This window comes from Schistocerca serialis, chromosome 2 (assembly GCF_023864345.2).
Source record: "Schistocerca serialis cubense isolate TAMUIC-IGC-003099 chromosome 2, iqSchSeri2.2, whole genome shotgun sequence".
Classification (NCBI taxonomy): Eukaryota; Metazoa; Arthropoda; class Insecta; order Orthoptera; family Acrididae; genus Schistocerca; species Schistocerca serialis.
This window is the reverse complement of record NC_064639.1, coordinates 230,684,168-230,828,346: the sequence shown is the minus strand read 5'-3', so window position 1 is coordinate 230,828,346 and position 144,179 is coordinate 230,684,168. Positions and strand designations below refer to the sequence as shown.

The 144,179-nt window shown below is 42.8% G+C and overlaps 1 protein-coding gene and 1 pseudogene across 1 annotated transcript; both read left to right on the top strand.

The window, feature by feature from the left end:
• Positions 1–59,382: 59,382 nt before the first annotated feature.
• Positions 59,383–59,499, top strand: LOC126458847 (5S ribosomal RNA; annotated as a pseudogene).
• Positions 59,500–94,443: 34,944 nt separating this feature from the next.
• On the top strand, positions 94,444–134,995 carry LOC126455860 (dehydrogenase/reductase SDR family member 11-like). The gene is made up of 6 exons (XM_050091621.1): positions 94,444–94,575; positions 97,126–97,288; positions 101,389–101,518; positions 107,412–107,541; positions 121,857–122,003; positions 134,954–134,995. Exons 1-6 carry the CDS (start codon positions 94,444–94,446, stop codon positions 134,993–134,995), a joined length of 744 nt encoding a protein of 247 aa, XP_049947578.1.
• The last annotated feature ends 9,184 nt before the right edge of the window (positions 134,996–144,179 follow it).

Sequence of the window (144,179 nt, the reverse complement as noted above, 5' to 3'; positions counted from 1 at the left end):
TTGTTGACACCAGATGGTATCGGGTATTGTAATACGTACTACGTACGAGACTGGGTAGTTGTCGACCTCTGTGGTGCACACATTAGAACCTCAAAAGAGAGGAAGAAAGTCCATCCTCAGGCACACTGTGAAACAAGCCGCGACAGTGCACCAGTGAATAAGGAGCTCTCCTACTCGGGGTGAGAAAGCTAGGCTTCTTTCAGAAATAATTTTGCAAATAAGTTAAGAGTGTGCATGTGTGAGTGTGAGTGGTGCATTCATCGAAATTTTCAGTGTCTACAATGTGCGTACGAGGTAACGTATTTTAAAGGACGGCGTCCAACTTGGGTCCAGCTGCAAGGGCCGATGAAGAAAGTCAAAGAGAACAAAATGCACGGCCTGCAAAGGTTGAACGCGTGGTGCAGTTATTAGAGCGTCGCAGCCTTGGCCTACTTCTTCAGTTCCACTAGACCGCCACGTTCTAAAGGTTTCGTATACAACTGAAGGTGTAAGTATTAGAGTTTTAATGAATTATTCGTGGATGTAGAACCACGATAGTCTAGAAGAAAAGATACGAATACACTATGTGTGATGGCATGCAAAAAAGATTTTGGGGTTCTTCATCACTTACGAAATACCCCTCTCAGTGTATAAGTTGTTACATTAATACGTATTGATGATAGGCGCTAGAAAGTAGAAACGGTTTTTAACATAATAATTTTTATGACTTACGTATATACCAGGTGATCAAAAAGTCAGTAACAATTTGAAAACTTAATAAACCAGGGAATAATGTAGATAGAGAGGTAAAAATTGATACACATGCTTGGAATGACATGGGGTTTTATCAGAACCAAAAAAAAAAAAAACAAAGTTCACAAAATGTCCGAGAGATGGCGCTGAACAGAAAAACGTCAGTGACTGCGCATGACAATCGTGTATAAAAGGAGCTGTAATGAGAGAGAGAATCAGATGCGCCACCAGTCGCAGCATGTTGACGTTACCTGAAAAGGCGCTTTTAGTGAAGCTGTATTATCAGAATGGGGAATGTGCTAGTTCAGCGTTACGATCCTATCAGCATAGGAAGGGGATTCGAACGGGTAAAGGTCCGTTGACAAATGCAGCTGTGGCGAGAATGATTTCGAAGTTCGAAGCCACGGGTTGTGTGGACGGTAGACCCCGTAGTGGCCGACCGAGCACAAGGCGTAATGCTGCTATCCGTACAAAATCCATCGGCATCATGAACTGTTACCTGGCGATTTAGTGAAGTGGAGGGCATTGGCAGTGTGGGTGTTTCAAAAGATGGCAGAAGATGACGATTGGTTGAGTAACGTGTTGTGGACCGACGAAGCTCATTTCACGCTCCGAGGGTCTGTCAACGCCCACAATTGCAGAATTTGGGCTACCGAAAATCCTAGAACTGTCTTGGAAACTCCATTGCACGACGAGAAAGTCACGGTATGGGTTCGATTTACCACATCTACCGTTATCGGGCCTTTTTTCTTCAAGGAAATGCGTGATTCTGGTTTTGTAACTGCTACCGTGGCGGGTGAGTGGTACGCCGATATGTTACAGAATCGCATCATCCCCAGCCTGGCTGATAAACACCTGCTGGAATGTACGATGTTTATGCAGGATGGTGCTCCACCCCATATTGCTAGACGCATGAAAGATCTCTTGCACGCTTCGTTTGATGATGATCGTGTGCTCAGCTGCCACTTTCGTCATGCTTGGCCTCCCAGGTCCCGAGACCTCCGTCCGTGCAATTATTGGCTTTGGGGTTAGCTGAAGTCGCAAGTGTATCGTGATCGACCGACATCTCTAGCGATGCTGAAAGACAACATCCGACGCCAATGCCTTACAATAACTCCGGACATGCTTTATAGTGCTCTTCACAACATTATTCCTCGACTACAGCTATTGTTGAGGAATGATGGTGGACATATTGAGCATTTCCTGTAAAGAACATCATCTTTGTTTTGTCTTACTTTGTTATGCTAATTATTGCTATTCTGATCAGATGAAGCGCCATCTGTCGGACATTTTTTTAACTTTTGTATTTTTTTGGTTCTAATAAAACCCCATGTCATTCCAAGCATGTGTGTCAATTTGTACCTCTCTCTCTACATTATGCCGTGATTTACTCAGTTTTCAAATTTATACTGACTTTTTGATCACCTGGTAAATATTCATTTACAGATTCTTAGTAATAATATCCCATACCACAGCTATGGCAGTGGCATTTACCATTCCACTCGGTAATTGCAAGCTGATGAAATTTTGGCACTCACCAATCTGCCACCTAATAATCTTCGTTACAGCACTAGATGACGATGTTGGTTTGTAGGGCGCTCAACATCGTGGTCATCAGCGGCCGTACAACTTCTACAGCACTAGAGAGAAATGGTGGAGGATGGTGGAGCTAAAACTGTTAACACGGATTTCCTCCGGTGCCTTTTGCGTCTGACATCAATAATTATGCAACTGTATTTCTGCTTTGTGACATAGCAGTGGTAGTAGCAGTAGTAACAGTAGTAGTAACAGACGATTGGCCGATCACTTTCAACGCTGCAGTTCGGACCGACCGAGTACAATCATTGTTATTAATAAGCATGTTGCCATTAAACAATAAGACTGATTCCAGGCAAATATTTACCTGTAGGATACGCAATCTTCCCATTTTAGTTCACGAAACATTGTTCTAATCCTCACACGCTGATGGAGCCTATCGATGGGGTAACAGTAATAATAATAATATAGTTCTCACTTCAGTACGACTCGCTGGTAGGGGCACGTGCGAGAAAAAAGAATCCGCTTTGTCACCATGTATGGTAAATAAATTAGTACTGGTTTTTAAATAGTGGATGGGTGCAACTGAGTTACACTGGCCACGTTCTTGGTATTGACGTGGTTACATTCACGACCAACAAAAAAGTGCGTTTTATTTAGTACCCCTTGTGTTACTTTTCTCTCTGTAGAAATAAATATGCATATATTTACTTACTTTCGAATACATTATAGGAGTAGCAGTGATCAATGAGTTAAAAATAGTTACTATTAAAAACAGTCTTGATCACGATTTACTTATTAAGGTGACCGGTTTCGACCACTACTGTGGTCGTCTTCGGACCATTGAGTAGGAACCTCTTTCTGCTGGAGAATCACTACTCCAGCAGAAAGAGGTTCCTACTCAATGGTCTGAAGATGACCACAGTAGTGGTCAAAACCGGTCACCTTAATAAATGAATAGTGATCAAGACTGTTTTTAACAGTAAAAAAGTATATATTTACAATCATATATATTTTCCCAGTGTAGAAAATACTTATACATTTCTTTTTTGCATTCTCATGTGATTATATAGGTGTTTCTACACTGCTCAAGTTCGTTTGCCTACGCGTTTTGTAGAATACAACTGCTACATACATAAACTCGCCGTATGCAACATGCAGTACTCAATTGTGTAACGTAAATGTACGTATCCCCAGAGCATCCGTTAGAAGTCTCTGCAATACTTCATTCAAAACGTAAACGATCAGCAACATCTTGCAGTCCGCACAATCCATTTGGACCCTTCTTCTTCTTTTCTTGGGAAAAATTAACCCGTTTCATCATCATGTATCTTAAGTAAATAATGATAATAATAGTAGTAGTAGTAGTAGTAGTAGTAGTAGTCCTAGTAGTGGTATAGCACACCATGTCATCAGAAGACATATAGGGTTTTCGCGCGCGTAACACACATTAAACCGAGCAATAAAATGGTTTGTGGGAACCAGGTGTAATTCGGCAATATCTATACTTTATGGTATTTTGGAGGATTATGTTCTGTATTGAGAGAGAGAAATATGTTCCTCCCGTTTCAATATAGCACTTCTGTATAATGCTTATATAGTCTTTATTGGAGTCAGTGTTAAGAATCTCTTCTCGCTAAGGAGTGTACCAACTTCGCTGTAATTTATTTAGTTAATGTTAACAACAAGACTGTCCAGTAATAACCACAAGTCAAAAGCAATCATCTGTTGGTCATGTCTATTTCTTCCTCCTCCTCCCCAATAGCTGATGGATGTTTATCACTTTGGAGAAAAAAATCCATGTCCATACTTTTCACAAACAAAGAAGACACATCTGGTCGTAGCTGTCCAGCCTCCTTTTATACTCTTAAGAACGAATATGATGGCACTCTGACGAGGTAACAAAGCACAGTATCTGTTCCGTACTTTGTAAATACTGCTTGTCGGTGTTAAATACATTTACAGTCCATTCTGTTACCTGGTGTAAAGTTCTGTTGGGTTGTAAGCTGGTAATATTTTAAGAGTTACGTGTGTTCCTGTTCTGGCTGCGAGCGCTGGCCGATGTCGCCCAGTCAGACTTCTTAGACTTACGAATCTTATAGCTTCGCCGCAAACTAATAATAATATTACCGGATTTATTTGCGTAAATATCATGTTGCTGTACGTTAATAATAAAACCACACACATATATGTGGTGTTACTTTCGTTATTGATGCACAGATAGGTTTTTATAGCAAATACTGTAGTGTCCAACGTTTATCTTTGGAATTCTATGCATCATTCAGAATTACGTCAATAACCATGGTCATACTCGAGGACGATGGAAAAAAGACGACAATGTTGAGAGAAAAAAAATGCTTGCAACGTCGACTGTGATTCCATTATGTCGCTAGTGTCGCATATATCCGACGTAGCGAAAATACGAGGGCTTCTTGCAAAGAAGCGCGCCATTTTGGTGCAATTTACGCTGTCGGTGTCTGTCCTGTAATAACCATAAACCAAAGCGTTGGTCGCTTGATGTCAATAATGCTGCTGCGTAGCGTCCGTGGTCAGAGCAGAGGATACGATCTTGCAGATCGCAATCGGTATTGTTCCTGCGACTCGCTGTGATGATATACAGTATAGTCCAGGGAGAACGTAGCAAGTGCGTATTTCCTGCATTCCTAATAATGTTTGTGACGCTGTGCTCCTTCCTGTTTATCGACGCATTTTTGTTAGAATAATAATTGTAAATAAATTATATTGTGATTGGCTGAGAGCATCATGGCGTCGACGTAATGCGGAATATTGAAATATGTAAAATATGTAAAAATACCTTCATGGTGCCTTGAATGCCATAACAGAACACAAGTGGTGTTACTTAATGTAACTTGTCAGAGAGAAAAAAGCCCTCTCCCTAGGTGTGTGTTTTTCTGTAGCACGGCATATTTAGGCAACCACCTAACGAACTTTACTTGATGTCATACGGTTTAGTACTGTAGGGATAATTTTGCAAGAGAGAGATCGCAGCTCGGTATTTCTTATACACTACCGGTAATCAGAAATTGGTAGTTCTTCTAGAATTTTGCTACGCATGAATATGTAAAATAATGGTGGGAGTACTTACATACCTACCTGCTGCCTTGAATGAAGCAGTAGAAGTATTAGCAACAAACAGTCACAGCCTGATCCTCTCCCTATGCTGTCCTCCTCCAGAGTGTCCTTTTTAGAACAGTTATTGCTACTAACAACTTGTGACTACTGTTCTGTAGTATTGTCGAACAGACAGGCTGTCGTCTGACAAAAAGAGTTGCGGTGGAGAACGCCTAACAATGGTGCACTCGTATTGCATTAACACATTTACAAATTCTTTTAACGACCTATACCACCGTGAATTAGCATTACTGCTCAGGACAGGTATACTGTCATATTAAAATTTCTTCAAGTAGCGTCCCATACCACTGTAGCATCACGACAGGTGGTGAAATATTAATATATTGAACTACCTACTGACGCCACTGCACACAGGCGCGAAAGTAAACTGCAGGCAATGCAACTCGTTACTTGCTACGCTATATTGCCAGTGCTCCATGCTCTAGCGTCGCGATATTACTGTTGCTGCTGGAAACAATACTGCTGAAATAAACAATTACTATAGCAACAATGTGAATGAGATATGATAATATCAAAACTATTAATAATACATTTGACAAATACTTACTCGCTGTATGCTACTGCTCAAAATAACTCACTTTGCAATATCGGGAATTTATGTGGCTGCTGGTGGAAGTGTGGTACCGCGCGCCGCGGAATTTGAATCCGCGCCAGACGTCATGGACGTCGAAGACCCATAGAGGTCTCTGCACCATCGGGCCTTAAGCTGTGGCGGCGCGCTTCCTGGCCCGCTTTTAGTGCGAGGACGCCACCGTGGAACACGTGGTCACAGCGGCGAGCAGCGGCGCCCCCGATAGCATACTTAAGCGCCTGCCTCGCACTCAGCCAGCACGATTTCTATCTCACCATTTATGGCCGTCCTATCCACCTCACTCCTACCTTCAAATACCTTGGCCTCACACTCGACCGCCACCTCACCTGGACTCCCCATCTCCTTACCATCCAACACAAAGCTCACAACCGCCTCCGCCTCCTGAAACTCCTGTCCGGCTGGACGTGGGGTCTGCATCCTTCCACCATCCTTCACACCTACAAATCCTTGATCCGCCTCATCCTCTGTTATGGCAGCGTAGCTTGGATTTCCGCTCCTCCCCAGTTCTATAAAGCCCTCCAAATCCTCGAACGCTATGTGCTCCTCCTCGCCTTCCGCATCCACCTTCTGTCCCCCACACGCATCCTCTATGACCTCATCCCCTTCCCCCACTTTCTCCTTTTCCTTTAACACATCCGCACACTATATATTGTCTGCCGCCTTGATCCCGCTCACCCCCTGGTGTCTCCCTTCCTCTCCACCCCAAACTAGTTGCCACGCTTTTACCGTTGTGTCCCACCCTCTCTCCATTTCCACACCCTCCATCTCCCTTCCCAATGCAACTTCCACCATCTACCCCTCCCGGACCATGAGCTTCGCCCTGACATCTACCCTTCCTACCAACTCTAACCCCATCTTCCTGCCTCCTCCTCAGGGCTCCCTCTCCTCCCCCTCCCTCCTCCTGAGCGGCTTCCCCCTCCTATTCCCCCTCCCTCTCTTGTGCCCCATTTCAGTGTCTCTGCACTCCCTCCTGCCTTGTCTTCCCTCTTCATCTCCTGCCCCACGTGTCTCCTGCCTCTTAGTGTACCCCTCCTTTTCCATCCTCTCTGACCTTTCACTCAGCAGGTCCCACCAGGCAGTTTTATTCTTCATCGTGTGTGCTCCAAGTGGGTTTTAAGTGTGTTGTTCCAGAGTGTTTTTAATACTGTGGCCGACTTTTAAGCAGTGCATGCGCATTCGGTGTCTTCTCTGTGTTTTAAGAATCGCCAACTGTGTTTTTTAACTTTCTGGTGACTTTTTTCACTGTCCCCCATGAACGTCTCCATGTCAGTGTCTTTTTACCTCCATTTTCTCCCCTTACTCTGTTTTATGCTCCCCTTTTTTATCGCCTTATGATCATTTTATTCTTGTTTTAGTTGATGTGTCACTCGGCTGAAGAGTAGCGGATTGTGCTGCTGACAGCCCTCCCCTGCCCATATGGGGCAGGGGAATGAAATCACAATAAAGGAAAAAAAAAGCTCAGCCAGCACTCTGACATTGTGTTGCATCTCAGGACATATCGCTCAGACAGCTATTGACTTTGTGTTTCCATTCCAGTGGACGTGGTTGTTTTGTTTGGTTCGTTACTCTGTTGTCTGTTCTTGTTGTGTCGTAAGGTCCTCCGTTAGTCGTGTCCATCCTCTCTTGTGGTGTTGTTGTTCGCAGGCCGCTCCGCGGGTCCCGCCGCGTTTCCATCACTACTACCCCGCTACTGGCACTGCTGAATTACTGGCTGCTTACTGCTACTCTAAATGACTTTCCTGCAACATCTGCGACTATATGAGCCTACTGGTGCTGTCAATGGTGAAGTGCTCAGGCATTCGATAGTAAAAATGCTACTCTACACGGTATCCCTAGGCTCCAGAGCCCATTGGACAAAAGGTGTCCATACTCTGTCGCTATTGGACTCCTCAAACACTAGGCCAGAGGGAAGGGGGAGAGAAGAGTTAAGTGAGAGTGCCCAGGGCAGACAGCGCTATTACGTAAGAGACCAATTAGTAATCAATTAAGCAAGCTGTTATCATTGGTCAAGGATCATTTTGTAAATCAGATAAAAAGTGCACCAGATGAGCACTATCCTACTACTCATGTACTACATGACAGATTATGGGAATATTGTTTCATTTGCTTGCTTGCATCCTGCAGAATATACACAGTACAGATACAGTTCACACGAAGTCTTTATAGAGTACTCAAGTTTCTGTTATCACTTGCAGGGACAAAATCACGAGACACGCTGTAAAATTAGTAGCATACGCGAAGGAAGCAATTATTTCTCTTCTAATGAAGTACTGCAATATCCTTCTGATCTGACAATTTTCTGCTTCAGTTACTGTTATAGTTCATGACGTGCTGTTTATAATGGGAAATAGGTAAATAATCTTCAATCACACGCAGATCGAATGAAACGTTTCATCCACCATCAACATGACGTACATTAAAAAGTCGCAGGGCTATGTAGGCACACAGAAGTTCTATGCTCGGAGACCAGAGTCGTAAACCCAGGTACTATAGAGGGGACTGGTCCTCAGCGATAAATGACGGGTTACATGCCATTCCACATTCATTCGTTGTATCTGCATCAAATGCACAGAATCGCAGCGAGTCCGCGATAAAACGACAGGAGAGTGCATTTGCCAGCTATGTGGTAAGTCTACACAAATAATGGCATTGCTCATAGCTGGTGGATGCTTTAGATGGCTGGGCTTCATAGTTGACAATGATATATGTAGCGAAAATCTATACGATATTTATGTTATTTATTTATTCTTCAAAATTACAGCGATAACTAGAATAGATCGTGAAACATCTTCTGTTTAAAAATAACATTATAACGCTGCTAAACCAGAAGATTTTTCCGCGTCGCAAACCATGGTAGTTGATGGCATATTCCAAAACCACATCATTAAAAAAACAACGAAAGATTATACTAAAAAAATTTTAGGACCAAAAAAAAATTTAATCTGGATGGAAAAGAAATCACAGGAAATCGATCAAGTGTGAGCTGTCAAGGATCTACTTACATCATCTAGACTAAAGGTTCCGCAAAGGTCCGGAGTTCGAATCTGAGAGAAGTGCAGAGTTATAATCTGCGAGAAAGTTTCTTATTTTGCCGTACGTTGCATGTTTTTATTGAATTCTTCAGTCTAGGCATTGGTTTGACACAGCTTGTCTATCCAGCACAAGCCTCTTCACCTACTGCAACGCGCATCCATTAACACTTGCTAACTGCAGTCAAAACTTGGTCCACCTCCATACTTTTAAACTTCAGGCTGCCCCCTCACCCTACACCATACTACCCTCATTAACATACTGAGGATTTCATGATGTCTCAAGATGTGTTTTATCAAGAGATATATTCCTTTAGTCAAGTTGTACCAAACATTTCTTTTCTTCCCAGTTCGATTCATTTCCTCCTGATCTACGAGGGTAATCCCAAAAGTAATATCTCCTATTTTTTCATAAGTACATAGCCTGTTTATTTCTACAATGGTTTACATCAGTTTACAGCTTGAACATTCAGCTATTTTTCGACATAGTCACCATTTCTGTCGACGCATATTTGTAGACGCTGTGGCAGTTTTGTGTGCGCATGTCTTACCAGCTCGCCGCCATGATGTTCAGAAAGTTATGAACTTCTCCTTTCACCTCATCGTCGGAGATGAATCGCTTTCCGGCCAAATGTTCTTTTAACTTAGGGAAAAGGTGATAGTCACTGGGCGCTAAGTCAGGTCTATAGGGTGGGTGGGTGATTATGTTCCACTGAAAGTGTTGTAGGAGAGCAACGGTTTGCCGAGCGATGTGTGGACGAGCGCTGTCACGGAGAATGTGCACGCCCTTGCTCAACATTCCTCTTCTCCGGTTCTGAATTGCTCGTTTGAGGTTTTTCAGTCTCTCACCTGTCAGCGTTAACTGTGGTCCCAGTGGGCATAAAGTCGACCAACAATACCCCTTTCCGATCCCAAAAAGCGACTGTCATGACTTTACCGACAGACTGTGTTTGTTTGAATTTCCGCTGCTTTGGCGAAGAACGATGCCGCCACTGAAGTGATTGTTGCTTGGTCTCAGGTGTAAAGTAGTATGCCCAGGTTTCGTCACCAGTGAGAATTGAGTCCAGAAAGTTGTCCTGTTCAGCTGCAAGATGGTGAAGAAATGCGCGGGAAACATCAACTCGTTGCCGCATGTGGTCCTCAGTCAGCATGCGCGGCACCCATCTTGCGCACACCTTCCGGTAGTTCAATGTTTCCGTTAAAGTTCTGTGAGCGGTGCTTCGGGAAACCTCAGGAACCAACGTGCAGAGATCATCCACGGTGATCCGCCGATCTTCACGCATGTTTTGCTCAACCTTCAACACCGTCTCCTCAGAAATTGACGGTCTCCCGCTCCTTTGTTCGTCGTGAATTTCGGTCCGACCAGCTGCAAACTCTCTACACCACTTACGAACATTTTTGACATCCATGCACCACTCACAGTACACTTCCGTCAATTGGCGATTGACTTCAATGCCCTTTGCGTTCAAAAACCGAATAACTGTGCGCAATCCGCACTTGAAGGTAACAACCACTCTCAACGGCTGCCAAGCCAAGATTGAGGGCCTCAGCACGGCGTGCGCATGTTTACACACAGCGCGTGAAGCACTCTTCATAACAGTGTGACCAACTGCCACGCAGAGTTCTGTACTTATAAAAAAATAGGAGACCTTACTTTTGGGGTTACCCTCGTATCTGTCCAATCAATAAATCTTCAGCATTCTTCGCCGGCCGGTGTGGCCGAGCGATTCTATGTGCTTCAGTCTGGAACCGCGCGACAGCTGCGGTCGCAGGTTCGAATTCTGCCTCGGGCACGGATGTGTGTGATGTCCTTAGGTTAGTTAAGTTTAAGTAGTTTTAAGATCTAGGGGACTAATGAGCTCAAATGTTAAGTTCAAGAACAATTTTTTTTACACCTGTGATGAAGAATCTTGCGTACTCATTTCCAAAATGCCATCTGAACGTGTATGGTCCATTCTGTCCGTATATTACTTGTGGAGAAGAAAACGAAAGCCCATTGCATAAGTATATTTTACACTTTTTCTTATGCATGCATTATTATTTCTTTCAAACGAACTCACCTGCATTAACGCATGTAATAACATTCATATCATATGTTTTTCACGTATTCATACATTTTACATCCATAAACGCTACATTCATAATCGTGACAAGTGCTCTGCTATGTAATATATCTAGAGCAAATTGCAATGTATAAAGTGAGCTACACTCTGATAGCGGCAACCAACCAGAACATCAAAGTCAAAAATATCTTTACTGTGGTGTCACCGCCAGACACCACACTTGCTAGGTGGTAGCCTTTAAATCGGCCGCGGTCCGTTAGTATACGTCGGACCCGCGTGTCGCCACTATCAGTGATTGCAGACCGAGCGCCGCCACACGGCAGGTCTAGAGACACTTCCTAACACTCGCCCCAGTTGTACAGCCGACTTTGCTAGCGATGGTTCACTGACAAATTACGCTCTCATTTGCCGAGACGATAGTTAACATAGCCTTCAGCTACGTCATTTGCTACGACCTAGCAAGGCGCCATTATCATTTGCTATTTATCTTGTGATGCATGTACCGTCAGACCGATGTTCACCAATTATGGATTAAAGTTAAGTATTCCAGAAGCTACGTACCTTTTTTGCTAGTCTCTATTCCTTGTCCTGTTCCAGACCTCACGCCAGCCTGCGTGAGCTTAAACGCGTGCCTCTCGGCTACCTCATAGTGGCTTGGCTGTCTTGCCAAGTCACAACATCTACCAAAGTGTTATCGTAGACTGCTTCTCTCTTTTTCAGTAGTACAGCTAAGTCTTACATCAGATTTCCATAATGCTTACTCACTAACATTAATATTACTAGTATAAGAAAACCACACCCATACTGAAACACATGATGGCGGCAGATAATATTCTCCATCGGACTGCCAAAGGGTATAGCGTGATCTACCGCTCCAAATCAAGCGTTTCGAGTCGTCCACTGTCCAATGCTGTTGCTCCATACAACACCTCCAGTGTCACTTAGCACTGGCGTCACTGATGTCTCCTGACAGAACCATTCTGCGGTTACTGAGTTTTTGTTGACAAGATAGCACTCACTGTCTGCTTTTATACTGGTAGGTTCGTATCCTGTGACATCTAATGGTCAGTTTTCTATCACAAGGCAGGGTGTCCTTATACTTCTGAAATGATAATATACCCTATCAGCTTCTGTTATTATTTGAGATCTGGCATTTGATACGCACTGTGGTTCAGTAGAAGCATGCGGACGTATTTCCATTCGTACAGGCAACATGTAGCTATAGTACTAAAGACACTCATCCTCTCTCACACTAATGAATAGTGTAAATACTGTAGGGGGTTCCTTGAGAACGAAAATCTTCTGTCCAGAATCAACACGGTTGGTTTTAGAAAGCATTCCTCGCGCGAAACTCAGCTTGCTCCTTCTTCACATGATATCCTGCGAGCCCTAGATGAAGGGCAACAGGCAGATTCCATATTGCTATATCTCCTAAAACCATTTGACACGATGCGTAACTGCCTACTGTTAACGAAGATACAAGCATAAGGAATTGGTTCTCAGGTATGTGAATTCCTCGAACACTTCTTCAATAATAGAATCCAGTACGTTTTCCTCGACGGACAGTGTGCATCAGAGACAAGAATACCTCGGGAGTGACCCAGGGCAGCACGAAAGGACCGCTATTATTTTCTATATACATAAATGATCTGGCGGATAGGTAAGTAGCAATATGAGCTTCTTTGTCCATGATGCTGTGTTATATGGAAAGGTGATCTTCGTCGAGTGACTGTAAGAGGATATAAGACGACCTACTCAGAATTTCTAGTTGGTGTGGTGAATGGTAGTTGGTTCTATGTTTAGGAAAATGTAAGTCAGGGCAGAGGAGTAGGAAAAACAAACCCATAACGTTCGAGTACAACATTAGTAGTGTCGGTTAAATATCTATCTATAAGTGATTCTTGAAGTTTTCGCGGCGTATTGAATGATCGATGAGATTTCGGGATTGCAGCCGGATCATGTTGACTTCTTGCCACGATATTTCGGCTGGCAATGGTCCAGCCATCCTCAGGAGAGTGTCTGTCACTGGAGACTGCAAGTTTTTTCATTTTTTTTTATTGTGATTTTAAAACCTGTACAACAGGCAGGCTAGCAGCAGCATTCTACGCTGCTCTTCAGCCGTAGAATAGACAATGAGAAAAAACATAAGGAGTACACATAATTTACATAATGGCGGGTAATAAAACAGTAGACACATAAATACAAAACCATGGTGCCGTTCACACTCGACGATAATCCACACTTCAAACTGTTGACACGACGCACAAACACTGATGATGTCGATGGCACGTGTGAACGATGGAGTGTGTCGGTGAACACTAAACACAAAACACGATGGCACACACGAGAAACGGATGGCGATGATCTCCGGCGCGCGAATGTTCACGTAACGTGTGCGAGTCCAGGGACCTGCCAAGAGGGGAAAAGGGCGAGGGGGAGGGAGATGGGAGAGCAAAGATGCCAATGGCAGAGGAGATGGGAGGAGGAGTAGAGGGATGGGGGTAGGGGAAGCCTGGGGGAGGAGTGGGAAGAAAGGGAGGGAAGGAGGAGAGAAGGGAGGGGAGGATCAAAGTTGATAGGAGGGGTAGATGGAGGGGAGGAGGGCATCATCAGGGAGGGGGAGCTGGTGGAAGCCACCTTGGGAGAGGGTAAGGAAGGTGAAGAGATGTTGAGCAGGTGGGATGTGGGAATACAGGCACGGCAGTGGGCGGGGGTAGGAGACAAGTGGGTGAGGAGGATCGAGTTTATGGGAGGTGTAGAGGATCCGTATCCGTTCGAGGAAAAAGAGGAGGTGGGGGAACGGAATTAGGTCATACAGGATCCGCATGGGGGAGGGGAGACAGATGCGATAGGTGAGGCAGAGAGTATGGTGTTCAAGGATCTGAAGGGATTTGTAAAAGGTAGGAGGGGCGGAGATCCAGGCCGGATGGGCGTAACAGAGGATGGGGCAGATGAGGGATTTATAGGTGTGGGGTATGAGGGAGGGGTCGAGACCCCACATACGGCCGGAAAGGAGCTTGAGGAGACGGAGTCGGGAGCGTGCCTTGGCTTGGATTGTCCGGAGATGGGGGGTCCAGGAGAGGCGACAGTCGAGGGTGACGCCAAGGTACTTAAGGGCGGGGCTGAGGGCGATAGGACGGCCATAGATGGTAAGATAAAAATCGAGGAGGCGGAAGGAAGGGGTGGTTTTGCCTACAATGATGGCCTGGGTATTGGAGGGATTGACCTTAAACAACCACTGGTTGCACCAAGCGGTGAACCGGTCAAGATGGGATTGGAGAAGGTGTTGGGAACGCTGCAGGGTGGGGGCAAGGGCAAGGAAGGCGGTGTCATCGGCAAACTGGAGAAGGTGGGTGGGGGGGGGGGGGTGGCGGCGGCGGCATGTCTGCCGTAGAGACTGCAAGTTCCCGGAGTCAGCTTTATAGGAAAAAATTGGCGCGAAAACGCATGCGCATTGGCCTCCGTCACTGGAGCGTCCTCTATCGAAATCCGCGACCTCTGGAGCTACTGTTGTATCTGTGGCACCCAGGCGAATGCGTAAAGGTGAAAAATACATGTCCGCCCTCTGTCGGAAAGCGCGCCCGCGTCGCTAAAAACAGACGCCACAACGGCAAGGAATTTTACAGTGTGGCAAAGCTTACATCGGTCAGACGACACGCACAGTACATGAAAGGTGCGTTGAACACGAACGCCACACTCGCCCTTCGCAGCCCAGTAAGTCGACCGTAGCTGAGCACTGTATTACTACAGGACACGCTATGGATTTTTCTGCCACGAAAATCTTGGCCCCAGCGAAAACTTTCTGGGATTCAGTAATTGAAGAATTTGTGGAGATACTCCTAGAGCAAAATCTTATAAATCGTGATGGTGGTTTTCAACTGGACAAGGCTTGGGACCCGGTGATCTCTCTAATTTCCTCTGAGACAAGACATTTTATTCATAATGATACGTTTGGCGACATCTGACGTCTGTCTTTAGCGACGCGGGCGCGCTTTCCGACAGAGGGCGGACATGTAGTTTTCACCTTTACGCATGCGCCTGCGCACCACAGATACAACAGTAGCTCCAGAGGTCGCGGATTTCGATAGAGGACGCTCCAGTGACGGAGGCCAATGCGCATGCGTTTTCGCTCCAATTTTTTGCTATAAAGCTGACTCCGGGAACTTGCAGCCTCCAGTGACGGACACTCACCTGAAGATGGCTGGACCATTGCCAGCCGAAATATCGTGGCAAGAAGTCAACATGATCCGGCTGCAACCCCGAAATCTCATCGATCATCTACGTATAACGTTGCAAAGCAATAAGAAATGGAATGAGCATATAACGATTGTTGTAAGGAAGGCGAATGGGTGACTTTGGTTTATTGTGGGAATTTTAGAAATGAGTGGTTCATCTGTAAAGGAGACTGCATATAACACGCCAATGCAACCCATTGTTGAGTACTGTTCGACTGCTCGGGATCCGCACCATGTCAGATAAAGGACGACATCGAGGCAACTCAGAGGCGGTTTCTTATATTTGCTACGGATAGGTTCGAACAAAGCGCAAGTACTACGGAGATGCTTCGGTAACTCACATGGGAGTCACTGGAGGGAAGGCGACGTTCTTTTCCGAGCACAACTGAGAAAATTTAAAGAACTGACGCTTGAGGCCGACTGCTGAACAGTTCTACTGCCGCCAACGTACATTTCGAGTGAGGACCATGAAGGTAAGACCAACGGCCTTGCCGCAATGGTAACACCGGTTCCCGTCAGATCACCGAAGTTGAGCGCTGTCGGGCTGGGCTAGCACGTGGATGGGTGACCGTCCGGTCTGCCGAGCGCCGTTGGCAAGCGGGGTGCACTCAGCCCTTGTGAGGCGAACTGAGGAGTTACTTGATTGAGAAGTAGCGACTCCGGTCTCGGAAACTGACATACGGCCGGGAGAGCGGTGTGGTGACCACATGCCCCTCCATATCCGCATCAAGTGACGCCTATCGTCTGAGGATGACACGGCGGCCGGTCGGTATCATTGGGCCTTCATGGCCTGTTCGGGAGGAGTTTAGTTTTTCCATGAAAATAAGATTAGAGGGATTAGGCATATAGATAATCGTTTTTACCCTCGCTCCATTTGCGAGTGGTAAAGAAAGGAAATGATCGATCTTTTTTTTTTTTTTTTTTCATGCAACTGTCATAGAATCGATATACTAGGAGACATGTATGACACACACTTTTCTGGTTAAAGAACATGTGTGACATGTGAAGTTGTCACAATAAATATTTTTCCACCACGATCGAAACTGGTTGTGAATAAATACAGTGTAAGACAGCACAATGCGTATTATGCATTTATCCAAGTTCAGGAAATGACTAGTACTGGTGCAGGGTACCCTCCGCCACGCGCCATCGGTGGCTTTTGAAGTATTCGTGTAGATGTAAATGTAAGGTTTCAGTTGATAATTAACATCAAACCTTGAAAATGTTGAGCAATAGTGTTATTAGTTAATTTAAGTCATGTAGATGAATGACTACTACAAGTTCCCAACACTGAAGTATTTATCAGAACTTTGAACTTGACCGCTGAAAGATCGAGCTGAATTAAAACGATTCGATTCTTGTTATAAAATAACTTGGCGCCACAGTTATTATATTAAAAACCCATGGAATGCCTATAAAGTCTCGTATCTGACGATAAAAATGAATGTAATGGGTGTATCTGTCAAAGGAACGCACGTTCTAACACTACGTTCATGCAGTAGTGGGGGAGGAGTACAGACAGAGAATACGGGAGACTATAGCTGTATCTGTGTCTCGTCGTCTCTTCCACTTCATAGCTAATGTCATGTGACTGTTTACGCATGGGCGAGCGTGTTTGAGCAAACTTGAAGCCTTCCGCAATTTTTGTTTAAATTTCAAGTATTGAATAGTATGTGTCATAAATTTTCTCTTGTGGCGCGAATTTTTGCGTCGTTTGTAGCCGTTCTTTTTTGTGCAGCAACTGTACAATGAGTAATTTATGTTGTACTTCCTTTCCGATTTGTTTATCCTTATTTTGATCGCTCGCCCATCAGTGCGCGAGTTAATAATAAGTAAGGTGTATTTTATGGCACTGTTATTTGACAGTCAAACTCTCTGTGGGTGCTGCTCCCTCTGCGTATTTGATTAGACCCTGATTTTTTTCCCCGTGACGCACAGTATACGTGACTGCGTTTCCTAAGTTTTGATGTGTTGGCACCAGAGAGGCAGTTCTGTCGGTAAGGCCGATTAGGTTCAAATGGTTCAAATGGCTCTGAGCACTATGGGACTTAAACATCTGTGGTCATCAGTCCCCTAGAACTTAGAACCACTGAAACCTAACTAACCTAAGGACATCACACACATCCATGCCCGAGGCAGGATTCGAACCTGCGACCGTACAGTCGCGCGGTTCCGGACTGCGCGCCTAGAACCGTTAGACCACCGCGGCCGGCGAGGCCGATTAGGGAAGCGTGGTTGAAGAAAAATCAAGACACGTTCATAGGATCTGTCGACTTGGAAAAAGCGGTCGATAATGTCAAACGCTGCAAGATGATCGAAATCCTGAGAAAAATACGGGTAAGTTACAAGGAAAACGAGTAATACACAACATGTACACGAACCAAGAAGGAACAGTAAGACTGGAGGACCACTAACGAAGTGCTCAGCCTACAAAGGGTGTAACACATGGATGTAGGTTTTCGCCCCTACTGTTAAGTCTATAATTCGAAGAGGCAATGACACGAATAAAAGAAAGGTTCAAGAGCGGCATTAAAATCTGAGGTGAAAGGATATCGGTGATAAGATTCGGCTATGATATTGCTATCTCCAATGAAAGTGACTAAGAATTACGGGATTTGTTGAATGAAACGAACAACCTAAAGAGTACAGAATATGGACGGAGAGTAAATCGAAGGAACACGAAAGTAATGACCAAGAGCAGAAATGAGAGCAATGAGAAACTTAACATCAGAACTGTAAATCACGAAATATGCGAAGTTAAGGAATTCTGCAAAATAGCCCACGATGTATGGAGTAAGGCGGACTTAAAAAGCAGTCTAGTTCTGATAAAACGGGGATTCCAGGCCAAGAGAAATTTGCTTGCATCAAACACAGGCCTCAGTGCGAGAAAGAAATTTCTGAGAATGTACATTTGGACCAAAGACTCGTATGGTAATAAAACATGGACTGTGTGAAAACCGGAAGAGAAAAATAGAAGTATTTGAGTTGTGGTGCTACAGAAAATGTTGAAAATTAGGTGAACTGATAAGGTAAGGAATGAGGAGATTCTTCGTAGAATAGTCGAGGAAAAGAATACGTGGAAAACACTGACAAGAACGGTAGACAGGATGACAGGACATCTGTTAAGACATAATGGATTGGCTTTCATGCTACTAGAGAGAGCTATGGACGGCAAAAACCATATAGTATGATAGAGATTGGAATACATTCAGCAAATAATTAATGATGTAGCTTGCAATTGCGACTCTGAGAAGAAAAGGTTGGCACAGGAGATGAATTCCCAGGAGGATGCTAGAAACCAATCAGGACACTTATGTCATAAAAGGAAACCTTTACCTAACCTTAGTGTTAGGATTTTATACACATTGCACGTTTAATGAAGTTTAGTAGCATCTCCCCGCTATCAATAAATGTCGTTAAGCGTGAATTTAGTACGTTAAACGTTTCTCCGACGTGGATGCCAGCACGCATTCCCTCCCCATGTGATTGCTAACCTAAAAGAGGAAGTTCCTAGAAAGTCCCTGATCACTAGATCTGAAGTCCTGTAGGTTAGTTCCCACTGCGTGGTTTCCTTTTTTTGTGGTAGAACCTAGGGTTAAAATCCAATTAATTTTTCTGGGACTTCAGACAGCTTGGCACTCAGGGAAATATACAGATTTTATACCATGTATTTCTTCAATAGGAAAATCACGGCTACAAAAGTCCCTTTTTGTAGGAAGATTGGTCGTCCCATAAAAGAATCAGTTACCAATATTTGGACGATTTGCATAGTCAATAAACAGTGAGCATCTTCTAGTACTAAGGGTTTTTCGAAAGATATGCTTTTATACAACATATCAATATGTACTGGAGAAGTGGATGCACTAGAGATGTTTTTCGATACCTGTTTTAAAAACTCTGCTGCATTTTAAGAGCAACGAACATATTTAACTGAAGCCACAATTACCCAACAATGCTGCAAAAAACTACCATATGTAATCAACACTTTAGTACCGAGTAATGTTGCGCAAGCTGAGAGATATCTTATCCGCGGAGTGGTATTCAGCGACTGTTCCGTTTGCTACAATAACAAATCGACTGCAGATATCTCCCGCCATCACTGATTACTATCTTCCACGTAACCCACCAGCTTGCAGAACATCACACTCCAGAAAACTGGAAAAAAGCTACTTCATGATCCAGCAAATCATTTATCTTCATAAACGTTATGGTTATCTACAAATGTTATGTTGCACAAGAGTGCAGAACATTACGCTACGTTGCGCATGTGGAAGCACTCATTTTTATGGTCTACTGACAAACTTATTTTTCTACATTGTTACATGTTTTCGTTGCAATCCTTGTTGTAACTGGTTTGATGCAGCTCTCCACGCTAATCTATCCTGTGCAAGTTTTTCCTCTTTTACATGACTACTACGACCTACATCCATTTGACCGTCATTACTGTACTAAGTTTTGGTGCATCTGTACAATGTTTACCCTCCCACCGCAAGTTTCACATCTACATAATTACAACGAAGACCAATTAGAACTTGCTTACTGTAGTCAAGCCTTGGTCAACCATTACACTTTTCAATCTCATTCTGCCTCTATCCCTGCATTCGGGAGGACGACGGTTCAATCCCGCGTCCGGCAATCCTGATTTAGGTTTTCCGTGATTTCCTTAAATCGCTCCAGGCAAATGCCGGGATGGTGCCTTTGAAAGGGCACGGACGACGTCCTTCCCTAATCCGATGAGACCGATAACCTCGCTGTCCGGTCTCCTTCCCCAAACAATCCAATCCAGATTCTGTCAGGCGCAAACATACTGCCTCTATCCACTCCCCCCCCCCCCTTTCTCCCCCATAACATACTCACTTCATTAACAAACTGACTGTTCCTTGATGCCTCAAGATGTGTCCTATCAAATTAACCCTTTCTCCAGTCAAGCTGTGACATAAATTTCTTTTCTTGCCAGATAGATTCATTGCCTCTTCGTCTTCCTATCCAATCATTCTAATCTTCAGCACTCTTTTGTAGCACCACATTTCAAAAGTTAGAATCCTTTCCTTGTCTGGACTTTTATTATCCACGTTTGGCTTCTGTACAAGGCTACACTGCAGAGAAATACCTTCAGAAAAACTTTCCTAACGCTTTTATTTACATTTAATATTAAAAATTTATATTTCTCTGAAATGCCTTACTTTATGTTTTCAGCCAGCATTCTATATTCTACATCTACATCTACATCCATACTCCACAAGCCACCTGACGGTGTGTGGCGGAGGGTACCCTGAGTACCTCTATCGGTTCTCCCTTCTATTCCAGTCTCGTATTGTTCGTGGAAAGAAGGATTATCGGTATGCTTCTATGTGGGCTCTAATCTCTCTGATTTTATCCTCATGGTCTCTTCGCGAGATATACGTAGGAGGGAGCAATATACTGCTTGACTCTTCGGTGAAGGTATGTTCTCGATGTTTCAACAAAAGCCCGTACCGAGCTACTGAGCGTCTCTCCTGCAGTCTTCCACTGGAGTTTATCTATCATCTCCGTAACGCTTTCACGATTACTAAATGATCCCGTAACGAAGCGCGCTGCTCTCCGTTTATACTTAGGCCATCGTCACTTATTTTGGTGCCCAAATAACAAAAATCATCTGCCGCTTTTATTGTCTCATTTCTTAATCTAATTCCCTCACCATTCCCTGATTTAATTGGAATAAATTTCATTGCTCTTTATTTTACTTGTGTTGATGTTCGTGTTATCAGCTCTTTCTGTAGGATATCCATTTCGTTCAACATTTGTTCGAAGAATTATACCGTCGCTGACAGAATTACATTGTTATTGGGCAACTTCCAAGTTTTAATCTCTTTACCCTGCATTGTAATTCCATTTCGATAGATCAGAAGTAACAGCCAAACAGTTGCAAAATACATGTTTATTAAACGTTGACCAAGGTTCCGACGGTTTGGAAACTATCTTCTTCAGAAGATACTGTTCATAGAATCACATTATTTGTAGGCCATATGCTAGTCGTTGACTCTTCCTAGTACATGTCATCCACTTCATCATCATTTAAAATACATTATATAAAAGTAGTAGCCGTCTACTGAAAGGTATACTCTTGAATCATTTTTAAAATATCACATATTTGACCCTGGATACAACAACATACAGCATACGACAGAAAAGATTTGTGTAAAACTGACATTTAAATATAAAACGTGGCATCGGATCCTATAGAGTGACATGCGCCGACTCACGTTTTATATTTAAATATCACTTTTATACAAATCTTTCATTTGGCATACTACTTGATATTGCATCCAGCGTCTAGTACATGATATGGTAATAAATTTTAAGCCTACGCCCTACAGAAGACGGGTACTACTTTTATATGATGTACAAATTGTTCTGAAAAAGACGGTTTTAAAACCGTCGAAACAGTGGTCAAGGTTTAATAAACCTGTATTTTGCAACTGGTTGACTGTTATTTCCAATCCACTGAAGCTCTTAGATGCACAGTTTGCTAAAGCGCAGCCATCTCCAAAATCTTGAAACTCCATTTCGATATTTCGCCTTGCTTTCAAGAACAATACGTGTTACACATCACAACAGCTATGATGACAAATCTTATATACTTATTTCCAACAAGTCATTAGAACATGGATGTACGATTGTGTATACTACTTCCAGGGAAGGAAAAAATCCCACTACATAAGTATAATTTAAGCATTTTTTGACACATGTATGGAAGACGTTCACCTACGTTAGGGTATATTCATATCATGTTTTTCACGTCTTGACATATTTTACATCCATAAATGCGATATTCATAATCATGACATGCGCTCAGCTATGTAATATATATAGGGGAAATTGCAGTGTAGTAAGAGAGCTACACTCCGATTGCGGAAATCGATTGGAACATCAAAATCAAGCGTTAATAAAATCCGCATCATTGGGTTGTCGAAGAGTGTTCCCCTCTTTTTCAATAGTACGCGTAAGTCTTACATCGGAGTGTCGTAATTCTTACTCACCAGTACTGATATTACTAGCATAATAAGGGGACTCAACCCTACCCATGAAAAGCCCCGTAATGTAACACGTGGTTACAGCAGACAGAATTCTCCATCGGACTGCCACAGGGTATAGCGTGATTCACCACTATAAATCAAGCGTATCCAGTCGTCCGTTTTCCATTAGCGTGGCTCTTTACACCACAAGTACCGCTTAGAACTGACCTCACTGATATCAACAAACAGAGCTATTCCGCCGCTTCAGCTTCTTTACTGACAGCAAGATGATCCCTGCCTACTTTATAGTGGTAGATTCGCCTCTCGTGACGTCTAAATGTCAGTTTCGCATTACATAGGAGAGTATCTGGAAATTTCTGATACGATAGCGTGCCCTGCCAGCTTCTGATGTTATATCTGGTAGCTGACAACCACCATGGTTCAGGAGATGCATGAGGACGTACTTCCATTCTGCACGGGCTACATGGATTTCATTAAAGACACCCCACACATTCTCACTCCAATGAATAGTGTGAATACGGTAGGGTTTCAATAATTAATGTCAGATCCTCCAAAAGATGAGAAATAGCGTCAGTAGTTAATCTAAGTCGTGGAGATGAAACTGTACTGATAGTTCTGAACACAGAAGAATCTATCAATATTTCGAACTTCTCCGTTCAATCATTGCCAAAAGAGATGACAGTACCAAATGGAACGATCGAGCTGAATTAAAACGAAGCGACTGTTGTTATAAAGTGACTTGGTGGCCACCGTCATTATAGCAAAAAACACATGCAATACCTATAAAGTCTCGTAGCTAACGATAAAAGTAGATGTACTGGGTGTGTCTGTCAAAGGGAAGGATTTTAATACACATTTTAACATCACGTTCATGCAGTGGTGGGAGGGAAGTACAGTCACAGAATACCGTAAACGGTAGCTGTATCTGTGTCTCAACGTCACTTCCACTTCATAGCTAACGTCATGCTACTGTTTCCCATATTGGCGACCGCCTGGCCCAGAGAGGCAGAGAGAGGCGACGCCAGTCTGACGATGCTTCTTGTATGGAACACGCATGCATGAGGGAGCGTGTTTGAATAAAGTGAGGCCCCCGCACACTTTTCTTTAGATTCTAAGTAATATATACACTGACGGAAAAAATCCCGGCACCAAGAAGAAGTTGTGCGAGATAAACGAAAGATCGTAGGCGTGTTTCTACTCCTAGAAGATGACGTCTATTGAAATTTCGCATCAGTCGCGTAGCAGTGGTGCTAGTGGCGCCAGTATTAGGATACAGAACATGTTTGCTTTAAATATGCCCTGTAACAGGTATGAACGTTAGTTACCTTTGACTTTGGACGTAGTGAGTTGATGTAAGCCAAGAATGTCTATAAGGCGATGAAGACGCCATTACCAAAACCACACTGAGTTTGAACGAGGTCATGTAATAGGGCTACAAGGATCTGGATGTCCCTTTCACGATATTACAAAAAAAAACTGGCAGGTTTGTAGCCACTGCACATGATTGCTGGTAGTAGTGGTCACGGGAAAGTTACGATCGCAACAAGACCGGGCTCCGAACAGCCACTTGGCACTGCCGAGGCGAGACCATCCTGTTCAGCATTTGCCAGTGGCGCATAGCACTGCATTCCCAGCAGCAATTTGAGTAGCAGTTGGCACCTCGGTGTCACATATCGGTTACTTCAGGGGCAACTCCGAGGCAGACGCTCTGTTGCGTGCCTTCCACTATCCCCAGACCATCGCCGTTTGCAGCGTCAGTGTTGTCAAACGACAGCTCATTTTAGGGCAGGGTGGAGGGCAGTTGTGTTTTCTGATGAAAGCTGGTTCTGCCTTGTCGCCAGTGATTGCCGTGTTTTGGTTAAGAGGAGGCCAGGTGAGCGCCTGCAACCAGCCTGTCTACGGCCTAGGCACACTGGTCCTACAGCTGGAGCTATGATCTGGGATGTGGTTTCGTATGACTGCAGGAGCACTCTAATGGTTATCTCAAGCAATTTTACTTCAAATCTGTACGTCAGTCTGGTAATTCGTCCTGTTTTGCTGTATTCATGAACTCCATTCCAGCGGATGTTTTCCAATATGATAACGCTAGTTCACACACAGCTGGTGTAACCCAACATGCTTTACAGAGTGTCGACATGTTGCCTTGGCCTCCTCCATCACCAGATCTGTCTCCAGTCGGGCATGTATGTGACATCATCGAACGACAAATCCAGCGTCGTCCACAACCAGTATTAACTGCCCCTGTATCGACCGACTAAGTGCAACAGGCACGGGACACCATGCCATAAACTGACATCCGGTACCAGTACAACACAAGAGATGCATGTTTGCGTGCTTGCATTCATCATTCAGCCACTTACGCCAGTTATTAATGTAGCAGCATTTCATATCTACAATAGTTAATCTTGTGCTGACGTTAACCTGTGATCTTGTAAATGTAATCACTTAAATGTGTTGTCGAGACATATATATTCCCAAATTTTCATTACTCTACGTGAATCATTCCCTGGTACTGGGATTTTACCCCCTCAGGGTACCACAGAATTTCTCACGAGTCTGCGAATTTTTGTGTTGTTTTTAGTGGTCCTTTTTTGTGTCGGAACTGAACAATGAGAAATTTTTGTTGAACTTCAGTTCCGATTAGTTTCGCCTGTATTTCGATCGCTCAGCCGTCAAGGTGCATGTTGATAATACGTAAGGTGTATCTTCATGTCAGTGTGATGTGACAGTGAAAGTCTGCGCGGACTCTATTAAGTTTGCACATTTGTCTACATCCTTATTATTCCCCTCGCGGCTCATAGGAATACTTGCGTGACCGCGAATTTTGTCTAGTGTAGTTGATTATTTTTTTCTGAGTTTCGATGTTTTCAGTGCTTAACACACGCATTCCACCTACCACATATACGCTCTCGTTTGTTGTGTGTGTATTTCTGAGGCATCATTCGCTCCATTGTACAGGAGTTGGACAAAAATATAAAAGCACCACCAGAAATGGATGCTGAAATACAAATGTAGATGCCCTCATGTTTCACAACGAACGGCAAGTGCACGGTGTCCTCAACCCGTTATGTCAGTCGTGATCAGAACCGCGTTTTGTGTGCTTTGAGTGCATTATGTTGGTGCTAAGTCAATTCAAACGTGAAGAAGTTGTTATGATCTTATGGTGGGTGCTTCTGTAACCAAATATGAGGAACTGTTTAATGTTTCAAGATGCACCAACACTGAAGACTTATACCGCATACGGGGAAAGCGGAGAATCATTCCCTAACTCACAACGCTGACGAAATTGAGTGTTGAGTATTCTTGACAGACGGTCGTTGAAGAGCATTGTGACAAAAAATAAGAGGACGACTCCAGCAAAAGGCGCTGCAGAAATAAATGTCCCACTCGCGAATCCTGGTTGGGTTGGGTTGGGTTGGATTGTTTGGGGGAAGAGACCAAACTGCGAGGTCATCGGTCTCACCGGATTAGAGAAGGACGGGGAAGGAAGTCGGCCGTACCCTTTCAGAGGAACCATCCCGGAATTTGCCTGGAGTGATTTAGGGAAATAGCGGAAAACCTAAATCTGGATGGTAGGCCGCGGTATTGAACCGTCGTCCTCCCGAATGCGATTCCAGTGTGCTAACCACTCCGCCACCTCGCTCGGTACGAACCCTGTCAGCGCCAAAAGCACACTAAGGGAGCTCCATAAGCTGGTCTTTACAGGACGGTCAGGAATTCCAAACCAGTGATGCAAACGACCGTAACAAGAAAACTTGGTGCCGAAGCTGTAAAACCGGGACTGTGGAGCGATGGAAGAAAGACATTTAATTGTATGAGTCTTGTTTCAAACTGTTTTTCAATTTCTGGCCGAGTTTGTCTCAAGAGTGACACGGTGATGATCTGGGTAGTCATATCGTGGTTTTCCGTGGGCCTCATGGTTACTCTGCAAGATCGCATTATTACCAAGGATTATATGAGGTTTTTGGCTGATCCATCCCATGGTGTAATCTTTCTAAGCCAATAATGATTGCTGTATTCGAAGACGACAGAGCTGCTGTTCACACAGCTCGCACAGTCCAGGAATGATTTTGTGAGCACGAGGATGAACTGACACACCTTCCGTGGCCATCTACAATCACCGGATCTCAGTATTGCTGAGCGTTTGTGGTCTAGTTTGTGGAGAAGGTCGCGTATGTGCCATCCAGCTCCATCATGATGTTACTATTTTGCAGGAAAAATGGTGTAAGGTTCCATGGAAAACCATACGGGATCTGTACTATCCATTACAAGCCGACTCGAAGCTGTTTTGAATGCCAACGATTTTTCCATTCCATGTTAGGCTTGGTAATTTGCTATGTTTGTGATGTCTCCATATTTTTGTCCACTCCCTGTACTTCGCAAATAAGTAGCTGCTCCAAGTAAGCTATACAGTGAAAAAGTTTTCTAGTATAATTTTTTAACAAAATATTTCTGTTTAGTCTAGAATTTCTTGCTACTCTCGCAGTATAGACATTCACCTCCTAGTTACCACCATACGTCCCTATAATAATAGCCTAGAGGTGTCTGCAGGATGATCGCCATGCCAGTTGCATGCATGTCAGCTGTTTAAATTCAGAAAGTCGCTAATTCGATGCTCAAAAACTGATTACCGCTGTCGCTGACGTTGAAAACTATTCGTTGGTACTGGATTTATTAATATAAAAACGATATTATTGCAACTAAAACAGAATTTTCACTTACTGCGCACGAGGAAAGAGAAGATATGCATTTAATAGACACCAATGCGTCTGTATCGAAAAATAACACCTCATCTCTTCAAGGAAGCACATTTTTTACACAGGCGAGCATTGTGGAAAGTTCTCATGGTCACTTGCTGTTTTCAGTGTACAACGTTATAGCTTCTCAAAGACTTTTGTTGTAATTACTTCGTCTTTATTCTGACACAGTATCTGATGTATCGCACATCATGCGTTGCACTGCACAAATATGTTGGTTTGGGAGATGACTGTGGACGTATTTCTATTGAGTATTGGCTACGTGTATCGCACGAAATCAGCTCGACGCCTAACGTTTCACCAACCCATAAATAGTTCCTTATCATAGTTTCGCTTGTCTAGTGGTGCTATCTTTAATTTATAGATCATATATCTGAGAGCAGACTGTTCTTGAGACATTGGATGCTTTGGTGTTTTTATTTCTTTGTGATGTCAGTATGTATTTTTTTGTTTATTTGTTTAACCTGATTTGATTCGGGCTATCACGCACAGTCTTACATCGGATCTAGGTTTCACACGCACAGTATCTTTTTTGCATCTTATCTAAGAAATAACAATTTTAATATGACAAATAGTATTAAAATGTTTTGTGAGTCTGTATTGACAATGTGAGTAAATAATACTGGCCATGAACTGAAGAAGTTGATATTAACAGTACTCCTACCATTACTGGTGCTTCTGCCGCCTTTATTAACGATAGTAATAATAATAATAACAATAATAAAGACAGTAACAACACTAATGATAGGAGCAGAAATGAAAAGAATTTATAAATGTACAAAGTAGATGTTTTCTGATATAGCGATTTCTGGGGAAAGGAAATTTAAGGAACTGTGGCAGGCAAGAATACTTGAAAATGAGGAAGATCTGGTTGGAAATAAGGCTGTAAAAGGGCAACATGGGTGTACAGGGGCAATGGTAACCATTATTGTTGCTTCATTAGATATTTAATTAACTATCTTCCGAAGCCTGAGATGTAACTCAGTATTCTAATATAATGCGGAAGGTTATTCCATGGTCGGGTTCATGCTACTGAGAAGGACTTCCACAAAGTGGATGAGGGATGGAGTGAGACTGAAAAGATGTTTCTGCCATGTTCTCCAGTCAAGAGGGCCAAAATCGAGAAGAGGTATGAGTGACAAAGTGCTTTGATTAGACAATAGAGTTGACAGAGGGTATGGAAAATGTCCGCACTTCTCTGCAAGCAGCAAGGATAGCTGTGCATATGATGGTGAAATATGAGCAAAGCGTCAAACAACACAGATATAACGAACACAGGCATTCGTAACCAGTTCCAGGCGCAGTGAGGTTTCCTGAGGAAGACCTTGCAGGACACCATTGCTCTAATCAACAATTGCAAGTACAAGTGTTTGTACAAGTTTTCTTTTTCAGGTCAAGAGGGATGAGCTCTTTATATTTATGTGCGGCATGGAGGGTCGCTAATTCTGTCTTGCTCCTTGGAGTTACGCGCTCAGTCCAGTTTAGATTTTCATAATTATGTAGGAAATTTTATTGCTTTGCTTGTTCGTTTTCTCTAATGTGGAGTGCATGTAGAGCAGCAGACGAGTCACTTACTGCTATGCGAGACTGAGCTGTTGAGTTCTATTCTCGTGCAACTTAACGGTCCCGTCGTAATGCCTCTCCGTGTGGGAGCATTCCTTGTATGATTAGGTACGTTCAGTGCTTTCAATTCCTGGCCTCGTGAGATTTACAGGCTGTTATCCATCGTTTAGCGATGGTTGTACGGGAGAGACGAATGAGTGAACGTGTTTGAATATAGTGGATCCCTCCACACATTTATTTAGATTCTAATTGTTTTATGGCGTTGCAATGTATAGTGGTGTATTGTGTTTATTAAATCGGGGACCTAGAAGCGACGGAGAGGCTTCGTCCCGTCATAGCCCTCAGTGGTTCACAACCCCACAACAGGCTACAGCAGTCCACCCACACTGAACCCAAGGTTATTGTGCGGCTCGGCCCCCAATGGAACCCCTCTATACCTGGGAATGTCTCACACCTGGCGAATGTAACCCCAATGTTAGCGTGGTAGAGTAATTATAGTGTACGCGTACGTGGTGAAAGTGTTCGTGCAGCAATTGGCGACATAGTGTAACTGAGGCGGAATAAGGGGAACCAGCCCGCATTCGCCGAGGTAGATGGAAAACCGCCTTAAAAACCATCCACAGGCTCTGCCGGGCGGATTCGTGCCGGGGACCGGCACGCCTTCCCGCTCGTGAACCAGCGTGTTAGACCGCACGGCTAGCCAGGCGGGTATCTATAGGAGTACTCGCATGGTTGCAAGTTACGGACAGCGGTTATTTTTTCCTAAGTTTTGATGTTTTCAGCGTCAAAGTACGAATTTCGTCTGCGTGCAAATTTTGAACCACTTGGTTCTTTGTATGTGGAGAAACTGTATAGCAAATACGTTTTGATGAAAAAACCATATATTTGGCCGAAAATTTTGCTATCCCTTATTACGAGGGCTATCCACAAAGTACATTACGTTTTGGAATTAAAAATAAATAAAGCATTGGAAATTTTTTTATTACATACAGATGAAAGCCACACTTAAATACTACTTTTCTACATAGTTGCCATTTAAATTAAGTCACTTATCGTAGCGATGGACGAGCTCGGAAATTCCTTCGTCGTAAAATTCGACCGCCTGCGCCTTCAACCACGTGGTTACCTCTTCTTGAAGCTGTGCGTCGTCATCAAAACGCTGCATAGCCAACCACTTCTTCATTGCTGGGAATAAGTGGAAGTCGCTCGGTGCCGGCTCGGGACTGTACGGCGGATGAGGAAACAACTCCCACTTAAAAGATTCGAGAACTTCACGAGTGGAATTTGCCGTGTGGGCCCGGGCGTTGTCGTGAATCAGCAAGATCTTTGAGCCCAACTTTCCCCTGCGCTTGTTTTGTATTGCTCTTCTGAGGTTGTGCAGAGTTTGGCAATACCTTTGAGAGTTTATTGTAGTGCCTCTTTCCAGGAAATCCACAAAAATCACACCTTTTCTGTCCCAAAAGAGGTAACCACGTGGTTGAAGGCGCAGACGGCCGAATTTTACGACGAAGGAATTTCCAAGCTTGTCCATCGCTACGATAAGTGCCTTAATTTAAATGGAAACTATGTAGAAAAGTAGTATTTAAGTGTGGCTTTCATCTGTATATAATAAAAAAATTTCCAATACTTTATTTATTTCTAATTCCAAAACGTAATGTACTTTGTGGATAAAAAAATAATGTAACTATTTATTTAGAGGAAACACTCTCCTAGATAAATTAGTTTGTCCTTTGATTTATCGTGATCTGTTACTGATTTTTAGTGAAGTTAGTTTTTACGTTTAGTTTTCAAAAAAATACAAAAGAGATATAATAAGCAAAATAATAAATTTCGTAGGTTGCCAATTACGTATTATATCTGGTTTTACCGAGCCCCAGGCTCCCTACAAATTACTGTAAATGCAATAGCGTAGTATTACTCAGCTCCAGTTCACTGACCTGAAATTATTACTATCACAGAAAATAGACAAGTTTTAATAAAATTATTTCACTGGATTCCTTCAATTAATCTCACTGAATATTTTTACATAATTTCTTCCGCTCCGGCTATCACACATTGTGCCGTGAAAAAATATTTTAAATGTACCGCGTAATGGCGGCTAATTGTTTCACTGGATTCCTTCAATTAATCTCACTGAATATTTTCACATAATTTCTTCCGCTACGGCTATCAGACATTGTACTGTGAAAATATATTTTTAAATGGACCGCGTAATGGCGGCTAATTGTTAACAGTCAGAGATCACTGTTACTCGCTCCACAGCAGCTAGAAACATGCTAAATAATTTTCATTAAATATTCTTTTCATAAGATAAATGTGGCGTAGGTTCTTGAAACAACACATAGAGATCACTTTATACTAATATATTCTTACTAGGACACAGTTTACACCATTAAATATTTGCAGTTACGTTACGACAGAAACAAATGCTAGCGCAGCACAATAGCTTGCGTACCTTATTCCAGCTAACACCAGAACGAACAGAACAAAACAGACTAGACAGAAGAATGAGCATTGCATTGTGTTTTATATTCTTACAAAGATAGTAATACTTCTTTTAATTACTTAGACATTATAATCCCATACAATAAAAATAATGTTTTTCTGCGTCTATCGATCTATATTGTACATTTTTACAGTTAGTGTTATTACCTTTCGCAGATAAATCGATGTTTGCATTTTGACTCACGTACAGTCATTTTTATTTATGTTTCACCTCTATAATGGTGAATATTGCAAAAGAGACACTACACCCTCTCTATGTAAACACGTTCGCTCCCTAGAACCCATAATCTCCATAATCATGATTTAAATTTCCTAATTACAGGTATACGTTGTAGTTTTTGAGAATTAACGTGTCGACGCATGCGTGTGATGCGTATGAGCTAAAATGTTACCCATTTGAAGTATTGTGATTGTTTAAGACTATGTTTATGCGAAGTTGTCTCCCACTTATATTACAGCTTGTCAAGTAAATGGAGTGTTGCAGATGTACGCGCATTCGGGAGGACGACGGTTGAATCCCGCGTCCGGCCATCCTGATTTAGGTTTTCCGTGATTTCCCTAAATCGCTCCAGGCAAATGCCGGGATGGTTCCTTTGAAAGGGCGTGCCCGACTTCCCTCTCCGCCCTTCCGGAATCCGATGAGACCGATGACCTCGCTGTCTGGTCTCCTCCCCCAAACAGTCAGCAGACGTATTTCACCATCAAAATACATAGCCAATACTCTCTGCTGCATACGTTCGCTTCCTTATTACCATTATGTCTCCAGTTGCTTCGATAACAGTAGTGAGGACTGTTACCGCCGAGTCTGAGATCTCTTTCATTTCAGAAAAATGTTTCGTAGCACAGATTTCCTAATTACAGCTATTCTTTGTAGTTGTTTGGCATTATATTGTGCAATGGAGTAACATAACAATTCAAACTGTTTGTGGATAGGGCTGAAGAACAGTTGTTTACCTTTCTGCTATAAGTGTATGCTGTGATTGTGCGTAGCAAGCTCCAGTAAATTATTTATGGAGTGAAATGGGTTTGAAATCACTTCTTTTTTGGAATATGATTTGGAGCAGTTAGTTTTTTCGTTGTGAGCTGACAGTTAACACCATCAGTGACAGGCTGAGGCCGAGACATCTTATTGTATAATGGAATGACATTCTCGTGTCGTATCAGGTATTCATGTGTGAGTGGTACGATTCATATGTGTGTGATTAAAGTATAGGTATGCAACTTCATGCTCACTTATATAATAGCTCACACTATATACAGCTGTGGTTGCAAAGGAAATGAAATTTTTAGTAATAATTATTTGTCACTTTGCATGTTACACATATCGGCAGCTTCACCATCGGTAGATTCACTATCGGTAGCTTCACTATCAGTAGGTGATTTCATCTCAGCACCGGACACCGGACGATGATATCTGTCTCACCTTCGGTAATACGTCGTTAACTCAGGTTTCCCTTCTCCTAATATACGTTTACTAAATTGTGTCACTGCGGGCGACTTTTGGTGAATAGCTTTAACTTGTATGAACACGCTGACAATTAGCATGTGTTTGACATGATTAGTGCTGAGACAAATGATGTTGTAACATAATGACAGCTTGGTCTGGGGTGGCAGTAGTGTTTAAAGCGGCATTAATACTCGAATGTTATTTTCAGCTGTGACTTCATGAGGTGCTGTAGGGTGTTTCAGAAAAGCGGGTCGGTTTGGAGATCGCGATTTCAGGACGCCGTCACAACAACGAAACAATTGCGTGTTACCATTTCACACTCTGCTCTTGTTTTGAAAATGATGTGTTGCAGGTGGCTAACATTTTTACATGACAGACAATGTGCGATATAAATCGTTCGCGGTACGTTCAAGCATCTGTATAGGAATGTATCTAATTCTGCGCGAATGGTGTATCTCAGTTCTACAACTGTGTAGACGTATAGCATGCAACCTGTATTGCAGGAACGCCCAATGGAAGCAATCACATACCGTTAAGTCCGCAGATTTGTAAGGCCACGAAATGTCCCCATTCCTTGAAACGATGTGATTACCAAACACTCTGAGCACTGCTGCCATTGAAAGTTAAGCACCATCTTACTGAAATCATTACTTCTACAGCGGCAATTTAAATTCATTTCGTAAAATTCTACGACTGGACATTCCTACTGCTGCCGTTATTTGTCTCAGAGAACGCTTTGGACTTTTGGTTACATTTTTCAACTCCGCTATTCGTTCTTGTGAGCTACAACTTCTGGGCGTTGCTGTCGAATTCAGCTTAAGTGCATTTTGTGTTGCTTCAAACTTTTTCAGTCATAACCTCAATGCATGTGCTCATGGTACAGGATCATTCCGTCTAAGGTTGAATGACGACAGTATTCCCGTCTAGCAGGAGTAACACAGTCACCGTTTTTGTAAGAGGCCTTCAGTCATATCAAGTACAGGCCTACTCCAGCGCTCCATGCCAGTAAATGGGGTACCTACCTGAAACATATGACAAACATTCAGTGTTGCCAATAATACCACTCCAATTTTAGAGACTAATTAAAACGGTCCGCTTTTCTATTGCATTCTGTATATTAAGTGTGATTTCGTATAACCTTGGACGTTTTCTGCGTGATGTTCCTAGCATAACACTGATGTTTCCTTCATGTTATTGTAGTGCTTGGAATCGGTTTTGTTTTGCATTTTCTGTTGCCATAAATATAATGTTCGTTTTTTCGCCGATTTGTTTAGCTTGTATTTTGACCGATCAACCATCAGCGTGCGCGTGAATATTACTTAAAGTACATATTTATGGAGCAGTGATAAGAAATTCCGCGTGACTGACAGCGATCTACGCAGAATCAGTGGTAGGATGATACTGAGACACCTTTCAATCCATTGGAATGATATGTATTTCCATTCAAATTGATAAAAAGTAGATTATTAACAAAATCAGTAGCTTAGTTCTGGGCTCTTCTAAAGTTGCAATATAGAGACATGATAATATTTACTACGGTACTGGAACAACTGAATTGTGACCGCTGGACAGTTGCTTAGTACCTTATGACTACAGCATTGTTAGAGCAATGCCTGGATTTGAAAGTGTGTGTGCGTTGTTTGCAATGCCCAGATTCGAAAGTAAGTAAGCTCTGTTGCAATAGTTTTAGAGAATACGTGAGTTGAAAATAAGTACATATTAATAAAATTAAAAACGTTGGATCTCGAAACCAGAACAATCTGTCTAAAAATCTCAGTCCTACAGCCGCAACGCTGTCTGGCAATCTTATAAACACCTCCACGGCAGTAGGCTGTTGAGTACGAGTATATATTGTTGGCTGTTCGGTAATTAGTTTGTCCCTCAAAATTACACACGCGCCGGGCAGTTGCAGGCTACGGTCATATGACCTGTGTCTCCTCGGTTAACTGACATGTAACATTGCGTGTGCTGAAAATTACACAAATGCCTAAGTTCGAACGCAGAACCATCTGACTACAAAGGTTAAATCTGATGAAATTACACATACCGAAGGTTGGGTCCCGAGCCTTGGAACTCGGAAGCTTAGGTGCTTTTGTCAAATTATGTAGAGGCTCGAGCTCTGTGCTTTTTTCATTAAGGCTGAGTGTAATTGCCGAAAAGTGAAAGTAGGTGAGTAACTAAAATATGGACACCTAGGGCTCTCTAACGACACGTAAGAGCCTAGGATAATTACCGGAAAGTGAAATTGGGGACTAAGATAATTGCCCCGACGTGAAAGTGTTTCTAGGTAATCAGTGTGAGACTTAGTCTTGGACCAGAAATGGCCAATCTCCCCACTAGCAACTGCGAGGAGACATCACAATTTTATTCTCATACCTTTTGATCATTATTTAATCATTGCATAACTGTCAAACAATATTGTAAATTATTTGTACTAAGCATTCTATACTAGTTAGCTGGCATTTTTGTCTCGCGACGAAAGTTGTCGGTTGTATGAATCATTACAAAATTATGAGGAGTATTCATAAATTAAACGTCAACTGACTTAAATAAAGGAAAGTAGATAAAATTTTGGTATATAAATAGCTGGATACCTGGCATGCCCAGCTATGTACCTATCCCAGTCTTCTATTAGTCAGTCTCTAGCTTCCCCCTCCCTCTATACATATCTTGCAAACCTACTCTCTGTCCACCTCTTCCAGCCCTCACACTCTGTCCAGCAATCCCTACGCCTTTCCAATCCCACCTACTCTTCCCTCTCACTCTGTGCGTCTGATTCTTCCCCATATGTCCATCTGCTACTTTCTCCCCCACCCATCTGCTCCTTCCACAGGTGTCTACCTCGCCCTTCCTCTTTTTGTCCATCTCTTTCTCCCCCTCTCTTTTCACATCTCCTGCTCCCCTTCCCTGTGTCCATCTCCTCCTTCCCCTTCGCTGTCTGTCCATCTCCCCCCTCCCCATCTTCTCTCTCGATGTTATCACCCCCACTTCAACAGTACGATTGTGATTCTTCCCCCCCCCCCCCCCCCCGGACACACACATACTATTTCCTTTCACATCCCAACTAATATGTGTACGTGTTTGACTGAAGTCGTTCCATGGGCTTAGGATGAGCTTTGTACTCATGAATTTGCCAGCATATAAATATGTAAAATATAGTTCACAGTATTTGTATACATATTTCCCCTCCATCCGTATAGATTTTCGCCCCGCAGTTTCATTTTCGATTTAAGACGTCATACTCCTGAACTGTGTGTCTGTCGTACAATGATATGGTGTTTTAGGGACATTCAGGGACATTTGGGGATACTAACTGAAAAAACGTGTTGCGAAAAGAGTTAATAGTAAAGAAGCAATAAATTATAACGGTTGTGCAAGAAGTGACAGTTTTTCACGCATGTCATTGCTTACGACGTCATATTTATGAACGAAATCTCACACCACGATATGTTTTCGTAGGTAGTTTCAGCGATATATGTGGATACTGTCCCCGAAATGTGTTGCGAATAGCTGGTAATAAAGAAGTAATAGAGTAAAACGTCATGCATGATGCGGCCGTTTTCACACATCTCAGTGTTGGACTTTATATCTCCTGAACTACGTGTGGTACCATGATATAATTTTGCTGCTACATTCAGTGGTATATACGAACACTCTCTGCAAATGTGTTGCGGATGCAGTTAGTAGAAAGAAGTAATAAATGCTTCATGTGATAGTTTTACTGCATGAACATCGAAAATGTAGTAAGCGATAAACTTTTTTCCTCTCCTCATTTTGTGGGGATTGTCAGCAGTAAGAAGTTTCTTAAAGGTTTGAAATTATGTGTAAGTTTGTTCCAAGTCAGTAAGTGCTCTCATTCTGAAATACTGGATGAATAATAAATGGGTATTCTCGCGTCATGGGCTACACTTCTCATCCAACCCCACCCCAACCCCTTTGATAGGTAAGTGGTTCTTACCTCACGGTGATTCTTTCAAGACAATACGTGATATGAGCACCAAATTTGTTTGAAATCGGTCCAGCGCTTTAGGAAGAGATGTAGAAAATACATACATGCATACTTACGTACATCCATTTTCATAATTTGTTTGGATGATTGGATGTTTATGTTACTTTTCCTTACAATCTCCACCAAAATTCAAAAATCTTCTTTATCCTTTCATCAAAGTATGGTGCCGCCCGTTATCGACAGCTCGTCATTGGTGATGAAGTCCTGAGTAGCTAGCCAGGCCTTCTTGGGGTGAAAATTCGCTTAGCCGCAAGTCTGGACTAAAGTCTTGAAAAATCTCTGTATGGGTTGGGATCGCTCATTGACGTGAAGTAAAATAATTTCTTCTGTCATCATCCCGTTCCGTTTGTTTTGCAGTGACCTGCGAAGTTTAATAAGACTCATTATAAACCTGTGATGCCGCAGAAGTCTCACGCATTCACCGAAGAACTCTTATAGGCCCTCCGCTGTTCCCAGTCTGTACAAATGACTTAGAGGACAATCTGTGCAGCCATCTCAGATTGTTTGCAGGTGATGCTGTCATTTAACGTCTAGTAAAATGAAAAACAATGCAAAATTATTTAGACAATATATCGGAAGGTGCGAAAAGTGGCAACTGAACCTAAATAATGAAAAGTTGATGTCACCCACATGAGTTGTGTTACACGATATATCATGCTAATGTAAAGCCTGTCAATGCAACTAAGTACTTAGAGACCATAATTACGAACAACGTGAATTTGAACTATTGCATTGAATGGGGAAACCAAGCCAAAGGCTACGTTTTATTGGCAGAATACTTAGAAGATGCAATAGGTCTACTAAAGAGACTGCTTACACTACTCTTGTCCTTTCTCTGCTAGGGTACTGCTGTGCTGTATGGAATCCTTGCCGGACAGGATTGACAGAGGTCATAGAGAAAGTTGAAAGAAGGGCACCTCATTCTGTATTATCGCGAAATAGGGAAGAGTGTCACGAATATTATACAGAGTTGGGTAGCAATCATTAAAACTAAAGCGCTTTTAGTTGCAGTGAGATCTTTTCACGAAATTTCAATTACCAATTTTCTCTCTCGAATGCGAAAATACTTTGTTGACACCCAACTACACAGGGAGAAACGATCACCGTAGAAACTAAAAGAAATCAGAGCTCACATGGAAAGATTTAGGTGTTCGTTTTTCCTCCACGCTGTTCGAGAGTGGAACGGCAGCGAAATAGTGTGAAAGTGGTTCGATGAACCCTCTGCCATGCACCTAAGTGTGAGTTACAAAGTAGTTATGTTGATGTGGACGTAGATGTATTCTCATGAAATCAGTTGCCAAATGCTCTCGTGATCGTAAAAAACTCTAACAATCATTCTGCCGATTGACAGCGTCTGCTTGACTTTTTGAGGTTTATTGGGGACATAAGTGTGCATCCACTGCAGGGACTGTCCCTTAGTTTCAGAGTTCACGTGCTACATCCATGTCTCGTCCCCAGTCACGATATAGTTCAGGATTTCCTCTTCAAGATAGCCCTGAAGGCATGTCGGCGCCAAATTCAGTTTTACGACACTGGTTAGACATATTGGTACCCACTGTGCACATTGAAATCTGTGGCATACATTCAGGAATTTCGGAAATTCTGAACCGACGTCTAACACGCACAATTCCGTCAACATGTTGCACAAGTTCACGTTACATCTGAATGTCTTCCTCGACCACTTTCGACATCCATATCTGTGTCACAGGCCTTGAATCTTCTGCACCATTCCTTCACAACACCGTCACTCAGTCACTCATAATCCTGTCAACATACACGCGGCACAGTCGACGATGATCTCGGCGACATGACTTCTTCCGCTTGTAGGAAGGGAAAAGCAGAAAGTACCTTGCATCTGGCGGGAGACACAGCAACATTGTCGACTTCAGCCACTTGCTGCTTGCACCATGACGAACACAAAAGAGACACCACTGATGCAACTTTGTCTTGACTATCTCCTTATCCAATCTTGCAAGCGCGAAGAAGTTACAGTCCTTCGTTAATTTGTAATAGCCAATCGAAGGTTAATTTATGAATCTCACTCGTATACAACATTGACAACGGTCGCAACACATTAGCAATTGTGAATTTGTGCTACTATGAAAGATCGTAATGTAGATCTTATTGTTGAAGTGTGAAAATAACCTAAGTAGCCAGGAAAATTTATGTCACATTACCCAACTTTTTTGCGAAGCTTAAAGCTAAAACCAAGGAAAAGAAGAATTTTTTATGATGTTAGGAACTCCGGAAAAAGCAAAGATTGTATGATGGAGCCAATCGTCGCATTATTATGGAAATATCTACCTCGTAATACTGACAAGGATTCAAAACGTGATTTTTTGAAGTTGAGCAATACCTTAGGCGCTAAGTATGGAGTACATCGCTGTTCGCACCATAGCAATGCGTAAATAAAAAATTAATAACGGCTACGCTAGGTCTCTGTGTCAATTGCCACAGTCTGCACATGTCAACTCAGAAAAAATTTTATCTGGAGAAAACCTGCACCAAAAATATGAAAAATATAATGCTATGTTCGTATTAACCCCATACAGTCACATTACAAAGCGCCGTATGAAGCCAGTACTTTGGCGGCTCGTTAACCAGATTTGACCATCTTCTATTGTTTTCACTGGGGAGAGCTGAAAGACATTGTTTTCAAGAACACAATGACTACACTAGGTCACAGTTAACGACATATTACACGTGCCCACACTGACATTACTGATGTGGCATCTACATACATATTCTGTAAGCCACTGTACGGCGTGTGGGGTATGGTACTTTGAACCACCATTCCTTTCCTGTTCCTTTCCCAAATGGAGCGAGGGAAAAACGACTATCTATACATGGTATCACAGATTGCCGTTTTAAAATTTTGTGTGTCGGTCGAACGTTATGATACAAGGAACCTATAGCCGTAAATGTGAAATAAATTTTCTACAACACTGTGCACATTGTACGTATTCGGTAGGCTAAATGAAACCCCAAAATACTGTATTTTGACAAACTTGTATTGACAATAGTGTGCAACCAAATACTGTTAACAGATTCTGTGGCTCCAGTTCTGTAGAGTAAATGGCCGATGTGACGAGCTTCGTGCAACGACGAACCAAGTTTTGTCTGATTCTCTGTAAGACTTGACGCTGCCCTCCGATGGTATCAAATGCTGTAAAGATGTGCTCCGTAAGCTCAGGTACTGTCCCTAAAAAAGGGACTTTACGTAACCCCAGAGGAAATCAGCAAGGGCGTCGCCTTCCAGTTGCTTTCTGTTCGAAGTTGTCTGTGAGATACGCCCTGGGTACAAGATCGAATATCGCTGGAGCACCATCGTTCTGAAACGATAAAGTAGTGCGCAGTTGCAAGGGAACGTCCTCCAGAAGTTCAGACAAGGCATTGTCCAGAAACTTCAAATATCATGCAACATTCAAATGATATGGTAAGGTAAGTGGTCCAAAAGGTGATCTCCAAGAATTTCAGCCCAAGTGTTCGCTGAGAATCTCATCTAACATCTTCTCACATAGGTAGTGCATGGATTTTCAACAGCCCAGTGGTGGATGTCGAAACTTTATTTCACTTTCACAGCAATAGATTCCTTGTATCGAAACGTTCAAATTTTCATTCTCTACAATCTCCCAAAATTTCAGAACGTCATTTTGTAACATCATGTACGCCTCTGGATGAGTCCCAACTTCTCTTATCTTCGTGAAACTGGCGACAGTAGAATCGTTCTGCAGTCAGCTTCAAGTGCCAGTTCTACAATTTTTATCAGTAGCGTTCCGCGATAAGGACGTCGCCGTCCCTAAAGAGATTCCCGTTTGAGTTTCCGAAGCATCTGCTTAACACTTGCGTGTTCATCGAAAATACCGGTAACAAATCTAACAATACGCCTCTGAATTGCTTCGATATCTTCCTTTAATACGACTCATTAAGGAACCCAAACACTTCAGCAGTATTGAAGAATGGGTCGTACCAGTGCTCTCTTTTGCAGAAGAGCTACACTTACCTAGAGTTCTCCCAATAAATCTAAGTCCACCATTTTCTTTGCCTACTGCCAACACTAAGTGTTCGTTGCATATCATATCGCTTTGCAACGTTACGCCTAGATATTTAATAGACTTTATTGTGTCAAGCAGCACACCACTAGTACTATGTTCTAAGAGTACAGGGTTGCATTGTTCTTCGCACTCTTGTGCATTAACTTACATGTTTCAGTATAAACGATCCCATATGCTCTTACAGTCACTCAACGACAACACCTTTCAAGTACGCCAAAGATTCATCATCGAACTGCCGCAGATTGCTGCTCACACTCTACGTCAAATCATTTAAGTATATACAGGGTGAAAAGTATTTAAACCGACAAACTCTGGGAGGTTGTAGGGGACATCAAAACAAATATTTTTCACTAATGTCATTTTTTCCTATGAGGAGTATTTAAACCGGTAGAGGAAGATTTCTCTGGCGGCAAATTAATTAAACCAACAAACACTTTCCATTCTTTATGACCAAGAGACAACACATTAACACAACCCAATTTCAATTACAGGAGATTTTCAAAAATACCTCCATTGACACGTAAAAAAAGGTTACACCGTCGGATAATGTTCTGCCTGACACTGGCAAAAACCCCAGGAGTATCCTGAATTGTTCCTGCTGATGCTACTAGCCGGGCAACCAGATCCTCTTCTGATGCAACAGGAGTTGCGTGAACAAGGTTGCGCATCTCTCCACACACAAAAAAGTCCATAGGGGACATATCTGGGGATCGAGAAGGCCATGGTACAGGACCACCTGTGCCAATCCACGTTTCTGGGAACCGTCGGTCCAGGAATCGACGCACACGACGACTGAAATGTGCCGGCGCCCCATCATCTTGGAACCACACGCGTTCTCTTGTAGGGAGAGGGACGTCTTCCAGCAATTCTGGCAATGCTCTGGCGAGAAAATTGTAATAATGCCTGCCATTTAATGGCCTAGGTAGCAGACACGGCCTAATTAAACAGTCCCCAACAACAGCGACCCACACATTGACGAAGAACCGCACTTGAAGAGCACTAGTAATTGTGGCATGTGGGTTATCCTCACTCCAAACATGCGAATTGTGCATGTTGAAGACTCCATAACACCCGAACGTTGCTTCATCGTTAAACAACACAGAGGATGGAAATGTAGGATGCATTTCACACTGTTCCAGGTACCACTGCGAAAACTGTGCTCTGGGTGTATAATCAACTGGTTCCAGATTGTGGACACGCTGTAAGTGAAATGGACGTAACAATTTCTCTAGAAGGACTGTTCTTACATTCGTCTGATTCGTCCCCATGTTACGTGGAATAGCACGAGTGCTGATTGGAGGATCCCGCTCCACATGCTGTAAGACAGCTTCCTCAAATTGCAGCGTTCTTACCGTGCGACGGCGTCCCTGTCCAGGTAATCTGCTAAATGACCCGGTCTCACGCAGACGTTGGTACACAGGAACAAAGGCCGTATGATGCAGGATACGGCGATTAGGATATTGTTGTTGATAAACCCGCTGTGCAGCTCTTCCGTTGTGGTGCGCTAGGTAGTACGCACCATCCATATCAGTATACTCACTCCAGGTGTATCGCTCCATTAGTAAACAGAGACTATGCACTACTACACTGGCGGATAGCAATTTCCTACAAATATAGAGCGTAATACGCCCTCTAACAACTGAAGAGCGTAATACGGCCTCCACCGGTTTAAGTAATCCTCACAGGAAAAAATGACATTAGGGAAAAATATTTGTTTTAATGTCCCCTACAAACTCCCAGAGTTTGTTGGTTTAAATACTTTTCACCCTGTGGAGATTGAGAGGGGCCCTATCACACTCCTTTGGGTCACTCCTGACGATACCCTTGTTTCTGATTGTCTCTCACCGCCGAGGAAAACATACTGGATGCTATTGCTTAGGAAAACTTCGAGCTACTCACATACCTGGGGACCCAACGCCGATTCTTGGATCTTCTATAACAGCCAGCAGAAAAGCGTGGTGTCAAATGCTTTCTAGAAACCCAGGAATATAGACTCCACCTGTTGCCCTTCATCAATGTTTTGTAGAATTTCCTACGAGGAAAGGGCATGCTGAGGTTTTCAGAAGAGGTACTTGCTAACATTGACATTGTAATCCAATCTAGTTCTTTTTGTTAACGTCAACTTGTCAATTTTAAAACTTTCAAGAATAAATAAACGCACGCTAGAGATGATTAAGGTCCGTGCATAGTCTGCAATTGTAGGCCCTTGATTACTCTTCATTTCTTCCATTTCAGAAGTGTCTGGGGTGCAAACTTTATGTGAAAGGGCCTACATAATAAGGAAAAGAAATTAGCTAACCTTTCATTCACACAAGTAGTCAAAATGTAACTTGTGGAAGCAATCCAGTGCGATGAAGAAAATTGATGGTTTTTTATGTACATCAAATCATCACACCCGCTATCATAAAACGAACAGTGAGGGCTGTCACGTAAAAATAATGACCAAATAATGTGTTAAGCACGTAGAGATGCGCATTTAGGGTTTTGAATGGCATCGTGCTTAAAATAAATTTCAGGTATCCGATCGGAGGTTAGCGTTTTTTTCTTTACATTTTACAAATGTAAATCGTTCACTGCTTCAACAACAACTGCTACAGATTACATTAAGAACGTTATGGTACTATGTGTGTGACGTGTGCGGTTTTTTGATGGAGTTATTTCATATAATAATTTTTGGTATACACTAGCTGTAATGTGGTTCATGGTGTGGGTTCCTGTAGTCATGTCCTAGTTCATGAACCACGGGCAACGTATGAGTGGCCAAGTAAGTGGTCCCGACAGTCGGGATACCAGTTACATTGGAATAAGGCTGGGCATATCGGACATATTCTGAGTCGTGATCACCTTTGTGCTTATACGGCAAAGACTACCAAATCCACCGGTTAGTCCCTCAACCGTTAGGGGTAAAACCCAATGGGACTCGGGGAAGTAAGGCTAGCAACCTGCTTCCCTGGTACTTTAAATGTGATGCTGGCAACAATCAGAGCAAAATGCCTCGGACCTTTGGAGGTGACGGAATCCCACCTCTAACTGACAAACAAAGGACTCCTAAGATACGACTTGGCAAACAAATGGTAATGAGATGGGGAGCTATTAATATCAATGGGGGCTACTCTGGGAAGAAGATAGAGCTGCAGAGGCTGCAAGTAAGATGGGGCTGGACGTTTTAGCTGTTAGTGACATTCGGATAAGGGGTGAGAAAGAAGAGGAAGTGGAAGAATACAAGGTCTACCTGTCAGGAGTCAAAGCAAGAATAGCACAATGGAGTGTAGGGCTTTACATCAGGAAAGAAATGGAACCCAGCGTAGTTGAAATAAGGTATGTAAACGAACGACTGATGTGGATAGATTTGACAGTGTCTAGCAAGAAAATTAGAATTGTGTCAGTATATTTGCATTGTGAAGGGACAGATCAAGATAAGATGGATAGTTTTTATGAGGCACTCAGTGATGTAGTTGTTAGAGTAAAGGACAAGGACAGTGTTCTGCTCATGGGTGATTTTAATGCCAAGTTTGGAATTCGAACAGAAGGGTATGGAAAGGTTATGGGTAAATTTGGAGAGGATAAGGAGGCCAACAGGAACGGTAAACAACTCTTGGATTTCTGTGACAATATGGGCTTAGTAATCACAAACTCCTTTTTTAAACATAAGAACATTCACCGGTATACTTGAGAAGGCAGGGGAACCAGATCTGTCATTGACTGTATAATAACACATCGGGAATTCAGGAAGGCTGTGAGGGACACACGTGTATTCAGGGGATTCTTTGATGACACTGATCATTATTTAATCTGCAGTGAAATTGGGATTGTGAGGCCGAAAGTGCAGGAGGTCAGGTCCATATGTAGGAGGATAAGAGTCGAGAAACTTCAGGATAAGGAAATCAGGCACAAGTACACAACAGCGATCTCAGAAAGGTAGCAGTTAGATGAATGTAGTCAATTACAGTCATTGGAAAAGGAATGGACAAGGTACAGGGACACAGTACTAGAAGTGGCTAAAGAATGTCTTGGAACAGTAGTGTGTAAAAGTAGGATGAAGCAAACAGCTTGGTGGAATGACACAGTCAAGGCAGCCTGTAAAAGGAAAAAGAAGGCGTATCAAAAATGGCTACGTACTAGAACTCAGGTAGACAGAGAAAGTTATGTTGAAGAAAGAAACAAAGCCAAACAGATAATTGGAGCATCCAAGAAGAAATCTTGGGAAGACTTTGGAAACAGGTTGGAGACTATGGGTCAAGCTGCTGGAAAACCATTCTGGAGTGTAATTAGCAGTCTTCGAAAGGGAGGTAAGAAGGAAATGACAAGTACTTTGGACAGGTCAGGAAAACTGCTGGTGAATCCTGTGGATGCCTTGGGCAGATGGAGAGAATATTTTGAAGAGTTGCTCAATGTAGGTGAACATACGATCAGTAATGTTTCAGATTTCGAGGTAGAATGGGATAAGGATGATGATGGAAATAGGATCACATTTGAGGAAGTGGAGAAAATGGTCAATAGATTGCAGTGCAATAAATCAGCTGGGGTGGATGAAATTAAGTCGGAACTCATCAAATACAGTGGAATGTCAGGTCTTAAATGGATAAACAGGATAACTGAAATGGCCTGGAAGTCGGAACAGGTTCCAACAGACTGGACAAAAACAGTAATCACACCAATCTTTAAACATGGAAACAGAAAAGATTGTAACAACTACAGAGGTATCTCTTTAATCAGCGTTGTGGGTAAAATCTTCTCAGGTATTGTTGAAAGGAAAGTGCGAGTATTAGTTGAGGACCAATTGGATGAAAATCAGTGTGGGTTTAGGCCTCTTAGAGGTTGTCAGGACCAGATCTTTAGCTTATGACAAATAATGGAGAAGTGTTATGAGTGGAACAGGGAATTGTATCTATGCTTTATAGATCTAGAAAAGGCATATGACCGGGTTCCTAGGAGGAAGTTATTGTCTGTTCTACGAGATTATGGAATAGGAGGCAAACTTTTGCAAGCAGTTAAAGGTCTTTACATGGATAGTCAGGCAGCAGTTAGAGTTGACGGTAAATTGAGTTCATGGTTCAGAGTAGTTTCAGGGGTAAGACAAGGCTGCAACCTGTCTCCACTGTTGTTCATATTATTTATGGATCATATGTTGAAAACAATAGACTAGCTGGGTGAGATTAAGATATGTGAACACAAAATAAGCAGTCTTGCATATGCAGATGACTTAGTTGTGATGGCAGATTCGATTGAAAGTTTGCAAAGTAATATTTCAGAGCTAGATCAGAAATGCAAGGACTATGGTATGAAGATAAGCATCTCCAAAACGAAAGTAATGTCAGCGGGAAAGAAATATAAACGGATTGAGTGCCAAATAGGAGGAACAAAGTTAGGACAGGTGGACGGTTTCAAGTACTTAGGATGCATATTCTCACAGGATGGCAACATAGTGAAAGAACTGGAAGCGAGGTGTAGCAAAGCTAATGCAGTGAGCGCTCAGCTACGATCTACTCTCTTCTGCAAGAAGGAACTCAGTACCAAGACTAAGTTATCTGTGCACTGTTCAATCTTTCGACCAACTTTGTTGTATGGGAGAGAAAGCTAGGTGGATTCAGGTTACCTTATCAACAAGGTTGAGGTTACGGATATGAAAGTAGCTAGGATGATTGCAGGTACTAGTAGATGGGAACAATGGCAGGAGGGTGTCCACAATGAGGAAATCAAAGAAAAACTGGGAATGAACTCTATAGATGTAGCAGGCAGGGCGAACAGGCTTAGATGGTGGGGTCATGTTACATGCATGGGAGAAGCAAGGTTACCCAAGAGACTCATGGGTTCAGCAGTAGAGGGTAGGAGGAGTCGGGGCAGACCAAGGAGAAGGTACCTGGATTCGGTTAAGAATGATTTTGAAGTAATAGGTTTAACATCAGAAGAGGCACCAATGTTAGCACTGAGTAGGGGATCATGGAGGAATTTTATAAGGGGGCTATGCTCCAGACTGAACGCTGAAAGGCATAATCAGTCTTAAATCATGATGATGATGATGATGACTAGCTGTAATGTATATGTAAATGCAAACCACTCTTTTAAATGTTCGGCTTCTAGCGGTCTCGAAGATCTTCTGAAGCTTTTCAGGCATAGCCTACTCAACAATTTGAAGAAAAGTTTACAATAAGAGTTAGAACATAACAATACGTTGAAAACAGTGTAAGTTTGTTTTGTACGTTACTACAGTTCCATTCGATCCATCAATGAGTTGAGCGGTCACTTCGTTATGCATGTTATCCAATTTAACAGTTCACAGGAGGCTTATGGAAAAAGCCTTTTGTTTCCAAATGGCAGCCGGCAGAGCGACAGGCAGTCACTTACGTCGTAGGAGTGTGGTATTAAGATTTGCCTCAGACTGTTGTAGTAGTATAATTCGTGAGTCCATGTGCTGAACATTGTTTTATGGGTTGTGCAGAGGGGACACTTCTGTCTTTATTTCACGAATTAGATGAAAACTATTTTCAAACTGGACTTGAGAAACAAAGTTTGCTTATAAAGGTAAGCTATCCACACTACACTAAGTTATTAAAAAATTAATGAAAAACAAAAAGAAAATTTCATTTTCCTGGGAATAAAAGGTGTCTTTTTCAGATAAAGTTCAGTCATCAAATAAATTTTTTTATGCTTCACCAGTTTCGGCAAATTAGTTTGTTATTTTCAGAAGCCTACATAATTTGGGATTTTACAAATCTTTAGACTTGACTATTTATGTAATGTATAAAAGGATATTTGAGAAACTTACTGAGTATTGGTTTACCAGATGTCAATATCTTCTTCATAGAAGAATAATGCCATGTATGTCCAGAAGTGGACATATTGTAGGTGATTATTTTAAGCACTGATTGATAATTTGCAGTAACTGAATCACATCTATGTATCTTTGCTAGCGGCAAAGAACATATATAAACGTATATATAAATACATAACCACACATATAAAGAAGTTATATATAATATATTTGAAAAACAACATGCCACATAGTTCTAATACACTGTGTAAAAGGAATGGGCTCATTTTCGCATTTAATAATAGATGATAAGCAATCAATATATTGTCTGTTTTTTATGCAGGTTGATCATTCAATAATTCCATTTGACTTTAGGTGAGACTGTTTATATATTCTAAAAAGTTTATTTTGTAGCCCTTGTTAACAACATGTAATGGTTGGAAACATTTTACATTTGGACTACTGAAATATTTGTTAAAGATCATGTGCACCTGCGAAAGTTCTTACGTTTCTTCTCTATGTACATAACATTAAGTAATGCCTACAACGAACAAGCACAGATGGAAGAGGCAGTATGTGTTTTTGTTTTGAAATGTTCTACAAAAGTTGATTTATATGAAGTCTTACCAGCTTTGTTGAGCAAGTGTTCACGAAAGTAGGGTCTTAAATGCTCTTCCTCTGTCTATATAAAACCCCAGACATATATTACATTATATTTTATGTACTCCAGATTTGTTAAATCTGTTAGAGGTTTATTCGTGATCACTTCAGATGACTTCTGAGTTCAAAGGAACACCAAGTACAACGCAAAACGAATTAACTGAATTGCTTACCAATGTCATTAAGGAAGAGTTATGTCATGTAGAATTCTTGCAATGTAACGGATGAAACCTTGGGTGCTTATAATAAGTCACAAATGAGTATCATTCTCAGGTTTTGTGCACAAGACGGTCCCATAGAAAGATTTATTGGTTTTACAGTGCTTATTGTGAGAAAACTGCTCAGGATTCATCAGAAATTATACTCAGTTACTTGATATTTACGGAGTTACCGACTAAATAGTCAAACGTATGATGGAGCCTCAGAAATGGCATGTAAACAATGAGGTGACAAAAAGTTTTGCTAAACGAACAACCCCATGAGCTATATTTTTGCACTATTATGCTCAAAACTTAATCTAGTGCTCTTACATTGTCCTAACAATATATCAGAGTAGTCAGGCTTTTCATTTACAATCTTTTAGCATTCCATTAATTTTTAGCAAGTCCTCAAAGAAAACACAACTCTTGGAAAATAAAGGATTCAGATTGCCTCAAACATACACTAAACGTTGGAATTTCAAATCACGAGCTGTTCGGCGAATATTTTTCAAACAGCATGAGTCGAAAGACGTTTTCCAAAATATGACAACAGGTGATGATGATTGGAATGCAAAGCTGTTATACATTGATTCTAGCTTACTTAGCGCTCTTAATAAAACTCAGTTCCTTTCCTGCCTCAACTTTACAGAGAAATATTTGTATATGTTGACCATCTCTTTGCACTCTGCTCTAACACAAAATAGCATGTGTGTTTCTATGTGTAATGCTGAAATCTAGAAGGCCATCAGTTTGTTAAGGATATTCGATCAGAAAAAACTGTTACCTTGTATATTGAAAATTGTAACAAGCAATTTCACAGTGAATTAAGTGTTTGTGAACGTGACTTCTAGTCCCTTAAGATGTTATGAGTTCCTAGATAACATTATAGTGCAAAGGGAGAGCATTTTGGAGATCTTCAGCTCTTTCTGTTAGTAGAGTTGCGCGGTAAAGATCGGCTTCGAAATTATAAATGATGTTTCGCAACAATGAAACTGAACAACTCTCTCACATCTTTCCAGTTCATCATCAAAGAATGACTGTAAAATAAAAATTTTGCCATTTCATCGTGACACTATCTTGTACCCCCCCTCCCCTCCCCCCCCCCCCCCTACTCAAGAGGACGTCGTCATCAGGAGAAAGAAAACTGGCGTTCTACGGATCGGAGCGTGGAATGTCAGATCCCTTCATCGGGCAGGTAGGGTACAAAATTTAAAAAGGGAAATGGATAGGTTAAAGTTAGATATAGTGGGAATTAGTGAAGTTCGGCCAGGCGAATACAGGATCATAAATACAAAATCAAATAGGGGTAATGCAGGAGTAGCTTTAATAATGAATAGGAAAATAGGAGTGCGAGTAAGCTACTACAAACAGCATAGTGACCGCATTGTTGTGGCCAAGATAGACACGAAGCCCACGCCTACTACAGTAGTATAAGTTTATATGCCAACTAGCTCTGCAGATGATGAAGAAATTGAGGAAATGTATAATGACATAAAAGAAATTATTCATGTAGTGAAGGGACACGAAAATTTAGTAGTCATGGGTGACTGGAATTCGAGAGTAGGAAAAGGAAAAGAAGGAAACGTCGTAGGTGAAAACGGATTGGGCTAAGAAATGAAAGAGGAAGCAGCCTTGTAGAATTTTGCACTGAGCATAACTTAATAATATCTAACACTTGGTTCAAGAATCATGAAAGAAGGTTGTATACATGGAAGAACCCTGGAGATTCTAAAAGGTTTCAGATAGATTATATAATGGTAAGACAGAGATTTAGGAACCAGATTTTAAATTGTAAGACATTTCCAGGGGCAGATGTGGACTCTGACCACAATCTATTGGTTATGAACTGTACATTAAAACTGAAGAAACTGCAAAAAGGTGGGAATTTAAGGAAATGGGTCCTGGATAAACTGAAAGAACCACAGGTGGTACAGAGTTTCAGGGAGAGCATAAAGGAACAATTGACAGGAATGGGGGAAAGAAATACAGTAGAAGAAGAATGGGTAGCTCTGAGGGATGAAGTAGTGAAGGCAGCAGAGGATCAAGTAGGTAAAAAGACGAGGGCTAGTAGAAATCATTGGGTAACAGAAGAGATACTGAATTTAACTGATGAAAGGAGAAAATATAAAAATGCAGTAAATGAAGCAGGCAAAAATGAATACAAATGTCTCAAAAATGAGATCGACAGGAAGTGCAAAATGGCTAAGCAGGGATGGCTAGAGGACAAATGTAAGGATGTAGAGGCTTATCTTAAGAGGGGTAAGATAGATACTGCCTACAGGAAAATTAAAGAGACCTTTGGAGAAAAGAGAACCACTTGCATGAATATCAAGAGCTCAGATGGAAACCCAGTTCTAAGCAAAGAAGGGAAAGCAGAAAGGTGGAAGGAGTACATAGAGGGTCTATACAGAGGCGATGTTCTTGAGGACAATATTATGGAAATGGAAGAGGAGGTAGATGAAGATGAAATGGGAGATATGATACTGCGTGAAGAGTTTGACAGAGCACTGAAAGACCTAAGTCGAAACAAGGCCCCAGGAGTAGACAACATTCCATTGGAACTACTGACAGCCTTGGGAGAGCCAGGCCTAACAAAACTCTACCATCTGGTGAGTAAGATGTATGAGACAGGCGTAATTCCCTCAGACTTCAAGAAGAATGTAGTAATTCCTATTCCAAAGAAAGCAGGTGTTGACAGATGTGAAAATTACCGAACTATCAGTTTAATAAGTCACAGCTGCAAAATACTAACGCGAATTCTTTACAGACGATTGGAAAAACTGGTAGAAGCTGGCCTCGGGGAAGATCAGTTTGCATTCCGTAGAAATGTAGGAACACGTGAGGCAATACTGACCCTACGACTTATCTTAGAAGCTAGATTAAGGAAAGGCAAACCTACGTTTCTAGCATTTGTAGACTTAGAGAAAGCTTTTGACAATGTTGACTGGAATACTCTCTTTCAAATTCTGAAGGTGGCAGGGGTAAAATACAGGGAGCGAAAGGCTATTTACAATTTGTACAAAAACCAGATGGCAATTATAAGAGTCGAGGGACATGAAAGGGAAGAGGTGGTTGGGAAGGGAGTGAGACAGGGTTGTAGCCTCTCCCCGATGTTATTCAATCTGTATATTGAGCAAGCAGTAAAGGAAACAAAAGAAAAGTTCTGAGTAAGTATTAAAATCCGTGGAGAAGAAATAAAAACTTTGAGGTTTGCCGATGACATTGTAATTTTCTCAGAGACAGCAAAGGACTTGGAAGAACAGTTGAACGGAATGGACAGTATCTTGAAAGGAGGGTATAAGATGAACATCAACAAAAGCAAAACGAGGATAATGGAATGTAGTCGAATTAAGTCGGGTGATGCTGAGGGAATTAGGTTAGGACATGAGACACTTAAAGTGGTAAAGGATTTTTGCTATTTGGGGAGCAAAATAACTGATGATGGTCGAAGTAGAGAGGATATAAAATGTAGACTGGCAATGGCAAGGAAATCGTTTCTGAAGAAGAGAAATTTGTTAACATCGAGTATTGATTTAGGTGTCAGGAAGTCGTTTCGGAAAGTATTTGTATGGAGTGTAGCGATATATGGAAGTGAAACATGGACGATAAATAGTTTAGACAAGAAGAGAATAGAAGCTTTAGAAATGTGGTGCTACAGAAGAATGCTAAATATTAGATGGGTAGATCACATAACTAACGAGGAGGTACTAACGAGGAGGTATTGAATAGAATTGGGGAGAAGAGGAGTTTGTGGCACAACTTGACTAGAAGAAACTTTTTTTTAGAAAACTAGGAAATAGGTTCGGAACATTTACAGTGACAAACATAAAATTTATCTCCTACATACCTTCACAAATCCATAACGGACAATAATATTCAACATTTTGTAACGAATAGCCTGTCTTATCATACCGATGTTTACATTTCCTGTCACTACAGCTTCTTCTGGAAGAAATATGAGCGCCCTTTTAAGAATTAAAAATTGTCTTCGCAAATCAGTGACGAATGACAGGCTAAGCTCTCTCTGCACAACTTCCACTTAAAAAATCCTGGTTAAACAACTTACAAGTGATCAGAAATATAAAGATGACTTGATTGATAACGATGCTACCAAGAAAAAGTGACGGATGTATCTCCTGTAGAAAAAGATACAAATAATCCATTAGCTTCGCCCCTGGCATCTGGTAATTCCTTTACGAAGAAATTGTTTTCGAATTCAGTTGACAAAAGTCAAACCGACACATCACTGTCATGATTATTGTAACATGCAAATAAGTAAGCACCATTCTTATGAGCATGTAACTACGCGAGGATTGCTGTCTTGATGTCATCCAGATGTCCACGCCACTCCACTAAGGAAAGAGTATTATGCACCCGAGTGTGTTCAGCCTGCTTGCAGATTTGAAGATTCCAAATTCGGTCGCCTATAGCGTCTGGAGGCTAAAGTTTTGTTGAGAGAACAGGTCCATGTCCATTCTGGGCACTTTAGAAGAACGATCTGCAGCTTCATCCACTGAACACCAAATATGCACTATCAATTGCACGGAATTCAATAAGAATACGATTCATCTCAAGTGGACACCTTTTTCCAGTCATCATTTCTCCGAATGAAATGTTCATTACACTAGGACATGAGACTTTCGGATGATATGCTGCTTGTCTACAAGATAGCCCATGTATTTTAGTTAGCGTGTGATCCATGTTTTGCAGGGATATGTTGTGGGGCTGACCGCCGCTTTATTGGGCAGTCAGCTGCCTTAAAATATAAAGGGATCGGTTGATTGGGAGACGTCCTGAGGCATCAAGGAATCGTCTGTTTGGTGCGGGGAGGGGGGGGGGAGTTTGGGAGTAAAAATTGTAAAGGAGAAGTAAAGGCTGAATAGAGTAAGCAGGCTCAGATGGCTGTAGGCTGCAGCATTTATTTGGAGATCACGAGGATAGATATGCGGAGGGAGCTTTATTAAACGAGTCTTCGAACTGAAGACCACAGTAACAGCAGCAACAACAACAACAACAAAAGTTCATAAAGACAAACACACACACTCGAACCTCCGCCGGGACCAGCCGCACAGTCCATGACTGCAGGCAGCAACAACAACAATACCCGAACTGATGAAAATATATTTTTATTGTATTCTTTACAGTTGTGTCAATGGCTCGGTTCATTTACGGAATGTCCTGAGTGACTTAACGATCTGCGTGATTTGTCACGCATCAGACACCAACAATTAGTATATATACGAATATTGATATCTGTTCTTTCGGACATGTCCGAAAGAACAGATACCATCACAGTAACCATTCAGCTCGTTAGAATGAAATTACAACCATTAGCTGCTTACAGACGTTGACATATGTCAATGGGGTCAGATGAAAATGTGTGCCCCGACCGCGACTCGAACCCGTGCTCTCCTGCTTAAATGGCAGACGCTCTATCCATCTGAGCCACCGGCCGGCCGCGGTGGTCTAGCGGTTCTAGGCGCGCACTCCGGAACCGCGCGACTGCTGCGGTCGCAGGTTCGAATCCTGCCTCGGGCATGGATGTGTGTGATGTCCTTAGGTTAGTTAGGTTTAAGTAGTTCTAAGTTCTAGGGGACTGATGACCACAGATGTTAAGTCCCATAGTGCTCAGAGCCATTTTGAGCCATCTGAACCACCGAGGACACAGAGGATAGTGCGACTGCAGGGATTTATCTCTGGCACGCCTCCCGCGAGACTAACATTCTCAACGTATTGTCCCGCACTACATTTGTACATGTGCGAAAGAACAGATATATATATATATATATATATATATATATATAAAGCTTACCGGCCACTTGACTATCTTGTTCTTTTCTGTGCGGATGCATGCACAAACAGTGCCCGAACTCTTACTGGAATCGGCAACGCGCCGCGAGTAATGAGTGCAATGGGCGGGGGCACTACGAATACGCGCGACCGCTACGGTCGCAGGTTCGAATCCTGCCTCGGACATGGATGCGTGTGATATCCTTAGGTTAGTTAGGTTTAAGTAGTTCTAAGTTCTAGGGGACTGATGACCTGAGATGTTAAGTACCATAGTGCTCAGAGCCATTTGAACCACTACGAATAATGTAGTGCGGGACAAGACGTTGAGAATGTGAGTCTCGCGGGACGCGTGCCATAGATAAATCCCTGCAGTCGCACTATTCTCTGTGTCCTCGGTGGCTCAGATGGATAGAGCGTCTGCCATATAAGCAGGGGATCCCGGGTTCGAGTCCCGGTCGGAGTACACATTTTCATCTGTCCCCGTTGACATATGTCAACGTCTTGTAATTTCATGGTAAGTTCAAAAGTCCCAGTTTCCCACATGGCACCACTTGCTACGTGTTTTCTAAATCCGTTGTAGGCAGGATGTGAAACGCGCGTATTAAAAACCGTTAAGTGACACATCAGTGACAACTTAATACACGTAGCCATCGCCTTGACAGAAATCGACAACCACGTTTAAGCAATTACAAACGCTATAGAACCGAACAAGAGAGGAAACTGAGGGTCCTCCTCGCAGAGGGAAACATTAATTTTGGGGTGTTTTAGTGGCGTATGATAATGCAGTTTTTGTAATTGTTATTTAAAAAAAGGCATTTACCTCAACTATCGACGTGGCACTCGTACATTCGACCGACCACTACGATTCCAAAGAGCCCTTGGCTGCATTTTTACTCATACGGTAGGGCTCTCTCTGTAAAAGCCAGTAGGGCTCTCTCTGTAAAAGCTAGGATCCTTTCACGATTTTAACTCGCCACACATCTAATCTGCAATCAATAGTTGACTAATGGTTGGAAAAATTTTACATTTGGACTACTGAAATATTTGTTAAAGATCGTGTGCGCGTGCGAAAGTTCTTACTTTTCTTCTCTATGTACATTATTTATTTTATTTAGCGTATGGCTCGTAACATCACAGTAAACATTACAGAAACAACACGATTTAAAAAAATCACATATGTATAAACAGAACAATAAATAACAGTTTGTATATGAGGACACCACCAATTGTAAATTTACACTCACAGAAGAGCAACCACAAACAAACGTCCAGCTTAGATAATATGTAGTCGATTGCCTCTTGGGTCGCCATTAGGAAATCCTGCACGATGTGTTTGACCGTCTGTCTCTCAGCGCCACAGTCGCAAGCGGCCGAAGGAAGTTTACCCCATCAGTGTAAGGAGTCGGCACATCTCCCACAGTTGGTTCTGATGCGATTAAGAGTTGACCAAACTTTGCGAGGGCAATCAAATCCTTATGGTTTACTAAAGATGCATGGCATACTGTGGCAGTTTAGTGCTGTTCTGCTCTCCCATTCCTCTTTCCATCGGTCATTCATTTTAAAGTTCGTTTGGTGCAGCGCCTGTGCGATCTTTAGTGGAGGATGTCTAGACCTGAGTCGGTTTCCTTGGATGTCGTGAGTATCTTCATGGATTTGTAATTGAGAGTTGGTCATGATTTTTTGAAATTCTCTAACCAGAGCGTGTTCTCGGCGCAGGTTAGGAGGGGCTATGTTACTGAGAACTGGCAGCCACACTGTAGGAGTGAACATGACATTAAGTGATGCCGACAACGAACAACTGCAGAACGCATCGTGAGACAGAGAAACATTGTAACTGCCGTTCCCCGGTCCATTCACATTAATGTCACCACCTGTCAAAACCTGAATAACTACTTTTTGCAGCGCGGACGCCCGGGAAGACAGTCAGAGAGGTTCTGGAAGATACCGTCAGGGATGTAGGGCCATGCCGACTCCAGTGCCATGACCCGCTGCGATAGGTTTCTCGGTCGAGGATCCAAGGCGCGAACAGCCCGATCGAGATGGTCCCACAGCTTCTGAAATGGTTTAAAATACGAGGAGTTTGGCGACCGTGGCAGTACGGTAAATCCATCCCGGTGCTTTTCGAACCATTCACGTTAAATGCAAGCTGTGTGAAAAGTTGCCTTGTCCTGCTGGTAGGTGGCATCGTGCCTACCAAAAAACAAACTGCATTTAGCTATTGACAAGCCCAAAGAATAGATGCAAACTTTTGTTGATCCACTGTGCCATACAGAATGAAGATATCACCCAGGGAAAGCCACAAAAACATTCTGCAGACAATAATGCTCCCTCTTCCGGCCTGGACCATTCCAGAGATTGTCGCAGTTCCGTACATGCCAACGGTCATCTGTCTGAAGGTGCATAAACAGTCATTTGTCTATCGCTACTCAGTGGACGTCCAGTTTCGGTTCTGGTATGCAAATTCCAGCCTTCATCGCCTATGAGCAGCAGTCAGCATGGGTGCATGAGTCAGGCGCCTGCTGTGGAGACACATACGCAGCAACGTTTGCTGAACGGTCGTTGAGGAGACACTGTTGGTAGCCGATTTGTTCGCCTGGACGGTCAGTTGCTTAACAGCTGCACGTATTTTCGCCCGTACACATCTCAGCAGGCGTCGTCCGCCCTTGCCATCTACGGCCAGTGGCGCAACACAATTGCCTCAGCGCCGGCCTTGGATAGCGCCATTTTCCTTGAACGATATACACTCCTGGAAATTGAAATACGAACACCGTGAATTCATTGTCCCAGGAAGGGGAAACTTTATTGACACATTCCTGGGGTCAGATACATCACATGATCGCACTGACAGAACCACAGGCACATAGACACAGGCAACAGAGCATGCACAATGTCGGCACTAGTACAGTGTATATCCACCTTTCGCAGCAATGCAGGCTGCTATTCTCCCATGGAGACGATCGTAGAGATGCTGGATGTAGTCCTGCGGAACGGCTTGCCATGCCATTTCCACCTGGCGCCTCAGTTGGACCAGCGTTCGTGCTGGACGTGCAGACCGCGTGAGACGACGCTTCATCCAGTCCCAAACATGCTCAATGGGGGACATATCCGGAGATCTTGCTGGCCAGGGTAGTTGACTTGCACCTTCTAGAGCACGTTGGGTGGCACGGGATACATGCGGACGTGCATTGTCCTGTTGGAACAGCAAGTTCCCTTGCCGGTCTAGGAATGGTAGAACGATGGGTTCGATGACGGTTTGGATGTACCGTGCACTATTCAGTGTCCCCTCGACGATCACCAGTGGTGTACGGCCAGTGTAGGAGATCGCTCCCCACACCATGATGCCGGGTGTTGGCCCTGTGTGCCTCGGTCGTATGCAGTCCTGATTGTGGCGCTCACCTGCACGGCGCCAAACACGCATACGACCATCATTGGCACCAAGGCAGAAGCGACTCTCATCGCTGAAGACGACACGTCTCCATTCGTCCCTCCATTCACGCCTGTCGCGACACCACTGGAGGCGGGCTGCACGATGTTGGGGCGTGAGCGGAAGACGGCCTAACGGTGTGCGGGACCGTAGCCCAGCTTCATGGAGACGGTTGCGAATGGTCCTCGCCGATACCCCAGGAGCAACAGTGTCCCTAATTTGCTGGGAAGTGGCGGTGCGGTCCCCTACGGCACTCCGTAGGATCCTACGGTCTTGGCGTGCATCCGTGCGTCGCTGCGGTCCGGTCCCAGGTCGACGGGCACGTGCACCTTCCGCCGACCACTGGCGACAACATCGATGTACTGTGGAGACCTCACGCCCCACGTGTTGACCAATTCGGCGGTACGTCCACCCGGCCTCCCGCATGCCCACTATACGCCCTCGCTCAAAGTCCGTCAACTGCACATACGGTTCACGTCCACGCTGTCGCGGCATGCTACCAGTGTTAAAGACTGCGATGGAGCTCCGTATGCCACGGCAAACTGGCTGACACTGACGGCGGCGGTGCACAAATGCTGCGCAGCTAGCGCCATTCGACGGCCAACACCGCGGTTCCTGGTGTGTCCGCTGTGCCGTGCGTGTGATCATTGCTTGTACAGCCCTCTCGCAGTGTCCGGAGCAAGTATGGTGGGTCTGACACACCGGTGTCAATGTGTTCTTTTTTCCATTTCCAGGAGTGTACTTTAACCATGGCGTCACACGAACGGTATACAGACTTACCCATTTCGTAATTGCTTTCACCCTTGGCTCAAAGGCCAGCTCTCATGCTCTTCTTGACACGAGATAAATCACTCCGTTTCTTCATTAACGACAACGACTGCACTGTTTTCCGCATTCCCCCGACACGAGTCGTATAACCTCCACTGCTAGTGTTGCCACCTACCGTCTATGGGTGATTATTGCACGTTGAAACCGAACATAGGCGGTGATAACATTAATGTGACTGTACTGTGTAATATGTTTTAATCGGTGTTAAACGTTTACGCAAACCATTGTAACTTCCCTATTCAAGTAACGTAATAACATTATTGCAGTCACCCAGAATGAACAAATGAATAAAGTCAGGCGTCAGCGTCATTCCTCTGCTTTTTTCCTGTTTTAAAATACTGTAGGGGACTGTGTGCTTTGTAGTTGCACTCTACAATGCAAGTTAACACGTCGGAGTGGGATACGAGCGTGAAGTTGTGCAATAACTCGAGGCGTGTCTCTGAGAGGTGCCAGCCTGTATCAGGCCGATAAGCAGTAACTTTCTGTTTTTCGAACAACGGCGTTCATTCCTGTGATAATAAGTGCGTTGTAAGCTGTGGACGATAAGCTGGACTCGAGTGATAAGAGTCTGTCACCGGTGTTGACGAGTGACACTATAGATGTAACTTAGATTCACGTAATATTTTCCATGCAGCAGCTTGAAGATCGCCCTAATGAACTGCGGAGTCCCTAGTTAACAAAATGTAGGTGGCCCACTCATATTTCTTAATTTCTTTTCATACTTCCATACAAAATACAAAGGTAATAAAATTTTATTTAAGTAATTTACGCACTAACAGAGGCTATGCTCCTTCATTTTTGAACTAGTATTTAACTACATAATCATCATTACTAAAGACAGTGAAGCTACACGTGACAGGTGATTCTTATTAGCTTCCTTCTCGTAGCAAGGATAAAACATTAGGGGCTCCCCATCATGAAGTTGTAATACAATGTCCTTAATGTGCCAAAAGCGTTTCTACAGTAAACACATTTTCAGGCTTCTTCCTTTTTATTGTGGAATATAACTCAATTTTCGTGCTTCATTAGTCAATTTGGGCAACGGCCTTGCCGCAGTGGATACACCGGTTCCCGTGAGATCACCGAAGTTAAGCGCTGTTGGGCGTGGCCGGCACTTGGATGGGTGACCATCCAGCCGCCATGCGCTGTTGCCATTTTTCGGGGTGCACTCAGCCTCGTGATGTCAATTGAGGAGCTACTCGACCGAATAGTAGCAGCTTCGGTCAAGAATGCCATCATAACGACCGGGAGAGCGGTGTGCTGACCCCACGTCCCTCCTATCCATATCCTCCCCTGAGGATGACACGGCGGTCGGATGTTCCCGGTAGGCCACTCGTCAAGTTGAACATTACGAGAATTTCACTAATTTGCTATCTGAGCTTTTTTTCATTTCGTTACTGGCGGTTTTTCTTTAAACACATTTGTGACAACTCGCATTTTGAAGTACAATAAGGGAACTCATCGGCAAGTTGGACGTTAATTTCTGTTCCAGCCACCTGAAACAAATTTGTTATCCATTCGATCTGCAATACTGCTATATGCAAACATTTGAAATGAATGGTAATGGGTCAGATGATCATCCATGAAAAATTTAAAGCATTCATCTCTTCATGGCAGTCTGCAATTTCACTCCCTGACTTGAGTATTAAAAGCGCATTTAGAACAAAAGAATGTTTTGCTCCTGTAGGGGGAACAATTTATTTTCAAGACACGAATAAATTTGTTGTATGGTGCACAACTGTACAGTCACACGATATATGTTCGTTACCTGCATGTACTACAATGAACCGTAGTCCTTTAGAACGAGGCGCTTTTATTCCTACAATTCAGCCACCAGACCATTCGTTGGGTCTTGTGTGAGAACTACGTATACACTTATCGACTACATACATGACGGATCTGTCCCCTTTAAGGTAATTATTAAGAAAGTCAATACATTTACTTCGTATAACAACTTTCAGCTAGCAGCTTTCTGTTAACTGATGGCTTCTCCACCTGGTAAATGTTATACTATGTGAATTATATGGTTTAAACATATAAACAAGATAGGTACAATAAATAAATAAAAACCGACGTCTAACTTGTGTTGAAGGGGTTTTAATGATGAAATGACTTCTTTAAAAAAAGTATCTTCTCTGATTATTGGAACTTGTGAATTTAATGTTGGGGACTGTTTATGTAAATGAAATGACACAATTTCAGAGATTTTACTGGTGTCACTCTGACATGACACTTATGTATATAGTGTGAAGCGGCGAGTGAAAATTTGTAGCACGGCCAGGAACCGAGCCGGCTCTCCCGCTCAGCCGGCCGGAGCGGTTCTACGCGCTAAAGTCTGGAACCCGAGCGACCGCTACGATCGCAGGTTCGAATCCTGCCTCGGGCATGGATGTGTGTGATGTCCTTAAGTTAGTTAGGTTTAAGTAGTTCAAAGTTCTAGGGGACTGATGACCTCAGATGTTAAGTCCCATAGTGCTCAGAGCCATTTGAGCCATTTTCTCCCGCTCACTACGCAGATGCGCTAGCCACCAAGCCGCCTTGACACAGCGGTTCACAAAACTATATGGATAACCCTGGCACGCCTCCCTCCTCGACCTAAATTCTCAATGCCGTCCCAGTCTACTTCAAATTACCCCTTACACACACAGCAGTTCTGTCCATGAATAAGGGGGAAATAAGAAGGACACCCAGTTTAGATTCCTGGTCTTGGTACAAATTTTCACTCGCCGCTTCAGTCTATATACATAAAAAAAAGACAGTTTACGTGTCACGTGGAAATTCTGCATCAGTCTGGTAACCAGAAACTATCATCTCATTCTTCCACGTATTTCGTGAAGTAGAGAAGTCTGTAACGGGACATCCTGCTCTAGCATTACTTCTCCTCGACAGTAGTTGTCGATACTAGTATTATTTTTCAAATTTTGGACAGGTCAGTATTACCTCAGCTGCTTTTCTGAAAACTTTCATACAATCTTATAAACAGTTTGTTAATTTCAAGCTAAAATTTATGAAAACGAATTACTTTATTTTCGATGTTACAATCGATAAGTACTAGCTCTAAATGTACAGTTAAAAGAATTTTTTTAGAAACGTTTGAAATTACGGTTTATTTGGCACACTTAAAATTTCAGTTGTGATTAATTACGCAATCTAGTACTGTTTACTATGTTTATTTCTGGATTCGTTTATCATAAAATAATCGAAACTAATAGAAATTCATTTATCAACAAAACTTGTAAACCCCTTGAAATATCGTTATTTCCGCTGAGTGAGATAGTGGTAAGCCTGCCTCTGATGTGATCGAACTTATTTTTGTATTTTGGGCGAACAATGTAATTTCGGTTTTGTTAACGCGAAAATTCGAAAGGCTATATGATATACCAGTATGTGACAAAATACATTAATGTAACAACAAAAATTCTGCAACAACATTCTTCCAATTTATTTAGATCAATTCAACCATGAGGACCTAAAATTTGAGAATTTCAGGTTCGAGGATCAGACCCCTAGACAAGAAGAACTGGAGCCAAATCTACACGAAAACCTAAGTAAACTAGAAAGTTTATTGAAATCTTGGCTCCTCTCAAATTTTTCATAAAAGACTTTGCCTATTGTGGACAATAACTCGAATCAGGAAGGAGAGGGGAGATTAAAAGCCGCGGTCTTTATTCTCTTTATTGGCAATGGGGTACACTAGTGATTACTACCACGCTTTTTAGTGGCGTTTTCACTATTTCATCTGCCTTTCCTACATTACAGTTATGACATTGCAGACAATATCCTAATCCTGTCAATGAAGCACTTTCTCTCCACCTATGGCGCGTGGAGACTGTGATGCCATGCTGTATAGAACAGCCAGAACACACAAAGTTTGTGGTTCGGCACGCAGTTGACAACTAAGTGGCAGACGAACTGCATAGGTCAGCATGCAACACATAAATGTTGCAGCTACACCTTCATATCAACGGAATGGACCACGCTGCAGTCTAGACGAGAATTCCTTTCTGTGTAATGTATGTACTGTGTAAACACAGTACACATGTGCGTACTGTGTCTGTTATTCGTGCCATGTCATACCAAACCAGTAAGCACATGCCTCGTGCCAGTTCTACGTGACAAAAGTGTGACTTTTTCTCCTCCCCTCTTCCACTGTCTCACGCCCTTCAGCTGACAATGGGGAGAGCTTAATTTCTCTGCTTCGCACACTCCGAGAGAATTCTTTCATGATGTTGTGAGCAGACTATGTTATGTACTCCCCAGTTTTGTAGCTGAGAACAATCAAGTGAGAGTAAACTTGGTGCATATAATGCAACAGAGTTATCATTTGAAACTAGAATTTTCGGCTTTTTCCTATTTTGTCATTAGTAGGGATACGCAGGTCATTGGAGAAGAAGCAGTAGCCAGTGTCGGTAAAAAATACAGTTGGAATGTAAAGGCGAGTCTGCATCAAAAATAGACAGTGTTTGACCTGTGTGCTGCCGGTCTTTGTACATGACGCCACAATCTGAGATGGCGATTAGCTACATTCCTCTTGTCTATCATGTGACAAACCACACACCCTTACTATGATGTCACAAACCAAGGTGGTTGTAAACCAAAACCCTCTCCTCCAATCACAGCCCAGTATTTAACTGGCCACTAAAATAAGCTAACCAGTCACTATGTTCAAAAGTATCTTAATATTTCTTCGCAATTTCAAAACTTTGTGACAATACAGAACTTCCTACCTCTGTGTTTTTAGCGATAATGTATTTAAATGAAACAGCCAATTACATCCCAGCAACTTACAGATCGTTAAAACAAAACAGCCAATCACAATATAGCACCAGATCGGGTGTCTAGGCCATGTTCAAAAGTATCCGAATGATATGAACTGAATGTACCATGTTAAAACCGTTAATTAAAAATTTTGTAAACGGTATAACGTCCAGTATTTCCATAAAATGCATAGACTTTATCATCAGCAACAGCACCGCGCGCACACACACACACACACACACACACACACACTTTTACCTGACCGGAAATTGTAAGTTAGATCAGCCATAGTTCTCAAGTGTATTCACAGTGTTATACAACAAATTTTTATATATTTTGACAAATTTAATGAGTGGTGCATAGCTCGAACTAACCTCATTGACTACCCTATAATTTATTTCGGTAATGTCAATAACTGATAAGTAGTAACACAGACAAAGTAGATGTAGAAATACTTGATTTGAGGTTTCACTGTGCCTTGCAAAGTGTGGTACAATAGCAGAACTCTGGCTGTCACCAGTGTACCCAAATTATGAGTTTTATCAGTAGTGCCAATATGCAAGTCGTGTCTTATAAAACAATTAAGTCGCAACAGTATGGCAATACGTGCTTCGTACTCGACATCTTACATATTTCGAGAAATAATTTTACTACGATCTAATATTGAATTCTCAATTGCGACCAGAGATCTGTAATTATACTTCTGTATTATAATAAGCAACCTGTGTGTACATTTTTGTACTTGAAATCTTTACATATCTTGAGAAATAATCTTATTTTGTTGTAAGGAGCCTATTTTCGGTCACAATCAGAGATCTGTGGTGCAAAGCTAATTTTTTCGAGATATCGGACCTTCATCTCTGTTTGTTGAACCTCGTCCAACATTTATCTTTGGCCAAGCTGTACGTAAAATTTTGTATTCAATGCATGATGAGAGTCTCCCTTCTTATTACAGAAATATGCAGGTTAGGTGTTGCAACACAATAAATAACCTGTCAAAAATCCTTATCCCCCTAAAATGTTTCTTGGTCAGTTCGTTAGTTTGTAGGTATGTTGCATGTTTTTATTTCGTATTTTACAACATTAAGTTTTGGTATTATTCAATAGTTGTTTATGAAAAAAAGTCTGTAAACGTTTTAGAGACACTTGACTGCATAGTTCCAATTGTATCTATGTATGTGTGTATCAAACCGGGGACCTAGAAACGCCGTAGCCCTCACTGGTTCATAACCCCACAACAGGCCACAGCAGTCCACCCACCCCACCGCCGCCCCACACCGAACGCAGGGCTATTGTGCGGTTCGGCCCCAAGTCGACCCCCATCGGGAACGTTTAATATCAGACGAGTGTAACCCCAAATGTTTCTGTGGTAGAATAATTATGGTGTACACATACGTGGAAATGGTGTTTGTGCAGCAATCGCCGACACAGTGTAACTGAGGTGGAGTAAGGGCAACTAGCCATCATTCGCCGATGTAGATGGAAAACCGCCTTAAATACCATCCACAGGCTGGACGACACGCCGGACCTCGACACTAATCCGCCGAGCGGATTCGTGCCGGGGACCGGCATGCCTTCCCGCTCGGGAAGCAGTGCGTTAGGCCGCGCGGCTAGCCAGCCTGGCTGTAGTTCCCATTGGTAAATGTCGCAGCGTTCCGCAAGGGTTTACTTTTGTACATAGCCACGAATATGCCATGGTCAAACGAATTAAAAAGCAATATTAACCTGTTAGTAACATCGGACATATTTTTCTAGCATAGAGCTTGAGACATGTTCTCAGGCTTCTCCAAATGATACATGGTGATAGGCCCATTACAGAAAAACTTCATATATTTTAGACGTGGAAATACTGTAAGTTACACCCTCAACATGCTTTCATTGACCTTTTAAACATGAAAATAACGTTGTGACATTTAACATAAATTTGGCAATTTTTGTGTTGCTGACGTATTTTTGGAGACATTTTGGATGTGGAAAAAGTATTGTGACAATTCACAAACTTCACAGAACAATTTTGACATGAAAATGTTTAATCTAGGGGTCTGCTGTGACTTTCATCAAGAATGGTACAGAGTTCGAGCTATGGATTTCAGTTACTGCTTAACCTGTAAGTTCTTCATATAAACATTGTGTGTGTGTGTGTGTGTGTGTGTGTGTGTGTGTGTGTGTATGTGTGTGTATTTTACTGACAATGAAATGAAGATTACTTATTTTAGACATAGACATGGAAATAGTGGAAGCCACTTTTTTTTTAACATGGCATTAAAAATTTATACCATTTCTATACTTTTTAAAAAAGCCAACACAGCAACTTTGGGGGCTACATTGTGACTGGCTGGTTTCAATATCCTGCAAATTATACAATCTTCCTTTTGTGACATCGTAGGTAAGAGGTGGGTGGTTTGTCACATGCTAGATTAGGGATGAAGCTTACAGTCATCTCAGATTGTGACTTCATGTACAAAGAAGGGAAGCACTCACTCCACACACTGTCACTGTTGTTGATACAGAGTTGTCATTGCATTTCTTATTAGATCGAAACGTAACAAACTTCGAAGATAAGGTAGGAAACGTGAGTACTTCGGTCGGCCGAATACGTCTCGCAGAAGCTCATGCATTGCAGCTGATTAACGCCAAGAACATGACCACCAGCCTGATAGTCGGCTGACAAGTCAACTATTTCATGAGTGAAAGAACAGAATGAAAGCTGGTAGTTTGCGTGCCGCGCGCTGTCCAGTGCAACTACACTCCTGGAAATTGAAATAAGAACACCGTAAATTCATTGTCCCAGGAAGGGGAAACTTTATTGACACATTCCTGGGGTCAGATACATCACATGATCACACTGACAGAACCACAGGCACATAGACACAGGCAACAGAGCATGCACAATGTCGGCACTAGTACAGTGTATATCCACCTTTCGCAGCAATGCAGGCTGCTATTCTTCCATGGAGACGATCATAGAGATGCTGGATGTAGTCCTGTGGAACGGCTTGCCATGCCATTTCCACCTGGCGCCTCAGTTGGACCAGCGTTCGTGCTGGACGTGCAGACCGCGTAAGACGACGCTTCATCCAGTCCCAAACATGCTCGATGGGGGACAGATCCGGAGATCTTGCTGGCCAGGGTAGTTGACTTACACCTTCTAGAGCACGTTGAGTGGCACGGGATACATGCGGACGTGCATTGTCCTGTTGGAACAGCAAGTTCCCTTGCCGGTCTAGGAATGGTAGAACGATGGGTTCGATGACGGTTTGGATGTACCGTGCACTATTCAGTGTCCCCTCGACGATCACCAGTGGTGTACGGCCAGTGTAGGAGATCGCTCCCCACACCATGATGCCGGGTGTTGGCCCTGTGTGCCTCGGTCGTATGCAGTCCTGATTGTGGCGCTCACCTGCACGGCGCCAAACACGCATACGACCATCATTGGCACCAAGGCAGAAGCGACTCTCATCGCTGAAGACGACACGTCACCATTCGTCCCTCCATTCACGCCTGTCGCGACACCACTGGAGGCGGGCTGCACGATGTTGGGGCGTGAGCGGAAGACGGCCTAACGGTGTGCGGGACCGTAGCCCAGCTTCATGGAGACGGTTGCGAATGGTCCTCGCAACAGTGCCCCTAATTTGCTGGGAAGTGGCGGTGCGGTCCCCTACGGCACTGCGTAGGATCCTACGGTCTTGGCGTGCATCCGTGCGTTGCTGCGTTCCGGTCCCAGGTCGACGGGCACGTGCACCTTCCGCCGACCACTGGCGACAACATCGATGTACTGTGGAGACCTCACGCCCCACGTGTTGAGCAATTCGGCGGTACGTCCACCCGGCCTCCCGCATGCCCACTATACGCCCTCGCTCAAAGTCCGTCAACTGCACATACGGTTCACGTCCACGCTGTCGCGGCATGCTACCAGTGTTAAAGACTGCGATGGAGCTCCGTATGCCACGGCAAACTGGCTGACACTGACGGCGGCGGTGCACAAATGCTGCGCAGCTAGCGCCATTCGACGGCCAACACCGCAGTTCCTGGTGTCTCCGCTGTGCCGTGCGTGTGATCATTGCTTGTACAGCCCTCTCGCAGTGCCCGGAGCAAGTATGGTGGGTCTGACACACCGGTGTCAATGTGTTCTTTTTTCCATTTCCAGGAGTGTATGTGCGTCAATGGGGGAACACAGAGAACGCTGGTTAGTGTGCCAAACAGGGCGCAGCAACGCCATTACTGCTAGAACGTCATGAGCGCCCTGTTAGCACGGCACTCTTTCTCACAGGATCTTACAGAAATTATAAAGAAATTTTATTTTTACTTTACACATAGCTTTGTACGTCATATCATAACACCTCCGATTTATGTATCCTGCTCGATCGGGATCTGAATAGCAGCCCAAATAAATATTAATTAATGTGACCGTGTACCTAATGGGGCTGGCAATCGGATTTGACTGCTACGGAGTTGTTACATTCCATTTTGTCCTTCTCAAATGCTGTAATAATGAAATGTCTGGTGACAAGAAGAACGCCAACACAGCTTCACTAGTCAAGACCTATATTCGTCTCAAAAACACAAGAAATAGGAGACAGCCACTGCCTTCGTCATACATATTTAATTACGGCTAATCTCAGCACAGGCTTCTTCGTTACTCATCAATCGTCACACGCTAAATACAATCACTGCAATCCAACACTGCAATCCAACACTGCAATCCAACACTGCAATCCAAATGATGCCGGCGCGGTAGACGCGAAACCACAAAATATCGGCACAGAAATATGACTGATCACTATCGTAGTTATACTTCTTCACTTTCCCGTATTATTCTAACACAAAGGGGTTAAACCGCGGCGATGGCCACTCCCTGTGTCGGTCAGCCTTGTATCACAGCAACCGGCCTCCACCCGCTCGGCCCGCAACCAGGGAACTGACTCAACTCACACTCGCTCTCGTAACCCGACACTATCGATTGTTTGCCCTTTCGACCTGTGCCGAGTGCAAACTTATAGTAAGGGCCTACGGACCCCTTACATCCCCGCCCTCGAAAACTTCTTTGGAGCCACTGGCGTAAAAGAATCGGCAAGGGAATTAGACATTGCTACATCTGAACAAAACACATAGTGTAAATAATTAATGAAATTACAATTCACCAAATAATCCCTCGACTCCGGTAGTGGGCTGCCTCCATAATAATATTCTACAAAAGGTTATTACATCTCATAAACATGGCATTGTCCAAAATACAGTTTTTTGTATCTAACAGCAATAATCCTCTATAGTCCAATATTGAATGAAACACACAACATAAAATCAAAAATTATTACGTGAACACATGACATATGAATTATTATACTACAAATTAGTTGTTACAGGTTTTTTACATCCATTCTCAGGTAATCGTCGATATGAAATATGCAATTCTAATTATAATACATCAGAAAACACAATGTAAATAAACATTTCCCTTTTTCAAATGTCCATTTAGCAACTAAATGTCCTAAATATATCTTAGTAGGTTTATTCGGGTCCTTGTAGCTCTCACTCTTGACCGGACCTCACCTGGAGTGTCATTCAGTTTTCCGGTCCCTCCACCTCTTCCTCTATAATCAGACGAATGATTAAAATGATTCCTTGGGTCATTACTTCCCTCTCTGTTTTGATCATTAGCTTGATTGTGTTCCTGTGATCGAACAGATTCCAACTGTTCCAGTATTTCCATCAAGGCCTCCCTATCTTTAATTAGGCTCCCGGATACAGTTTCTTGCATTTTCCAGCTCAATCTTCTTTTTATCGCTGATATCATTACGTCACCACTCAGGGGTTGTTCCAAGGTCTCGTTCAATTCCCACAAATGTTCGGCAAACTCTCTCAACGTTCCTCTCCATGTACTAAGTGACTTGCGGTGGAGTAGGTCCTCAAGTGCTTCACATTGATGACTTTTGGACCAGTATTTCTTCAAGAATTCTCCTTCAAACTGATCATAAGTAGTAGTCCCTTCCTTCTTCTGGATTCCCCAAGTGAAGGCCTCACCTTCCATTGCAACCCTCTGGTCATCCTCTTCTCGTTGCACGGCTATAGCATTTCTCAGATTGACAGGCAATTGGTTCTGCCTATCTCCTATCCCCTTAACTGCATTGTTGCATTGTTTCTGCATCAGCGTCACCTCGGTGATCCTTTCTCCCAATTCGGCTTTAGTTTCTTCAACATCGTCTTCTATCTTCTTTATCAACTTTCCTTCCATCTTTTCCACGTCTCCCTGGACCTGGTCTATATTCTTCTGTAGCTTACTCTCTCTCTCGTCGACGTTCATCTTCAGTCGTTCTGGTAAATCCTGCATTTCCTTCTTCAGATTACATTCCATCTTCATGTACGATGTTTTGATCTCTTGTACACCTTTCTCTAATGATGCGTTAATTTCTTGTAAACCTTTCTTAAATGATTCTCTAGTTTTTTGGAAATCTTCCTTTAATGATTCTCTGAATTCTCGTAAACCTTCCTTTAATGATTTTTGTAAATCTTCCTTTATTGATTTGTGGAATATTTCTTGCCTTTCTCTAGCTTCTTTTAGCGAGACTTCCAACATCGACCATAAATCTGCATCCTGTGAAACTGACTTATTTCTCGTCGTTTGTCCCGGTGTCTCAGGATAACTAGTTGAACGTGCTAATGGGGTTTCTAAAGACACTCCATAATCACTGATTCCCGAATCATCTCTGTCTTCCTGTCCTATCCCTTTCCTTTCAACTACTGCCTCAGAAACCTGCTTATCTTCAGTAGACATGTTTGGTTTATTTTTAATGCACAGGCAAGTAACACAAAATAACCTCTAGTAACCCAAAACACTCCTAATTACCATGAAACTAACCAAACAGTACCTGCAGTATTTTCAGTTAATCCCAAAATTGATACAATACGTATGAATACCGAACATAACAACTCTCAAAACCTAATAACTTCAAATATCAATTCTCACATACACAGCTTATGTAAAATGTTCTAAACAAGATAAATCACACCACTCATAAAATCTATAAATGTAAAATCCCCAAAAACAATAAGCATATTTGCATAGTCACCATTTAGACTGCGCAGTATGCATAAATAAGTATGCTATATTTCAGAGTATGTTTCGCAAACTTTTCGGAAATTACTGTAATTGGGCACTTTTCCTAACGCGAAACCCTGTTTACAAATGTTTATTTACCGCGAAGACTGTACACTACAATTTAATGTTATGTCAACCAGTCGTCTTCACTCACCAACTGACGTTACCATGAGTCGCGATGTTTTGACGTTTGAAGTGGGCGTGGCGCTGTACTGCTGCCGGAGCCGCCTGAAGTCGCGCTGAAGATCTGTGGCGAGTCGTCGCAGTTCTCCGTCGGCCGCTCCGTGGCGCTGCAGGCGGGCATATTTTGTAGTTCAGCCGCTAGATGCCAGGTCGGCGCTCGGTGTCTCGAAGTCGCGCTGAAGATCGTCGGTGTAGTACGTCTGTGCTTGACCTACTCCTTGCACAGGTAGTTGGGGATGACGTGTGAAATCACCTCGCAGATCGAAGCTCTTTGGCGCAGCTGCTACACGGGTCTGCGTGACGTCACTCAACAATTGCGTCGCCACAATAAATTGTCGTCTGCGTAACAGTTTATGGGACCACATGAAGCTGTCCGATTTTCACTATTCAAAAAGCAATTTCAGTCAAAATATTACCACTAAACTCTTCTTTAAGGCTTCTTAGTTCGTTTTTCTATAGTAATGTTCACACGTGTCTTTCTTTAGTGTTCACTTTTCACAGTTTTTCGTGCGGATTTACGCGTTTGCACATTACAACACAGTTTATTGACACTATTATTCTTATCTAATATGGCAAGGAAAAAGTTTAGTCACAATCGTAAGATGCTATTACTTCATATTGTTCAAAATGCACTGTTTCTTGTTGCGACTTCAAAGTTTATGCTCTGTCTGGATCCAAAATGAAAAAAAAAAAAAAATTCTCGCTTTAAGCAAGGTAAAATTACCTATTGTTCTTTACGATTCGTCCGAAAATTGCACTAGTCCTTTCACGGTAAGCCAAGGGTGTAACACCTCCGCTTTATGTATCCCGCTCGATTGGGATCTGAATAGCAGCCCAAATAAATATTAATTAATGTGACCGTGTACCTAATGGGGCTGGCAATCGAATTTGACTGCTACGGAGTTGTTACATTCCATTTTGTCCTTCTCAAATGCTGTAATAATGAAATGTCTGGTGACAAGAAGAACGCCAACACAGCTTCACTAGTCAATACCTATATTCGTCTCAAAAACACAAGAAATAGGAGACAGCCACTGCCTTCGTCATACATATTTAATTACGGCTAATCTCAGCACAGGCTTCTTCGTTACTCATCAATCGTCACACGCTAAATACAATCACTGCAATCCAACACTGCAATCCAACACTGCAATCCAAATGATGCCGGCGCGGTAGACGCGAAACCACAAAATATCGGCACAGAAATATCACTGATCGCTATCGTAGTTATACTTCTTCACTTTCCCGTATTATTCTAACACAAAGGGGTTAAACCGTGGCGATGGCCGCTCCCTGTGTCGGTCAGCCTTGTATCACAGCAACCGGCCTCCACCCGCTCGGCCCGCAACCAGGGAACTGACTCAACTCACACTCGCTCTCGTAACCCGACACTGTCGATTGTTTGCCCTTTCGACCTGTGCCGAGTGCAAACTTATAGTAAGGGCCTACAAAAGTAAATCGCCAATTCTGTTGCAGTTTCGATGAAATCCTGTAAACTTGCGACTGCCGGCTTTCTCGGCGTATTTCATATCCTGTAAACTAAACTTCTTAAACATCACAGTTGTTAATTAACAACAAGAACAAAATTTTTACATTTACAGAAACTAACCGGCACTGATATCACAATACATAAATCATCACACCATTCAAACACACACAAGTACGCTGCATTTAGACCCATGTTGAACAGGGCACACACGATACCTTTGAACACAAGAAATTGATACGATCAAAGCAACATGGGTATTCAGAAAAATCAATTGACAACCTATCCAACAAAATACAGACCAACATCAGTAACAGAAGCACTACAAGAGTAACAACTGACACAACACACTTCATCAGAAGTATTCCCTATTTAGGCAGAAGATCACAAGAAATTGCTAACTTATTTAGAAACACCAATATTAAAATATCATTCTCCGCAAACTACACACTTGGACACCTCTTACCTCATGCAGTAAACACAAACACCCCAATAACAGAACATAGCGGAATATATAAATTACAATGTAATAGCTGCCTTGTATTTTACATACGCAAAACAGAAAGAACTTTCCACTCATGATATGAATAACCACTTGGAATAATCGACAATAGCCAACCACATGTACCTTAGCAGACAAAGACTAGTGACATCCACAATATCTTATAAGTACTCCTCACATAAGACCATAGTAAAAAACTTGAACTCCTAGAACAATTAGAAATAACGCTACACAGAGTAAAATGTTCTGGAAACATGTTGAATAAACGAATAGCAGCCACGTTTTTCAGTAATTTTAAAAGTTTATTTTTTCCTAAACAGACAAGTATTTAATAGTGCATCCGTTTTACAACGCAATCCGCATTTGACATATTCACAAATATTTGCTTTGTAAATGATATCCTGTATACCTAATAATATAATGGCTTTGTATTTCCTTTGAAATAGGGACACCTGTGTATTTGTAGAATTGCGGCATCTTTACATTTGAAATTCTGTGACTTGTTTTGACTTGAAACTCCCTGGCAGGAATGGTTGGCGAAGTTCTACATGTCATCAATGTGTTGACAGCTTCAGAGTTACGAGATATATAGGAATTCAATATTGTACCATAAGAATTAACGAGTTTGATGCCTGTGTATCTGCAGATAAGGATGTTAGAAAAATGTGATAGTCATTGCTTTACGAACAGCTTCAGACTACTCATTAAATTTAAAATAATAAATATGTATAATCTATTCTTAACACATTAAAACATAATTATAGTGAAGTTTACCACTTAACCCTAATGGGAACTGGAACAAAAATGTGCTTCACTATTTGCTGTGAATTATTTTCATATTTCTCAAATTAAAAACTAGAAGAAAATCCTTTGGCGAGTTTCCATTCCTCTTCTTCAGTATTAAAAATACAGTGGTTACAGAATCCCACCAAATTGCAACAGAATTGGTGAATTACTTTTTTCTGAACTGTTAACCATTACTCATTTGATTAAGCTTCATCAATTATGAGGACTAGCCACGTTTCTCTTGTTGACAAGTTTAATTTCGCTTTTATGCCAAAACACAACGAAAATTGCACAAACCCTCCTTGCAGTAGGTATTACGACAGAATCGTGAAACAGAGTGTGTTATTAAACAAGTTATAGGCGACCAGGGTGGTCAATACCTTACGGTAAACCTCACTGAATCAGTCTGCTGTAATACAAGACAAAAAATTTCACGTTGATTTCCATAGTAGTAAATTCTCTTTGTCGAAGACTCTTAAAAAATTACAGCACTAGACTGAAAAAATAAATTAAAAACCATAGCTCACGGTAGATGAGGAAGTTCCATACGTTAGCTATAGAGCAAACTACTCTCCTCTTTGCGTGGTATCACTTGCCAAAATCTCGTATCGATATCTCGAACAGTTTAGGAGATATGAGGTATGTTATGAATATTTCATTTTCGCGGGGGCAAGCGGTCGGAAGTGTACGTGCAACACGAATTCCATTTTCTCGAGACTGGAGACAGATAGAGACCTCCTCTCAAGTATAGAGAAAAATTCAGTATCTTAGCTAAATTTCACTCACAGCAACATATGGTGTAATATGCACTAAACGCAAAACGTTTACAACCCATATTTTTGATTGCAATATTTTTCGAATTTCGCGCAGCATCTAACTTCAATGAGAATATCACAATAAGCATGACCATTAGCGAGAAGTTGGGCACTGCACCATAAAGATGACATGTGAAGCTATAATTAAAGGTAAAATCATTTTTTTACTGATTCATTTCTGTAAAATCGTTTGAGGAAGATTACAGGGCGTGCGCATCGATTCTGAAGCGCAGAGCATCGCTAACCGGCGCTCCAAAAGCAGGCAAATAGTGCCTCATTCATTCTGCCTCGCCGGTAGGCGCTGGTCCACGCCATGTCGGCGCAGCCATTTGGCTGTCATTGTGTGCTGCCTCATTAGATAACAATGGGGTATTTTCCATACTGGGTCAAGCCGCCTCAAACCGGGCCCCCCTGCGCAGGTAGCTCGCTTTCGTTCTGTGTGCACCCTTAGGCTAAACCCACAGTTACTATTTTACAGTCGACCCGATCACAGAAGCATTTGCAAATGTCTTCACATAAACACACGTGACAATAAATTAGTTACGCACAATAGTGCTCATAGATCAGAAAGGTAGGGTGTACATAAGTTTCTTCAGGTGTGGAATATTAGCTTGTTAGGGGTATCTTTGATGTTACAAGTTAGCGATGTTGTACTCCTTAATTACCGCTGGCTTCAGGAATTTTAGAATCTGAGCACATCTTCTCTCGGAAATGAGCATTGCCATGCCAATGTCAACCATACCCCAGCAGTACTAGTCATGTGCTGAGTTAAAGTGGGGGAGAGTCATAGTTGGGCATCGGCACGGAAGTCAGTATGCGAACCGTTAGTCACGCCGTACACGTCCAGTCCGCAGTCCAGTATCGCCCTCACTGTTCCCAACGTGATCGATGTCAGTGGCGTTTGCCTGACACGTCCTCCTATGTCAGCGATGTCATGGGGAAATGGACGTGTGAGAACAATGTATCTGACATAACGTCACAGGTGAAAATCACATTGCCACGTTTTCCCTCTGTCCCAGACATTGTCTCTGGCTAATCGACGTGCAGCAGGGCGCCATTATTCACTAAAACCAGGAATGTATGCATGCAGCCCTCTGAACGTGGCTGTTGTCACCTTACAAGTCGCAAATGTCGAAAGCATATTCATCATGAAGATTTAGAAGAAAGAGCAACACATTGTGACCGAAAAAGTTTAAATCAACATGGTGATTACAGTTCAGGACAACGCCAAAAACTGAGGCCAATTCATCATCCTAAAAACACACAATCTGCTTGAATTACAGCCTCCACACCCTGTGGATTAAACGCTTTGTTGGGGTTTGCGTCATTTTAGAAGAGGCAAAAATCGATACTTGTGGATGTGCACAACCCATCTCCAGTCACTAAGTCTTTGGAATAACATTAAATAACGAATGGGACAAACGTCATATCTGTGACATAGGTAAAGTTTATTGTATTGGTTCCCAACCTTTCTGAGACGATTACCCTTATGTGCCATGAAATATTAACTAGTCTTCCTTCTTTCTCCCCCCCCCCTTCCCCAACCCCCTCCCCGTTTCCCCCCCATCATAAACGTTAGCGCCTTATCAAACTTTAGAAGAGAAAAGAATTGTTTTGAAAACTTTATTTTTGAAATGATGAAAGACAAATGAGATTTCGTTTTTGTCGGTTTTATACCAAACCACTGACTAAAGAGTCAATGAGACAATTGGTACCGCCTATTTTTAACAACATTTCTTAAAGACTCATGAAGCAATTCTATATGTATCACTGTATAACTCCAAGTCAGGTGTTGTGTGCACAGTGTAAGATTTTGCACGAAGTAAATACAATTCAGTTAATTTCACAGGTAGTATACCGAATCTCAGCAGTGGTCGAAGACAAGACGATTACGTTAGCATAAGAAGGTAAGCTGACATCGGCCAGAAATTTAGTTTGAACAGTGAAATGGTATACTAAGCTTTGTGTTACAAGAGATCGCATACCCTTGCCTTCTGCAGATCTTTGAACTGACTTATCCAACTAGTCATAGAGCAGCCTAGCATTCCCCAAATTTGGATTTTCATGGTTTTCCACAGTTCAGGGTAGTAACCTGAGGAGAGGATGGTGGTATAAGGGGCGGCAAGGGTGACTAGAAAGGAGACGCGGCATTAATGCTGTCGTGACCAGGAGGTGTGTTGCGTTTTGTGTGAAGTAATTTTTTAATTGTATGTGCTGTGATTAGGGTGTTTAATCCTGTTTATGGTATGTTGTCCAAGTACTGGAAGCTGGGAGAAAGGCATGGGTTAATGGGGTCTGTGCATTCATTTATGGTAGCGAACAGGAAGTAATCGGAAAGGTAGGAGACGAGATACTGGCAGAAGTAAAGCTGTGGGTACCGGGCGTGAGTCGTGCTTCGGTAGCTCAGTTGGTAGAGCACTTGCCCGCGAAAGGCAAAGGTCCCGAGTTCGAGTCTCGGTCGGGCACACAGTTTTAATCTGCCAGGAAGTTTCAATCAGAAAGAGGGTCATCATGGATGGAGTAGATGGTAGTGAGATAGGATGCAAAGTGGTCAGCTTTGCTCAGGTTGTCAGCTAAAGGATGGTTGTTATGTAGGAGCAGGTAGTGACGGATGGAATGACTGCCAATGATTCGGTGGAATGCTTTCCAGAACTTGAGAGTTGTTGGGGAGTGTAATGTTGAGTCTGGTGCATGTCTGGGGTCAGTTCTAGCGTTCTTTAGTCTTTAGTAAATTCCTGATGTGTCTCTTTATTTGCCAGTTGCGAGCGAATGTTTGCTGGTGATGAATTCCTTGAAAGGAGCGGTATAAACGACAGGATTCTCAGAGAAGGAGCAGGGCTAAAAGGGGGAGAGTAGGTGATGGGGTTCTATGGCCTTCATAGGGATGCAGGCAAATGTTGTGACTGACAAGGTCTGCTGCAGGAAGGCTGTGGTATGTTGATGTCATCAGGTTGCTGGAAATTTAGGGGTTGGCTTCCAGTGTGGGTAGCAACATGTTCTCAGAAGGCATTCCAGTAATCACAGGGGTAGTCATGTACAATTCCTGGACCGAGATTGCATTGAGATGCCTGGGGATGAGATTGTGTGTAGGACACTATGAGGAGAACAGGTAAGCAGTAATTTGCAATTGGACTGAGGATTTCTGCAGGAAAGGATATATTTATCGGTGGGCTATATGACGGTATTTTGTGGAAGCAACCAGCCTAGTGAATATGCTGACACCACAGCCAGCCACTTACATTTTTGTGCAGTAGCAGCCGTAGACAGTCCTAAGTGCTCATGCTAAGCACAAACATAAGCGTAATGCTTAACATTTAACCGCTACTTCTGCTGTAATCACATGATTTATCTCTGTTTTCTGTGTATTACAACGCTGAATCTTTGTCTGCGCAAACCCACAATGTCTTTCTGCCACACAGCAATGTTTGGTATAATACCTTGTAATATTTACAGCGACTTTTGTTTAAGCTTTGCTCATTGGAAGTCCTAACTTGAAAGATGTGGTTGAGGGCTTCATATTGAGTCTATATTTCAGCTGATGCAGTATCATGGGTAGGAAGAGTCTCTAATGTAATTCCCAGTTGTGACCCTCTAGATTTTAGGAAACGACAACTCCCACACCTACATCCACATATCTGTACATTGTAGAGAATCGCTTGAATTTAATACATGTTTGGGCATTTGTTTACCATTTACAGCATTGGAGAGTGATCAGAAAATATCCTGTGTTAGGCTTATACTGATGGCTCATTGTTCTTGCAAGGCAAGTAAAATCGAATTTTCGTATCGATTGTGCTTATATTGTGATGAACATGTATTTTTAATGAGTTATGCAGATAATTTAGATGCTGTAATCTGTAATCTGTGCCTGAAAAGTGTCACGCAATATATGTAAGTCGTTTCACCTATTTTCCGAGATATCGACTCTGGCATTGTTTTTGGAATGTCACCTGTACCATTGTTACCATCTTTGGTCGCATGTTTACGAGCAGCTCGTGTCCCTCTGCTGTTTACGTGATGTTTTCGTAGTAAACGCACCGTATTCTTTCGGTCCTTAACGAAATAGTTGCGGTGGTGTAGTTGGTTACGAGTTTTGTTTTCACGAGCCAAGGTTTCCAAAAGTTCAACTGCACACACATTACATATATAGATACCGCTGCAACGTGAACGTCGCACTTTTCATGCTGAGACGTATTATTAGAATGTTTTGAGCAATAATACAGAAAAAATACAGTCCATAAAGCCTTTTAGGGAGCTTTTAGACTACAAACTGCTCTTACTTACATAACCATTAGTAGGACTGTGTCATCTGCAATAACGCCAATAATCGGCAATCCGTAGCATCGTTTATATCTTTTTTGTGACTAAAAAAATGAATTATATTTGTCTCTGCTAAAAAGTTTCTTGAGAACAATTTAAATGCAGAAATATTAATTCTGAGGGTGTGTTACGACTTACATCAAGAGTAGACCTGATTAACGAGTTTCAGCCTATCTATTTGCCAGTTTAGTGCAGTATGTTTTAGCAAAAGGGTATTTTTCTGCAGTTATAAGCTTCCTTGGCTTAGTTTCATGGCGCCATTTTATTATGCCTAGATTCTCAAATGTCAATTGTTATTAGGCATTGAACTCTAGCATTTAGTTACATACATTTTGAGCGTAATTTGGTGAATATGTGTATATGTGGAAATTAATAAACACTTTTTTTTACATAGCAGATATATTTTTGCAATATTGCATCACATTAATTGATTGGGGCCCCACATAGTTTTTTCATGTATTGACCTCAACAAGCAATAGAAACATCCTATCTTTTGCACTGTTGGCTTATTTTACAGACATTTTAGAATTTTTTTCAGTATCTCAAATGTGGAAAACAATTAATTTACTACTCTGTTGAGTTTTTTAAGTGTGCAGCAATGTATTGGTGTTGGTAAGAAATCGTAGTACAAAGATCAAACATCCTTCGACTTTACAGTGTCGCCATCTGCTGGTGGCAGTAACCACTCGTTTTCTACAATGCAACTATTTGCTGGTGACAGGAGCAAGCAGGATGTGAAACAGTACTTGTTTTTATTTCCAACTTTCAGGGTTTTTGGGATAGTATTCAAGGTAAAACTCATTTTAAATGAATACGAATTCCTATTTTGTTATTTGTATTTTATAAGCAAATGTTATTTCATAATTGTTTGCAGAGAAGTATGCTATCAACTCACTCCAATGTTCCATGGCAGATGATTTACAGCTTCAAATGAAGTTTACCAGTGTGATTGGTGAGCTAGTTCATAAACAAATTTTAGAGTGTCAATAATGCAAACATAGCTGACAGATTTTTCGACAGTTCAAATACTTTACCTATTTAGCTGCCAAGAGTGGGCACTCAGGGTGGGGTGTGGGGAGACTTCTTTTGCCCCTCCATGCCCTCGATATGTGGTTAGATGTTATGATGCTGATGTCATGACTCCTGGAATGGCCCAGAGATAAGGAAGTGCTGATGTTGCTGCCAGTTAAATATGACGTGCAATTGTGTCACTTGAAGGTAGTTGAATGTGATGACTTAGGCTGCATTATCGTTATAGCCTACAATCGGTGGTGCCGTACTAATAATGCCATCTTGGATTTATATTACTAAACGGCTAAGACAGTTACCTAGACACTGAAGTCCAGTTGTAGGTTGCAGAGGCAGCAAAGATTATTATTGACCGAATCTAAAAATTTAAAATCTCATCATAATTTACTAATTAAAGGATAAATTCTGACGTTAAAGGCTTAACACAATAAGTCAGTCAATTATCAAAGTCAGAAACTGTGTAGCTACACGTTTTGAGGCAGTTTAACTCACAGCACACAGATTACCCAGACTATATTCAACAAGTATTTGAAAGTGAGATCACTTAGTGGCTTCCAAAAGTCTTTACACATAACTTCATCCTTTCTGAAACATTTTCTCTCAGACATCCCCCAACAAAATAATGAACGGAAAAAAGTTTATTACATAACTACATTTCCACCGTTCATACATTAAAACTTCAACATCACACTTTTAATTTATTACTTCCTTAGTAGTAAATCTATCTGCGACACATTTTGTAGATAGCGTCGCAATATAACAGTGAATTCACCTGAAATATTATATCATTGTAAGACTCATAATTCAGGAGGTATGTTTTTATAAACATTGATATGCATGAAAAACTAGTTTAACACTTTAACTCGTTAGTAAAACAATCAGACGTTTGGAGCTTTTTTAAATGTGGAAGTTGGGTTTTATAAAGACTCAGGGGGTGGTGGGGTTAGTAATAACAATATGTTGTGGGTAGAGAACAAGCAGACATTGTTATTGTTCCAATGCATATGTCATTAGCTGTCTTTTCAAGCTGAATACGTTATTTAGTACTCCGTTTTAAAGAGCGAGATCATCCGAGAGTCATTTCCTGTCATTGAAAAGGACCTTGGGGAAGCAGCTGAGTAATGCAAAGGATTTGACTCTGAGGGGGGATGAGTGTTTCTGCTTTGCTGTTCACACAAGAGCATCAAGGTCGAGGAGAGATACGAGGGACTCTAGATAAGACGGAAAGAGATGGAGTGTGTGGAAATCTCTGCACTTCTCTGCACGTAGCCAGTGTAGCTGGGGCATGTGATGGTGAAATATGATGAAAACGTCGAACGTCAGAAATAAACCGTATGCAAACGTTGATCACCAGCTCCAAGTGCTGTGAGATTTCCAGAGAAAGACGTTGCAGAGTAACACACAGCTGTTGGAAATACAAGCGCTTGAACAAAATTCTTTTTCAGATCAAGAGGAAAGAGGTTTTTATATTTTTGTGCGGCATTGAGAGATGCTGATACATTCTTGCAAACTGACGCTTCGTGCTCCGCGTATTTCCATTCACTATTAGAGGAAATTACCCAAAAGTGGACCCCCATTTTGTTTTTATTTTTTTTTAATATATAATATCTGAAATTTACGCTTTATGAGCAAGTTGTAAACTTGTTTAGGTGAAATTTTCAACAGTTTGAAATAATTTTCTTACTCTAAAAAAAATTACAAAAGGCTTACATTTTTTATTTTTGGAAAATTGGTGCCTAATTCGGACCCCCCTTTCAAAGTATTTTAAGTAGCAATGAAAATGAGTCACAGAGATGTCACAGTGAAATAAAACACAATTAAGATTAGAAGTACTGCTTTAATGAAACCAATGATGTATTTTGAAATTCAAAAATTACACAATGAAACAAAAACCGAGCAGTTTATAAATACATTGGCTTTAGCTGCAGAAGTCACAAAGTTAATTGTCCTATATGTGCCCACAAGCTACACATCAGGCACATGACTCACAACTCTGTGTTCTCTGATAGCTTCCTGGAACAGAAGATGCACTCAGCGTATTCATCATCTTGAGAAGGCGTAACTCCTGGAATGACATATAATTTAGACGTTCCACTAGAGAATTCTGGCATGTTTATCTCCATTGCTGTATTTATCGTCTTCTTTCTTGAAATGAAGTCGCTTTTTTCACTGGTACTTTTCCTTTTCCTGAAGACCTGACTGATACGGAACCGTGATCGCGACCATGTCTGCCCTTTTGTTCTTGACCGCGTCTCTGTTGCTTTTTAGCTTCTTTTTCTTCATTAACTTTCTTAGTTTCAACCAGTTGTGTTTTGTAGGGCGAGGAAGTGATCACAGTAGAACTACAACCTTTTATTCCCCTAGTAGAAGTCCATTTTTGATTTGCAGGACCGGAAATATGTCGAATGGACTTGTTTTGGTAGAGGAGCTAAATTCTGGTGATGCACCACATGGTGGTGGAGTCAACCTCTGATCTGCCAAAGATCCCTGTAGCATTAGAACCATTGATAGCAATTTGAGCTGTCTGACATTTGACATATGCGCTGCCAAATAGCTCCATGATGTCATAAGCACAGAGAGCCCATTGATTTTGTCTCGGCCACTGCGTGGCTTCTTTGCTGTATTAGACTTTCAAAGGACTCATAAATGTCCTATCCAACGGCTGCAATTTATGTGAGCTCTAAGGAGGCAATCACACTATGGTAACATGGTTTGCTCTCGCCAGATCAATTAAGTCAATGTTCTGTGTATGGCTAAAGTGCCGATCCAAGATCAGTAGCACAGGCTTTTCGTTTGTAGGATTAGTGTTTTCAATGAAGTGTTCGAACCATTGAGTGAATAGTTTGGTTTGGATCTGACCATAAGGATGCACTGCAAATATTGTGCCTGGCAGTGCCCCTTTCTTCAATTGGTCACTCATATTTTTGCACGGAAAAATTACCAGAGGAGGTACAAATGAACCAGTAGCATTAACACAGCAAACTATAGTTATAAGAACTCCTCTTTCTGCTGATGTTAAAGCAGCTATTTGTTTCTTCCGCTTCTGGCCGATTACTTTCGCAACTTTCGACTGTACGACAGTGATTCCGCTTTCGTCCACATTGTAGATTTTGTCTGGTGTGAACTTCGCTTTATCGTAAACTTCCTCTAAAAGTTTGTAGAACGTCTGTGTATTTTCTTTGGAGAAACCAAAGGCCCTGCTGTAAGATGTACCAGTAGGTTTCCTTTCTGATAATTTAGCATGATGACATTTTTAAAAAAGTCTAACCCACTATCTTCCAGCGATGTCATTATTGAAAGAATGTTCAAGGCCATTGTTTTCTGCCTACTGAACAGAGATTCTCCTCAATTCGCAACGAGTAAGCACGAAAAGCGAAGCCTCCTTTGCAAGACAATAGTTGACAAGCTCATCGTCAAGGGTAGTGCCTAAAACTGTACGTCTGCCCCTTTTAACATTCGCTGCTTCCTCTGGAGCGCCGTATTTCGTGTTAGATAACCTCATTAGAGCAGTTTTCGGGGCATTATACTGCTTATTTGCTTTTTTTTCCAGCTCATCTTTTGACTTGTAATAGCATCTATAGCCTATTTCCTTTTGGTTGGACTCCAACTCTTCTGCTTCGTTTTCACCATGAGGGGTCCGATTTGGGAACCAGGAGGCTGTCCGATTTTAGGCACCCATATTATCAGATTTATAATTAAAATAACGTTTTAGATAAACGCCAAGATAACATAACTTAGATATAAACATCGTCCCCTATCCTTCTCATTAAAGAATGTGTTTAGATATTATTACTCACCTTCCAGTGTCCTAACGAAGAGTAGCAATAAGCAGACTGTCTCAAAACTTTGATTTCACGAAAATCGCTTGTTGTCACCCGAGCAAGCGGCAGCTTGAGCAGATGACGCGAGCGCTCCACTACATAGCTGCACAAGCCTAAACTAACGTTTAGAGGGATTTCCACCAGAATTCAGCACGATGCAGAGTCTGGAGCCCTAGGGGTCCACTTTGGGGCCGGGAGCCGGATTTAGATCCTTTCTTCTACTCCTTAACTCTGTCCTGAGAAAAAGAAACTTGTATTAGTCCCATTTAGGATTAAAGGTGTTAAGGATTCCCTAAATTTCGAACTGATGAGCCTGGAATGGCTTCCTTATGCTTATGATACGATAATTAATAATTTAGTTAATGACGTTACGACCATGTTCTGTCACGTCACCATCACAGCTTCGTCTGATACTTGATATAGTTTGGCTGTATATAATTAATTTCGTGAATATCTACAGGCTGACCTCATTTCAGGAAGAATATAGTAAAGATAGAAAAACTGCTTTCTATAGTCATTTTCAGAAACTCAGTTATTGACTTTCTTCATTGCCCAGACACCCAAGGATACTGTTGAAACTGGCACTCAAGAAATTTGATGATCATTGGTTTCTGACCCTGATCCATTTACTACCTGAACATTGAACTCTTTTTCCCTAAGCATTAAACTTGGGCATGCCTGCAGATTCCTGTCGTTTGCGTCGTCCACCGTGTAGTCATTAGGCAAAAAATTCCATTGGTTTGTGCATGATAAAGACTTATGTACTTATTTCCTGTTTTGAACCAGATTCGATTTAATAACCTCAAATGGAAGTGAAACAATTAGTGAACAGGGAAGCATTATCGATCGATCGGTCGGCAACAGTTCGCCTCAGGAATCCGGAATGACAGGACACAATATTGCAAATACTGTAAACTCAGGTTTTGGGTCCTCATCGTTTTCTCAAATGAGTCAGGACACATTTTCTGCTTGTCAAAATGTGAATGTTGCCGGTGAAAATGCACTGCCAAAAAGCATAGAGGAACAGATTCCAGACACTAATAAATTATTATTGCAATTAATACAACAAATGGAACAAAATCAGAGTCAAACACAGCAACAGCTTCAAAAGCTAGACACCACGCTTGAACAAACACGTGAAGGCTTAACTGCTGAGTTACTTAAAATCGAATCTAAATGTCAAAAAGTCTGTAATGACGTAAAAACACAAATTTGCGAGCATTTTGAACCTATTTTTTCGCGTCATGAAAATGCATTACGGAATCACGAAGCAGCCATAAAAGAACTGCAAACTATTGTTCATGAAAATCACGACACCTTGCAAGCTAAAATTGACTCAGTTGCATCTACCGATGCGGTTACGCAACTTGCAAAAACTCAGGAAAACTTAAAGGACACAGTAGATACGATTTCAACACAAATGGACACTCTGAAACTTGGTTCAGAAAAACACACTAAGTAAATCAGTTCACTATCGGAGAAAGTAGCCGAACTTTCGGATCAGTTCACTAACTTATCTACAAAGGTAGATTATGATCTGAATGACACAAGACCCGTAGCCTTCACTGACACAGAAGAGTATGAACAAATTAAGAAATTCAAACAAAACCAGAATCAAATTAATACGCAACACAAAAGAGAAATCCGGGGTGAGATAAGTGATTTGTGAAAGGTATAGTTTAATGTTAGTCAGGGTCATTCTTTTGTAGGGATTATTGAAAGTCAAATTGCGTTGCGCTAAAAATATTGTGTGTCATTTTAGTGTTGATCAGAATAGGTAAAGAGCGAAATGCGAAATGTCTGAGTACGTTAAGTTCTGCTCAGCTGTTTGAAAATCAAATAACGTACGGGCTTACCAGCACAGTAATTCATTAATTTTTCTAAGGGGACGTTTCAGAAGTAAAGTCAAAAAGGTTTCTTCTGTGTTCAAGTAACATTTTGTACCAGGCATATGCTAGCTATTCGGGAAACGAAATAAGAGAATTTTTAGCATCTTTGGCCGGTACGCTTAGACAGCTGGAATTCGATATCCAGGTAGTGTGGAGATCACTAGTTTCTGCTCAAGCAATTGTACATGAAATTAATATTTTGCTAGATTTGCCTACTATAGGATAATTTCCCAGGCAACCTTTAACATACAGCTTAAATCTTCTTCCGAAATTATTCTTTAGTAAACACTCGTTGTCAAAAAAAGTATTATAAAGCCGTACCTAAATTCCTGATTTTTGGCTGTTCTCAAATTTAAAAACTTTTTCATATCCGTCTAACCAACTTATTACAGCTCCACAGCACATCTACATCTACATGGATAGTCCGCAAACAGCTAGTTACATTTCACAAGAATTATGTTTTCTAAATCCGTGTTGACTATAGATGAACAGACTAACTGAAATAATTTTCTTCATATGTATGTAAGGCTGTATGCATCCTTCAGTGAATATTAGTTGTTGTTCATAAACATTTTACCTGGATTTATTTTCATGAATGATATGCAGTTAAAGACCACATAATAAATACTTTTAATTAAAAATGAACTAGATTCTATAGTGGCCAAGAACAGACTATTTGTTTAAAGGCATATATGACACTGAAATTCATTCCGTTACACTGTTGTGCAAAACTTAAGGATGAATGTAACCTCCGCTTGATGTGTCACTGTCAAGTAATATAGCTCGATGGAAGTTGCACGATACGTGGAAAAGGACTGTTATAATACAGTACAGAAGGTAACTAAAAGAAATACGCAATGAGACGAAGAGAAAAATAAACTTCTGTTCAGAGACTATAAGTAGATTGAAGTCACCGCGATTCATAATGGTCCACTCGAGATTGTAAAAGGCAGGACATGGTTACTAATAGATTTTAGATTTTGTGATAACTACGGACGCAACCCATGCTCTGTAACGTGGTCCCATGCTGGCCAAAGCCTTGATGAGGAGATGAGAAGTTCCTGTAGTAGTGCGTTCCATTCCTACAGCAGCCTACTTGAAAACTGCTGAATGGTTGTTGATGCAAGTGGACATGCTGTAATATGTCTCCCCGGCGCTTCCCAAACGTTTTTGATGGGATTTAAGTCCGGGGCACGAGCAGGCCAGTCTATTTACCGAGTATCCTCTAGTTCCAAGAACTGCTCCACCTGCGATATTCGATATGGTAGCGCACCGTCATCCACATAAATGACGTCATGGCCTATTCCACCCCTGGATGAGGCACATGGGAAAGAGATAGAGTGTCAAAATAACGTTGACTGCTGACCGTACCGTGTTCAAACATTTGGAGTTCAGTACGCCCATGCAACATTATGCCTCTCCACACCATAACACCTGGGTCATGTTCTACAGTGATCCTATGTGCATTAGCCATCTCTCACTATACGCGAGGACGTTCACCATTATCGAACATGATCGTTGTGGTGGCCCAGGTGTTATGGCGAAGGGAGACATGATGTTGCATAGGGCCGTGCGGGTGGGTGTGACGGGATAGGCCCGCCAAAGCGGCAGGCATAGAGGGGTTGCAAAAACTGAACAGAAAAACAGAAAGAAAGAAATACGTTTTAAGGAGTAGCCAGGTAAAGTAAGTGAATTGTCCTACGCCTCGTGTCCCTGTCTCCTGCCTACCGGAAGAAGACTTTCCCTCGCCTGCGATTGTAAACGCACGGAGTTGTCGTAGTGTCATTTCTGCAGTGCCGATTCGGACATGTAGCATCATAAGGAAATGACTAGTTTCCGGACATCTGTCACTGACATGGTTTCTGTGACACCAGTGTGCTCGGTTCACAGTGTTCCGCCTACACAGCTCTCTCATGTTCATCAATGTTCTTGCTATAGTTTCGTTACCGTATTGTAGGGTCTGAAAGGTCTGCGAGTGGATGCTGAAGTAAATACGCTACTTCCGAAGTCTTCCGATTTCTGCCGACTGACGACTGGAAGGAGAGTGTTTGAGCTAGAGTACTTCAAACCCTTTGGTAGAATAATAAACGAAATGAAAATATATATGTACCTTATCTAAAAAAGTGTACAGAAGATTTTTGTGCAATATTAATGAAGTGAAGCTATTTTATGAATTAGCTGCTTTCAAGTTCCAGGTGAGAGACTGTATGAAAAGCAGTGACTGTTCTTCCTTTTGGATATTTTGAATTATGTTAATTATGGGTTAAGAGATCCTTTTCCCAACACCGAAATAAATTTGAGGGTACTTATGACAATGGCAGTCACTGCAATATCAACGAAGTCTCAGCGAACTTTAGGCGATAAAAGATTTATTTAGGATCGAGTATGGGTGGACGTATATCGCCAGACTGCGCTCTCTCGTCGTTAGAATGCTAAACATATGCTAAACTTGATTTCAGTGAGAAAAACAATGAGTTTGTTCCGCTCAAAACAAGGAAATGAAAATTAATATTATGATAAAAATACAGTTCCTTGAAACATATTTTCCCAACTACTAATTATGTCCTTTCTTATTTTATCCCTAATCAGTAATTCCACTACAAAAAATTTATGAGCAACAAATAAAATCTGTTCTTTTTTTATTTATCGAACTAAAATCAATGTACGGTAGCTCCACAAAGCTATCTCTATTTTACATTCCATTTTTTTGAAAGTTTGTGCATCTCGTAATTTATTTACTATACTGTTTTTAATTTGTTGCATGTGATATTTTATACCAATACTGTTAATGTAAGTGATATTTTTCAAAAATGGTTCGCCTTTACTAAATCAGCTTACAAATTTGCTAAATTTGTGTAGAAATAATTGCAGAAAAATAGATATGTAGTTTTATCGGGCAGTGCGGGGGGGGGGGGGGGGGGGGGAGGGGGGGGGGATTCAGCTTTGGCATTTCTACCAGAGCGTAGGACCGTGTCTGTACTGCTGTGGTGTGTCATGGGTCTGCTGACCGCGAAATCTTTGAAACGGAACACTCACCTATCAACGTTCTTTTGTCACTGTCCCCCTTCCTTGTGTGCTTTTTGTCAGGGATACTTTGAGTCCTAACTTCAGTTTTAAAAATGACAATGAGGGATTGTGACCAACAGTGCAGAGGGAGAAGCTCTTGGAAGGAGATATTCGGCGAATGGAGTAGTCTGCCCCTGTGCCCAATTTAAATGCCATCCAGCAAGTGTGGGATGCGTGGGCAACGTACTGCAGTCACCACAGTTAGTTAGTTAGTTACGTGTTCCATTGATCAATAGCACGGAAAAACCATTATGATGTGGAACGTGTCAAATGCACAAGAAATGCGCACAGGAAACATGTTATTTTGCTTTTTTGTTACATTATAGTGTTATACCTAAATATTTCTATTATCCATCCCATTCCCTTAAATGGCACAAAATGCATATATTATATGTCCAGATTTATTTACTCATATTCAAGAATTCATCTGTGGTATAGAAGGAGTTGTCAAGAAGGTATGATTTCAATTTGTTTTTGAAACTATTACTGCTGTCTGTCAGACATTTTATTTCATCTGGTAATTTATCAAAAAGCAGCACATTTTACCCCTTTCCGTGCCAAAGATAGGTTAAGTAAAGGGTAGTGTAGGTCTCTCATTTCTCTGGACTTGTAGTCATGAATGTCGCTGTTGCACCACCGGCCGTCCAACAGTTGTCAACCGTGCTTGTAGAGGAGTCAAACGCGCTATTGCAACACCTCCTTATCATCCTCGTCGCCAGCTTGGGAGCACGTTGTAGAGCATGTACTGCCGTCCGTGGTGATCGCACAGTCTATTCAGAACCATGTCTCGGTATTCGTAACGTCTGGAGCAACGCTGTGAATCGGGGTAAATTCAGTGTAATTATTGTCTTTGAATAAATATATAATTTCTTTTCGTCTCATTGCGTATTTCTTCCACTTATCTTCTGTATTACACAGTTATTTCTTTATTTCTATGTATGGCCCAAGTTTCCTCAATCTATGTTACTTGGCAATGACATATAAGTTATTCTTGTCCTTAAGTTTTACACCAGTCTATTTCATTACCATAATCACTGCAGGAGATATGGCACAGCTCCAGCCTTGTTGCTGCGCTGGACGGCCATCGACCACCTATGTACCGTATTGAGCGTCGTGCCGCGCGAAGCATTGTCGTCAGCTCTCACCAGATCTCCGCGACAGATATGTAACAAGTAAAAACACTTTAAACAAAAATGATATTATAATATATTCGTTAGATTAATTATATACAATAGAATACACCATGTAGGCAACAAGGTTCTCTCTAATCTTGCGTAACTTCTGTATCACTACAAATGACGAACCAGGATCACTTGAGTGAGCACGTAAAAGCTGATTCCATCTGTGTTACTGAAGGAGTTGCCTGTAGAACACAAAAGAGAGCTACACGTCCTAATCGTCTTGGTTTCGAACGGCCGCGATATAAAGAGTTACCAGTCCATCTCGCCATCAGGCAAGCTGTCTTGAATGCACTATGGCTGCTGAACTGTGGTATGCCACTTTGATCTATGCAGAGTGGCGTATCGAGACGTAACTCTAATCTGTGTACTGACAATAGCCCTGCCTTCAAGACTAGATACACTTCGTTCCAATACTTATACAAATCGTATATTTTGGTCCATCCAAGATGTTTAATTGAGTGATAGTAATCGGAACTGCGCACAAACTATGCATCCGACTAAAACAGACGTACACAGGTTACATGCTCCTACTACATCGTACAAACACTCTGTCACTACTACACTCGTCAATATTGCTGCAATGGGCTGAAGTGGTGAAGGCTCAACACATTTTACAATCAGTACTTATCGTTACCATAACTATGAGTTGATTAAACCATGTGCACTCTGCACATTATCTGAAATCTAAATACGCTCGTTCAGTGAGCCGTCAAACTTGGATTCCTATTGACAGCGACTGTTCAACAATTCTCAATAAAATTGCATCTATTATAATTCATAACTTGCGCGTTGAAAGTGATTGTTTCAATGATTAAGACTTCTTATTGACATCCAACAACCTTACAACACGAAATAACTATAGCTATCGCTGGTTACTTACGTTATTCACACTAATGGTCGGTATAGTTTACTACCTGAAGGTCATTCACACACAACTACAAAACAGAATCACCTAAAAACACGTTATAAATATTTACCGTGACCAACGTTTCTCTTGCTTATGGTAATCTCAATTTCGTACGCCTTTGTTCAGTTAAATTCAGTAAACCGTTTCTTATTACGATAATTCCGAACGTAACAAACCAAAGTTATAATTTCATTGCAAACCAGCGATATACCGATAGTTATCTTTGCGATATTACTAATTCTCTTACGATCTGTAGACGTTATTTCTTGTTGTCCCTTTTTCTTGCTTCTTTCTCTTTGATCCTTGAAATAACCGTTAAATGAATAAAAAAGTTAAAACCCTTGCCTCTTCTTTAATGAAATCTAATTAGGTCTTTTTTCTCTAATTACTGATTTTTAAATCGTAATAAAATCTCAATATGACGCAGAGTCTGGTTCTTTGACCTTGAATAACTGACTTATCTCTGCAAGACTGACTTTTAACTACTTTGCATCACTGTAGATCTTTATTATTTACGCCACTTGCATATCTTTCAGTGGGGATTCAATCCTTTCCACCGTAGGATTAGATTCCGAATTCAGAATACAGTTTAACTTGTCTTTATTAAGATCCAATTATTATCTCACAAACGTGTTCGCATGCGAACAAGTGACATTCATAAACTCTAAACCCCACACAAATCGTTATAGCGAAAACAAAACAAAAACACAAAAGAAAAATCCCTTGCAGCGCGCCTGAGCTCAATCATAGGTGGCTTCTGTAGACCAATTTCAATTTATCTTCCGGCTTGATAGGTCGTTTGCGTCCGGTATAGAGTTACGCTGTACCAAACCCACGGTTCGGTAGTTTTGGTACAGTATACAGGGTGGTCCAATAATAGTGACCGGGCCAAATATCTCACGAAATAAGCATCAAACGAAAAAACTACAAAGAACGAAACTGGTCTAGCTTGAAGCGGGAAACCAGATGGCGCTGTAGTTGGCCCGCTAGATGGCGCTGCCATTGGTCAAACGGATATGAACTGCGTTTTTTTTTTAGTAGTAACCCCCATTCTTTATTACATATTCGTGTAGTATGCAAAGAAATATGAATGTTTTAGTTGGACCACTTTTTCGCTTTGTGACAGATGGCGATGTAATAGTCACAAACGTGTAAGTACGTGGTATCACGTAACATTCCGCCAGTGCGGACGGTATTTGCTTCTTGATACATTACCCGTCTTAAAATGGACCGTTTACCAATTGCGGAAAAGGTCGATATCGTATTGAGGTATGGCTATTGTGATCAAAACGCTGAACGGGAGTGTGCTATGTATGCTGCTCGGTATCCTGGACGACATCATCCAACTGTCCGGACCGTTCACCGGATAGTTACGTTATTTAAGGAAACAGGAAGTGTTCAGCAACATGAGAAACGTCAACCACGAACTGTAACAAATGATGATGCCCAAGTAGGTGTTTTAGCTGCTGTCGCGGCTAATCCGCATATCAGCAGCAGACAAACTGCGCGAGAATCGGGAATCTCAAAAACGTCGGTGTTGAGAATGCCACATCAACATCGATTGCACCCGTACCATACTTCTATCAGTTAAGTCCCATAAGATTTCACACACATTTTTTTAAACATATTTCTATGCACCAGAAATTGCATGGCGACGACTTTGATCGTCGTGTACAGTTCTGCCACTGGGCACAAGAGAAATTACGGGACGATGACAGATTTTTTGCATGCGTTCTGTTTAGCGACGAAGCGTCATTCACCAACAGCGGTAACGTAAACCGGCATAATATGCACTACTGGGCAACGGAAAATCCACAACGGCTGCGGCAAGTGGAACATGAGCGACCTTGGCGGGTTAATGTATGTATGGTGCGGCATTATGGGAGGCAGGATAATTGGCACCCATTTTATCGATGGCAATCTAAATGGAGCAATGTATGCTGATTTCCTACGCAATGTTCTACCGATGTTACTACAAAATGTTTCACTGCATGACAGAATGGCGATGTACTTCCAACATGATGGATGTCCTGCACATAGCTCGCGTGCGGTTGAAGCGGTATTGAATAGCATATTTCATGACAGGTGGATTGGTCGTCGAAGCACCAAACCATGGCCCGCACGTTCACCGGATCTGACGTCCCCGCATTTCTTTCTGTGGGGAAAGTTGAAGGATATTAGTTGTCGGGATCCACCGACAACGCCTGAGAACATGCGTCAGCGCATTGTCAATGCATGTGCGAACATTATGGAAGGCGAACTTCTCGCTGTTGAGAGGAATGTCGTTACATGTATTGCCAAATGCATTGGGGTTGACGGACACCGTTTTGAGCATTTATTGCATTAATGTGGTATTTACAGGTAATTACGCTGTATCAGCATGCGTTCTCAGAAATGATAAGTTCGTTTAGATACATGTATCGCATTGGAACAACCGAAATAAAATGTTCAAACGTACCTACGTTCTGTTTAAAAAAATGGTTCAAAAGGCTCTGACCACTATGGGACTTAACTTCTGAGGTCATCAGTCCCCTAGAACTTAGAACTACTTAAACTTAACTAACCTAAGGACAGCACACACAATCCATGCCCGAGGCAGGATCCAAACCTGCGACCATAGCGGTCGCGCGGTTCCAGAACCGCTCGGCCACGCCGTCCGGCCCTATGTTCTGTATTTTAATTTAAAAAAAAAACCTACCTGTTACCATCTGTTCTTCTAAAATTGTGAGCCACATGTTTGTGACTATTACAGCGCCATCGAAAAAAGTGGTCCAACTAAAACATTCATATTTCTTTACATCCTACACGAATATGTAATAAAGAATGGGGGTTCCTATTTCAAAAAAAAAAAAAAAAAAAAAAAAAAAAAAAAAAACGCAATTCATATCCGTTTGACCAATGGCAACGCCATCTAGCGGGCCAACCATAGCGCCATCTGTTTCCCGCTTCAAAGTAGACGAGTTTCGTTCTTTGTAGTTTTTTCGTTTGATGCTTATTTCGTGAGATATTTGGCCCGGTCACTATTATTGGACCACCCTGTATACTGTACCAAAACTACCGAACCGTGGGTTTGGTACAGCGTAACTCTATACCGGACGCATACGACCTGTCAAGCCGGAAGATAAATTGAAATTGGTCTACAGAAGCCACCTATGATTGAGCTCAGGCGCGCTGCAAGGGATTTTCAATTATTAGTTCACTGTGTATTTTATATCCTTTCAAAATACTAAATTGCATTTTATAAGTAAAAAAGAAATAACTGCTTGCGTAACTTCTGTGCTTTTATGTAACCAAAACAATTATTCTTGAAGCAAGTACAGTCTACACGCACAAGCACAATAGAATTCTATATAATTATTGTTATCATTCTGTACCCAATAGAACGTTGTTCATCGTTATCAAACGCAAGAGTTTCTTGTTATAACTGATAAGTGCGAATGTTGTTTGGCAATAACAGAAACATGTTTTATAGAAGCTCGACGAAATATTCAAGGGATCTTTTATGTGTTTTTTGTTTGCTTTTTTTATCTTTTTTGAGGAAATTGAGTTTCCTAGCGGTTTATGTTAAATACGTATCTTTTTTTTATTTTTACTACTACATCCCTCTGTTTTTCGAATAAAACCTGAATTAGAGAGTGACAATTCAATTTTGCTATAATACTGCTTATTTTTAAGTAGCAGATAGAAGGATGACTACCTGGATCAAAAATGTTCCATAGGTTAAGCAGCCCTTAATATATCCACAATGACTTTCTAGACGGTTCACCACTTCCGGTTTCTAGAGGAATCTGGTAAGACGCTGATCACATACGTAAACAAAGCGATCGAAAAGAGGTAACTCCCAATAGGTATGCAAAACACCTAATGTACAGGTAACGCGGTAACTATCTTAACTGACCAAATGTACTAGGAAAACTGCCGTAGTCTGCACGTACTTACGGTAGCATATGGTAGTTCTACGACTCTAGTCCTGTATCAAATAGATCGTTTCGACTTCAGCTACACGACTGCGGTACGTTGTGAACAGTTATCGTTTACAGCCTCTACATCGCCGATGTCTTGACAAATGATGCGAGGAAAGAAGGGGAATCTTTATCGAACAGGAGTAAGATTAATGGGGAGGGGGCGGATGTTGACAGGTGGTATCGCGACGACCACGTAGATAAGGGCGATAACACAGCGGCTGTCGGATATAAAAGACGTCACTGCTATTGCGTCTGCAGCGTGTGTTTGACAGCAGATACTCTGAGCGTCACACGATGGAGAGGTATACAGGTCGCGTTGCCCTGGTGACGGGCGCCAGCTCAGGTATTGGCGCTGCCATCGCACAGGCGCTGGTCAGGAAGGGACTCAAGGTCGTCGGACTCGCCCGCAGGGTCGACAAAGTCAAGGTAAACAGCCGCATTGTAGCTCAAAAATGGTTCAAATGGCTCTGAGCACTATGGGACTCAACTGCTGTGGTTATAAGTCCCCTAGAACTTAGAACTACTTAAACCTAACTAACCTAAGGACAACACACAACACCCAGCCATCACGAGGCAGAGAAAATCCCTGACCCCGCCGGGAATCGAACCCGGGAACCCGGGCGTGGGAAGCGAGAACGCTACCGCACGACCACGAGATGCGGGCCGCATTGTAGCTTCTGTCCTGCAAGCGACAGCAGAATAACGACTTCATGGCTATAGCGGGTGGCATATGCTGACAGCAATCAGTTTCCTGCATAGCGCTAAGCTAGTTAGTGAATTTTATCCGAATTGGATGCTACTGATCTCCGCGACTGTTCCTTTATAGGGTGTAGGAAAATTTCCGCAACCACTCACAATAAAAGATTATTTATTCGTCAAATAACCGGTTTCGGGCTTGTGTCCATCCTCAGGTGTTTATACTTTCATGTACATGTTAATATTGCTAGAGATCACTGTATAAATACAAAGAAAATTATTTGCCGGTGACTAATCAGATACAAGTGGAACAGTTGTAAGTGGCAAAGCAACACTTGGCGAAAATATATATCTGTACTTACATAAAGATAAAGCATCATTATTATAATTATGCTGTGGTGACAGGTTTACAAAACCGGAACATGCACGTGAAAATGATAACAAATGTGCAACTGAGTGGCAAAACTGTCACCACAGCATAATCATAACAATGATGCTTCTTCTTTATTTAAGTACAGGTGTATTTTCGACAAATGCTGCCTTGCCACTTACAATTGTTCCACTTGCATCTGTTTAGTCACCAGCAAATAATTTTCTTCGTATTTATTCAGTGATCTCCAGCAATATAGACATGTACATGATTGTATAAACACCTGAGGATGGGCACAAGCCCGAAACCGGTTGTGTGACGAATAAATTATCTTTTATTGTGTGGCCGGCAGCTTTGGCCGAGCGGTTCTAGGCGCTTCAGTCCGTAACAGTGCTGCTGGTACGGTCGCAGGTTCGAATCCTGCCTCTGGCATGACTGTGTGTGATGTCCTTCGGTTAGTTAGGTTTAAGTAGTTCTAAGTCTATGGGACTGATGACCTCAGATGTCAAGTCCCATAGTGCTTAGAGCCATTTGAACCATTTTTTTTTCTATTGTGACTGGTAGCGGACATTTTTCTACACCCTACTAGCTAGTTAGTGCCGTAAAGTACGATTTCACCCTTCAGTGCTCGCAATGTACACTCCATACCATTTACATCATAGGCAGAATGCTGTATGTTTGCCTGTTGTACCAGCACACTTTAAATTAAAATAAATTTTTAATATACCACTTTTTTAAATTGTATAAAAAAGTATTAAATACTTTTTCCTAGCCCCATACAGACTCCTAACCCCATACAGATAGACCAGAAAATTCGGGATTGAGAATTTTTAACGAGGACAGTACGTGAAGGATTTAAAACGAAAAAGGAGGGGCGCAGGCAGCACATAATTAATGCATGAATCATTTACCTCCTCACTATTAGCTATAGCTATTAGGAATATGCACGGGGCAATGATAAATTTTTCACACTTTTTAGTTCAATTTAACGACATGGTGTTTTAAAAATTCGTTTTTATTTAATTTATTGATTTCGCACTTCTCCACCCTCAGACATCGGACTTAACATATTTGTGACGATAGTACAAGTCCTCCTGCACTCTGGTGCAATTTCCTAGCGTTGCCCTTCCCCATACACGACAGCATCAACTGCGAACTGCCTCGTGGAGCTTCCATTGTTACCCACCAGGTCAGTTAGTCACAAGGTGTTAGGGGTATAAGTGCAGCTATTTCTATTGGTGACTGAGGTCATTGTACTGAAAAACATTGCATAAGTAATTACTCCATAGCAGACTAATAATTATAGTTCCTAGGAGTACTATGTTTTTAGCTTGGTCAGTACCTCAAAGTACATGTGGCAAGAGCAAGCAAATAATGCTTATTTTCCCCTGGGCAGCAGGTAAGGCGTTGTAGATGCATGGACGAAAAACGGTTAATCTATACTGACAGGAGTAGTCCATTTAATGGCGCAATTACAACAGTGCAGAAAACACCAGTTAGTAAATGATGTGAGGTGTTTGTGGGAGGAATATTAGATCCAGAGAAAAAAGAACTAACACACTGAAGTGCGTAAATATTAAGATACCTATGTTCATAATATTTGCACTTATACCGATAACACCCTGTTCGTAGTCAACGTTAACGGCCCTAAAACACTCCACTTGGGGGCTTCGGAAGTTACTTTTACGTTTGATGGTTCAGTAAACGCTGGCCATCGTTTGCATTTTAAGAACGCCACACTGTAATAACGACTGCTTGTTCAATAAACGCTCTTAGTTTAATATTTTTTCCTGTCACAACATCAGTCACTAATTTAGATCAATCTTCAATGGACTTAGATCAATCTGCAATGGAAACGTACTGTAGTCACGACGTCGTAATACTATGATCTCATCCCTTCGTCTGCACAGGCTCTTGAGCTCAAAGATGCCCCCGGCAAGCTGTACGCCCTTCAGGGCGACGTCAGCAGCGAGGAGAGCATCTTGTCCGCCTTCAAGTGGATCGAGGACAACTTGGGAGGCGTAGATATTCTCGTCAACAACGCTGGTGTCATCGGGGAATTGCCTCTAACAAGTGAGTTGAAATTATCTCTCCACTGCCCGATGAAACACATGGTAAGGTAACGACGCTTCGTAGATATCATTCTTACTTAAGAAGATCGTTTGTCGTAGACAGAAATAGCGTATATCTTGCAGTTATCAGTATGAACTGTTGCCTGTTACAGATAAAGACTTTGGACAAGCGTCGAATTAATTACTGTGGGCTGGTATATCTGCCAGTCTGTGGTTTTTAGGCGGCTTCTCACGCTTGTTTAGAAAAATACTGCTGTGATCCCGAAATTCCGTATCATAGAATAAAGGATTTCACGATTCACGGACAGATGGCGCACACGACTTCCCTCCCTTTAGCTGTCGGCACGCGTGACGAGGCAGCTAATGTTGATGTGCACGCAGACGGTATATCAACGTGGCAAGTACAGGGTGTTTCAAAAATGACCGGTATATTTGAAACGGCAATAAAAACTAAACGAGCAGCGATAGAAATACACCGTTTGTTGCAATATGTTTGGGACAACAGTACATTTTCAGGCAGACAAACTTTCGAAATTACAGTAGTCACACTTTTCAACAACAGATGGCGCTGCAAGTGATGTGAAAGATATAGAAGACAACGCAGTCTGTGGGTGCGCCATTCTGTACATCGTCTTTCTGCTGTAAGCGTGTGCTGTTCACAACGTGCAAGTGTGCTGTAGACAACATGGTTTATTCCTTAGAACAGAGGATTTTTCTGGTGTTGGAATTCCACCGCCTAGAACACAGTGTTGTTGCAACAAGACGAAGTTTTCAACGGAGGTTTAATGTAACCAAAGGACCGAAAAGCGATACAATAAAGGATCTGTTTGAAAAATTTCAACGGACTGGGAACGTGACGGATGAACGTGCTGGAAAGGTAGGGCGACTGCGTATGGCAACCACAGAGGGCAACGCGCAGCTAGTGCAGCAGGTGATCCAACAGCGGCCTCGGGTTTCCGTTCGCCGTGTTGCAGCTGCGGTCCAAATGACGCCAACGTCCACGTATCGTCTCATACGCCAGAGTTTACACCTCTATCCATACAAAATTCAAACGCGGCAACCCCTCAGCGCCGCTACCATTGCTGCACGAGAGACATTCGCTAACGATATAGTGCACAGGATTGATGACGGCGATATGCATGTGGGCAGCATTTGGTTTACTGACGAAGCTTATTTTTACCTGGACGGCTTCGTCAATAAACAGAACTGGCGCATATGGGGAACCGAAAAGCCCCATGTTGCAGTCCCATCGTCCCTGCATCCTCAAGATGTACTGGTCTGGGCCGCCATTTCTTCCAAAGGAATCATTGGCCCATTTTTCAGATCCGAAACGATTACTGCATCACGCAATCTGGACATTCTTCGTGAATTTGTGGCGGTACAAACTGCCTTAGACGACACTGCGAACACCTCGTGGTTTATGCAAGGTGGTGCCCGGCCACATCGCACGGCCGACGTCTTTAATTTCCTGAATGAATATTTCGATGATCGTGTGATTGCTTTGGGCTATCCGAAACATACAGGAGGCGGCGTGGATTGGCCTCCCTATTCGCCAGACATGAACCCCTGTGACTTCTTTCTGTGGGGACACTTGAAAGACCAGGTGTACCGCCAGAATCCAGAAACAATTGAACAGCTGAAGCAGTACATCTCATCTGCATGTGAAGCCATTCCGCCAGACACGTTGCCAAAGGTTTCGGGTAATTTCATTCAGAGACTACGCCATATTATTGCTACGCATGGTGGATATGTGGAAAATATCATACTATAGAGTTTCCCAGACCGCAGCGCCATCTGTTGTTGAAAATTGTAAGTACTGTAATTTCGAAAGTTTGTCTGCCTGAAAATGTACTGTTGTCCCAAGCATATTGCAACAAACGGTGTATTTCTATCGCTGCTCGTTTAGTTTTTATTGCCGTTTCAAATATACCGGTCATTTTTGAAACACCCTGTATATTCACGAAAACGGACGCGCGTAAAATTCCTGCGTTATTTCCATTAAAAGGCACATTTCCTGCCTTGTCCATAAGCTAGCCACGTTGTTCCGTCTGTGGCATGTACAAATATATTTCAATTTCCATCAATATGTAAGAAAACAAAAAGGAAAAATACATGTTTCCTCAAGGCAGTGTTATAGGCCCTTTGCTGTTCCTTATTTATATAAACGATTTGGGGGGCAATCTGAGCGGCCGTCTTAGGCTGTTTGCTGATGACACTGTCGATTATAGACTAATAAAGTCATCAGAAGATCAAAACAGGTTGCAAACCGATTTAGAAAACATATCTGAATGGTGCGAAAATTGGCAGTTGACCCTAAATAACGAAAAGTGTGAGGTCATCCACATGAGTGCTAAAAGGAATTCGTTAAACTTCGGTTACACGGTAAATCAGTCTAAACTGAAAGTCGTAAATTCAACTAAATACCTAGGTATTACAATTACGAAAAACTTAAATTGGAAGGAACACACAGAAAATGTTGTGGGGGAGGCAAACCAAAGACTGCGTTTTATTGGCAGGACACTTGGAAAATGTAACAGATCTACTAAGCAGACTGCCTACACTACGCTTGTCCGTCCTCTTTTAGAATATTGCTGCGCGGTTTGGGATCATTACCAGATAGGACTGACGGAGTACATCGAAAAAGTTCAAAGAAGAGCAGCACGTTTTGTATTATCGCGAAATATGGGAGAGAGTGTCACAGAAATGATACAGGATTTGGGCTGTACATCATTAACAGAAAGGCGTTTTTCGTTGCGACGGAATCTTCTCACGCAATTTCAGTCAGCATCTTTCTCCTCCGAATGCGAAAATATTTTGTTGACACCGCCCTACATAGGGAGAAATGATCACCATGATAAAATAAGGGAAATCAGAGCTCGTACGGAAAGATATAGGTGTTCGTTCTTTCCGCGTGCTATACGAGATTGGAATAATAGAGAATTATGAAGGTGGTTCGATGAACCCTCTGCCAGGCACTTAAATGTGATTTGCAGAGTATCCGTGTAGATGTGGATGTAGATGTCCAGTCAGTAATGGCATTAGTTTATAAAGTTCACCAAAGCGAACAAATTCACTCCTGGCAGAGAGCGCTTTCATATTTATTTTATGACCAAGTCCCGAAATCTTATAGAAAACATGAAGGTAAAAAAAAAGTATATAGAGGGACACGAACCCTCTACCATTTTACCTTATTTTCTATAGCGCGACCCATCAACTGACACAGCAACACTGAAATTTCGCAGTGTGCTACCTTGTTTTGTATGTTACGGTCATCTAGAGGCTATAATCGCTGAAATGTAACTAACGTTTGACTGTAATAAATCGTAACAAGAACGACACGTTTTTCATGAATGCTCAACGTGCCGTTGCCGCTTGACGATTATGGCATTATAAAAGGTCTTTTTTTTTAAAAAAAAAAAAAACAAATTGTACCAGTGAGGATTCGTTCTCGAGACATTCAACGTGCTAGTACTTAGAAACAGCATAATATATTCGTAAGGTGTAATGCATAACATAAAATCCAACGAATATGGACTGCGATCGAACACGACAAATACAATATGGCGTTCGCTTTCTGCTTGTGGCATAGTGAGTGTTCTTGCTTCCTGTTGTCTCTATTTTACGTGGCACGTTGCACAGACATCGCACGTGTTTCACGTGGCAAAGTGGCTCGTCAACGTGAAATAGCAGGAAGTGACATCACAAAACTGGTACAGCACCACGTCAGCGATAGCTAACTCGCCCCGTGTGACGACAACTTTAGGTTACCTTGACGACTGTGGCCTTAGGAAAGGCATCCGGTCAGAAAGTTAAATAACGGAATAAAGTCTGCCTACTTCTGAGAAAGCGGACCCCGTACTAGAGTGAATAATTGCTAGGGAAAAGAAAAGAATGTCATCAGCAAAATGGCGTCCGCTGCTGCGCTGTGTGACAACGTTTGTGCAGTAGGCTATATCACATAAAGTGCCGCTAGTTTTCATTACACGCTAACGCCTACCACTTAGTTGCACGTCGCAGATTTGTTTGTCATAGGTAATATATGCTAATTAGCGATAAGCCTGCATGCCACGAAAGACTAAAAATAGATATCTGTGTACATAGGTGCGAAGACAGCTGACTGGAAACGAATACTGGACGTGGATGTTCTGGGGCTGTCCATCTGCACTAGGGAGGCATTCCAGAGCATGCTGAAGAGGGGCGTCGATGACGGGTTCATCATCCACATCAACAGGTCAGCATCTTCTTCAGTTGCATTATAACTGGAGCACAAAAAAAAATCCCGTGCTAAACACTAATACTGGGTGGTTATAATAATAGTATAGCTACTCGCAGTTGTGCAGTGTGGGCTGTAATTATCTTGTGGCAACGAAACTTAGCACATATTCTGGCGCTGTACAGCACCTCGTCGACATCTCCGGTACTCTCATTGAAAAAACTGTGTAAGCAGTGGTTAATAATATATTAGCGATACGCCTTTATCACATGTTTGACCTTTTCTACCCACTTCCGTTCCTTTCATTACCTAGGGAAACATTTTTATGCGTCTTTCTTGAATTCACAGCGCCAGATTTTGACCTGGTGGCCAAAATTGGAACTAATTTTTTTCCCGATTAAATCGGTTCCGTATTAACGCATTCGACTATCTAATATGTTTCGCTGCCATGCGATAATTACAGCCGACACTGGAACTCTTTGAGTAACTGTGCTTTAAATACAACCAACCGTAGATTAAAAAGAGAAGGCCAGCTGATGTGGAAGTCAGAGTGAGATACAACATCAGTGATGATGTTAGTGGCGTTTACTTTCTATTTCTTTTCTAATGACCTCGTTGTCGACGGGACGTTAAACACTAATCTCCTCCTCCTACTACTTTTATTTAGTTTTCACTTACATAGCAACATCACAGTGTAATTTAACAATATGACTTCATATATTTCACACAATTTGACATTTCCTATTGAGCAAAATATTTTGTACTATAGTATATGTACCAGAGCAATGCTGGTAGCGCACTTGCCCTCGAAAGGCAACGTTCCAACTTCGAGTCCCTTCCCGGCAAACAGTTTTAATCTGCGAGGAAGTTTCATATCAGCGCACGCTCCGCTGCAGAGTGAAAAACTGATTCTGGAAATATCCCTCAGGCTGTGGCTAAGCCATTTCTCCGCAACATGCTTTCTTCCAGGACTTTTGGTGCCACAAGTTTCACAGGAGAACTTATGTGAAATTTGAAAGGTACGAGATGAAGTACTGGAGAAAGTAAAGCTGTGAATACGGGTCGTGAGTCGTGTTCGGGTAGATCGGTTCGTAGAGCACAAGCACGAGAAAGGCAAAGGTCCCGAGTTCGAGGCTCGCTCCAGCATACCGTTTTAATCTGTTACGAAGTTCCATATCAACACACAACCCAGTGCACAGTGAAAAATTCATTTTGGTAATCAGTTGGTAGAGCACTTGCCCGCGAAAGGCAAAGGTCCCGAGTTCGAGTCTCGGTCCGGCACACAGTTTTAATCTTCCAGAAAAGTTTCCATCTTAACACTTGCCCCTAAGTCATAGGCAGCTGGGGACCTTCCATGTAGGCTGTATCTTCTGGAGCAGACAGCACGACTGCGCGGGGTAGCCGCGCGGTTTGAGGCGTCTTGTCACGTCCGTGTGGCTCCTCCCGTCGGTGGTTCGAGTCCTCCCTCGGGCATGGGTGTGTTTGTCGTCCATAGCGAAAGTTAGTTTAAGTGAGATTAAGTAGTGTGTAGGCTTATGGACCGATGACCTCAGCAGTTTGGTCCCATAAGACCTTACCACAAATTCGCAAACACAGCACAAATAAAAGGAATATGTGACTCGGAAGGGATCTGTCTTTCTTGATTATATTAAAAGCGCTCAACGCTCCTTCAGATGTCACGTCTTCGGTTACGACTCAGAGAAAGTGATGTGCTATGTGGCACCTAGAGTGCGCCACAGTACACATACTGGAACATTATTCGCTCTTTTTCGCGAAATGTGAGAGACAGTTTTCTCTAGTCGGTATCTCTACAAGTACTATTCGATTCTGCTCCCGTCAGATTTGACCGATATGTCAGCTCCGTTTGCTACGAGTGAGCTCCGATTGGTTGTAGCTTCCTACGTAGTGCCTGAGATAATCCGAACGAGTGGAATTCGCCGAACTAGATCGCTGGTTAGCGAATCCGCTCAGCAGCTCTAGGTGGTACACAGTACTTCCTTCCGAAAGGCAAATGGCAATTATAGGAATAGAATCCGGCCAAAGAAAACTCTGCTGACACGATATTTCGCCATTGCCGGAACAGGTGCCGGAAAAAATGTAACTATTATGCATAAATAGGCGGACAGACCTAATACTGTATAATTAAATTATTGCAGAATAAACTACAGATAATTATTGGTATCAAGTAATTTCACTCCGATACTGTTACTCTTTTACTCGGCATTTTTCAACTCACACTTTTACTCTTATCAGTATTTTAAAGCAGGTATCGTATCGAATGATCCTAGTACTGATTTATTTAACCAGAATCCTACTTCTGTAGCCGAGGACGCTAACGCATGCCTGTGCGGTAACACTCGACTATAAGATAAGCCGGTTCGAATCCTAGTGGTGGATGAAATCTTTACTGTCAGTATTTAGTCGGCAAGGGGAGAAGAGATTGTGGTATAAAGTCTCTGACCACACCTTTCCGTCAATGTCCAGGATTAAATTCGAAACTTCTCCACAGTGTATCACGATGTGAGGGCTTGTGGATCTGTAGACGATGAGTGGAGCAAGCTACACTATGTGATCAAAAGTATCCGGACACCTGGCTAAAAATGACTTACAAGTTCGTGGCGCCCTCCATCGGTAATGCTGCAATTCAATACGGCGTTGGCCCATCTTTAACCTTGATGACAGCTTCTACTCTCGCAGGCATACTTTCAATCAGGTGCTGGAAGTTTTCTTGGGGAATGGCAGCCCATTTTCCACGGAGTACTGCACTGACGAGAGGTATCGATGTCGGTCGGTGAGGCCTGGCACGAAGTCGGCTTTCCAAAGCATCCCAAAGGTGTTCTACAGGATTCAGGTCAGGACTCTGTGCGGGCCAGTCCATTTCAGGGATGTTATTGTTGCGTAACCACTCCGTCACAGGCCGTGCATCATGAACAGGTGCTCGATCGCGTTGAAAGATGCAATCGCCATCCCCGAATTGCTCTTCAACAGTGTTGTTTGGCGAATAGCTGGAAAACGTTACTTGTCATCACACACTGAAGTGCCAAAGACTTTGGTATAGGCAAGCGTATTGAAATACAGAGATACGTAAACAGGGAGAATACACTCTGCGGTCGGCAACCCCGTTGTTAGATCGGTTACTGCTGCTGCAATGGCAGGTTATCAATATTTAAGTGAGTTTGAACGTGGTGACATAGTCGGCGCAGGAGCGATGGGACTGAGCATCTCCGAAGTAGCGATAAACTTAGGATTTTCCCGTACGACCATTTCACGAGTGTACCGTGAACATCAAATCTCCGACATATCTGGGATGCCCTGCAGCGTGCTGTTCAGAAGAGATCTGCACCCCCTCGTACTCTTACGTATTTATGGACAGCCTTGCAGGATTCATGGTGTCAGTTCCCTCCAGCACTACAGACATTAATTGAGTCTGTGTCACATCGTGTTGCGGCATTTCTGCGTGCTCGCGGGGGCCCTACACGATATTAGGCAGGTGTACAAATTTCTTTGGCTCTTCAGTGTATGTAGTGCTAACAGTGAAGTACAGAGGAGGTGGTGTTACGGCATTGGTGCTTTTGTAGCGGTTAGGGTGGATCCCCTTGCCGCACTTAGAAAAACGCTAAATTTAATGTGGAAGGATATTAAGATATTTTATAGCATTTTATACTGTGTATAGCGTACAGTGGAGGAACTGTTCGGTCCTGATGATTCTTTGTGTCAGTATGACAATGCACCCTGTCATAAAGTACGTTTGTGAGATAATGGTTTGTCAACAATAACATTTATGGAAAGGACTGACCTGCCCAGAGTCCGCATCAGAACCTAATAGAACGCCTTAGAGATGACTTAGAACATCGACTACACTGCACACCCCAGCGTCCAACGTGGCTACCCTCTCTGGTTTTGACTCTTGAGGACGAATGGGATTTGTTTTCCTTTATTGTATTTCAATTCCCCATCGAGGCAGGCTGGCAGCAGCATATGCGCTGCTCTTCAGCCGAAAGACATAGAACAAACAATAGAAATTTAAAAATAACAAAGGAGAAAACATGGTGAACATAGATACAAAAAAAAGGGGAAAATCAAGGAAGACAAAAGACAAAAAATGGGCGACTGTAAAATGGAGATAAAAACTGTAAAATAGTAGCGCACACGAAAAACCACACACTGGGACAATTAAAAGAACACAAGGACCAGTATGACTGGAGCATAAAAGTATTCACGGATGGCGTAGCACATAACAAACACTGACAGTAATACTAAGTACAAGGCCAGTACACAATTACATCACACCTCTTGACGCACAGTAGAAACAGCACTAAACACAACACTGATGTGGTACACTGACGATGATCAAAATGGAGGATCTGCCATGCGCAAGGAGATGAGGGAGAAGGGAAGAAGGGAGGGAAGGGTAGAGAGGGGGGCAGATGGGCGGGGGGCACACCAAAGAGAGCCAGGTAGGGAGGGACATGGAAGGGAAAGAGGCAAGGATGGGGTGCAGGATCTCTGGGGGGGAGGGGGGGAAGGAGGAAAGGGAGAAGGAGAGGAGAGTAAAAAGGGGGCCCTGTGGAGGGGGGCAACAAGGCCAGGTTATATTTGGAAGGAAGGGTATATGTCAAGGCAAAGTTCATCATCTGGGAGGGGGAGGCGCTGGAAATTGCCCTGATGAAGGGGATGGAGAGTGTGGAGGTGGAGAGAGGATAGAGGATAGAGGCACGGCACTGGATGGGGGATGGAGAGGAAGGAGGAAACCAGGGGGTGGGAGGGATCAAACCTACGGACAAAAAGCGGGTGGGTGCAGAGATCTAGGCAACGCTGGCATAACAGAGGATAGGACGGATGAGGGATTTGTTGGTGTGAGGGATGGTGGAAGGATGCAATCCCCATGTCCTGCCAGACTGGAGTTTCAGGAGGTGGGAATGGGCTTTCTGCTGGAGGGTCTGGAGGTGAGGGGTCCAGGTGAGGTGATGGTCAAGGGTGAGGTCAAGGTATCTCAGGGTGGGGGTGAGCTGGATGGGATGATCATAAAGGGAGAAGTAGAAATCATGGAGACGGAAGGAGCGGGTGGTGCGGTCTATGATGATTGCCTGGGTTTTGGAGGGGTTGAGACGGAGGACCCACTGGTTACATGGAGGGTGCGCTGGGACCATTGAAGGGTAGGATAGAGAGCCAGGAAGGCGGTGTCTTCAGCATACTGGAGAAGGTGGACAGGTGAGGGTGGCTTGGGCATATCAGCTGTATACAAGAGATAAAGGAGAGGGGAGAGGACAGAGCCCTGGGGGACACCAGCAGTGGGATACAAGATAAGGGAGTTGGTGTTGTGGAGGGTGACATAGGAAGGATGGTGCGAGGAAGGAAGCGACCAGATGGACAAAATTGATAGGCAGAGTGTAGTTTTGGAGTTTAAAGAGGAGACTGGGATGCCATTCATGGTCATAGGCATTTTGGAGGTCGAGAGAAACAAAAATGGCGGAGCGACGGGAGTTGAGCTGGAGGGAGAGAAGGTGAACGAGGTTAAGGTGCTGATGGATACGGCCAGAGAGGATGGATTCGAAGACCTTACTGAAGATGGAGGTGAGGCAGATGGGATGATAGGAAGAGGTGGCAGAAGGGGGTTTGTAGGGTTTGAGGAATAAGAGGATGCGGGAAGTCTTCCAAAGGTCAGGGTAGAGGCACGAATGGGATGCCATTCCTCCATAGACATTCAGAGACCTCATTGAAAGTGTTCTGAGCTTTCAAGAAGAGAGGACACAAGCTATATAAATCTCCTCAAATAGGTGTCCGGACACTTTTTATTATATAATGGAGAAGTATATTATGGAAAAGTAAACTTAGGGAACTGTGCATTCGCCTCCATAGAGTAATTTTGAGGTAGTGAGTGAATGTTTGAAGCACGTCTCTTTGGTTACAGTGTGTTGGGCCACATACCGCCTGGCAGCTCCGATATAGCGATGTACGGCGCAGCCAAGCATGCTGTCACGGCCCTGCTAGAGGGACTGAGGAAGGACCTCGTCGCCAGGAAGAGCAAAATACGGTGTGGGGTAAGTTCTCAGAAAAATCTCACCGCTATCTGGAGTATAGAGTCTATTAGAGTCAATGCTCATTAAAACTGTTGGATGGCTGTAGCAATTTTTGGTCAGTAACCCATAGATGTTTTTCGGCTGATGGAGGTGTCACGGCATGTCAGGGGTCAACATTTCCATGAGATTCCTTCTAGCGTCAATGATCCATCGGCCATGAAGGATTTATGGGCTATTTATAATGACTAGAGACCGGAAAATTAATGTGCGTATTCACTGGAATGATCTTTCCAGTTAAAAGCAATGTGCTCGCTAGTGATCTCTGCCATTACATGCCATATATTGAGCCACAAGTACTTTGTTCTGAAAATGCCTTCCTGGTGCGACAGGTTCCAATTGCTTTCACCTGTCGCAGCTTGAAGCACTTGGCACATTTGTCCATAAAGCTCACTCACATTTCGGAGATGAATGAAGCCTAGATAGCGCCATCTGATATTTTCTCTAGTAAAGGTACACAGAGCTCTAACTTAATCGTGTTACCAGCAAATAATGGGCCAATCATGACACGAGTGTGAATGCGGAGGAAGAGCCGAAATCAATTTCATATTCGTCCTGTATTGCCGATTTGTTAGCTAAAGCCAGCTGCTGTAGTTCTTAGGTAGGCGTGTCTGTGGGAACTAGCCGCAAGACTTGATTTTCGCTACGTGCTACGAGAAGCGTAAATGCAAGGGCACACAGCGAAACACATGTACGTTATTCATAATGAATTTCTTTAATTACGCCTCTCGCTGACAAAAGTTCTGTCGCTGTTGATGTTTGTAAAGCATGTGTCGTGTTTGCAGTGGGCTTGTTGCTAAGCGTCTTGTGATGTGAATATGTTTTATACTGTTCTTTTTCTCATCAAGATATTCCTTTTGTGTTTTGTATGTGATGAATATTCTAATCGGATCCAGTTGCTTACGCACTTCCCATTATTTTCCTCGTTTTAAAAAAAATCTTTCTCAACATTGACGAATTCCTCTCGGAAAAAGAGTCAAGTAATATATTCTCTCCGGGCGACATTTCGAATAGATTCTTACAAGTACTCTTCTGGCAAGGTGTCTGGGTCCTGTAGTAAGCTGTTGTTTGTTCGTTTACACGACCCAGAAGACGCAATTAACAGTACCTACACATTTTTTAAAAGGTCATCTTTCAGAGTCGCTTAGTGTTGCCGATGAACACATCTTTCTTAACTAGCGGTTTCGATCATTTTCAGGTATAATAAAACTATTTACAATAACCTGTATCACCCTTGCCAAAGTAGTGTCAAACTGATGATGCAAAGTATACTTGAGCATGAGAGTGTACTAAAACTGATTATATATGGTTCAAATGGCTCTGAGCACTATGGGACTTAACATCTATGGTCATCAGTCCCCTAGAACTTAGAACTACTTAAACCTAACTAACCTAAGGACATCACACAACACCCAGTCATCACGAGGCAAAGAAAATCCCTGACCCCGCCGGGAATCGAACCCGGGATTAATTATATACATCAATGCATTTTACTGTTGACCGTATAATGTATTTTATCATTGACGGCAATGAGTCAGGGTGGTTTTTATCGTACTTAATGCTAAAGTACGCCTTTAGCGTAGCGGTTGTTGTAAACATGATCATATGATCGAAACCAGTAGTCAGTAAAGATTCATCAGCAGCTGTTGGCGGTTTTGGAAGACGATTTTTTTGAAATGCTTACAAACTGTGGGTCACCACCTGCACAAAGTATTTTAGGACTCAGACGCTTCGACAGGAGAAGCTAGAAACTTGTCGAAACGTCTTTCCGAAACGAATACATTAGCAGCTGATTTTCCGATATTTCATCAGAGCAATCCGTCGACAAAACTTTCATTCTTCCTGAACGCCGAATCCGCAAAACACAGTGTAGGAAACAGGGACACAATAGCAAATTGAGAAGAAGAAGAAAAATCACAATTTTTGGCACCCAATAATCAGCAGAAGACATGCAAGTCATTGATCTGGAGGAACAATAACTGCTGTGCCGGATGAAATTATACTCGTTGATACAACGATAAGTTCTTTTGTTTGCTCCGGGAGGACACTGGGTGGAGACTGTAACACATAAAACATTAGTTCAGTTTATTACAACACAGATAAGAAGAATTATTTAGCTGGTTAGAGTCCATTTCCACCAAACTGTCATGAGTATTCGCAACTGTCTGTGAACAGCGACGTATCACTTGATACACACAAATAACAGGTCTCTCTCTCAGCACTATTAACAAAACTTTCACGTAGAGTCCCACCAATACATGGATCACACAGCTTGCGTACTAGAAGTTGATGGCGGACAAAATGTGTTCAGTGAGCCGCTAATGGAATATGACACTTGGTTCACTGCTCGTAATTCAACATTATTATTCCTTCATTTAAATACACTTAAATGATCACATATAGACTAACTATATCTGTATAAAAGATTTCTTGATCAAAACGACGACTTACTTACAAATACCAAGTGTGATGTAAAGCCACAAGGCGCCCACTAGTAGATATCTGGAAAGAGCACCCACCGACTGGCGAAAGTAACAGCGTGCCTTCTAGCCAAAACTCCTGCCTTGCTGTGACCTGTTAAAGATGTTCTGGGCTTTTGCAGGCAAATGTTTACTGCATTCTTTGCAAATCTTTCCGCAACGGCACAGTCGAACAGTGGCGCAACAAGGCTGATGTCACACAGAGCTATTACAGTATAACAATTAGCAGAACATTAAATCACCGAACATGTGTAACTTCAGATTTTTGACAGTATAATAAATGGAATCAGAGATTTCCAGTTTAGCACCGCAGATAAATGTGCCTCAGACACAATACGAACCCTAGAGTAGCCCTGGTAGATGATTGCTGGGTTCTTATTACGACACTTGAGAGTTTTCTCCTTGGCCGCTGGTGGGCAACATGGCACCGGCTACTGGAAGGCGCTCTCGCAGGAAAATGTACACTGTGCACATTAATAGGACCACGAGTCAAAAGCAGACGTGCAGGAAGAGTCAGTGAGGTGCACCAGGCCTCTTGGTTGAGGATCTGTGGTGGTGCATGCAGTCAGAGTCAGTGAGGTTCTGGAAGATACGGTCAATGATGATGAGCCATGCCGACTCCAGCGTGGTGGCCAGCTGCACCAGGCCTCTTGGTTGAGGATCCGTGGTGCATACAGTCCGATAAAGGTGGTCCCACATATTCCCGTCTGGATTAAAAACTGGGGAGTTTGGTGCCCGGGGGAGTACGGTAAACTCATCCTGGTGCTCTTCGAACCACGCATGTGCGTCGTGTGAAACGTTGCATTGTCCTGCTGGTGGGTGCCATCAAGGCAAGGAAAAAAAATTGCTTGTAGTTATGGACATGGTCCCCGAGGATAGATGCAGAATAGTGTTGATCCAATGTGCCTTCCATAATTACGAGATCAATCAGGGAATGCTACGAAAACATTCCCCCAGACCGTAACGCTCTTCCTCCGGCCTGGATCCTTCTGATGATTGTTTCAGGACATTTGCTCTGTGACGTTTCACACCGTACACGACAACAGCCACTTGTCTGGCGGAACATAAAACGTCATTCGTCTGAAAAGGCCATCTGTAGCCAATCAGTGGACGTCCGGTTGCAATACTGGCGTTCAAATTCCAGCCTTCGTCGCCGATAAACAGCTATCAGCATGTGTGTGTGTGTGTGTGTGTGTGTGTGTGTGTGTGTGTGTGTGTGTGTGTGTGTTTGGGGTCTACGAGGGTTCAACGATCCTCTTACACATCGATGCATGAACTAGGCGTCTGCTGCAAAGGTCGCTGATCGATCGTTGAGGAGATGCTGGTGATAATCCCTTGGTTTTACCTAGGCGGTCAGTTGCTCAACAGTTGTTTTCGCACGAACACTTCTCCGCAGCCGTTGTTCACCCCTGTTGTCTACGGCGCACGTCGCACCGTAGTTGCATCGGCGCCGATTTTGGATAGCGTCATTTTGCCACCACAGTATATGAGTATTTTAACCATAGCGGCACGCCAACAGTTTACAAACTTAGCTGCTTTGGCAGTCCTTCCGCCCCGACCTAGAAGCCAATGATCATGTCCTTTTGGGTGCCAAATGAATTTCTCCGTCTCCACATTACGACAACGACTGCACTGTTTTCTGCGTACCCCGACGGGCTTTCTACAGGGTGATTCAGCAGTCCCTTCCGATTCTTTTTTATGCAACTGGCAATGCCTTCAAATACCATGTGCATGATTTTCACAATCTCTACTTCGCTACATGCAAACTATTGGTCCTACAGAAAAATTGAGCAGGACCTTTCTGTAGGAAATTTATTGTAGTTAAATTCTGCACTGGGATATGTTTTCGCTAGAGATGTAGTTCTTGAATTATTCAAGAAAAACGAACAAATGTAAACTTCAAATAAGTGTTTCTGAATAGCTCGAAAACCTCGGTCTACAGCGGAAACGTATCCCAGTACAAAATTTAACTAGACTAAACTCCTTACAAAAGGGGCTTATTCATTTTTTCTGTTGTACTGACTGTTTGCACGCTACCAGCGAAAGAATATGAAAATCTCGTGATTGGTTTTTGAAAGCATTGCCGGTTGCACAAAACCCTTCGGTAGCGGCAGTGAATTACCCTGTATACCTTGCTAGTGCTGCCAACTGCCGTATCTGAGTCGTTACTAGCTTTTGATGTGTACTACTCACCCTCTTTGAAAGAACACTCAGGTCACTTTGGATCGCCGTAGATGGCATAGAATTGGCACCAAGAGTTCATGTGAACCTCCAATGGCAACGGAAGGTCGGCAATGAAGTGATGTGCCAGCCGATTGCATGGAATCAGCGAACGAAGATGGGTCGACCTGAAGAAATGGCAGAATGGCAGATTGGAGCCATCATGTTCGATGTATCCGTGACAACAATATGAAAGAAGGTGCTCAGTTTCTTCATCTATCAAGACAATACAACGTGTTTAGTTTCAAGCCCGACAGGTACTGCTGCGATCAGTAAATGCAGGTCCACCTCCACCAGCATCTGGGCAACCTTTTTGAGGGAAACTCTATGCTATAGACGCGTGGCGCCGAGTATTTCGCGAAAGTCCATTCATTATTCATTGCAGCAGCTGAAGCTATGCGTCTTCAATACGTATTCAATAGAGCAAACAAAGCAGAAATTGGATAATAGGTAACTGGGAGGGGGAGGCATGTAGAGTGGTTCGACGAGCTATTATTTTGCATCTTTTGAAATGATTCAAGGCGTCGAGTGCACCGACCTGCCGAAAAGCAAAGGTGGAATCAGTTTATCGATATCCTCAATGGCCATGAAATCTACATTCCTGTCCACACCTGACCTTACACAGATACCACTCTTAATGCTTTATTGCTTCGCCAATCCTCTTGAGGTGTACCACTGTTGAAGTCCTTGGTCCAGCTAGGGATGATCTTGTACCAGTCCTTCTACAAATCTCATATCCTATACCAAATCAGATGTATATCAACTTATTTATCCACCACGACAAATCCAGAACTATTCCCTCACTGTCTGGGATGTCTAATGCGTCCGCACCCACACCAGAACAAAAGGCCAAGATTCCAGTCTTCAGGCCGGTCGTTGTGGCCGAGCGGTTCTTGGCGCTACAGTCTGGAACCGCGCGACCGCTACGTTCGCAGGTTCGAATCCTGCCTCGGGCATGGATGTATGTGATGTCATTAGGTTAGTTAGGTTTAAGTAGGTCTAAGTTCTAGGGGACTGATGACCTCAGAAGTTAAGCCCCATAGTGCTCAGAGCCATTTGAACCAATTCAATCTTCAAAATACTGTCAACATCCATCGTGAGGCTGATTACATACAACACATCATCACAAGTGCAATTATCATTCATATCCCTATCTTATCTAATTGCTATGACCATCCCAGCCTCTCAGATGTTCTTGACCTTCTCCAAGCATTTCACCATCTCTACAAGTAAGTCCTTCTTACTTATGGCAGAGATGCTCTCACATCCCACCAACAACTCCAGCGATATGTTCGCAGTTACTTACTATCTGAAGAGCGTCGTGATTGGCAGATATCATGCGCCAAATTAAATTAAATGTTTATAAACTCTACAAAATACTGAAAAGCATTCGATATGCCTTCAGAGAAAACATTGTACACAACAATAAGCCCATCCTTCATAACCTCACCAAAGTCAACCACTTCGCATCCTATTTCCAAAATAATACCTTCACCGTCACATTTGACCCAGCCGTGGATAATTCCATCAATCTATGTGTTTATGAACGTAGTAACTTAGACATCCCACCAGTTGCAACAACTTGCAGTTCTTACTCAGCGCTTCACGAATACAGCTAAGACAGCAGTGACAGCTGAAGGCATAAAAACTCTTGCAATACGCCGACGATACCACCTACCAATTACCCATGACACCATCCAACCATTTTTCTCCCTCTGACATTTGTATCTCCACGTCGAGTGGTGTCATATGTGGTAACTTCAAGCAAATCCACACAAAAACTGTCACCAACTTTGGCCACATTACTCGTCGAATCGATCGAACAGATTTCCACTTCATCATCTTTCAGTTACTCTCACCAACACAGTAAAGTATTTAGCATTAACCTTTGACAGGAAAATTATATGGATTAAACTCGTGCTCATCTTCCAACACAAATACGTACTGCAAGGAACACTCAAACAAATTAAAATATATTGAGCTGTTAATAATACACTCCTGGAAATGGAAAAAAGAACACATTGACACCGGTGTGTCAGACCCACCATACTTGCTCCGGACACTGCGAGAGGGCTGTACAAGCAATGATCACACGCACGGCACAGCGGACACACCAGGAACCGCGGTGTTGGCCGTCGAATGGCGCTAGCTGCGCAGCATTTGTGCACCGCCGCCGTCAGTGTCAGCCAGTTTGCCGTGGCATACGGAGCTCCATCGCAGCCTTTAACACTGGTAGCATGCCGCGACAGCGTGGACGTGAACCGTATGTGCAGTTGACGGACTTTGAGCGAGGGCGTATAGTGGGCATGCGGGAATGGAGGGACGAATGGAGACGTGTCGTCTTCAGCGATGAGAGTCGCTTCTGCCTTGGTGCCAATGATGGTCGTATGCGTGTTTGGCGTTGTGCAGGTGAGCGCCACAATCAGGACTGCATACGACCGAGGCACACAGGGCCAACACCCGGCATCATGTTGTGGGGAGCGATCTCCTACACTGGCCGTACACCACTGGTGATCGTCGAGGGGACACTGAATAGTGCATGGTACATCCAAACCGTCATCGAACCCATCGTTCTACCATTCCTAGACCGGCAAGGGAACTTGCTGTTCCAACAGGACAATGCACGTCCGCATGTATCCCGTGCCACCCAACGTGCTCTAGAAGGTGTAAGTCAACTACCCTGGCCAGCAAGATCTCCGGATCTGTCCCCCATTGAGCATGTTTGGGACTGGATGAAGCGTTGTCTCACGCGGTCTGCACGTCCAACACGAACGCTGGTCCAACTGAGGCGCCAGTTGGAAATGGCATGGCAAGCCGTTCCACAGGACTACATCCAGCATCTCTACGATCGTCTCCATGGGAGAATAGCAGCCTGCAATGCTGCGAAAGGTGGATATACACTGTACTAGTGCCGACATTGTGCATGCTCTGTTGCCTGTGTCTATGTGCCTGTGGTTCTGTCAGTGTGATCATGTGATGTATCTGAGCCCAGGAATGTGTCAATAAAGTTTCCCCTTCCTGGGACAATGAATTCACGGTGTTCTTATTTCAATTTCCAGGAGTGTATATTGAGCTTTTGAAATGCCGGTAAAATTGATTGAGAGTCCAACCTGTTTTATTGCACTCGCTCAGAGACCAGTAGGACTGCTTTCGTACCATGGAAGTACCTCCGCAGGTGTGCTTATGCCTAAAAAAATTTATACAAAACTTAATAAGAAGCCTACTACTGACTTATTAAGTTCGAATTCATAATACTAAAAATTAAAAACATGGCACGCAAATTAATAAGAAAAGGCATGTGCCGCTGTCATAAAATTACTTACAAGGTCTAATGCCCCTTGTTAATTAAGTGGCTTAATGCGTGTTCCAAGGTGGAATCAGAAACACTGCTGACGCAACCATTAAGGGGAGTCAAACTTAATAAAGCCAGTTGTTACTGATAATTTTCTTTGGGAGGCGCCATGAATCCCTAAAATAAAAGCGTCGTAAAAGTAATGGTGAGGAAGGTCCAACAGCGGCTCTAGGCAGACCTAAATGAAAGAATAATTTAAACAATAATGTCGGACTCACATGTGGTAACGTGAAACCGTCTAGACCAGTGTCTACCGCTCTCATATTTGACAACACCAATACATACCATCAGAAATTATAGGTGTGTTCGTTAATTGAAAGTCTATGTGAGGCGATATTTCAAACCGTCCCAAATAATACGGAGGAAACAGGAGCTAAGAACGGTGCTTACCAGAAAGAGCTGTTCAAAATGGTTGAAATGGCTTTAAGCACTATGGCACTTAACACTGAGGTCATCAGTCCCCTAGACTCAGAACTACTTAAACCTAACTACCCTAAGCACATCACACAGATCCATGCCCGAAGCAGAATTCGAACCTGCGACCGTAACAGGCGACCGCCCGTTGTGGCCGAGCGGTTCTAGGCACTTCAGTTTGAAACCGCGCGACCGCTACGGTCGCAGGTTCGAATCCAGCCTCGGATATGGATGTGTGTGATGTCCTTAGGTTAGTTAGGTTTAAGTAGTTCTGAGTTCTAAGGGACTGCTGACCTCAGATGTTAAGTCCCACAGTGCTCAGAGCCATTTGAACCATCTGATCGTAGAAGGCGCGCGGTTCCAGATTGAAGCGCCTAGACCCGCTCGGCCACAGCGGCCGGCCCAATAATCTTCACATTGTGAGCTACACACTTAAATTTTATATATTACATTAGTGAATTTTCTCATGGCACTTTTGTTGCCTTAGTCTGAACTCACTTTCAGAACTCAAATTAATCATCAAATTAACTAATTTAGTACGATTGCATTCTAAATTGCTGGTGTATTCATGTATCATCACAATAAAATAAAAACAGTGAATACCTAGGGGAGTATGAACGAGAACTGTGGCGTTTTTCAGTTTACGAAAACGAAGACAAGTTATATTCATCCTTTTACAACTAGACTCGAACTGACAAATCTTACAGAAAAATTACAAACATAAATCAAAACTAGAATGGTGTTTGATTCGCAAAGCATTCAGTGTGGTGAAAACTATACAAGTTCTCTCCCAAAGTAATCCCTCTTACAGCGCAATCATACCCCATTTACAAGAATCCACTGAGAGACCAAATTACATTCAGATGGAACCAATTGTGACCGGCTACACTACAAACTATGGATCACGGAGAACAGAGGGCTGTGAGTATCTTTTAACAGCATTACGCCTGTGCAGCAATACTTTACTCTCTCACCTTGGTTCATACAGAATCAGAAAACGGTATACTGTAGACGAGGGATGGATCGCAGAGGCAGCTGTAACGCTCTGATACATCCACGAAAACTTGCAAACTACACGTACTGGCGTTCTGATTATTAAAGTGCGGGAAACTCCCCTATCAGAGCCCTGAAATCCCAGCACATTTCAGTGTGAGGTGCACCCGTTCGCTGGTCTGGCCAGCTAGTTTGACTCACAGGCACGATGGCCTGTCAAACGTCAGACAGCCGACTCAGGACGAATAAGTTCACCCTCGTGACACATAATATGTCTGAGATGATATGCCGTTCCACCGTCCGTGCAGTTGGAAACTGCCACTGGCTCTTAGTCCACCACAAGTTGCATTCAAAAATGGTTCAAATGTCTCTGAGCACTATGGGACTTAACATCTGAGGTCATCAGTCCCCTAGAACTTAGAACTACACTCCTGGAAATTGAAATAAGAACACCGTGAATTCATTGTCCCAGGAAAGGGAAACTTTATTGACACATTCCTGGGGTCAGATACATCACATGATCACACTGACAGAACCACAGGCACATAGACACAGGCAACAGAGCATGCACAATGTCGGCACTAGTACAGTGTATATCCACCTTTCGCAGCAATGCAGGCTGCTATTCTCCCATGGAGACGATCGTAGAGATGCTGGATGTAGTCCTGTGGAACGGCTTGCCATGCCATTTCCACCTGGCGCTTCAGTTGGACCAGCGTTCGTGCTGGACGTGCAGACCGCGTGAGACGACGCTTCATCCAGTCCCAAACATGCTCAATGGGGGACAGATCCGGAGATCTTGCTGGCCAGGGTAGTTGACTTACACCTTCTAGAGCACGTTGGGTGGCACGGGATACACGCGGACGTGCATTGTCCTGTTGGAACAGCAAGTTCCCTTGCCGGTCTAGGAATGGTAGAACGATGGGTTCGACGACGGTTTGGATGTACCGTGCACTATTCAGTGTCCCCTCGACGATCACCAGTGGTGTACGGCCAGTGTAGGAGATCGCTCCCCACACCATGATGCCAGGTGTTGGCCCTGTGTGCCTCGATCGTATGCAGTCCTGATTGTGGCGCTCACCTGCACGGCGCCAAACACGCATACGACCATCATTGGCACCAAGGCAGAAGCGACTCTCATCGCTGAAGACGACACGTCTCCATTCGTCCCTCCATTCACGCCTGTCGCGACACCACTGGAGGCGGGCTCCACGATGTTGGGGCGTGAGCGGAAGACGGCCTAACGGTGTGCGGGACCGTAGCCCAGCTTCATGGAGACGGTTGCGAATGGTCCTCGCCGATACCCCAGGAGCAACAGTGTCCCTAATTTGCTGGGAAGTGGCGGTGCGGTCCCCTACGGCACTGCGTAGGATCCTACGGTCTTGGCGTGCATCCGTGCGTCGCTGCGGTCCGGTCCCAGGTCGACGGGCACGTGCACCTTCCGCCGACCACTGGCGACAACATCGATGTACTGTGGAGACCTCACGCCCCACGTGTTGAGCAATTCGGCAGTACGTCCACCCGGCCTCCCGCATGCCCACTATACGCCCTCGCTCAAAGTCTGTCAACTGCACATACGGTTCACGTCCACGCTGTCGCGGCATGCTACCAGTGTTAAAGACTGCGATGGAGCTCCGTATGCCACGGCAAACTGGCTGACACCGACGGCGGCGGTGCACAAATGCTGCGCAGCTAGCGCCATTCGACGGCCAACACCGCGGTTCCTGGTGTGTCCGCTGTGCCGTGCGTGTGATCATTGCTTGTACAGCCCTCTCGCAGTGTCCGGAGCAAGTATGGTGGGTCTGACACACCGGTGTCAATGTGTTCTTTTTTCCATTTCCAGGAGTGTACTTAAACCTAACTAACCTAATGACATCACACACACCCATGCCCGAGGCAGGATTCGAACCTACGACCGTAGCAGTCGCGCGGTTCCGGACTGAAGCGCCTAGAACCGTTCGGCCACCGCGGCCGGCCAAGTTGCATACCCGAAGTCTCACCCACTAAGGAATGACCTAAAGTTTTCCAGCTGGGGTGGACCAGTAGCCGATGGCGGCAAAGAATCACAGTCACTTTCCACGAAGCCTTGAACAGGAGTCAAAATAGAAAACGCCCGCCTCCGTGTTGTACATACCAGTCAAACTATCCTCGACTCATTGAATCTCTACAATTGACTGCTCTGATTGCCTGGTAGCCAATCCAGCACAGCACTAGAACAGCCTAGAACCTCTCGGCCACAGCGGCAGGTAAAGTGCTGTTATACCTGTTTGTGCAGAATGAACATCCATGCTGCATAGTAGTAAGGCCGTCAAAATTGGCTTTCGGGTTTAAGGGACGACTTAGCCTTCGAGAAGAAGACGTGGAGCCGCGGTAACAGCAGAGCACTGATCATTATACACAGGCTTGGTGCACGGATGACAACAAGAGTGCATAGCAGGCACGCTGAGTACCACTGTGGGGTTCCCTGAAAGCAGTACAACTCGCTTCAGAATAGACAAGAAATGTATTCATTTCTGTTGCCGTAGAAAACGGTAAAAATATAAAAGCCTATGCTCAGTTGTCTATATGGAGTTACTTATAAATAAAGTACAAAAATCCAAACTATAAGAAAACAAGAGATTGACGTAAACTGCTAGTATTTGTACTTTAGCGGGAGATAAAGTGGAAGCAAGGAGGGGTGATGGTTTGCAAGGGAACGGAAAAGGAAAAAAAAGCAGGAGAAGGGGAAAAATGGCTCTGAGCACTATGGGACTTAACATCTGAGGTCATCAGTCCCCTAGACTAAGAATTACTTAAACCTAACTAACCTAAGGACATCACACACATCCATGCCCGAGGTAGGATTCGAACCTGCGACCGTAGCAGCCGCGTTGGTTCCAGACTGTAGCGCCTACAATCGCTCAGCCACTACGGCCGGCGGGGAAAAAGGAGGAGAGGGGAGGAGGAGTTATTGGAAAGAGGAGATGCGTGGATGAGAAGACTGAATATGGTAGTTATAATAATACAGCGACCCCATAATTGCAGTTAGTCGAAAGACCCTAAATAATCAAAATTCAATAAAAGACTGCGATGTTTGAGATCTGTTTGATTTTTCAGGAATAGTGAAAGTGTGTGCTTACTAACCCCTTATAATCTGTACCTGATCTAAAATATTCAACACGGTTCCTACAGTAAAACAGCTAATGCAGCAGATTGAACTCTTAATCAGTTTTATCAACTATTTATCACGTCGGTATATTTTAATTTGTTTGAGTATAATTATTTTACCCGTGGATGCCCTGCTTAGAAGATTGTTCAATACAAAGACTTTATCGGCTACAATTACTACCAGGCCGCACCTGGGTCCTACAAAGAAGGCCATACACTTCGCCTCTTCTTCCGTATCTAATCTAGTTCCTACAATATGTCAACTCGACCATTTCCCATATCTTCCCTTCTTGGATCACCTTCATACCCAATAAACTGATTCCAAAATTCAGTCGCAGCACTAAAAAACTACCACTCACTACCCACCAACCTGAGCACACTGGTGCGCCACTACATCAATACCTCACCTTCCTTGCACCTTCATGGGCAAGGAATTTCAAGCGATTCCCACTAACCGACAACGGAATCCTCATCGACATGTAGCCTTCCTCCTACCAGTCCTAGTGAACGGCGGCCATCTCATCCCGTCCTACCGTTTCCTATCTCTTTCAACCCCCCCCCCCCCCCCCCCCCCCGCCCCCCGTCCTCACTAAGTTAGTTGCTTCCCACGATTCCACAGGGTCACATTGTGAGACCGATCATGATCATCGTCATTCTCATGCATTGCCAACATCACCGTTATATCGTGGCAGCATATAAATGATCTGTCTTACATTTTAACTCTTGTAAAGGAGCGACAGAAAGTTATTTCTTTTCACAAACAGACTTATTACATCTCTCTTATGTAATAAGAAGTTTTGTTAAACATGTAAGCGTTTTGGCCCAAAGCGGTTTCATCTGTTGCTAGCCAGCCCACTCGAGGCGAATTAAAATAACAATAAAGCTGAACATATTAAGAATTGCTGTACATAAATAGCTGATCCAGAGTGATACGTCGTCATTATGTTTTATTAGTCCAATGACATCGTATTTAAACACCCTACTGGTGAAATCAGATTTAATACATACCAACTGGTAGGATTGCCTTAAATATCAGCTATTATGATTGTTTGGTATGGCAGATCTCAAAATAGTGTTTTAATGTAAAGCAACACTACACTTTTTACACTGCCATACACTTTCACTGCCGGCCTCTGTGGCCGAGCGGTTCTAGGCGATTCAGTCCGGAACCGCGCTGCTGCTACGATCGCAGGTTCGAATCCTGCCTCGGGCTTGTATGTGTGTGATGTCCTTAGGTTAGTTAGGTTTAAGTAGTTCTAAGTCTAGGGGACTGATGACCTCAGATGTTGAGTCCCATAGTGCTCAGAGCCATGTGAACAGTTTCACTTCATTTTCCTCTGCGACTACAGCTCGTCATCTGAATGCGACTCGGTTAGGGAATACCGGTATGATTTATCTGTCTTTTCTATGAAACAAAAATATATGTTTGTACACGTTACTTGTTGGGGTTCTGATGTAAACTGTATGAGGTATGATTCAGATACAATCTTTATGTATCATTCTGAAAAATGATAACAAGCGACCCTTGCCCTTACGATACAACTTGCACTTCGCACAGACTCATTAATTTCATGTTAAGAAAAGTGTTTCTTCATTTAAAATATTAATGTCCCTATCGTCTTTGCTCAGGCAATGCTCTTCTTAAATGGTGTGTTACTATTTACCGTTCACAGCAAATATCTCCGGGTTACGTGAGGACAGAGATCCACGACTTCCTTCCAAAGTATACCCCCGAAGTTCGAGAGAAGACACCGTGGATGGAATCCGAGGACATAGCAGAAGCTGTGGTCTACATGTTGTCGCAGCATCCCCGTGTCCAGGTGAGCTGGTTTCTTCACTTCGATGGATTTCTTGAGGTCGTGTATCTCAGCTATAGACGCAATGGTTGCTCGCAATAAAATGTGCGTACTCTGCCGTGTACAAATGACGATTAGTTTCGGCGGCCAAACAGATGGAGCAAAGGGAGTAAAGTGATTCTACATACAGAGGATAAGAATTCAGACAAAGGAAAGTAAACATAATAGTGATAGTTAAATGTAATAGATAATCCACATTCAAATATCTATCACACTAGAAGCACACTATCAAATTTTTGAGAGGCATCACCATTTTCTCTGGTGTTATACACCACAAACGGCTTTAAAGGCGTGTCGTGGATACATCCGTGATTCTTGGTGCCCCGCCTCATAGGGAATGCCACCGTGTTGTGAATTTCACTTTCATTCACATATTCTTAGTGCTACTATTACATTAGGAAAAGAAAGGAATCGTTTGTTATACTTTAGACGACACTCCTGGATTTATTTGCCTTCTGCGCTTTCCATGTAACGTAGACTACTACAAAGTACAAAATACTCCCAGTGCGAAATTCGTTACATATCTGTTATTTAACTTTTATTTTATGTCTTACGTAACTACGTTGTAAAGATCACGGCACACTTTTAAAAACTTTCACCTACTGGCAATACGCCTCTCACTTTTTATTTACATAAGCACAACAATAGATATTAATGCCATCACAGCTCCAATGCAGTCTTAGTTCGGCTGTGACAAGCGATGATGGCCGATCTCAGCTTGTCGGTGATTGCTTGAAAGTGGTGGAACGAGCTCGAAACAAGTAGTAGTAACATAGTGTAACTGCGGAATGTATGTTTCCAGAACAAATAGCTTCAGTACATGGCTACCTAAATGAATTCCGTGATTATCTGTCCTGAAGAACAAAATGAATGGGCTTAACACATTCGCACACACTGCGTACGGAAAAAGCTCTGCAGGAACCGACTCAACTCATCAGTAAGTAGGGGTGTATAACAGCGAAATAGTTGATCTTCAACTAAATTAATATATTTTTGGAAAAATATTTATTCGCACTTTCAGGCATGCATGGCGCCAGAAACAGATTTTGCGGGCGAGTACGTCTTACGCTGTACTTTTAAAAGCAGTGAAAGAACCCATAGCACGAGAAGAAACCCAACAGGACGAAACAAATCCAGGAAAACGAGTAGCTCTCTACACCTACACGGACGAGTCAAAACATGAAGAGCACCTGTTTTATAACGTGTTGATACATGTTAAGAAAGCAATACAACAGTGATTCTCCGTGGCATGGACTCGACAAGTCCAACTTGGGACGTTTCCGGAGGTATGTGGCAAGAAATGTCTTCGCACAGGTCACGCAGTTCCTGTAAATTATGGGCCGGTAGGTTGTGGGCGCGGAGCTGGCTCCCGATAACGTCCCAGACGTGTTCCACCTGGTGCAGAAGAAAGCAAGACATCAGCGTTGATTATCGTGCTCTTCAAACCAGTGTTGTAAGATTCTGGACTTGTGACGTGGACAGTTATCCAACTGTCGTTGGGGAAGACATCAAACATGAAGGGATGCAGGTGATCTCCAATTATGTTCGTGTAGTCGACAGTTGTTACGGTGCCTTCGACTGCTACCACAGGTCCCATGGATGGTCAGGTGAATGTCGCCATAAAGTAACAATGCACCCACCGGCCTGTGTCTGTGGCACGGTACACGTTTCGAGTAGCTGTTCGCCTCCATGTCGGCAAATCCCGACACGAATATCAGGCTGCTCTAACAAGACCAGGTGACACGTTTTCATTAATCCACGGCCGAATCACAATGATCCTGTGTCCACTACAATATTGTAATTGACGATATTCTGTGATGAGCTGTGGATGTTTTAACACCTCGTCGCTTCTTCGTGGTTTCACTGTCCTCAGATCACTTCCCGTAGATGCTCAAGACAGTAGGAGCCGAACAGCCGACCAGCTTCTCCGTCTCCGAGATGCTCGTTCCCAGTCGTTGGCCCATAACCTTCTGCCCTTTGAGAAAGTGGTTTATGTCAGTATGTTGCCCCAGTTGCGGCCTGTATCGACCGTTGCTAGAATAATGTCCATTTGTCTCTGACCCTATTGTATACTTTCTTTATAGCCTCTCGTTTCCGCAACGCTCGTGGTGGGCAGTGATGATTAAAAAATGGAAAAGAGCGTTTGGCGTCATTGGCCGGGAGGCCGCTTAAGGGGCAGGTCTGGCCGCCTTTGTGCAGGTCTTATTACATTCGACGCCACCTTGGGCGACCTGAGCACTGGATGTGGATGAAATGATGATGATGACAACACAACACCCAATCCCTGAGCGAAAAAATCCCCGACCCGGCCGGGAATCGAACCCGGGCCCGTAGGACAGCTATCCGTCATGCTGACCACTCAGGTATCGGGACGGACGTAGGCAGTGACCATGTATTGGTGATATTGAAAATGGAAAAGAGCGTTTGGCGTCATTGGCCGGGAGGCCGCTTAAGGGGCTGGTCCGGCCGCCTTTGTGCAGGTCTTATTACATTCGACGCCACCTTGGGCGACCTGAGCGCTGGATGTGGATGAAATGATGATGATGACAACACAACACCCAATCCCTGAGCGGAAAAATTCCCGACCCGGCCGGGAATCGAACCCGGGCCCGTAGGACGGCTATCCGTCATGCTGACCACTCAGATATTGGGGCGGACGTGGGCAGTGATCATGTATTGGTGATATTGAAAATGGAAAAGAGCGTTTGGCATCATTGGCCGGGAGGCCGCTTAAGGGGCAGGTCCGGCCGCCTTTGTGCAGGTCTTATTACATTCGACGCCACCTTGGGCGACCTGAGCGCTGGATGTGGATGAAATGATGATGATGACAACACAACACCCAATCCCTGAGCGGAAAAATCCCCGACCCGGCCGGGAATCGAACCCGGGCCCGTAGGACGGCTATCCGTCATGCTGACCACTCAGATATTGGGGCGGACGTGGGCAGTGATCATGTATTGGTGATATTGAAAATGGAAAAGAGCGTTTGGCGTCATTCGCCGGGAGGCCGCTTAAGGGGCAGGTCCGGCCGCCTTTGTGGAGGTCTTATTACATTCGACGCCACCTTGGGCGACCTGGGCGCTGGATGTGGATGAAATGATGATGATGACAACACAACACCCAATCCCTGAGCGGAAAAATCCCCGACCCGGCCGGGAATCGAACCCGGGCCCGTAGAACAGCTATCCGTCATGCTGACCACTCAGGTATCGGGGCGGACGTGGGCAGTGATCATGTATTGGTGATACTGAAAATGGAAAAGAGCGTTTGGCGTCATTGGCCGGGAGGCCGCTTAAGGGGCTGGTCCGGCCGCCTTTGTGGAGGTCTTATTACATTCGACGCCACCTTGGGCGACCTGCGGGCTGGATGTGGATGAAATGATGATGATGACAACACAACACCCAATCCCTGAGCGGAAAAATCCCCGACCCGGCAGGGAATCGAACCCGGGCCCGTAAGACGGCTATCCGTCATGCTGACCACTCAGATATCGGGGCGGACGTGGGCAGTGATCATGTATTGGTGATATTGAAAATGGAAAAGCGCGTTTGGCGTCATTGGCCGGGAGGCCGCTTAAGGGGCAGGTCCGGCCGCCTTTGTGCAGGTCTTATTACATTCGATGCCACCTTGGGCGACCTGCACGCTGGATGTGGATGAAATGATGATGATGACAACACAACACCCAATCCCTGAGCGGAAAAATCCCCGACCCGGCCGGGAGTCGAAACCGGGCCCATAGGACGGCTATCCGTCATGCTGACCACTCAGATATCGGGGCGGACGTGGGCAGTGATCATGTATTGGTGATATTGAAAATTGGTTTCCGAGCGGGGCTTCTTTTTCTCTTTTTTGCATTATCATTAGCTCCCCGGACAGATCGAGAATTCCCTACGTCACCGCTCTGTCTACATCCTATACTCGCACAGAACTGTGGATCTCATGATGACTGAACGACATCGCACAGTACTTTGAATGAACACAGGCACTGCAATATGGTATAGTGATCATAGTGTTTTGGCTTATCAGAGTATGTTATTTCACTGACAGGATTGCGATTTTACCTTGGTTGCCACATCCAGAACCACTGCACGGCATTGTAATTAGTACGATCTAGAACAATGGTAGATTTTCGTTTCTTAAACAATACCAAAGTATGAAACAGCTTAATCACCACACGAAAGTTTTCTTCTCCAGTGAATAGCCAGAGTCATTCCTCCAAAATAGTTCAGACATTTTCTCCTGCTAACTTCTGGATAATATTAACAAAATTTCTAAGATCATCACTCCTCGAAATTAAAGAGTTGTCGCTGCTTTAGGGACGGCAGTGTTATCCGTCACGGCCGTTATGAATTGTATTTGCTCATAACAGTGACTTCTACTGTTGTATATTTCTCGTGGCAGTTCACTATGAAGTGGTTCAGTGCACAATCGGTCCTTTCAACAGGGTACCATTCTCGTTTTAGCCATCTTAAGTATTTTTCAGATCTACAACTACATCTACACCTACATGGTTACTCTGCAGTACACACTTAAGTGCTTGGCAGAGGGTTCATCGAACCATTTTCATACTACTTCTCTGCCATTCCACTCTCGAATGGCGCGTGGGAAAAAGGAATACCTAAATCTTTCCGTTCGAGCTCTGATTTCTCTTATTTTATTATGATGATCATTTCTACCTACGTAGGTAGGTGTCAACAAAATATTTTCGCATTCGGAAGAGAAAGTTGGTGATTGAAATTTCGTAAACAGATCTCGCCGCAAAGAAAACAGCCTTTGTTTCAGTGACTGCCACCCCAACTCGCGTATCATATCAGTTACACTCTCACCCCTATTGCGCGATAACACGAAACGAGCTGCCGCCCTTCTTTGGACTTTCTCGATGTCCTCCGTCAGGCCTACCTGATAAGGCTCCCACACCACATAGAAATATTCCAGCAGAGGACGGACAAGTGTAATATAGCCTGTCTCTGTAGTGGGTTTGTCGCATCTTCTAAGTGTTCTGCCAACAAAGCACAGTCTTTGTTTCGCCTTCCCCACAATATTATCTATGTGGTCTTTCCAATTTAAGTTGCTTGTAATTGTAATTCCTAGGTATTTAGTCTAATTGACAGCCCTTAGATTTGTACGATTTATCGTATACCCAAAATTTATCGGATTCCTTTTAGTACCCATGTGGATGACCTCGCACTTTTCTTTGTTTAGTGCCAATCGCCACTTTTGGTACCATACAGAAATTCTCTCTAGATCATTTTCTAATTGGAATTGATCATCTGATGATTTTACTAGACGGTAAATTACAGCGTCATCTGCAAACAATCTAATGGGGCTGCTCAGATTATCACCTCGATCACTTATGTAAATCAGGAACAGCAGAGGGCCTATGACACTACCTTGCGGAACGTCAGATATCACTTCTGCTCTACTCGATGATTTACCGTCAATCATTAAGAACTGTGACCTCTCTGAGATGAAATCACAAATCCAGTCACACAACTGAGACGATACTCCATATGCATGCAATTTGATTAATAGTCACTTGTGAGGTACCGTATGAAAAGCTTTCTGGAAATCTAGAAATATGGAATCGATCTGAGATCTCTTGTAGACAGCACTCATCACTTCATGGGTATAAAGAGCTAACTGCGTTGCACAAGAACGGTATTTTCTGAATCCGTGTTGGTTATGTATCAATAAGTCATTTTCTTCAAGGTGATTTATAATCTTCTATTCTAGTATATACTCCAAAATCCCAGTGCAAATTGAGGTCAGTGATATGGGTCTGCAATTCAATGGGTTACTCCTATTTCTTATCTTGAATACTGGCGTGACCTGTGCAACTTTCCAGTCTTTAGGAACAGACCTTTCGTCAAGTGAGCTGTTGTATATGATTGCTAAGAAAGGCTCTATTGTGTCTGCGTTCTCTGAAAGTAACCTGTTTGTATACCATCTGGACCGGAAAACTTGCCTTTCTTAAGTGATTTGAGTTGTTTCGCAACACCTAAGATACCTACTTTTATGTCACTCATGCTAACAGCTGTTCTGGTTTCGAATTCGGGAATATTTACTGATGAGTGATAAGATTCTTTGTCATCTATGTAAAAGAACGTAGCACTTTATGTAATTTACAAGGTGTGCGCAAATGAAAAGGTGACTACAGTTACGAGTAAAGAAATTTTTAGTAACAATATTATAACTACAGATCATGTGGAACAGTACAATTATACATAACTGTCATTGGAATTGATATATCGATCCCAGCGCGAAGGAAGGGACTCGATGGCTTCAATGTAGAAACTCTTGTAATGCTGGCGGATACAGTTGTCCACTGTGTCCGGCACTTCCTCGTCACAGGTGTGCATCTGATCATGCCAAAAATATGCAAGTCATATAGGGAGATCAGGCTGTAAGGAGGATGTTCCATGACCTCCCATCGAAATTTCTGAAGGAGCCAGAGGGTCTTCTACGCAACACATGCTGCCTCATAACGCTGACACCCTCGGAATACTGTGCACCGCACGAGTCACTGCTATCCGTACACCTTTTCCATCTTGCGATAAATTTGTGAAGCATGCTTTCCTTTTGTGCAAAGAAAATGGATAATCATTCTTTGTGCTGACTGGGTGCCATCCATCACTCAACGAAGTGCGGAAATAACTCTCCAGAAATGAGGAAATTGCTGCGAAGCCGTTAAATCCGCTTGTGCCACTAGCAATACCACCAAACAATCTCTCTGCAAACACATTCACCCAATGGGATTACGTACAACGCCGTTACAATGAAGTTTTCCTTTTCGGTTGGACATACCTTGTACGGGATGTTAGGGGTATAAGTGCAGATATTTTTATTGCTGATTGGGGGCAGTGTACTGAACGACAAAACACCAGTGTTTGCTAGATTTACAGGCTAATAATTATGGATATTAGCAATAGTATTTTTCTTAGGCTGATTAATACCTGCAAGTACTTGTGGCAAGAACAAGCCATTAATGCTTATTTTCCCCTGGGCAGCAGGGTAGGTGTTGAAGCGTGGATGCATGGACGCTAAATGGTTAGTCTATACCGATAGGTCGAGTCCATTTAGTGATGCACTTACGACCGTGCAGAAAACATACCGAGCGAGGTGGCGCAGTGGTTAGACACTGGACTCGCATTCGGAAGGACGACGGTTCAATCCCGCGTCCGGCCATCCTGATTTAGGTTTTCCGTGATTTCCCTAAATCACTCCAGGCAAATGCCGGGATGGTTCCTCTGAAAGGGCACGGCCGACTTCCTTCCCCATCCGTCCCTATTCCGATGAGACCGATGACCACGCTGTCTGGTCTCCTTCCCCAAACCAACCAACCAACCAGAAAACATCCGGTAGTAAGTTACGTGATGCATTTGCGGCAAGACTGTTACACACAGAGAAAAAAACAAGACACCGAAGTGGGTACATATTGAAGTATCAACACTCACAATATCTGCACTTACACCCCTAAAGCCCTGCATGTCATACTGAACTCTCAACAGGCACTGCTCATGCACCGAGTGTTACACCTGACACATTAAATGGGTGAGCATAGTTGACACGATGCCTTTAAAGGAAGAATTATGCATTGATGTTCTTCATAGTGAGCTGTCACTTGAGAATGGCATAATAGGATGAAGTTACGCTCGCGTTGTCACTTTAAAAATATTGCGGGATTGTGAAGTCAAGTGAAGAGAGAAAAAAATACTATCGTCATTTTCAAAATTACCCGTCTGATCGTCCTTAGCATCTGATACTGTGCCTAATTCGATTTCGTAATTCTACGACTCGTCACTCAGAAACAACCGCTTATTATACACAGTCGTCTTAAACTTAGTTTACACAGGAGCGAACACAAGTGAACGAGCATCAGCGAACGAGTATTCTCTCTGGTGTAAAAGGTAGGTGAGCGCGAGAGAACAGCGTTCGATCGTATTCGGTTCGAATTTGCCAGTGTTCGATCGTATTCCACTGTTTAATGGTCATTTACTCGGGATCATGCTATCTGCTTTGGCGCTGGCAGTATAGAAACCTTTCGTGTGCTGCATTGATCACTTACGTTGTTGACATGAGTTGCATGAGGGGTGGTTTAGTCTGAATAGAATGCAATGTTGATATTAAAAAAATATAGATGTCGTAGGTGCTTCTTGTAGATCCACAGCACAAATGCCCAAGGAAAAGAAATAAACTCCACGAAACAAAACAAAAAAACAAAAAAATATGCGGCCCACACCCAGAAATTATCTAAATGGAACAGAAATCGATAGACGTGATGCATATGTACAGACAAACAAACGATTACAATTTTAGAAAAATTGGATCATTTGTTCAAGAGAGAGCGCTTCACAATGTGAGCAAGTCGATAACGCGTTATCTCACCTCTGGCCCTTATACAAATAAGGCATTGATTTGATACAGTTGTTGGATATCGTCCTGACGAATACCGTGCCCAATTTTGTCGTTTGGCGAGTTAGGTCGTCAAAATCCCGAGTTGATTGGAAGGCGGTACCAGTAATGCTCCAAACTTTCTTAATTGAGAAGAGATCGGGCGACCTTGCTAATCAAGGTAGGGTTTGACATGCACGAAAACAAGCTGTAGAAACTCTCGCTGTGTGCGAGCGACCATTATCTTGCTGAAATATATGCACAGGATGGCTTGCCATGAAGGGCAACAAAATGGGGCGTAGACCATCGTCGAGATGACCGTAGCAGTCTGGTCCCTTTAATCCCACAAACCAGCCAACCAACCAGCCATCGTCGACATACCGCTGTGCTGCAAGGTTGCCGCGGATGGCAACCAAAGCCGCCCTGCTATGAAAATAAATGGCACCTTAGACCATCACTCCTGGTTGTCGGACCGTATGACGGGCGACAGTCAAGTTGGTATGCCACTAATGTCCAGGGCGTATACAGATATGTCTTAGCTGGTTATCGGAGCTCAATTCGAAGCGATATTTATCACTGAGGGCTGCTCTACTCCAGTGAAATTCCAGGTCGAAGACCTGTGTGGCTTTACATTTCAGCAAGAGGTGCCTAGCCGTACATGGCGAGAATTTCTACTGATTGTCTTCGTGCTTGCCAAATCCTGCCTTGGCCAGCAAGGTCACCGGATCTCTCCCCAACTGAAAACATTTGGAGCATTATGGTTAGAGCCCTCCAACTATCTCCGGATTTTGACGATCTAACGCGCCAGCTGGACAGAATCTGGCGCGATATCCCTCAGAAAGACATCCAACAACCCTGTCAAACAGTGCCAAGCCGAATAACTGTCAACATCTTTTGATGTGAGGAAGACGATAAATTCATTAGATACCGGCATCAGGCGGGAACGAAGTGAATAAGCACGAACTTTGTGTTTATTTTCGTTAAGAAGGAAAGGAACAATAAATTTCATTGAAAGTAAACAAGTACGAGTATGTACGAGGGTCAGTCAAAAAGTAATGCCTCCCTTTTTATTTGTCATTAATTTCAAACAGAACAACTTGGATTGAAAACCGCAATACTGATGATTAGTTTATGAATTTTGAGTATAATCTCCGTCCATTTACATCAAATGGTTCAAATGGGTCTGAGCACTATGGGACTTAACATCTGAGGTCATCAGTCCCCTAGAACTTAGAACTACTTAAACCTAACTAACCTAAGGACATCACACACATCCATGCCCGAGGCAGGATTCGAACCTGCGACCGTAGCGGTCGCTCGGCTCCAGACTGTAGCGCCTAGAACCGCACGGCCACTCCGGCCGGCATAGTTTTAGTCCATCTTTTAACAAGGGTATGTATTCCAGTGTGGTAAAACTCACGGTCCTGCTCCAAAAACCATTGACGCACGGACATTTTCAGACCTTACTCATCTTCAACGTGAATCCCACGATGAGTTTCTTTTGGCAGCCCGAAGTCATGGTAGTTTGATAGAGCCAGGTCAAGGTTGTATGCGAAATGAGGCGAGACTTCCCATCCAATTTACACAATCTCTTCAGTAGCGTTACGACTGGTGTGTGGTTTTGCATTGTTATGCAAAAGAAGAATTTCCGGCATAGCTTCTTTTGGCCGAACTCGCTGAAGACGTTCTTTAGGCTGTTTCAAGGTCACAACGATTGGACAGAATTTATTGTGATTCACTGTTCCAAAAAATCAACCATAATCACATCCTCTTCATCCCATAACTTTGCCTACCGATCGCCCAGTTCTGAACTTTTCTTCTTGGGTGAGTTTCTGTGATGCCATTCCACTGACTGCCTCGTTGACTCTGGTTCACGATAACGAACACGTTTCGTCTACGCTCAATATTTTTTCTTCTAACTCCTTTCCCTCCAAACGAAAGAGCTGCAAGAGTTGGGAGGTAATTGTTTTTCTTGTCTCTTTATTTTGGTCGGTTAGCTTTCTCTGTGCCGAAGTTGCACAAACCTTTCAGTATCCCAGTTGTTGAATGATCATCATCACACTGCTTTTACGGAGAAATCATCTGCAGTCACGCGGCAGTCACCATGAATGATGTCATCGATTCGCTGCCGCTGCCTGCCGGTTCGTGTTTCGTCAGCCAATTTGGTGTTTGCCCTTCACCATAATTACAGTTACGAACGCATCATCTAACAGTGCTGATCCAATGTTGCTTCACCGTAAACATTTTTCTGTCTTTCATGAATGGGAATGGGCGTTTCACCTTCTGCATTTAATAACTCTACCATATAATGCTTTTTTAATACAAACATGGATATCGGCCGTTTTGCAAGCGACTGCAGTACTGGCATCTGTTGATGCAGAAAGGGGATTGGAGAGGAAGCTTTGTAGAACAGCACCAAATTCAAATTTTTCGCTTAACAAACTTTATTGAAGGAGAAAAAAAACATACGAGGCATTACTTTCTGACTGACCGTCGTATCTATAAAGCTGATTAAAATTAAAAAATAAACATAATTCCTGATGGTTCTCTTTGCTCATATCCTTGGTATCCTTGACATGTTCCACATCCACGAAGATCTCCTCAGCATGGATCTATGGAACGAAAAACTAATCTAATCTAATCTGTAATTACATGACTCATGTATCATTTTTATGTCAGAGATTTTTTATGATAAATAAAAATGGTTTACTCGGGATCATGCTATCTGCCCTCTAACAAACTTTCAGTTTCAAACTCCGAGGCCGGCCGGAGTGGCCGAGCGGTTCTAGGCGTTATAGTCTGGAGCCGCGCGGCCGCTACTGTAGCAGGTTCGAATCCTGCCTCGGCCATGGATGCGCGTGATGTCCTTAGGTTAGTTAGGTTTAAGTAGTTCAAAGTTCTAGGGGACTGATGACCTCAGAAGTTAAGTCCCATAGTGCTCAGAGCCATATGAACCATTTTTTTCAAATTCCGACACCTAAAATCATCTTTTCCTGCGCCTTTTTGCTTACTTCAGCAAAAAACTGTCAGTCGCCATGCAAAATAATCCTGTCTGAACACCAAAGTTGTGCGTCGTGGCTATGTGTAGCAACGTATCCTGCGTGCCAAAATGCATTAACGCAGCGTTAATAGGCTATTCTAGTTATATCCTGTTCTCTTACCTCTAATGTAAACAGTTGTTCCCAGACACAAGCGAATGGTATTGAACACGGGCGAATTGTCTGTGAATGCTCGTTTGCTTGCCTTGGTTTCCATTCGCTCCGGAAGAAAATAGGCTTTACGGCTGAGAGCCAGCAGGATCATGCACTCTTCTTACAATAAATTATTTTTCACAACTAACTGTTAAACCAAATGCACAATATTGGGACAGCAGTCAGAAAAAATAAAGGTATGGCTATCCAGTAGTACACGCGTGGCCTCGTAATTTGATCGCCACATCTCTCGTAGCTGTCTAGTTTAAGGGGGGTAGGATGTCAAACGGGCCGACTTGGAGCAGGAGAAGCAGCACAGGACATTTTATTTTCTACTGTCTATACTTTTACAAATAAATTCATAAAACTTTGTCAGCATGACCAGGAAGGATTCAGGATTCACACTCATAGCAGTGGAAGTGCAAAAACGTAACAAAATAAATTTTTTTAGATACGAAATTTCATCATTTTTTCACTTACTATTGGCAGCATTTGTTGCTATAGGTACATTTTTCTTCACAAGTAAGTGAGGTTCTTTGATGAATTTTGCGCAGCATACAAACCATACTTACAGGTGTATCAAACTCTAGAATTTTCCAAATCTATTAAAAATGTCGTAAATATTAAGATAATTAACTACAAAATTTGATTTTTTTATAAACATAAAGTTTAAAACGTAACAGCTCATTCATTTTTTCATAAATGAAATAGATTCTAGAGTTTCAGACACCTGTAAGTATGGTTTGTATGCAGTGCATAATTCATCGAACAGTCTCTCTTACTTACGAAGAAAAGTGTACCTATAGCAACAAATGCAGCCAATAGTAACTGAAAAAATGATGAAATTTCACGTGTAAAAAAATTATTTTGTTATGTTTTTGAACTTCCGCTGCTACGAGTGTGAATCCTGAATCCTTCCTGGTCATGCTGACAAAGTTTTATGAATTTACTTGTAAAAGTATAGACAGTGGAAATTAAAATGTCCTGTGGTGCCTCTCCTGCTCCAAGTCGGCCCGTTTGACGTTCTACCTCCCTTAACATTTGACATTCAGAATGCTCTGTAGCACCAAAGATATTGACCAGAAAGATACTGACCAGACACCCTAAGGAATGAGACATCAGATGAAGTGTATTTCTTAATTTATGCGCAATAGCTGCTGAAAACTTTTGCAGTGATATATATATATATATATATATATATATATATATATATGTGTGTGTGTGTGTGTGTGTGTGTGTGTGTGTGTGTGTGTGTGTGTGTGTGTGTGCGCGTGTCTGTTTCTGTGTCCAGCTTAAAATTTTACTAATCAAATGCAACTTCTTATGTTACAGGTGCATGATATCATCATTCGTTCTGTGGGAAGTGATTTGTAATCTTTTTTTCATTACAATAAACTGCACACAGCACTGCAGTCGTCTTCAAGAAAATAATTGATTTTTACTAACTCCTGTAAGCAACTGTTGCACTGTGTTTGTATCATCAAGTTGTTAATAAAAACAGTTGTGTAAAAACGTCATAGAGTTTTAATACGAGGGCATGCTGAAAAGTAATCCCTCTGAATTTTTTTGTCTGAAACCCTTTATAAATAAAACAAAATTTATTAACATTCTTTATCTTTATTCTTCGTGTCTACATATTTATTTCTCAACATAGTCAACCAGCGACGACAGAGTAGTTTCTTAGTACTGTCACTGTAGAATGTTTGACACTGTTGACGGTGCCACAGCCTCACGTCTGCTTTCAACGCTTAATTATCATCAAAGTGTTTGTAAAGTTTCGGAAACAGATGAAAATCGACTGAGGCCAAGGCGGGACTGTATGGAGGGCGAGCGATAACAGTGCTGCACCGATGTCCGATTTTGCAGATATCGCAGCAGATGTAGCCACTTTGAATAAGTATCTCCTCATTACTTATTCGATCATCCCACCTCATCTTCAACATTCTTCAGCAGCACCACGTTTCAAAAGCTTCTCTTATGGTGTGACCACTTTGTTATGATGCATGGCTGGACGGAGTGGCCGAGCGGTTGTAGGCCTGCCTCGGGCATGGATGTGTGTGATGTCCTTAGGTTAGTTAGGTTTAAGTAGTTCTAAGTTCTAGGGGACTGATGACTTCAGCGGTTCAGTCCCATAGTGCTCAGAGCCACTTGAACCATTTTTTTGTTATCCACGTTTCACTTCTGTAAACGACTAAAATTTGGACAAATGCCCCCAGAAAGACTTCTTAACATGTAAATTCACAATGCCGAACTGATTGCTTCAAATAGGATACGGTCGATTTCTTTTTCCAACCGCCGCCAATACAAGCCCGTGCTTTGTCTCTAACGACTGTCTTCGTCACCAATTAGAAACTAAACACCAATCTATCTTCCTTTCTGAATAATTTCTAAATCGCGAACGTCTCCCTACTACCGTGTGTGCTACGTCCATCTGCCTGTACAATATCAGTTTATGAAACTGGACGGTGGATTCCATGTTTGGCCTATGGCGTAGATCATTCATTACTCTTGATGCGAAGTTCGGAAACCTGTAAAGTAACCAGAAGCATTGTTACATCAAGTCCTCATAGTGTACAGAGTTCACATTTGTTGAGTATTTTAGCGAGCGACTGTGAATGAAAAATGCTAGTCATGCTGAAACACTCTGGTTTTTCTGTGTCATTTATTGGAGAAACAGAAACCTTATTTTGAGAAAGTACAAGGACGTAGATCAAAGCGCATAATGTTTACTGCAATACAAATCTGTAACAGCAGCACCAGAAGATAAGGAAAAAATTAACACTATTCCTGTTGCAATCGCACAGACAGACGAGCACATCAGCTATTCAGTTAGTTCTTGCTCACAGAAATTCCGTTTTTCAGAATATGTATCCTGTCACATGTCAGGTAAAGATTTCCTCTTGGTACTCTTAACCGGCAGAATTTTGTCACACCAGGTAGGGAAAGGGGTAATGTTATTTAAAAAGCAGCAGATTTTTTTTCCGGCACCTCTCGCCTTCCTTGCAATGCTTTGACAAATACACCGTTGCTGGATATAATGAATGACTTTTTCTTCCCCTTTCTCTTGTAGGGTTGTCAGATGAAATGTTTAGGCAGGCTTAGTCTTTATTTTATTATTTTGCTTTGTTTTTGTTGTGGAGTGTAAATCGTGTAATCTTTCCATTGAGTGTTCATCCGTAAGGGAGGCCAGATACCCGAAATTGACAAACGATTTAGGTTTTAGTACAACTCAACTTGCCTATTTTGTAATCTCTTGTAAACTATGTACACGTGTTTTACTTTCATAATCATGTACCGAGTTAAGTGGCTAAGCCCTTATTAATGTATAGGATTCGCATTCAGAAGGAGTGGGCTGTGACACATCCTCATCTAATCCTATCCTACATAGTATATGTTTAGTATATGCTATTTATGTAATGTACCTCATCTTGATGGCCAAGAAGTCATTAGCGGGAGACCATAGTGTGTGTGGCAGTAAAGAGAGCAACTATGTTTAATAATTTACCTAAAGCAAAATGGATGTTGATAACTAGGAATACTGGTGGGAAGATTTGGGATCAGGTCACCCTAATGAAAGAACTGGGGTCTCCACATAACTTCTTCAACGTTCATTATCTTCACTACATAAGTTGCCTTTATTAAAGTCAAACGAATTTTAAAAACAATCAACAGTAAAACTGAGTGAGCAGACATTAGAAAAATGACTTTTAAACCGCTGTCACTAATTATGTTCCACCAGCCATTAGCTACACACCAAAAGTACATTATAGGCTATTTTCATATGTAAAAAATATGGTTCGGGTTGTTGTTATTCCAATTCATTATAACATATAAATGGCATTTATCGTCAATATTCTCACAAAATATCTGTTATTCGCCACGCGGGATTAGCCGAGCGGTCTCGGGCGCTGCAGTCATGGACTGTGCGGCTGGTTCCGGCGGAGGTTCGAGTCCTCCCCCGGGCATGGGTGTGTGTGTTTGTCCTTAGGATAATTTAGGTTAAGTAATGTGTAAGCTTAGATACTGATGACCTTAGCAGTTGAGTCCCATAAGATTTAACACACATTTTTTATCTGTTATTTTTATGTAATTAAAGCCTTAAAATCATTACATATCGAGATCTGGTCACGTGATCGAAAACGCTCTGTTACTGGCTGGTGGTCCGGAGACGTCGCAAGCTAAATGTACTATGCGCACAGACAAAGTTGACACTTGGCGCAGTGGCTGATGGGAGCGCCCGTAAAGGCATTTTCCATTTATAGTCGCTCCCTACAGCCATCGCGCCGAATGTCTATTTTGTTTGCGCGAATATTAAAACGAAGCTGTATGTCTGTTAAGGCGTGTTGGCTGAAATTACGAGGTTTTTACGTACTTTTTCTGCGAACAGCTTAGCTGTTTAGTGATGGAAAACACTATTACAGCTTTTAATTAACAATAGAAAGGAATTTTGTGAACGCTGATAGTTGAAGCCTTTCGAAAGCTGATACGTTTAAGATCCACTCATTTACAGCGGCGATATGTGCAACGACATACGTTCTTTTCCCGGCTCCCTGTAACATCATTAAACTCGCTCAAAACTAAGGAATTGAAGAACTTTTGCAAATGGGTCTGTATATTATATCCAGATTATCGACTACCAGTCACGACCTACGACCCAAAGCACAAATTATTCTTGGCAAAAGTTGGTGCTGATTTCCTGTGTAGAAGATACTCAGAAGAGTTACTACATCCGTCAGGCGTTCCGTGCCGCAACGGGAAGCGCGTTCGACAGCGGTAAAAGAGATCACATGTTCGAATGCTCAAAGATCATATGTTTTTTAAAGGTTTTTCACGAAATACGAAGATAGCCTTAGCAAGAACTAAGGTTGCAGTTGTTTAGATTGTGGTATGTATTACATATAGCTTCACATCAGTCTTAGTCTGAGAAATAGATAACAGAGTATAAATACGTTTACTTTGCGAAAAAATAATTCACTTGTTTAGAAATCATTGGCAGACGTGAAGATATCACCATTCGCCGAAAGTAAAACGAGGTGTAGGGCGCTGAGGATACACGGAGAGATACAAAGCGTGTACAGCATGTAACTGGGGCTGTGGCGTTAGTGAGTGTAAACTAATTTTAGCGTCTGGAGCGGTCTTACACTACATCTTAAGGTAAGATGACAAAAGTGCAGCCGGCCGGTGTGGCCTAGCGGTTCTAGGCGCTTCAGTCTGGAACCGCGCGACCGCTAAGGTCGCAGGTTCGAATCCTGCCTCGGGCATGGATGTGTGTGACGTTAGTTAGGTTTAAGTAGTTTAAAGTTCTAGGGGACTGATGACCTCCGATGTTAAGTCCCGTAGTGCTCAGAACCATTTGAACCATTTTGAACAAAAGTGCAAAAGTGTAAACAATAAGGATCCTAGCTTGATAGTACGAAGATAAAACATTATTTCTAATAAAATAAAACTTTGTGATCACATTAACTAGAAAATACCTTTCTGAACGTGACATGTGTGAATAGCGAATGCAAATGCAAGTACTTGTAAACAGCCAGGAAAACAGAATAATATTCTGTTTCTGATGGGTGTGGTGAAGTTTTGTAATTGTGATTTTGTTTGCATATGAGAGGGCTGTCGAGTCGTTTTACAAATAAGTTAAAAATGTCCTTTCGTGCTAGATTAGTTGCTTAAAAGTCATGTGCTTAAAATCTAATCTGTGAATTTCGGCTGACTGTAGCTGACTGTTCAGTGACTGTTAATTGTTATGAAATTCTGTACCTTTGCTGTCTATTAGGTGACAGTGTGTTCATAATTAATGGCAGCTGTTTAAACGTCATTTAGTTAAAATGCATGTTGTACCACCATACAGCGAGACCTACAGATTTCTGTACACACCGGTACCTCTAATACATAGAAGCACGTCCTCTTGCATTGATGCATGCCTGTATTCCTCATAGCATACTATCCACAAGTTCATCAAGGCACTGTTGGACCAGATTGTCCCACTCCTCAACGGCGATTCGGCAAGATACCTGAGAGTGGTTAGTGGCTCACGTCATCCATAAACAGCCCTTTTCAATCCATCCCAGGCATGTTCGATAGGATTCATGTCTGGAAAACTTGCTGGCCACTGTAGTCGTTATACTGAAGGAAGTCATTCACAAGATATGCACGATGGGGGCGCGAATTGTCGTCCATGATGACGAATGCCTCGCCAATATGCTGCCGATATGGTTGCACTGTCGGCCGGAGGATGGTATTCACGCATCGTACAGCCGTTACGGCGCCTTCCATGACCACTAGTGGCCTACGTCGGCCCCACATAATGCCACCCAAAAACAGCAGGGAACCTCCATCTTGCTGCACAAGCTGGACAGTGTGTCTAAGGCGTTCAGACTGACTGGGTTGCCTCCAAAAGCGTCTCCGACGATTGTCTGGTTGGAGGCATGTACGACACTCATCAGTGAACAGAACATGATGCCAATCCTGAGCGGTCCATTCGGCATGTTGTTGAGCCCATATGTATCGCGTTGCATGGTGTTGTGGTTGCAAAGATGGCCCTTGCCATGAACGTCGGGAGTGAAGTTGCGCATCATGCATCCTACTGCGCACAGTTTGAGTCGTAACACGACGTCCTGTGGCTGCACGAAAAGCTTTATTCAATATGGTGGCGTTGCTGTCAGGGTTCCTCCGAGCTGTAATCCGCAGGTAGCGGTCATCGACTGCAGTAGTAGCCCCTGGGCGGCCTGAGCGAGTCATGTCATCGACAGTTCCTGTCTCTCTGTATCTCCTCCATGTCCGAACAACATCACTTTGGTTCACTCCGAGACGACTGGACGCTTCCCTTGTTGAGAGCCCTTCCTGATACAAAGTAACAATGAGGACGCGATCGAAACGCGGTACTGACCGTCTAGTAATGGTTGAACTACAGACAACACAAGCAATGTACCTCCTTTCTGGTGGAATGACTGGAATTGGTTGGCTGTTGGACCCGCTCTATCAAAAAGGCGCTGCTCATGCATGGTTGTTTACATCTTTGGGCGGGTTTAGTGACACCTCTGAACAGTTAACGTTACTGTGTCTGAGATACAATATCCGCAGTCAACGTCTATCTTCAGGAGTTCTGGGAACCGGGCTTATGCATAACTTTTTTGATGTGTGTAGTACAATGCTTACACGTGAGACGAGCAGGCTCAGATTCTATCGATTCGCCCCTCGCTGGCACTCTTTGTCTGGATAACTCTGGAGGTACGGCAGTGGTGCCATCGATGGGGACAAAAGCCACGAAATAAGAAGAGAGTGTGTGGTATGTGGAGGGTGAGAAACGTTCGGAGTTCAGAATGGTACACGAGAGAACGAATAGGCTCCTGTAAAGGCGCCGAGCCTGATTTTGACCGTCTGTTATCTCCTGCCCTGCAAAGTGGTTTCCGTGAGTGTAAATGCTTTGGAAAACACACCAGCAATTTAGAGGTTATTTGGCTGGTTCGACGCTAGTGATGGCGGTCTGATCTATTGCGGCTTTTAAGAGTGGAAGGGTGGCGGCCATTCTGTCCAAATTAATTAACTTCCGTGTATGGCCTCACCTCTCTCTCTTCCCCTCCTGTTAAGGAACAGAAAACGCATTTGTCTGTGTTCAGTCGTTCAAATCCAAATATTAACAGAAACTGTACATTTTTTTATTCCAACAGCGTAGTGATTGTTTGAGCCCATACAGTACCTTCTTCAACTTGCGAACAATATTTGAGTACTCTAAAACAAACACTTTTGGGTGAACCATGTAAACTTCTTTCAAATCCCTGTTGAGAAGAGCAATCTTAACGTCAAGCTTCCTGAGTTCTGTATTTCGTGCTATTGTTAATAAAACTCTGAGTCGTACAAGATCACTGGAGATGACCTCTCTCCTTGTTGGGAGTAGCCTTTTACGAATAATCTAGTTTCACGGGTGGTCAGTTTTTCCCTCAGAATTCTGCTTGACACGATAACTCACGTCTAACTTATTGATTGGCGACTCCATAGTGTCCTGTGCACTACGACCAGATAATGGGTATACTTGGAAGGAGAGACAGCATTGGACGTATATTTTTGTTTATTATCGCAAAATCGATTTTCGGTCACTTAGTGACCATCTTCAGTGCTGTAATATATAACTTAAATTAGTAAGCACTGGTGTCAATAAGCTTACGGCGATCACATAGATCTATGTGATCGCCGTAAGCTTATTGACACCAGTGCTTACTAATTTAAGTTATATATCACAGCACTGAAGATGGTCACTGAGTGACCGAAAATCGATTTTGCGATAATAAACAAAAATATACGACCAATGCTGTCTCTCCTTCCAAGTATATCACGTCTAACTGTCTTACGCTTTTCTCTTAATGGCGCCAGAGCCCTTGTTCTTTAGAGATGACATTTCGTCTTCCACTGCTTGCTTTCACTTTGATTACTCTAGTGACATCTTTGCTTCTTCAAAAGTTTGAGGTTCAAACAGAATGGCAGAACAAGATGCCATGGTCCTGAAAACGAGTACTTCCTCGCAGATTACGTCGATCTCTCAAGATACATCCTTTCGTTTTCTTTGACTTGTTCACTATTATCATCCTCTTCAGATTGCTCTTCAACATTTTCTGAAACATGGTCCCACAGATAAAAATCAATATCTTAGTTCCAAGTATGATGAATGTCTTTCTTCTCCACTCAAACAGACATTGCAGGAAATTGTAATTTTCTTCGACTCAGGATTGTAGAGGTTGTAATTGGTACTATATCCATCACAGCCAACGATGATTAATTTCTTCGATTTAAAGTCCCATTTTGGTCTAAACTGATGAGGAGCATGTGCATATACTCCTGACCTAATTTCCTTAATCTATTTTAAACATGGAGGATTTCCGACCCATTTTTCGGGTGGTATAACTTTATTGTTTGCTTTATGTAGTCATTGATTTAAGACATGTGCAGCACAATTTGATGTCTCTGCCCAAAAGTCATGAGTATTCAGTAACGTGATGCAAGCAAATTCAGCAATGGACCTTGTTATCTCGCTCTATTTGGCCATTCTGTTGTGGTGTAAAGGCATTTGTTTTTTTTTCATGTATTATTCCATTTTGCTTGAAATAATCTCCAGATTACTTATTTAAGAATTTAGTCCTATCGTCACTTCACAGAACTCTGATTTTTGTTTCCAGTTTATCTTTCAGTCAGCCTCTGAAATTTCAGCAACACAGGGAAAGCATCATGTTTGCCGGCCGAAGTGGCCGCGCGGTTCTGGCGCTGCAATCTGGAACCGCGAGACCGCTACGGTCGCAGGTTCGAATCCTGCCTCGGGCATGGATGTGTGTGATGTCCTTAGGTTAGTTAGGTTTAACTAGTTCTAAGTTCTAGGGGACTAATGACCTCAGCAGTTGAGTCCCATAGTGCTCAGAGCCATTTCAACCATTTGAACCAAAGCATCGTGTTTACTTTTAAGAAAATACAGAAATCTGTAAGAAGTACAATCACCCTTGTAAACTATGTATAAATGTGCACCTCCAAGGGACAGTTTTCTCATCCATGCACTCAAATCTGCATGAATAAGTTCGCCATGAACTTTCGATCTCTATTACAGACCTCGTCATCTTGCCATACTGACCTGATTTATTTTTAAACAAGGAACAAAATTAATATCAGTCACATTCTACAGACCTTTGAAAGCGACGTGTCCAAGTCTCTTATGCCATTTTATCACTTCATGGAAACATGATTCACATATAGTACATCTGAATGGTTAAACAACATTTGATAGCCCTGCTTATCCATCTTCATTCATGCTGTAATTAATGATGAATGGTGAAATTCCATTCCCTTGTTAGCGAAAACAGTTTTCGTTTCTCCTTTTGTAACTGTTGAAAATAGTTCTTCATTTAGGTTAGCTCTACTTCTGATGTCAAACTCTCTTGGTGCGACAAGGTGCGTGCCATGTGGTCCAATTTCTTTAGAACTTCATTCTTTTGTGCTTGGTGTTGACAGTTATTATCTTCCAAGTACAAATAAGTGAGTGCTGGTTTGCAATACGCACTGCGACCAAATGACCCATCTGTTCTCCTTTTTCCCAGTACATCCAGAAACGGCAGCTGACCATTCTTCCCGAGTTCAGTGGTGCAATTTACATTTGGTTAGTGTGAGTTAAGATGTTCCAAAAATTCATTGAGATCTCCCTTCCATGAGGTCAGATCACAAAGAAATCACCTAGACATGTGAAGAAGCATTTGGGTTTGTATCTAGCCATCTTTAATGCTTCCTTCCCTATGAACAGATTGGCAACCACAGCAAACGGCGGCTGCCCATGGTCACTCCTTCTGTATGATTGCAATATTGGCCCCCATACGGGAAATATGTTGACAATATATGCTTGAACAGGTTCATGAGAGCATCGTCAAATTTTTCTGCAATCAGCTCCAGTGAGCCTTTCAGTGGTACCTTGGTAACAAGGGAGACCACGTTATAATTGACCATTACATCAGATTCTGTGATGTTGCTTGAGATGTTGCAAGACATCTAGGATGTGGAGAATACACTTCCCCACATATGAGCACAGCTG

Coding starts and splice junctions, on each gene's coding strand:
- LOC126455860 (XM_050091621.1), top strand. CDS start 94,444: ATGGAGAGGTATACAGGTCGCGTTGCCCTGGTGACGGGCGCCAGCTCA. Junction 97,289..101,388: donor CGGGGAATTGCCTCTAACAA/GTGAGTTGAAAT, acceptor CTGTGTACATAG/GTGCGAAGACAGCTGACTGG. Junction 122,004..134,953: donor CGCAGCATCCCCGTGTCCAG/GTGAGCTGGTTT, acceptor CTTATGTTACAG/GTGCATGATATCATCATTCG.